The following is a 144,179-nucleotide window of genomic DNA, read 5'->3' on the forward strand; positions in this document are numbered from 1 at the left end:
TGGGTGAGGCAGAGGGTCTTAAATTCGATTCTCTGTTTCACCGGTAGCCAGTGAAGCCGGTGAAAAAGGTGGGAAACGTGGCAGTGTTTGGGGAGGGCAAAAAGGATTCGAGCCGCGGCGTTCTGAGCTCTCTGAAGTCTATTGACCACTGAGTTATTGGCCCCCAACAGGAGACCATTGCAATAGTCAAGGTGGGAGAGAACCAGGGACTGGACTATGACTTGGCGGGTGGATGGCTCAAAAAACCCAGGATAGGTTTGATACAGCGGAGGCGCCCAAAACAGGTGCCTGCGACCTTCTTAGCATGTAGCTCAAAGGACAGAGACCTATCCAATAGGACACCCAGGATCTTGACGGCCTCTTTAGGAGTTGGTGGGGGGCCCATCGAAGGGGGCCACCACTGATGGTCCCACTTCTGAGAGTCACCTCCCGGCCAAAGTAGCTCCATTTTGGAGGAGTTGAGCTGGAGATAATTCTCCGCCATCCAGTTAGAGATGGCCAGGATGTCTTCCTGTAGTTTTGTCTGATCAGGCGAGGTATCCTTGGGAAAAGTGAAAATAAGTTGTGTGTCGTCCGCGTAAGATATAATCTTGATCTTTCGTTCCCTGGCCAGAAGGGCCAGTGGGTGGACGTACACGTTGAATAAGGTGGGGCTAAGGGCAGATCCCTGAGGGACGCCGCATACCAGAGGGATTCTGCAGGATGAGTGCAGTGGGGAATGGCTCTGGAAGGAGCGGTCGGAGAGAAAGGCAGCGAACCAAGCCAGGGCCCCGTCTTTGACCCCGATCTTCCCGAGACGCTTAAGTAGCATCTCGTGAGAGACCGTGTCAAACGCCGCACTCAAATCCAGGAAGACCAGGGCAGAAGTGTTTCCTAGATCTTGTGCAGCTCTAAGATGTTCCGAGACGGCCAGTAGGGCTGACTCCGTGATATGATTAGCCCAGAAGCCATTTTGGGAGTCGTCTAGGATACTATTAGACACCAGGTGGTCAGTCAGGATGGTGTTCACATGAGCTTCCATGCTCTTTGCCAAATATGGTAGGAGGGAGATAGGTCTAAAACTTTCAGGGCGCGAGGGATCAAGAGAAGGCTTCTTCAGCAGGGGAACGACTTTCGCATGCTTCCAGGACTTGGGAATGATAGAGGACTGGAGAGATCTATTAATCAGAACCAGTCCTTCTTTCAGAATGGAGTCCTGGAGGAGTCGGAAGATGTTGGGTTTAACAGGGTCATCAGGAGATCCAGTTTTAACCTTAGTGGCCAGGGAATCACGATTTTTTGTGAGAGATAGGAGGAAGAGTATGTAGGGGGACAAAGGAAGAGGGAGGGGGGATACTAGATGGGGAGTGGGGAGAGGCTTTCTAGCTTACATGCGAGATGTTGATCTCCTGTATTTTATTAGCACAGAAGTTTGCTTATTTTTCTGATTGCAATACATCTGACCTGGTCAATTACTATTAGAGGCTTGCACTATCATCTGCAAAGAAAAATATGTTAACAGACACTAAGCTTATGTACTCTGCTGCTTCTTTCATGTCTCAGCTGTCCGAACAGGGTTTCGACTTCTGGATGGACACTACTGAATGAAAATCAATCTGGGGGACAAAAGACTGGCAGTTATAGTGACACTGAACTGAGGCTCTGTTTCGGGTGGGCCACATACCACTGCAAATGATTTTCCAGAACAAAACTGTGCAACAAACATCGTACCTTGGGATAGCCAAGATAAAGGATTTGAACATGCTATGTATTCCCACAATTGCATATTTTAAAAACTGGCAGTAGTTTACAACATACAGGGAGAAAACATTAGAGACCATGCTATGTAATAACACACACAATTCATCAGACCCTAATTGGAAGGGATTGTTAGTTTAGCTACTGGACACTGATGGGTGTCAGGCACGATTCCTGGGTAACACCAAGGGTTTTAATATTGTTATACCTGACATGCATTATGTGCAGTCTGAAAACTTGGGTGTTGACAACTTACAGTGTTGAGAAGTAGTGCCTTGACTGACTAAAAGCCTCAACACTATCTCAGATAATACAACACTTGCCCCTTCTATCTGATGACCTGGACATTTGGGACTTTTTATTAGGTCCCTGGAAACCGCTCTACTTGTATGCAATAAAAAAATGAGATATGGAAGGTTTCCCAGGAGGAAGCTGCCGAAAGACTGTTTGAAATGGACAGGGCCAATTTATAAAAATTGCGAACAGTGATTGACAATGTATTGCTACCTTATCCTCTAAAATTTACTCTTTGGGCAATACAGTGTCATCTGAAATAGACATTGTACAACAAGATATGTCCTCATTACAACATGGACAGTCCCAACTTAGGTCTATTATGATACTAGGCTGGACACTTCTCACACTACGTTCTGGCCGCGTGTCGTAGTGACATACAGATACCACAAGCTTGTTTTCTTCATATAATCTAATAAAACAGCAGATACCCATGGCACATAAAAATGCAAGGTACACTCTGTTATACATCGAAAAGCTAGAGAAGTTACCCTTCACCATTGCGGAAATTCCATCCACAGATTGGATAATCAATGAGTATATTACTTTGCCAATCTCAACATTCCATTGCCAATATTGTATGCAACACCAAGTAAGCAGATATGAAGCTTTATGGGAAGAATTTGTACATAAGTATTGGGAAATACGTTTCAAATTTTGATACCAAAATAGGAAAACGAAAGTCTTTCTCAGCAGTTCTGACTGCGAGAAACCTTTGAGTGGGTTCTTAGTCTGCAAGGACATTTCGCTTTACAGGACATGTAATGCTTTCGTAGCAAATCTTTCTTGCTACTTGAAAGGTTCCCCGTGGGCCACGATTCGTCTGGCTTTCAGACAGTTCTCTAATGGGAGTTCATTGATGCTTAACAATCAAGGTTGTTGTGGAATGAAGCCCGTCATCGCCTATCTGGTGACAGTAAATACCATAGTTACTTGTGTACCAAGTTCTGTTTCCACCTGCCCGCACAGTTAGGGGGGGCAATGCTTTGACATTCAATAAATATTTCAAACATGCACTTTGATGCTCTGAGCAAACTGAAAGCCATACTATTTCAAAAAGATGTAGCCTTAACATCCGCTAAAGAGACATTTGATCTCCAAGTTTCAAGGACCTCTTCAGAGATGCATGTGCTACTCTGCACTGACTTTCCACCACTTTTGGGGAGCTGGTACATCATATTTTTTAACATGACCGATAAGAAGGGAATAACACCTTTTTATTGAGTCTAAAGGCTCTGGGTTGGTTAGTACCTTCCATACAGTTTTTGGAGTAATTCCATACTTTAAACACTTTGTCCTCTCAAGCATTTTTGGGGGTCTTCTGTTTGTTGCGCTCTTGATCACTGGAATAGTGATTTTAAGTTTTCTGCTCCACAATGGATGTCCCAGTTTAAAACCAAAAGGAACAATAACAACCACATGTGCTGCTGTGCCGTGGATGCATGGTGCATTGCTTCGGTACTCCCCTGTTTCAGGAACGGAATGAGCATTGGTTCTTGTCATTTCAGCCTGTCTGGCTACATTGCTGTCTGCTGTGCCTCGGATCGTAATTGGTTGAGCTGTCAGACATAGATGTACTGATGGACCACTTAAAGGCCCATTTGCATAGTTGTCTCCAGCCTATTCCATTGCTCCTGGATGCATTTTTGAGCATGTGAAATGGATCTTTGCTCTGTGAACCTTCTACAGGCTGTGATTACTGCATCAGCAGCTGCTGTGGGGGCTGAATGGGGACACATTTGCTCCATAAACCTTCTTCGAGGTGCATCTCTGTGAATATCGTGTGCGGTTGCTGAGAACAGCAATATTTTGTCTAACACTCGGAGCACATAAAGAATTGACTATTCTGTTTGGAGGGAACTTTTAATTGGACCTGATTTTTTACATCCTAAAAGTGAATTTAAATTCTATTTTTATTAACTTTTATATCTTTTATATATATTTAAGTAATGGCTTTCTAAGTGCTTTGACTTTCAAACATATATGATTGTCTTTTTTTAAATTAGTTTAAAGATAGATTTTTAAAATGACTTTTATATGCATATAGTGTGTACAAGGCCTCGACACACATTGTGCAAATGTCATTCGATTTTTATCCATAAAGCAACACAACTATCTAGAGACCATAACAATGATGGCTGCCTAAGGTCTCACAAAGATGATTTTCATTATAACTAAACCAGCATTTCTGGGCTTAGACAGAGGAGCACTTTGCTGTTTGAGAGGTCACTACCCACTAAATCTTTAACCCAGCTGTATGCCGATTTACATTCTTTCCCTTCAGGTAAAGGGGTTGGACCAGATGGGTTTTTCAGCAGAACACACCTAAACTCTACATATCTAGGATAGGGAATGCATAGTACAACATATATATGCGTTCCATATCCTAGATCCCAGCAAAGTGTGTGTGTGTGTGTGTGTGCCTTATATAGTTAGGAATTAGCATTTAGAAAACCTTTGAAATTCACTGAAAAAAACCATAGGTTTCAGGCCTTATATAGTTAGATATTAGCTTTAAAAAAACCTTTGAAATTCACTCAAAAAAAGTTTTAGGGGTGTTATAGTTTGCTGGACATTTCACTCATACAAAACCATTGAAATTACTCCTATATAGTTAGTTGTACTAACTATATTTCGCGCACCCGCAATGCACTGCTGATGATGTCACATATTAGATCATTCATGACATGGTCATTGACATCACTGATGACATCTCAAACGACATCACTGATGATATCACTGATGACATCATCCATGTGACAATCACATACACCTTTTCATACACAAGTAAAATCTTTCATCACTCTTTGTAAAATACAGAGTATCATATTTGAATCCATTGTCACAGCAATACAAGTATCTAAAAACCCACTCAGTGATTCATAGATGTATGCACACATCTAATCACTTACCTGTAGATTCACTCATACATGCTGTCAATGAACAATAGAACACTATCAAAAATACTTATACACCTATATCAACATTACACAGCAGCACACATCTTATTCACATATGAAGTCATCCTACTCACTTAGGCAAACAATGGATCATACTTACATACCGACTTAACTACACACTTATACAAACACCACTTCATCTATTCATTTAGATAGTAAGTCATACTTAGTTAATTATAAAATCATTATTACAAGTATATAGTTAACCATACAGTCACTCACACAATCATTGAGTCTTATGGATACTTATTTATATACAACAACTGACACATACACTGCCTTTTATTTTTCTAGTTTGTTGAACATGTACCATTGAGAAATATATTTGCTCATCACCACACCCTTAAAGAGATTCACTCACCCAAACTGTTGGAACATGTAATTTTAACTTCATATATCTACTGAATCAACTATTCACACATCTTTGGACAGTCATACACCCCCCAACGAACCACACACACTTTCACTCTCCCATACAAATACTCAGTTATCTAATCAATAACTAATATAGACTTTCACATAGATAGTAACCAACTGGAGAACCAGTTTACACACCAACTGACAAAGTGATACAGATATTTACACAGTTTAGTCCCTATCCACTATATTTAGTGAGACACTATAAATTGGTCAAGTAAACAGTCAATTACACTGCTACTAAATCCTCCATCCAAATATTTATTTATATATATCCACTCATTCTTCAATGCAAATTGCTATATATAATGCATATTTAAATAAAGAAGCAAACCAAATTTCACTGAATGATGTCATCAGTGATGTCATTTGAGATGTCATCAGTGATGTCACTGACCATGTCATGAATGATCTAATATGTGACATCATCAGCAGTGCATTGCGGGTGCGCGAAATATAGTTAGTACAACTAACTATATAGGAACAATTTCAATGAGTGAAATGTCCAGCAAACTATAACACCCCTAAAACTTTTTTTGAGTGAATTTCAAAGGTTATTTGAAAGCTAATTCCTAACTATATAAGGCCTGAAACCTATGGTTTTTTCAGTGATATATATATATATATATATATATATATATATATATATATATATATCTCAAACAAGAGATGCTGTCGTCGGGGGCCCCCATCTTTGCCTTGACAAATGTGGAAGACAGCGATTCTCACAATAACAATTCAAACAAGAAATGCGCCAAGACCCGGTTCCTGAAAAAGGCAATTGGCGCAGGCAGTCATATGACAGAGGCACCTGACGCTTTTCAGCTTATGCCTTTCTCAAAGGTGTGTCCTCATTAAGTGCAATGTCCAAGTTATACCTGATCACATACCCGTCATTTGGCCACACTCCAAATCCCAAAATGTATCTTGTGAGACAGCGTACTGTAATAAAAGCACCTTTTTCCATGAACCGGATCTTGGCGCATTTCTTGTTTGGATTGTTATTGCAGGAATCACTGTGTTCCGCATTTGTCAAGACCGCCCTGCAGGGTTGGGGGCCCCGACAACAGCATCTCTTATTTGGCGTTAAATAGGGGGCATGACCCGCTCGCCCCGTCACAAGTCTAAGGTTTGCTGGCGATTGTGTGACTTGTTGCGAGAAAGGGAGCGGAGCGAGGCAGATGCCTCTGCTCAGCAGGTCCTGGACCCAGCGCTTGATTGACATTGTGGGGCAACAACGTGTAAGTGCACCAGTCTTTTCTCCCGTATGGCCATACTTACCAGATATTATCAAGATTGTGAGACAGGAGTTGGTAACATCACGAAGATCACACACGGAGTACGCTGTCTCACAAGGTGCATTATGGGATTTGGAGTGTGGCCAATGGACGGATATGTGATGAGGTATAACTGGGACATTGCACTTAATGAGGACACATCTTTGAAAAAGGCATAAGCTGAAACGCGGCAAGTGCCTTTGTCATATGACTGCCTGCGCTTATTGCAATAAAAGCACTTTTTTCCAGGAATCGGGTCTTGGCGTATTTCTTGTTTGGCTATATATATACATTGTTTTAGCAACATGATGGAGCTTTTTGTTCTGTTCGCTGTCTTTATATAGCTAATCACTTTTATTTGCATCTGTCAAGTGATCATAGCAGCACATATATTCTATACAAGAATCACGTTGGTTCAATAAATATCGAAAAAGCCCCATTCTATATTCCGTGTGTGTTTTTCCAAGAGCATGAGTGACTAAGCAAAAGGGTTCTAGATCTGTTACCACGAGCCCTGAGAGGGGTTCAGTGTTGTCATATTCTGTGGTTGCCAAAGCCATTTGCTAACTGTTTAGCGTCTGGTGGTGCTGTGAGCTAACTGGCCTCAAGGATGACATATCTTGTGGGGGCGCATAGAATTAGTCTGGCACCAGCCCTGAGTTTATGTTGCCCAGCAATTGTGCAGTTCCTGCTGGAAAGTGGGGGAGGTACACAGCACCACTGAGTCCGACCTACATATTCACTAGTTTGCGCTCCCAACTGCTTCCACAAATTTGGCACCAGGCTGCTTATTTACAATTCATAACAGTACTTAAGATAGTCCACCCTCCACCCAACTACTAAAAGCATCTGGCAGCCTTCCTTGCCACTGCTACTAAATCAACTGCATTTTCTGGTGTGACTCACAAAGTTAAGTGTTTCACAATCAAAAGTGCCACCATAGCCATGCCATTCCAGGCTGAATACCCAGAGTGTGAGCAGTCAATCACTGACAGTGTCAAGAATGCTGAGACCTCATGTGCTGCATGAAATGCACATGTGCAGCACAAACCATAGTTTTGGGGTGCCTCTGCCAAACCAGCATGGATGTTCTGTGGCATGCCAACCCCACAAGACACAAACCTGCTCTGCAGTAGCTGGTCATACCCCTCATCCATGTCCTGCATCCAAAGATAAGAATCAGGACTGATTATGGTCTTTTCTCCACAGACTATCCCCTGAGACACTATTTTTCTCTGTGCATCAATGTGAGAAATTGAGTTGAGTGCGGTGTGAGATCTAGTCAAGCAACAGCCACAAACACTTGCAGGGTAAACCACAAAATGTCACAAAATTAACCTGTGCTTAACTCCGGGAACCTTGGAACAAAAGCAATGTGTAAAATATTTATGTGCACACAAACAGTATTAACATAAAAACGCAAGAAAATTCCCACACCAATTTAGAAAAATAGAGCCAATTTTACTAAAGTATTTGACACCAAAATGACAAAAATCCAATTGGTAGAAACAGAGTTCAAAATATTTAAGGTTTTAATAACATCTAGTGCCTAAAATATCAAAGTCCCAACTATCTGGTCGCGTGAGACAAAGTCACAAGCAAAGGCTGACTGTGATGGAGCACAGTTCGGATACAAGAAAGTGGATAGGGCCCGGTCAGCACTTACGTTCGGACTTAGAAACATTTTGGAAGAAACATTTCTGAGAAGGTAGAAGTTCAGGGGTGCAAGGTTGCAGGAGGGGGCATCATTGTTGGACGGCCATGGAGCAAAGCCACAGTGAAGATTTTTGCTTTCAGACTTAGTTGCCGAAATGCAGGTCACAAATCTCCAGCGGAATGTAGCTGGAGCTGTAACTGAAGACAGTTTCATGAGGGAGGATTTCCCTTTGGCAAAGGACCGCTGAAACGCATTTGCTTCTGTGGAGAAGATCCCTGCGAGAGATGTAGCAAACACAATGCAACCGATGAAGCATCTCTGGCAGATAGGCAAGCAGGTTGAACCTTGTCTTCTCCTGGTTCTCAGATCCCTTTTTGGCAATTTTATTGAAGTGCTCAGTTTTGTAAATTGGGTACCTTTAGCACCATAACCGAGTGTCCAGGAGTGGAGGGAGACATAGCAGCAGGCAGTTGTCTGAGAGTTCTTCTGCAGGTTCAGTTGTGAACTGAAGAGTGGGTCTAAAGGTCCTATTTTTATACCTTGGTGCCTTTCTCCTAGAAGGTGAGCGGTCGACCATCAAGCTGTAAACCGGGTTCTATTCTCAGAAGAAACTCTCAATATCTTGTGATTCTGGGTAAATCACTTAATCTCCCCGTGTCTAACAAAATGAATGTGTCCATCTGTAATGCATTTGGTGCTCATGTAAAGCGCTCTGATACCTTCGGGTCAAGTTTGCGCTATACAAAGCGGCAACATTTAAAAAAAATTACAAATCTGGAACTGTTCTTTGAAGTTCATGAATTTCTGACTCCCCTGGCTCCAAGCTGGCTGAAGTGATAATACAGGGTTGTTAGGCCTATTGTGATCAGACAGGACACAGCCTATTCTGGTGCAAGTGGGGATGCCCTCTCCATCCTGCCAGTGATGGCCCATTGAGGTACACCTAATCCAACTATGATGTGACTGTCTGGGAGTAATTCGCAAAATATAACTATCAGCTACACCCAGTCATTTGACCCAAGACAGGCATACAGGTTTAAGGACAGGAAAACATTTTAAAAGTGGCTTTTTAAAATTGCACAAGTAACAAACATTATATATCTACCTCCACTCAATTTGGAATTACACTTATCAAATGTGATAAGGAATCCCCAAAGGGAAGGATAGGCCTCACAGTAGTGAAAAACATATTTGGGAGTGTTTCACTAACAGGACATGTAAAACATAAAAGTACATGTCTAAACCTTTTAAATAAAAAGCACCCTGCCCTATAGGCTACCTAGGGCCTGCCTTAGGGGTGACTTATATATAATAAAAGGGAATTGTAAGGCTTGGCAAGAGGGTTTAAATTCCAAGTCTACATGGCAGTGTGACACTGCATTCAGACTGTAATGGCACGCCTGAGACATGTTTTAAGGTGCTACTTAGGTGGGTGGCACCATAAGTGCTGCAGGCCCACTCAAAGCATTTATATTGTATACCACTCTACAAGGGACATACAAAGAGGTACAATCCAATCAAACCATGATTAGGTAAGTGAGCACAAGCAGTGGCTAACTGTGGTAAAGTGAATAGGCTCCTAAGGCTAACAAAAACAAATTCAGCAGAAAATAGGAGGACGAAAGCAAAATATTTGGGGGTGACCCTCCAAAGCAGGCCAGGTCCAACACTCAGGGAATACACACCTGGTATGTCCTCTTGTTAATACAGCTTTATCTTGTCTAGAAGAGAAGGTGTAAGGGATTTAGAAACTAATCCTGAAGATGACTTGCGTTCTCTTAGATAGGCAATATGATCTGATAAGCATATCCAAGAAATAAAAGTCTAAACTTGCGGTATGGATTACAGAGTGATGGGACACACACTTAGGATTAATGAGTAATTGTGCTAAGATTATTGAGTAATTGTGCTAATGTGGATATACGTTTAAGATTATTTACATTTCGGTCAAACTATCAACATGTAGTCAAGTATAAGGACCATTAATTCAAATATGAGCAATAACCACACACTACTGATTAAAGAGTGTTGAGGTAAATCAGAACCTGAACACAGGTAGCAATTCCTTAAATATAGTGAACATTCTTGTCATGCAGGAGCCCACCCCTTGTGTAATGCTTGCACTGGGACAATGGTGATAATTCTTTAAATACTGTGGGCATTCTTAGTAAATGATACCCAAAACAGGTGTAATGCTTATACTGACTTAATATTGGTAATATTGGCTGTCAGATGCCTCAGCCTGTATCGTTAGTGCCCACTCTTTGCATCCATCCTTGAATTCATTCATACTGATATCCACTCAAGCAACGACCCATTCTGCCTGCCATGTATCATTGATCTCATATGTTCAAATATTCATCACTGAACACATGTATTCAACTATTCATCCATACACTCACCCATTCATCCATTTGTGCACTCATTCACACATGCAATGATTGACTCGTTTTCCGATTCATCCATCATCACATCCAAGTTCAGAAATGTCTCAAAAATTAGCACTTACTTTCACTTATAAACTACCCAGACTTGTTGGCTTTTCCAATGCTTGCTAAGAATGATCAAGGATTATTTTTTTTGCTGCCACGAAATATCATTTCATTGTGGATGTGTTCACCTGTATTGGAACAACAGGGAAGTCTAAATGATTTGGAGCAGGGACCTCAGGGTTGCGGTAACTCATGTGTGAAATGTATTAGCAAACCTGTTTACCCTATTCCAAACTGGACTAATGGGAGTGCTGCAGTTCAGGAGTGAGATACACTGGCAGGGAGCACTTTCTGGGTCTCTGTAGTAGGACAGCTGCTGTGCTCTATTTCAGGAAAGATGCATAAACTAACTGAGGAATTCCGTAGAGGAGCTATGGTTCAGGAATGAGGTTTCTCTCCATATGATTGCATGGCAAGATGGGCAGTGCAGTTCACTGTTTATTGGACAGCTTTGAAAGTAGAGCAGCATCATTTTGGTTCCTCCTTTACATGTCACAGAAAATACCATTATTTACATATACTTCACAATATATATACACCGAGTGGCTCAACATTATTAATGTGAAATGTGACATGAAGTTTAGAAATCATCCCTACACCTGTAAACTATTCCCTGTAGAATTAGAGATTAATTCATATACGTGTGCATATACTTTCATAAATAATGTATAACGTAGTTCAATTCACTTTTACATTAGCATATTCTGAATAATGTTGCATCTACTGAGAGTATAACTAGTGTAATTCTGAATTATTAATAACATTTACATGTATTTGTAGTTTGTCCACTTATATTCACATATTAAATGCGCACATATAATGTTCATGTGAACGTTAGCTTGACTAGGCCTGCATTTCCTTTAAGATAAATACCCTTTTCTCATTTTTGCTTGCAACTACTTTTCCTTTGCAAGTGCTTTTTCGTGACTTCATCCGTAAGAGTTAAAAGGACAATGCATGAGCAGCAGCAAGCTTGTGAAATAAATAGTGTCAAGAACATGATGCTATGTTACAAGAAAACCTTCTATGCAGCCTGTCCCAGGAGTGGCAAGTTGTTTAAGGCCGAGAACGACTGTCTTAGCTGAGACGTTGGGAATTGGGAGCCATGTTGCAAAGCTCCTGAGCACTGTTTTCTCATTGGTCATTTTTTAGTTATGTTCGATTTCTTAAAATTATGCATGCAAAGGTCGAAAGAAAAAAGAAACAGCAGTTTGCTGGATACCATACTAATAAATGTGAATAAATTGCTTTGAGTAAAACAATCTACACGTTTTTGGAAGGTTGTAGCAGCATTGATGAACAGCTTTAGTAATCCATGTGATAAAGACATTATAAATTCTAACTCTGATGTTCATAAGCCCTTATTGTTCTTGACCATAGCCGTCACTGGGCTTAAGGGTTCTAGGAGCGAACCGTGCATTACAGAGTTTATAATGACTTGTGATTTTTCAGTTGTCATTGATACTTAAAATCATTGCGTGTCGACATTAGGAACTGGAGTTTTCTTTGTACCTTTCTAAAAAGAATTAATACATTACATACAATTAGGCAATTCAATCTATAAGATTTTAAGGTTATAGCAACGTTAAATAATGTACACTAAACTTACTTATGATAAAAACATGTGAACTCTAGCCCTGATCGCGAACCCTTCTAGTTATTGAGATTGGCCATCTGGGTGGGTTGTAAGCCTAGGTCAATCCATGTATTCCTACAATTAAAATGTCTTCTTGCTTGTTCATTGCCGCTGGTTTTTACTTTCAGATTTAGATCTTAAGCTGAAAGGAGTATGGGTATTGACACTTCAGAGTCACTCCGCCTGAGGTTTGAGTTACGTCTGCGGGTGTGCCCGGCTAAGTAAAACTTGAGGCTAGTTGGCTAGGGAGACTTTAAAGTTGTGCTTCTCTGCAGTGCCTGGGCAATTCTCAACATGTTGTTGCATTTTGCAAGTGCAAATAGAATAATGTCTATGAATTTCCCTAGTCTGGCCAGGGTCTGTGGTGTGTTGGTGGAGAAACACAGGTCTGAGGCTTCTCTGCAATGTCTGAGGCCACAGGCCTAGCATAAAGGGGCTAAAAGGTGATGCGGTTGCTGGCTTGGTTGGGGCAACAACGCAGCAGGCGAAACGAGTACTCTTAATGGTAATTGCATAGTCAACGGCTCGTCCCTCTATGCCAAACTGGATTAAAGTCCACAATGGGAAGTGCAAGAAGCCTCATTAAAGTGATTTTCCTTTGTGGCTGCTTTGACAGAGATTGCTCAAAGTAGGCCTGTGCTTTTCCCAGTGTGTCAGAGGTGTCCAGGGCAGTAAAGATGGTTCTTTGGCCGAGGCTTTCTGAATCTCGATCAATTGAAACTTTCATGACCTGCACCTTCACTGCTTTTTTCGAGGCTGAAAACAGAATATAAAGATTGTGAAGGTTTGAGGTCTCAGTCTTCAAACAGCTAGAGGCATTTGCAGTGAGCCCTGCCATGCCTGTGGACTGCTTTGTTAGTTAAGGACATTGAGTTGAGCTCAAGGCACACTTTGAAATGTTAGTGTTGCCAGAGAGAAAATGTGTAAACACCAGGTCCATGGCTGTCCAGGAGGGTAGTTAAGAAAGGCAGGAGCCAGGAAGAAAGGCCCGGCCAGCAGCCAAAGGAGGTAAGGGGCGTGGAAAACCAGCCCCTGAATGTCTCCCAGTTGAGGTGGATGGGGCACCTGTGGTGGCTAACACATAGCCCACTGAGGAGGACATTGCTTGCTGGATGAAAAGAGGAACGTGGAACTACGAAGGAGGAGTTCTGTAAAACACATAGAAAGTGCCCAACCCTTGAGGGCATGAAGCAACAGTACAAAGCCCAGGCAGCAATTGATGCCTCTGGTAATCACCACATTGACCGGGAAGACAACCTTCTTTACAGTCAGCCTAAGAAGCCTATGCACGGGACAACAAAGGCTCTGGTAGTACCCCAATGCTAGAGAGCCTTCCTTCTGGAGCTGGCTCACGACATACCCCTGGCAGGACATCTGGTCCAAGACAAGACCTTTGCAAGGCTTGCCCATGACTTATTATTGGCCTAGGATGAAGATTTCCTCAAATTCTGTAGGATTTCCCTGTCCTGCAAGGCCAGCAGGAAGAAATGGCACAGGCTGAAATCTACCGTTAATCCCCTTGCCTGTCGTTGACACACCCTTTTGGATGGTGGGCATCAGCATTATTTGGCCTGTGGATCCTCAGCTATCCTCTCGCAGCAGGTTAATTCTGGTTCTGGTAGATCATGCCTCAAGATACCCACAGGCCATACCTCTGAGGACTGCAAATGCACCTGAAGTAGCTGAAGTCCTAATGGGGATTTTTACCAGAGTGAGTGTACTCAAGGAAGTGGTGTCTGACAGGGGCACCGACTTCTTGTCTGCTTACATGCAGTCAATGGAGAAGGAGTGTGGAGTGACTTCCAAGTTCTCCACACCCTACCATCCACAAACCAATGGACATGTTGAAAGGTTGAACAAAATCCTAAAGGGCATGATCAACGGGCTACCTGAGGCCTTGAAGCATAAGTGCCAATTTAATGAATATGTTTTTTTAAAACTATCTCTTGTTCAATTTGTCGACTGTCTACTTACATTCTACTGAATATAAAACTGTTTACCCGTTCTTGTCCGCGTTTCCTGTTCATTGCGGCTATTGGTGGCGGGTGTACGGAGAAACGCGTTAGGTCTACTCCCCTCCCATTCCCCTCCCAGACCACCCCCTCATTTAAAAGGGCAGAAATCATTCCAATCTTGACAAAAAAACAGGTGCTGATTCTTCAGCTCTTTGTAACTATCGTCCGATCTCTTTGTTGCCCTATATGGGAAAAGTTTTAGAGGTGCATGTAGCTAATTGTCTTAGCTCCTTTGTCGAGCACTTTCAAATTCTGGATCCTCATCAAGCAGGGTTTCGACCGGCTCACTCAACGGTAGGGTGTTAAAATATCGATAACAAAAATATAGCTGACAAAAATATCGTTGCAAAAATATCGTTTACAAAAATATCGACACCCTATACTTAAACAGGTAAGTACATAAATATCGACTCCAAAATATCGTTGTAATTAATATAGATGTAAAAAATATCGACTTTTTAAAATAATTAAAATTACATTAAATAATAAATAAATATAAGTACTTTTAACAAAATACATTACATTACTTTTATTTTATAACTATTTCAAACAAATTTACTACACTTTTTAATTATAAACTTAATAAATGTGGACATATAAATTAATTTTACACATTACTTTATATAACAACAATAATACATATATATAATTAAAATACCCCTTTACCCAAAAACCCAAAACTGACCCTGAACCCTAAAAATACCCCTTTACCCAAAAACATTTTCACTAAAAAATCCTGTACACACACCTAAAATTAATTAAAAAATTAACATAATTAATAACATAATTATTATTCAATTAACTAATTAAAATTAATTAACTATTATTTATTACACTATTTATATTTATTTAAAACATTAATTAATCTATTATTTCATTATATTTAAAAACCCCTTTACCCAAAAACTAAAAACTGACCCTGAACCCTAAAAATACCCCTTTACCCAAAAACCTAAAAACTGACCCTGAACCCTAAAAATACTCCTTTACCCAAAAACTAAAAACTGACCCTGAACCCTAAAAATACCCCTTTACCCAAAAACCTAAAAACTGACCCTGAACCCTAAAAATACTCCTTTACCCAAAAACTAAAAACTGACCCTGAACCCTAAAAATACCCCTTTACCCAAAAACTGAAAACTGACCCTGAACCCTAAAAATACCCCTTTACCCAAAAACTGAAAACTGACCCTGAACCCTAAAAATACCCCTTTACCCAAAAACTGAAAACTGACCCTGAACCCTAAAAATACCCCTTTACCCAAAAACTGAAAACTGACCCTGAACCCTAAAAATACCCCTTTACCCAAAAACATTTTCACTAAAAAAATACTGTACACACACCTAAAAATAATTAAAAAATTAACATAGTTAATTACATAATTATTATTCAATTAACTAATTGAAATTAATTAACTATTATTTATTACACTATTTATATTCATTTAAAACATTAATTAATGTATTATTTCATTATATTTAAATTACTTCCCACCCTACTCCCCTATAAACCCACAACCCGCTACGGAACTATTAATACTAAATTCAACTGAAAATACATTATTAAATAATAATATACTACTAAAAATACTACTTTGACTAAAAATAATCATTAAAAACACTACATTACTTATAATTATTTAAAAAACGATATTATTGTAAACTATGTTTTTGTAAACGATATTTATTACAACTATATTAATGTTAACGATATTACTTACCTGTCTGTCGATATTTTGGTCAGACGATATTTTTGTCATCGATATTTCTTCCTGTAGATATTTTTGCGGCGATATTTATGTTAGGCGATATTTTTGCGGCGATATTCCTGCTCTGTACCCACTCAACTGAGTCGGTCGGTCATTCTCTCTCTGATGGACGGGCTCAAAGGAGGGGCAGATACAGATATCTACCAGGCCCTGATACTTTGGATCTTTCTGCCGCGTTTGACATGGTCGATCATGGTATCCTGATCGACCGTGTCAGGAACGCAGGAATTCAGGCTCTAGCCCTAAAGATGCTTTCCTCTTTTTTGTGCAACGGATGCCAAGCGGTGCGCCTCACCAATTTCTCCTCTAGTCATAGAGACATTACCTGTGGGGTTCCTCAGGGCTCCTCTCTTTCCCCGCTCCTTTTTAATCTCTATCTTCTTCCTTTAATTCATTCAGTGAGGGAAAGGAATGTTAGAATTTTTAACGACGCAGATGACCTTCAACTGGTGTTTAACATCAACTTTTCTGCTTTGTCCAAGTCCAATGTTCAAGACACGATGGTCTTCATTAGCGACTGGATGAACAACAACCAGTTGAAGCTGAACCCGGAGTAACCAGAACTGATTCTTACGGGTGGTCCGGCAAATCCTTGAGACTCCAACTTCTGGCCCCCGAAATTGGGCAAACCACCTGTTCCAGCTGCATCTTCTAAAAGCTTGGGGATCATCATAAGTAATGATCTGTCCATGAAAGCCCAGATCAGCTCAGTGGTTTCTGCCGGCTTCTTTCAGCTGCGTAAAATAAAAAAGATTAGTAGTTTTTTGAGCAGGGAAGCTATGATCTTTCTCACGCTAGCTCCAGTGATTTCTCGCTTGGATTATGCCGATTCATTGTATATAGTAATGACTACTCGCAAAATAAAACAACGCATCTGCGAACATAGAAGCACCATACGCGGCAAGAAGAACATAACAAAACTGACGGATCATTTCCTCACTGTCCACCATACCACCAATGACATGAGGTGGACTGTGATAGAACAACTGCAGCCAGGTCCAAACATACAATCTCGCCTTTTTGAAAAAGAGCAGCAGTGGATTTACAGACTTTCCACCCACAAGAAGGGTCTGAATGATAACATTCCGTGGGGTTCTGTGCTGAAATAACCTCTTAACTACCTACTGAGTCCCGCAACCCCTACGGGCCCAGCCCCCTGTTTCTGAAACCCTGACCGTCATCATTTAATGGCCCACGGAAGTTCCAATGCGCCTTTCAGCAAGCACACCTTTAGAACTTAAGTCTATCGCCCTGTATTCATGGGCGACCCTATAGCCATCTAGTTAAACACTACCCATCACCTGGGGGTCACTCTTAACCATCCAGGTTTATATTTTAGCCACCAAGTTTGACTTTCCGTGATCGATTTCTGGTCATAGCCCGTTCGCGCCATTGCGCATGCGCGGCATTTTCCACAACCCATCCCTATGGCAACAGCAGGCCCGTTCGCGCCAATGCGCATGCGCGGCTTTTTGCACAATCCATCCCTATGGCTACGGACGGCCGCACAGGCTCCCGTACTGGTGACGCGCCCCGCACGTGACCACACCCGGAAGCAACTAGAAGTTATTACCAGCCTCGCGCTACTCGGCACTCATAGCCGAGCAGAGGATGGTAGACGTAGGTTAAAGACCTATTGCCACGCAAGGAAACTGTAAGTAAAGCTTCCTACCCCACAGGATCTTGACGCGAACAGATGCCAAACCCCTCACCTGTTACTCAGTAGTTAGCGTTTTATTAATACCCTGAAACCTAACCCAATACTTATCCATGGGTACAACATTTCTTTACCCAGAATACGTTATACTCCGTGACGCACCTACCCCAGGCACGTTGAAGCCTCATAGGAACACGCCTCAAGTAAGCCTGCCCTCAGCCATATTACGTTTGTGAATACCTCCACGTTACATGTTTGTGAGTCTTGTTTGTTCGTGTTTTAAGCACTAAAAGCCACAATATGGTCCTTGCTCATGCGCATTCGTCCACATTATTTTACTGTGGCGCATATCACCAAGAAATCTCGAATCTGATCTCCATTGCGCACCCAAACAAAAGATAAAATATAGACTTATTGCATGCTACATTGCACGCACCTATAACTCTTGATACAACCGTATCCCAGTCTCCATGAAAAGCGTTCACTCCCACCTTATGAGCACGCTTAACAACGTTAGAAGCCTTTTCCAAACACCACTGTGGTATGCAGTATGTATGCACTGAGATTCGGCACTAAGAGTCTGCACGACGTTACAGGCTAGTAATAACAATCTGCGCCTGATTCCCTCTTTTCATCTCTTTTCTCCACAGGTTTTTACTGATGCTCCACATTTTTGAGAGTGTCTGTCCAATGGTATATTCTACCACTGGTCTATTAAGGATTTAGGACAGGGTGAGTCTTTTAGGGGACTCATACCTCCCATCTCCTTTGGTCCTGATGAATACCGGGGATTGCCCCCATATGGTTGAAACATGTTGACCAATGCACTACTAACACATAATTGAGATACGTAGGTCGTAACTCCCCTTCCAGTATCTCACTCTTTATTTTAATATTGTCCAGTTGCTTTTTCATTAAAATTCATTTCATAAAGCCATAACCAGGACAATTTTTAACACTGTATTTTTTTCTTTTGCACCTACACTTCACAACCTGCTCCACTGCAATCCAGGTGTCGAAGCACACCCTGGTGACGCTAGGCCACCAGGGTGGACCCCGATGATGAAGCATGTCACCACTAGGTGGTGAGTGAGGGTTTTTTTTAACAAGGAATATTGATTCCACGTTCGGAAAACCTTCTACCTACTCATCGGGCGATACTCCTTCATTTGTTTTTTGAACATTCGTGATCAGGGGATCAGGAGTATTTCTCGTCCATCGTTGATGGGCAAAATCCCTTACTCTCCATTTTGTTTTCTCGGATTCATTGTATGCCGGTATTCCGGTATACCAATTGAAGCGCCTCCAGCTTGTTCAGAACCAGGCGGCCAGGCTGATTTTTCATCAGCCTAAATGGCATAATGTTAGCCCATTAATGAAAAGCCTTCACTGGCTTCCAGTGAGTAAACGCTGTGCGTTTAAGATGGGTTGCACCATCTTTAAAGCATTACATTGTAACGGCCTGGCTTTCATCTCAGCTCGCTTACGCTGCTACATTACCACTCAAACTTAGATCCTCCCACCTGAATTTATTGGAAGTTCCATCTGCCAAATGGAAGAAGTATGGTGGACTAAGGTTCTCAGTATTAGCACCACAATTTTGGAACTCTCTCCCAGCTGAGCTAAGGTCTCTTACCTCCTTAACTCAGTTCTGGAAACAGCTGAAGACCTGGTTGTTCATTCAAGCATATACTGATTAAGTGCTCTCCCTGCCCACTGCCTTGACCTTCACTCCAGCACCATGAAACCGATGGTGTACGTGCGCTTAATAAGTGTTTTTAACATAACATAACATGCCTTCTTGCCATCCCTTCTCTTTGCTTGCAGAGAGGTGTTACAGACATGAGTTGGCTTTCACCCATTTGAACTTCTGTATAGATACACTGTAACACTCACTTAAGTCAAGCTTGACTGCTCTGTGCCAAGCTACCAGAGGATGAGTACAGGTTAATTTAGGGTGTGTATCTGACTTATCCTGACTAGGATTGTGGTCCCTACTTAGCCAGGGTGCATACCTCTGCCAAATAGAGACCCAATTCATAACACATGGCAAACCTGATGCTTGAGCCCATTAAAAAAAAATGTAATGAGGTATTTACACTTGTGAATGTTGGCCGACCCTCCCTGTGACACCTTCCAGCTCAGAACATCAAAGATGAAACCCACAATATCCTGGAGATTCCGAGAGGTGTTGCTCTCTCTGCTGGCATCAATTTGATGTGATGAGATCTATTTAAACCTAGCCTATTTCATAAAGGCATCCATTCTTGACTTGGTGTTGGAGACATCCTGGGGAAGTGTGATTAGAAGGTTTTGGAAAGACTTGAAGTAGACGGAGCTTAAGTGTTAGTGTTTGGTAGAGTTGCAAGAGAGTTTCTTGGCTAACCAGCCTAGTTAGTGCCTTAAGGCACTCCAAAAGAGTGCACAAAAGACATTTGGAGTTTAGTGGATGGGTACAAAGTCACAAACGTTATACATATTGCATCCACCCAATCACAGGTTCATTATATATAAATGCACATGATATCCATCAAATTTGTGACTGAGTACCCGTTTGCCAAACTCTAAATACGATCCAAAATAGTAAAAGTGGGATGAATTTGCATAACTTACTCCTGACATGCTATTTCTATTTTTAAAGATACATTCCAAATCCAATGACACTTCGGAAGCTGCTCAGCCAGAACAATTGGATTGCTAAATGAATCTCTGTCTGGCCATCCGAGGAACATTGAAAGAGTTTGTCTTGCCTCAAAATTCAGGACCTGATTTCAAGCCCTCGGAGAGCAAGTTTTCTGGCCTGGCACAAAGTGAGATTTGAATAAAAGCTGCTAGGAGCATATTCCAGCCTGCTCCTAGAACATGTACCTGAGGAACCAAGAGCATCGAGCAGACCTAGAATGAAAGGAGCCTCATGATGAGTTCACATGATCCCACCACGCTACATACATAGTGTACACAGTTGGCGTTTAAATTGCCTATCCTAAGTATTTGATCGTCATCTATCTACTTTGACCAAATGTTTCCAGTAGTTTACTATACCATTGTCACTGGTGTAATATTCTTTCCTCAGAGTTACACTAGGATGGTGAGTACACTATCCTTTAAGTTCGAAGCAACTGTATCGCTCTTCTTTATTGTGTCTAAACTAGGATAGACAAATTGCTTGTGGACAAAGGGTATTTTATTATAGGTAAAGTGTGCAATATTTTTTATGTGACCTTTGGATGTTGACTGATGGACATAATAACTTCCAAAATGTAAATGCTAAATCTTGTAATTTTTCTTGAGTTTCATTTCTTGTGTATACTTAATGCAATTTCAAATAGTCTTGTCATCATATGGAAGAAGAATGGGTGGTATGACAGCATTATGTAATCTTGAATTCTTAACCAAGAAGACATTACTACAAAAATGACCAAGAAAATATTAACCATGATTATTGTAACTGTAGTGAAAGAGCCACTCTTGTGGTTTGGCACCCTATGGTGTCCCGTCGGGCATTTCAGCGCCGGACCGACGTGGAGCATAAGCCCAATGATGAAACATGACTCAGTTCGGGAAGTGTGAGGGCTAACAAAAGAGGCGATACCTTGCCCTCACCTTCGTGACTAGTTCCTTGTTCCTCTTCCTCTTTTTTCTGATTCTCTCTCTCTCACTTCTACTCTCCCTTCCTGATGAGTGGGTGATGATTTACACCCTACTCTTGGAACAGTGTCCCCTCTTGATATACTTCAACTACCACCATTTTAACTGACTTTGGTGTGTTATTGTACCCTAGCCTGGATATGAGACGGTCCTGCATATGCCTGCTTCTCCTTCCTTGTAATCTTGTTGTCTTTAAGTGAGAGCTGTCAAGCGCTTACTAATGGCTTCGACATGGTCTCATGTCATCTTGTTTTCTGACTTTGCCTTGCTTCAAGTTGTTTGGGTTTCTTACTATTGGCTTTGACATGGCCTCATGTCATCTTTTTCCCTTGGCTTTGCCTTGCTGCAGTTTTTCTGCATGCACAACAGTGCTTGCAAGTTGCTTGGGTTATTCACACTCAAGGTTTTTTTGTTTGTTTTCTGAGCGATTGCTTTTGTTTAATGTACTCTGGAAGGCCTGGTTGGAGCTTCGTAGAGATATAGGCTGGAAGATGTGAGAAAGATGAGTCAAAATATGGGAGCTTGGTCAGCCTCCCTCTTGGCCATGATGCAGACTGGTACAGCCACTCGGTTTTTTCTAGAAGATTCGTCTCACATTGAGTAATGGTATTTAAGCTGGGAGCCTTCGGGGGCCAGGTGGAAGTTCACCACAGAATAGACGTATTGCTGTGGAGGGGACGGAACTTGAGCCCTGATTGAGTTGGCAAGGATGGTGTAAATTCAATCGGTGAGGTGTTCCTAACCATTCTCTTTTTGTATATATTTTCCACTCTTTGCTACTTGTATATACTGCATTTTATTCTAATTGTAGATTTGATTGTTCACTTGATATTTGGGAATCTGCATTTACTGATGTATTTGGCCTACCGTTCTGAAATGTTGCTTTAATAAACTTGTGTGTGTGTGTTAAATGCACCTGGATTTTTTTTCTTACCTCGCCTTAAGGGGGTGCTGGGTCTTTGCCTCGTCTTTTGGAAGTGTTGCTCAAACATATATTATTTAAAGGTGCAATGGTAAACTTGCTTCACCTAAAGGGAATGCTGCTTAAAGTGTATTATTTAAAGGTGCTGTGGTATATTCGCCTCCAAAGTGGGAGTGCAGGGCTTGGGTGTGACTATTGGTGAGAAGTCACATTCATTACAGTGACCAAAAGCTGGAGAAGATTGATCTTTAGATGCATTTGTGTGAGTTGAGTATGAGGAGGATTTAAAAATATGGCAATGTGTTCTTAGCAATAAAGGGGGGATTTAACGATTTCTTGAACATTACAGCATGAGGATATAGTTTTTAGTTGAAAGAAAATGTAAGGTATCTTTCTAAGTTGCTTTTAGTTGGTGGACTACTTTGGTCTAAAATGGCAGACGATGATGATACTCAGTAAGTATACATACCTATCTACATACCACTTGAATACAGTTTTTAGCTCTGAGATGACAGTGCAGCTGTCGCCAGACTTTGTGATCAATCTAAAAAGGGATTTATGAAGCACTACCAGGAGAAGATCTTTGACTCCACCGCATTTTGGTAATCAGGAGCACATGTTCTAATTGAACAGATGTTGTGTGCTTCCACAAAAAGTGTGTGCCCTCCATTCAGCTGTGATAATTTAGTTTATTTATCGAGCTGCCTCGGCTTGAATTTTCAGGGGCACGCACATGGTAATATAATGCAATTAAAGTGCCTTAGATAACAAGATGATTTACTGTGTTTCCTTTTCTCTGGCTGCTGCACAGATGAGAGGAAGGCAGTCATTAACTGTAGACTTTAGAATACAATTTTGTGTTTGAGTTTTCTGGGCTACACTATTCTACATGGAATTGTAGGTCTAGCTAGACAGTGCAACTGTTGCCTGACCTTATGTGATCAACATAAAAAGAGCTTTCAGAATCCAACTGAGAGGAGCTTTAGTTCCACCTACATGTTGGTTCCCCTGCATACAGGATTTAATTGGGGCAAATTGTGCTTCCACTAAAAAGATTCCTTGTACTCTGTACACATTATTTCGTACCCCAATGGTTATTGAGCCATGCAGTACCCTTTCCTGCACGACATCTTGCATGCATCTACCATTCTTTCAGCATATATGTGGTTAGTGGGCGAGTATAAACATAGTGAGCTGGCTGATGTTGTGCTGGAAATTCTAAAGTGGCAATTTGACAACTAATTTGTCATTTTCAAAAAGCCATGCCCATTGTTAAGTTTCTTGACACTTGCTGATGAAACAAGACTACTTGGAGACATTGAAATTAGTCTTTACAGTAAGATATATATATATATATATATACAAATGGTGAAGGGACTTGCATTCTTATACACATTTTGTCCAACAACCAAGATGTAGAAATTTGGGATACAAAACTGCATTGGTCTTACAATATTGTGATCTCCACATGCAACAAATAGAAATCCAGATCAAAGCTAAAGTATAAAAAAGGCACCCTGAATATTTAGATACTATTTTTAATCTGAAATTGGTTCTGCTATGTCATTATGTTAGGAATATATTCAGTCTTTGAAGATGTGCTCTTAGATGGCTCTGTTGGCTGTATAAACAGTCTGTGTACTAGTTATCATTCTAAGGATAACCTCACCACATTGATTTGAGTTCTACACTGCAACATATTGCAACTAAACCATTCTGTTGTTAGAGATGTAAAATTAATTTAGGTATGCATTAAAGTTTTAATTCATCAGTACAATGCAGACGTGATAAAATATTCAACAAAAAATATTGTGTTCACATAAAATTTATTTTCATCTAGACCTATGTGTATAGTACATTATGTACAGTATATAGCCAATCACAAAGTTAGTCATATTATATGATCATCCTCTGCTTTGGACTGTCACACCTCCTTATTCTTCCGCCTTCTGTAAAAAAAAGAACAATGTTGTTTTTCTAATGTCCGCCAATTTTACAAAACTTTACATTTTGACAAATAATCCACATGTCGGCAATTACTAAAAATGTGTACAATGATTTGGACATATGATTCATATATTGGGCTGCACATTGCTAAGGAAGGCTGGCCATCCCATTAGTTGAAATTAACATCTCATCAGTTATAAGAATTAATAGGTCGAGGACTACAATAAAAGGGTTGTACAAAGATTGGAAAAAGAATCTCAAAAATGAGCATATCATACACTCAGAGTTAAATAAATATGTTTATTGCTAGCTGATTTTATTTGTGTGAGCTGTATTTTCATAAGAGGGCTCAATTAGTCCTGGGCGGTGAACTCCGCTCTGTTCATGGGGTTTTCTGTATTCCCCGCTCTGCGGAGCTGGAGGGGGTGCAGAAAACTCTGCTCCGTGTAGTGCAGTGACGTTTTTTCCCCGCTCATGGTCACCAATGGTAAGTTGGCGAGCGCCAGCTGCTGCTCGGGTAGAATTGCTACCTGAGTGGCAGGAAGATTCACACAAATGGTACTATGCACCACACTCTGCCACTTGCGGAACTCCGCAGAGCTTTTTGTCACTTCACAGAGTTCCCCGCAGCAGAACTCCACGAACTCTGCCAAGGCCTGGGCTCAATATTCATTTTACAGTGACACAATGATAAACTATGAAATTTAAATGACATTTTGCTCCATTTTCGAGAGTGCAATGTCTTGCTACAGAACTATAGCCCTCAGGTCATTTGAACATAATTAATTTTTAAAGAGCATACGTCCTCAATGAACAGGAGTATAACCTGTAAACTAATGAATGTAATTCAACATTTCTGTGGTAAAATGCTTCTAACCTACCATTGCATAGAGAGGCTTCTATCTAGTTAAGTTGTTCAGCTGACCTTTTAATTAGTGAGATTAAAAGTCGGAGAATTCATTTAATTTCCACCAAAGATACAAGTTCAGCTATATTAATAAACTAAGACAATTTGAAAATGCTTGTATTTTATGTGCTCTGGACAAGCAATCGTGAGGCTCTTGTCACCTGTCATGTTTGATATTCTAAAATGTACACAATATTTGTAAACAAATAATCCCATCCCAACCAACTCCAACATGCTTAAAAGGCCATGAACCCCGATTAGCACAACTTTATTACTCTTGATACTATATAGAAGGTTAAACAAAACCATTTTTACCTTGCCAATGTCGCGGCTCTTGACTCTGAGCTTGTTGACCTGAGACTCCGCAATGTCTGCACGCTCAGCAGCCTCCTCCAGTTCATGCTGAGTCTTTCTGAATCTGGAGAGGTGGGTGTTGGCTTGTTCTTCCTGAAACAATTAGAATATCTCATCCCATTAGTGCAATCTAGGACTGCAGTTTCAGGCAATTATGTATTCTGAAGTTTAAAATAAGTTAAAGCAAAGCCAAGTCCCTAATATTTGACAAAAATTAAAAAGAGTGATAGAATGAAAATAAAGTACTCAGCTGATACTTTTAAAAGTTTCATCAATTATCTATGTGAAAAAGTAACGTTAGTGTGATTCCAGATGGATAGGTGAACTTCATTGGCTAGGATATTAAAGCAAAAAGAAATTGATGTCAAAATTGCAAGCAAACAGCAGGGATTTCAAACTGGTCCAGTATTCACCTGTTTGATGCATAATATAAAATCTGTAATTGACAATGGAGTAGGGCCAGAATTCCTCACACTGAAAGACGGTTTCAAATTCATACACTTTTTGTTTTTTATTATTTCAAAAGGCTACGAAGGTTATTTTGGGCTTCGAAAAGTGGCAGTAGTTTCAATGTCGCTGGTTCTTTGTGAAGAACAAGATTGCCTAGTTGTAACATTTCCTAGTGAAATGACTGATAAATTACTGCCGCACATTATATCTGTATCTAAGCATTTCTTTATACATAACTTGATAGACTGTTTGTTGTGCCTTAGTTACGCCAGTTTCCACAATCAATTTAAAGTTGTGCTTGAAGCAATTTCTTGTGCTGGATTGCAGTGGGTGGATCTTGACGGCCAGTTATTTTTTTTTTTGCAGTTTGACACTGATACTTTTGTTTGTAATGCTGTTTGAAAAGATGACGTACCGCTTCCTCTGCTTGTCTCTTGTAAGCTTTCACCTTCAGCTGCAACTTGTCCACCAAGTCCTGGAGCCGTAAGACATTCTTCTTGTCCTCTTCAGACTATGAATAAAAGAGTTAGTATTCATCAAGAACAAACTCGCTTATGTGCTCTGTTTATAGTCTGAAGAATTGCCCGCGGCCAAGGATTTTATGTTTTACCTGATAGGTAACCTCCTTAAGTCGCCGTTCATACTTGCGCATTCCCTTAATAGATTCTGTTCCACGCTTCTGCTCTGCTTCTAGCTCATTCTCCAATTCCCGCACCTGTAACACAATATTCTTGTTATGAAAAATCAATTTATTGTATGTATGTATACCTGTTGCACCAAACACAGAGGATGTGCTGCAATTGGGATCTAGCTTGGTTTCTGGCATGGATCCCAAAAGGAAGGATGTGATTTGAATTTGGCAGAGAAGAATATTTTGATGACCTATGTGGAAAGCAGATTATTAATGTCTTAGATGAATGTGAAGTGAGTTGTTGAATAATAAGACCTACTACTTAGAAATTCTTTTGAAATTCCTTCACAGGGCAAATGATTTTAGGATTGTAAGCAACATTTTAATGGCTACTATAGATGATTTCTTAGAAATATGTCCTCTATTGTGATAGCAGTGCAGTTGTCGTGTGTGTTAGCCTTAACCCCTTCCCTGCGGGGATAATTCCCCCACTGTGCTGGGAGGAGGGAGGCGCGCGCAGCGTCGCAGTGCTCGTGATGAGTTCAGCTCGTCACGCAGCACGGTGATGCTGTGCTCATGACGAGCTGAGCTCGTCATGACCACACCCGTTTCTATAGGGCGCTCAGCACAGCGGGGGAATTAGCCCCGCGTGTGAGCGCTACTCGTGTCATGACGAGCTAAGCTCGTCATGAGCACAGCGGCACCGTGACTCATGATGAGCTGAGCTCATAATGAGCACGGAAAGGTTAAGGTGAAGGATAGAGGGAATCCATAATAGTAAAATATGAGGTTCACAGATTACAGTTGTAGCAAATTAAAACTTAACACCCTGAACCTCTAACTTTCCTAAAGACCTTTTCATCTTTGAAATGTTACATATATGTATGCCTGGGTGTGCTCCAACTGAAGCTGCATTTTATTATAAAGAAGTTGTATACTTGGAATATTATGTAAGAGTCAGTTTAGATCCTGGAAGATCTAAGTCTAGTTCTATCACTGGGTTTATATTCACTCAGTTATTCAATGTTCATTGTGTGCCTCAGTTGCTCCATGATTGCAATTATTCCCGCCTGACACAGACGTGCATCTAAAGCAGCCAGATTGTCCTAATGTGCAAACATCTTAATGTAGTCTCTGTTACTGCCTTAGTGGTAATGGAAGTGCTATCAAGGTGTAAACCATAGTTAATCACTGCAATACAAATGCCCACACTTCTGATCTGAGATGGCACGGGTATGGGGAAATAATGACTGAACATCACTTGGGTCGAAATGAAGTCTGTATTTTATAAAAGTAGTACAAGACAGAATGAATTGGTGCACTATGATTGCTCTCCGTACCCACTATAAATTAATGGGCTGCCACTTGGTATGTGTAGCAGATGGTTAAAATGACTCAACATTAATTCACCAATATTTTCTACTTTAATGCATACCTTGGCTTCCAGTTTCTGAAGCTGCTTTTTGCCACCTTTTAGAGCTAATTGCTCAGCCTCATCCAGTCGGTGTTGAAGGTCTTTCACGGTCTGATCCAAGTTCTTCTTCATTCTCTCTAGATGGGAGCTTGTGTCTTGTTCCTTCTTGAGCTCCTCTGCCATCATTGCAGCCTAGTTAGGTAGGTACAGAAAGAAATAATGAATCTCAATAAAGCCTCAGTAAACATCGTAATCGTGATTGATTTCAAAATTTATGATACGATTGGGTCAATGAATATCATAAAATTTTTGACTTATACACGGATTCAGTTTGTGTTCCCTATAAACAACAATTTAGGACAAAAGACACAACTTACATCTGTGATTGCCTTTTTAGCTTTTTCTTCTGCATTTCTTGCCTCCTGGATTGCTTCTTCTACTTCACTCTGAAGTTGAGCATTATCAGTCTCCATTTTCTTCTTTGTGTTAATAAGGCTAGTGTTCTATTGATAATATTTGAAACATATTTAATGATTTCATTTTCATACTGATGTTTTTACACATTTTGAAAGCATATATGTTTTACTTTGGTTTAAAAAAAATTAAAATGAGTTAATTTTATCGACATGCTTTTCCCGCCATACAGCCAAGCAATTTAGACAATCACCACAATATCGATAACACAATTTTGCATATCAAAAGAAATATATTAAACTAAAAGCAGTAGAATGCCTCAAAACTGCTAATACAAGTCAATGACTTTTTAGCAGAGTGTATATAATAGGAGTTGGGAGATGCATATATAACAACTGGTAATATAATGAACTTAAGAACTTAGGATATTTAAGGGTTAAAGATCCATAGCGATGTATTAGTACACCAAGCGATTTGGAACTGGGTTTAGGAACCTAAACTAAAACCACAAGTTAGGACCTTAAGAGAAGCAGAGTAGGGCAAATAATTGAGCATATCCCTTATTGTGCTTGATAAATCTATGTGAGAATTAGCAATAGAGATAATAAAACCATTTACAATTGCTTTAAGTGGATTTACAGCTTACTCCAACAGTCCCCGCAATAAGGAGATATCAATAAAAAAAGATCAGACAAGAACAAATATTTTGATTTTATAACAGGAGAACTGATCAAGCAGAAGATGTTTGACTATCATGGAGTTAGTGCTAGTACATGTTGGAATCTAAGGGACTACGTGAGGGAAAGCACAACATGTCTTAAAGAGTACTTAAAAATTGTGGGCTTTGGATGAAAAAATTAAAAGATGTGGAGAGAAGTGAATGAAAAGCTGTGAAACACTTCTGAAATGGCATACCTGAGTGTGTAAGAGCTGCACACGCTCAGTAACATCGAGAAGTTCCTGTTCAGCTACTTTGCGGCCACGCTCAGTCTGTTCCAAAGCAGCTCTCATCTCCTCAATTTCTGCAGCCATCAGGTTACCTCTGCGCTCCACCATGGCCACTTGTTCTTTCAAATCTTCATTGCTTCGAAGAGAATCATCCAGGTGAATTTGGGCATCCTGAGTGTGAACAAAGGGAGGTAAACATATGTGAACTAACATTCTTGGAAGTAATAATAGCTAGCATCTCTATAAAAAAGCAGTACCTTAAGCTGTCCTTGAACGTTCCTCAGCTGTTTCTGAGCTTCAGCTGCCTGGCGGTTCGCATGTCCCAACTGAATTTCCATCTCATTCAGATCGCCTTCCATCTTCTTCTTTAGCCTGAGGGCATCATTTCTACTTCTGATCTCAGAGTCTAGGGTGCTTTGCAAGGATTCCATTGCCCTCTGACTACTCCTCTTAATTTGATCGATCTCTTCATCCTTCTCAGCAATCTTTCTATCAATATCAGATTTCACCTGGTTCAGTTCCATCTGAACACGGAGGATCTTTGCTTCTTCATGTTCCAGTGATGCCTGCAGGTGTGAAAATGCATTACTTAATTGATATTATATTTTCAATTCGGAACATTATTAATTTATATATACCTAATTTTCCATAAATAGATTATAATGCCCTGGTAGGACAATAAGGTAATCTCATACATACCTCTGCTTCTTCCAGTGCAGAATGAAGTTCACCTTTCTCCTGTTCAAGTTGTTTCTTGGATTTTTCCAATTCATGAATACTCTTTCCACCTTCAGCAATTTGTTCCGTTAAGTCAGAAATCTCCTCTGAAATTGGAATAAATTAGTCATTTGAGTAAAAAGCACACAATATTAATAGTTATTTTTGTTTTTCAAAGGAAGACAAGATGTTTGGAACAATTTGCAACTTCACAGTACGCCAACCACAACGGACAAAAAATTAAAAGCTAAATTAAGCTTTTTTTTCCTACACCCTTGCTTCTAACAATGGTTCTTTGGTGAGGCAGAACGTTTATTTACATAGTGAGATTACAAGAAAGGATGCAATATCTTTCCTCTGTGGATGTGAGATACGTAGGCAAGAACATACATATTGTTTTATGTGAAAATACTGTAAAATTTAAATAATAATGCATTGAGTGCAAAATTTTGATTTCTAAGAGATTGACCTAATAGTAGCTAGAATAAAGCATTTTACATTTAAAACAAATACATTGTTTATTGCAATATTTTTACCACTTGAACTTATGGATGATAACCATTTCAGTATGCACCCTCACAATCAATAACTTTGTCCTATTCTTCCAACTTTCAAATCCCAGCATTCCATTACTCCTTCCTCCAAATAGCTCCTCATTCGCACCTTCATTTCACAAGATGCATTTTGGCATGAGGCAATGATTGAATGATAAATGTAAAACTAGTAACCAGCTCCCTTGGGTATAGGTAGGAGGAGGGGTAGGGTTAAAACAGCAGGTCCAGGGGTAGAGCGATAATTGATCCACTGGGTTTGGAGAGGGACCTAGCACATGTCAAGGTTTAGAGACAGAAACAGAGATTAGAGATGGATCTTAGAGGAAAGTGTAACTGACTGCGGAATGATAACTAGGGACACATCAATGAGATGGACTCAGATTCCAAAAGGATGACACACATTGGTAGTTTTCAAAGAACCATGAGTAATTTGTATTTTCACAATATTCTAGGTTGTAAGGCAGAATATTGCTAGGAAAAATATTGTCTGACAGGAATATAATTCCACACATAATGTCCACAAAAATTGTGTCCCATTGGTTGTAAATGTTTATTTAGGAGACAATACTTCTATCTGGCAATATTATGTTTATGATGTTCTGGCACCACACCATATTCTGAAGGTGTTCTTGAAACACAATACCAAATTTAAAAAATTGGAAAATTGCATCTTCCAAACTAAATCACAAACGGTATCAATAGACACAGTGGGTCTAAATCAAAAGACATATTAAGCACTGGAGTTTGGAATGCAAATTTGGAATGCAGTCAGTACTTACGTTGGAGGTTTTTGTTTTCTCTCTTCAGAGTCTCAAGCTGGTCCAATGATTCCTCGTATGCATTTTTTATTTTGAAGACCTCAGTACTCAGTGATCTTGACTCCTTCAGAGCTGATTCAAGCTCAGCCTGTGCTTCATCATGCTTCTGTTTCCACTCTGCCAGCACCTACATAAGTAGGCAGAACACAAACTACATCAATGATGTATCTCTTTGAGCTAGAAGAGACCTCTGTACAATGTAAAATTCAAGCTATGTCATATCCGCATTGTTAGCTACAGAATCATGCAGTAAACAGAATCATTCTTAATATAAGCAATAAAAGTCAGCACTACATTTTGAAAACCATGTCTCCTGTCTTTTTGACATCTTTGGCAATATTTATCAACATTGTGCTGGCGCAAAGTCACCAAAAATTAAGCAAACCATTAATTGTAAAATTTTGATTTATTTTCTTTCTAGCACAAAACGTGCTTTGCGCTGGAGAGGTACCTAAACATACCATAAAGTAGGGCTTTGTGATGCTTTGATTTATTTTGCATGAAGGGGGTATCCCATGTGGATTCTCATGCTATCATCCACAGTTTGTTTGATGCAAGACTATTCTACTAACAATGGTAAACAGGACTTTATGCAAAAAAGTATGCCTACTCGAGAGAGGAGCAAAGTTAGAGAAATGTTATTTCTCTAAACTTCTCAAGCTTTGCATGTGTATTGCACTGACCAACACCCATACAAAGTTGGAAACGTTGTATTAGTCTAAGCATATTGTTTTTTTACTGGAGTGGTATTTTCCAAGAGCAACAAACCGTAAACAGTAAAAACCTCATTCAATGACATAAACCTTGACAGCTTCGAATCCCAACTTTCACTGAATGCCATTGCACTTGGATTCACTCTGGGCACCAATTACACTTTCAAGAGACATATTGAAAAAAATACAAAGACAGCCTGGCAACAGCTCTCTTCTAAAATGTTTATTCAGAAAAGTGACTTCAAAGCTTCCATTGAAGCGCTTGTGCTCTCACATCAGGATGCTGGCAACTCCCAATTCCATGACTCCACATTGGCCCCACTTAAGGGCCTCCTACATGCCATAGCATGTCTCATTCAGTGCCAGACAAATTATGCGGTATCATTTAAAAAGCCATCATGACTAGCATTGCAGCATATCTTGCAGGCAAGCTAGCCGTCCCCGGTGGTCCTTAGCATACTAGTAGCAAGAACACCATCAAACTGCAGGCTAAGAAGTGTGAAAAAGAAAAATCAAGACAGAAGGCATTTTCCATCTATGCACTTAGAGTCATTGAGGATGCATCTGTTTCAAGAACACTATATCCCAATGCATTAACAATCCACAAACCAGCCACCTCTCTAATAGTTAATTGATTTTATTTCTGTCTGTGGTCCTGTCCATCAGCCTCTTGTCTAGGTTTGCACTATAGAAGTCCCACATACTTGCCTACAAACATATGCTTAACATCATACACACACCTTTGCACTATAGTGGAAAGGTGTGTGTGTGTGTGTGCTGCTAGTGTGCCAGCACTTGAGACGAAAGCAGTAGCACTATATTGTTGTAGATATGATGCTGTTCTGCCCTGTTCCTTTCATGAAACACAGCACAGCAACTTTCCTTGCTTTGCTTTGTTGCTTGACATAATAGTGAATTTGATGTGTCCTTTTATTCCTTCTTGGCAATAAACTTCAACACTTTATTACATAACAGAAACAGTGTATTTTAAAGAGGTAATTTTGGAACTCTTGTTTCCAGGAGTTAATGGTTCTAGGCTGAGTATAGAGCTGGCTCAGGATCTGTGCACCTGCTTCTCTTCTTTTCATATGTTCATAACTAACCAGTAGGTAAGATTACAGTCCAGAATTTAAGGCACATATTATGTCATAATGAGTCAGTGGACAATTCAAAGCTATCTTCAAACAATTACGAGCACCTGATTTTGCAATTCATCTATATATTGGCCTAACAACATCCTAAGAATGGAACATATGTTGTGGGTACTCAAGCAGTAAAATATAAAAAATCCGTAACATACAGATTACCAAGGAACACTGATCCAAGACCTAACTATGACTCTTGCATTACCTTGTCGAAGTTCTTCTGCTTCTTGTCAAGAGCTGCACAGGCTGAGTTTGATCTCTCTACATCAATCATAAGATCCTCAACTTCACCTTGAAGCCTCTGTTTTGTTTTTTCTAATGAGGAACATTTAGAATTAACAGCCTCAATTTGCTCCTCTGCCTCCTGTAGGCGCTGAGCAAGCTTTTTCCTTAAAGAGAAAAAGATTGAGATTTTTAGCACAAGGGCTTTAATAACACCATAGGATTGATAAGAAATACTACAATTTTTACTGCTCTGCCCTAAATTGTAATTTGGCACAGGAAGTTAAGTCTTCGCTCATACATTTTGCAGTGAAATTTTGTTCTATGCCATGCAGCAGGAAATGTTGCTATTCTATTGCACTTCAGCAGGTGCTTTTTAACATTAATGTTCACAATATTCTATTTATATAAAATGTGATAAGCACTTATTGTTGCAAATAGGAATTTAAACAGTGATGGTATTCAGTAGTTGAGATGCAATAAAGTGACAGCAGAGAGCAGGGTCAAGCATACCAAAGTGAAGCAGACTGCCAAACGACACCTAAGTCCAGGGCCGAAAACAACCTCGCCGACTCTGGGAACTCAGGGTCAGACTTTCCAACTGAGGACTCCCAAATAACTATATAGGAGCCATCAAACGTCAGATGGGAAAGGGGAGAAGAGAAGGCACTCCTGGCCCAAATGGAAGACCACCAGCACTATATAAACAGGAGGCAATCTTCTGGGCAGAAGCTCTGGATTCACTCTTCAGAGAAATTAGAACGTTGAAAATCCTGCCTAGTTCATGGAGAGGTTCAATCATCTCCCCAATCCATAAATCTGGTGAGAAGTCGGAACCACAAAACTACAGATTTGTGGCACTATTAGATAACGAAGCAAAATTTTTTGTCGGCTTGTTACTGGAGGATCTCCAGTCATGGGCGGAAGAAAAATCAGCAATTCCCCTACAACAGACTGGCTTCACAAAATCGGTCGGGACAATGACTAACATGCTAAGCATGGCTATGCTTATGGATAAGGCAGAGGCCACACAGACGTCTTTACATCTATGCTTCATTGATTATAAAGCTGCCTTTGATCAAGTCAACTGCATCAGACTCTGGTCCTAATTGCACAGCTAGGGGCTGCCTCAGCCCTTACTCAAATTAATAATACATCTGCATACAAATATGTGGCTACAGGTGAAGCTGGGCAATGGTACGTGTCTGTCGAGGTGCATACCCATGGGAAAAGGGTTTAAACAGGACTGTGTTTTTGTACCCACTCTTTTTAATCTGTTTATTGCTGATCTAGTCCAGCTGCTAACCAGCTGCAATTCACATGCCCTGAAATTAGGAGATATCTCACTACCCTGTCTCCTCTATGCAGATGACATAGTCTTGATCAGCAAAAGTAGGGCTACAACATCTCTTAAACACAACGCAGGATTTCTCCCACGCTAATGATCTAACGATGAACTTTGGCAAGATGAGAACAATGACAGTCAGGAAAAAAAGGCAACAAACTGCTGCCTTGTTCTGGGGAGAGGACACAACTGTATACAAATATCTAGGCGTGAAGCTGGATACAAGCGGCTACTTTGTGGCACAGAAGAACAGCGTAAGGCACAAAGGTCTAGCACTAGCAATCTCCCTAAAAACATTAAACTCTAAATTAACCTGCCCATCGATCCTGCCGCTCTATGAGGTGGTTCGGGCAAAACTTCTGCAAACAATCACCTACGGTAGCGAGGCACAGAAAGGCAAGGACGCTAAAATACTCGATGCCACAGTAGCAACAGCATATAGGGTTATTTTTGGGCTGCCGAAATACACTTCACCTGCACAAATCAGACTTGAATTTGGCATTTTGAAACAATCACTTGCTGGACAAGGGGCCTCTATCATAACATGGGACAAAGTGTGAAAAGCCGAATGGGGTACGCTAAAGGAACAGTTGTGGAAGGAGTTACAATTGCACCCCACATGACCAGCTGCGGAATATCTACATAGCAGTCTACACAAATTGGGGCTAACCCAACTTTGGGAAACACCAACAACAACCCCAATCTTAAAAAAATTAGTGTGGAAGACAGTGAAACTCCTCTCATGGCTGGAGGACAAGGATGCACTCTCAAAGAGAGCCCACGGTTGGATGACCCTGAATCCATATACGAAGCCGGGCGCCCAAGCCTACTTCAACTTGGGATATGACAAAAACATAAAAATAGCTTTTATGAAATATAGATTTGTTGGCCCATGGAGCGAAGCGGGCGGGGGGAACATAGAATGACAGCAAATCTGTCAGTAAGCTTGGAGATCCAAGCTTCAGAATTTTGAAAGCTATACAGAGTGCTTTAAACTCAATCCTTTGAGCCACAGGCAGCCAGTGAAGACGGCGAAGACTACCAGACCCTGAGCAGACTCTACGCAGGCCCAGAAGAGCTCTCACTGCGGCATTCTGAACTCTCTGTAGCCTTAAAACTTTTGCCTTGTTTACCCCTAGATACAGAGAGTTCACATAATCTATCCTAGAAATAATCAGTGCCTGAATAATAAGCTGTCTGGTTGGGGCATCGAAGAAGCCCAGGATAGGTCTCAGCCCACGGAGGAAACTGAAACAGGTGCCCGCTACCTTCTTTGTTAGAGTCTGGAGACTAAGCGAAGAGTCCATCCAGACCGCCAAGTTCTTTACCACCTGTTTAGGAGGGGGAGTGGTACCTAGATTGCTGGGCCACCAGTGCTTATTCCATAACGCATGGTCCTTTCCCACCAGCAGCACCTCTGACTTGCTAGCATTCAGCTGGAGGCAATTGGCTGTTAACCAGCCGGCAAGTGGCGCAAGATCACCTTGGAACTTAGCGGCGTTGTCCCTAAAGTTACCAGAGAGTGCCACCACCAGCTGCGTATCATCGGTGTAGGAGACCACCGCCAGCCCTCTGCTCTTGGCCAGAACAGCCAAAGGTTGTACATATAAATTGAAGAGCAGAGGACTCAAAGATGAACCCTGTGGTACTCCGTGCTTGATGGGAAATGAAGATGAGAAAAAAAGGGGAGCAGTCACCTGATAAGACCGGTCTACAAGAAATGACGCAAGCCACTTCAGAGCAAGGCCGCAGATGCCTGCCTCTTTTAACTGATGCAGCAAGATGGCATGGGACACCGTATCAAACGCGGCACTGAGATCCAGAAGGATCAGTGCCGATGTCTGTCCTGCGTCCGGTGCTGCCCAAAGATGTTCTTGTACCTTCAAAAGCGCTGACTCCGTACCATGGCCAGCACGGAATCCATTTTGCGAGGGGTCAAGTATTTTATTGCTGGAAATTAATGGGCCTGCCGTCTCCTTCTGATTTTTTAAATCTGACACAATGGAGAAGATGTTCCTCGAGGGATTAATACTATTCCTAATTTTTAGGGCATAAGATGCTGCCCGTTCAATGTGAATTGCCCTGTGGTAGATCCTTACTGCGTCCCGATAATGCGCTTTCATTAGAGGGTCAAAGTCCTTTCTCCAGGATCTTTCACATTTTTTACAGATTTTTCGGAGCAAAGCTAGCTTATCATTATACCACGGATTGGACTTGGACATACGATTAGGAGACAATTTAGCTGGAATTAAATTATCTAGTGGCTGACTAATCCATTCAGAAAAAGCTGAATAAGCTTTGTTAGGATCTGTCGACAGCTCTGGGACAGAGCTCGAAAGTAGTATTTCAAATTGATCCCAGTTAAGCTTATGCCAAGAGCGTTTTAAAGAGTAGGACTTCTCTAGATTACGTTTAGGAACTATGCCCTGAATACACAAAGGGATCAAAAAGTGGTCCGACCAGGGCATGGGTACCCGAGATTGTGTAATCAGAGAAGGAATGTTGGTAAAGACCGGATCCAGCAGGTGACCGGCTGAATGAGTAGGACCTGAAACCCGCTGATCAAGTTGAAAGGCCGCCAAGCCCACCATTAAATTCACCGTATCCACATCAGTGTGGTTATCAAAATGAAAATTCAAATCTCCCAAGATCGTAAAATTGGGAGAGTTGACCACCAAGGTGCATACAGTGTCAATAAATGCTTCCCTGAAGGCTTTAGATGGGCCTGGTGGGCGATATATTAGTGGCCCAGTCATGGTATAATAGGAATTGAAAGTGATTTTAAAACAGGCACATTCACAGCCTACTATGGGCTGTTTAGTAAAGGGACACACATAGCCGGTTTTCACAATGGCTGCTAAGCCACAACCTCTTGTGTCTCTATTAAGAGTATACATGACATAGTCCTCTGGAAGTGCCAGCTCTGGGATCGCCACTGAATCTTCCGAGAGCCAAGTCTCCGTTAATAACAGAGTATCCGGCCTTTCGGTTTCCAAAAGGTCGAAAACATCTCAGTGTTTAACCAAGGAGCGGCAGTTAAGGAGGACATTTTTTAAGTTCTTGCATGTGGGAGACGGACGATCCAACACACCTTCTGAGACCGAATCACTGACAGAATTTCGATGTCTAAAAAATCGACCTACTATAACATCGAGTCTCTATTATCGATAGCACTAATATGGACACCCTATACTTAACATGTAAACTACAATAATATCGAGCAAACTATATCGATGCACAAAAATATCGTATACAGAAATATCGTTAGCATTATTTTCGAATACAATAATATCGACACTCAATACTACATATAACACACTACAATAATATCAATTACTAAAATTTCGATAGCACTAATTTCGTACATATCAAAATATCGATAGCTAAATAATACTCCTTTTTTTAGATATAACACCAATAAATCTATTATCTACGTAATACACACATTTCAAATGACTTCACTAATGTAATTTCAAATTATTAAGTAACATTTAGTGTACAAAAATTTATTTTCGCCAACTAACGAAATTTTTATATAAACTTGTTGTAAACATACTTATTTAATACTTAGTACTCATTTTACATAATCTTTATTTATTTAATAAGTATTTTTTTACATAAATATATCATTTCAATTCTTCAACATAAACTATTTAAGAAGATATATCTTAAATATTTAACTTAAAAAAAATTCAAACTAACCAATAGTAACTCGTCTTTACATATCTGACCAATCAGATAACAAACTTAATTACACATAGACTATATAAACCAATCACAAACAGCCATACAAGTTGCAGGAAATATTCTTCGTGACCACATACTGCCAATTTTGGGAGCACCATCTCTATTCTTCTCTGCAAGAAAATTCGTCCAGAAACTACAAGTAAGTAATCATATAGCTCTGTTACTAAATTCTAATGTTATTTTGCTATTACTTATAGACCAACATTTGTAAACTAATTTGTTATTTCTTTATGTACTTTACCTTTAAACAGACTCTACAAACAAATAAAGTTATACTTCAACTTCAAGATACAGGACACTTTACATTTAAAATGGAAAGGGGCGACCAATCGGTCCCCCCGAACGTATGGCAGAGTACCACGATCCCCCCGGGAAGCCATCTTGGGCGGGAGGCGAGTCTCGGCTGGTATGCCCGAAGCGGCGTAGCCGGGGCGCGCCTTGTTCCCGCCCTAGAGTGGGTTGGCCTAGACACTGAAGCGGCTGGCCACGCCCTTGGGGCAGACAGGGGCGGGTTTACGCCCGCCCTGAAGACGGATAAAAGGAGGAACAAGACCAGAAAGCATCCTCTTGTTCCTGTGCTCTAAAGCTGCCCTCCTCGCTGCACGTGAGCTCGAGACGGAACAAAGAGCCAATTTTGAGCGTTGTAATCTTTCTCGTTTGTTTTACAGATACTCTGTCGGAGAATGCCGAAGAAGGCGGGAAAGCGAATGACTACCGAACAGATGCTGCGTGTTCTCATGAAGGAGATGACCGACCTAAAGAGGCGGATGGATAAAAATGAGGAAGGGGGCCCGAAACGTCCTTTGGAGGGAACGGCCCCGGGAGGAAAAGGCAAGAGGCCCAGGAGAGGAGCAGCTGGGGGAGATACCCCGGGTCCCAGTGTCCCGCTCGAAGCACCCACTCCTGTGCCGGAGGAAGGGAATCCGATTCCCGTGGTGGTCACCCCCGTGTCCGGGGAAGATATGCCGCCCGAGCTGGCAGCACAAGTAGCAGCGTGGTTGGGTAAAAGTAGCGAGGGCGCCACGGCTGTCGACGCGCAGGTGTTAATGAAGCAACTGCGGGAAACTCGTGAAGCAGCGAAGGTATCCACGCCGGCTGCGGCCGTAGAGAAGCCACAGAGGACGGTTTTAGTCGCAGAGACAGCGTCCAGTACAGGTAAGCGGCCATTGCCGATTGCGAGGGAAGAGTCGGCACCCTCTCGAAGGGAGAGGTTGGGTCAGCATGTTCCTTTAGCTATTAAAGAGAAGATATGGGCAGGGGAATATGTAAACATCTTCTCGTTGCTTACTGATCATTATGAGATGGAGCATGTTAAAGGTCAGAAGGATCTCATGCATCCGAGTGTTTGGCGCGCAAAGATGGCCGCCTTTAAGGTTAATGAAAACGTTGGCAATTGGGGCAAGGCATGGGGAATTTTCACATCGATCTTGGGAGAACGGAGGCCCGAATTGCTACCCGAATTGCCGAGTTATCAGTCACGGATCATGGGGTACTCGGTATCACACGAGGGTAATCATTGGTTTTGCTATGATAATCTTTTCAGAAAAGCAAAAGAACATGATAAAAACTTAACTTGGGATTGTTATGATTCTGTGTCCTGGTCCAAAATGAAGGAGACTGGTATGTTGAAAGTGCCATTAGTAGGGAGTAATGTGGGCGAATCCTCCCGTCAGTATGCGGGGACGCCTTTTCGATCAGGTACGGGTACCGACAATCACTCGAGGCCTACCGGTAATACAGGTAAAAAGGGGGTTTGTTGGAATTTTAACAGGGGTAAATGTACTAGGCCCCAGGGATCGTGCAAATTTAAACACGAATGTAGTGGGTGTGGGCAATCATCCCATCCTGAGTCCACGTGCAGAGCCAAAACGGGTGATAACGGGGGTAGAGGAGGTGCCAAACAGGTCTAACATAGTCCGAGGGGCGCCTTTACCTACCCCGATTGATACCTTGGCAATGATTCCCTGGCTCAGTGAATACCCGGATCGTGCTTCTGCTGGGGTGTTGCGGAACGGGTTTTCATATGGTTTCCGCATCCCAGTGGGGGACTTTCAGGGTGTGGAAAAATGCAAAAATCAGATATCGGTCTTGCAGCATACGACCGTGGTACAGGAAAAGATCCGGAAGGAGGTTACTCGAGGTCGAGTCGCCGGTCCGTTTAGTGTACCCCCGGTGGCTAACTTTGTCTGTTCGCCTTTAGGAGTGGTCCCCAAGAAGGACCCGGGTGAGTTTCGGCTGATACATAATTTGTCAGCCCCACGTGGTCTTTCCGTAAACGAAGCGATAGACCCGGAAATGTGTTCGGTACGGTACGCATCCTTCGATGAGGCCGTGGCCATTTTGAATCGCCTGGGGCCCGGGGCGCTGATGGCAAAATCTGATATTGAGTCAGCGTTCCGGTTGCTCCCGGTACATCCAGACGATCAGCGTCTCCTGGGTTTCATGTTTCAGGGTCAGTATTACATGGATAGGTGTATGCCGATGGGATGCTCTATTTCTTGTGCCCATTTTGAGAAATTCAGTAGTTTCCTACAACGGGTCTTCACTAAGAAGACGGGTTTTCAACATGTGATGCATTATCTCGATGATTTTTTGTTCCTGGGGGCAGCCGGGGATCCGGAATGTGGGCAAGCTTTGGCTGCATTTTGTGTTTTAATGAATCAGTTTGGCGTTCCATTGGCACCAGGTAAGACGGTGGGTCCTTCGACTTGCCTCGAGTTTCTGGGGATCGAGTTAGACTCCGGAGAAGGTTGTTTCCGTTTACCAAGTGATAAAGTGTTAAAGTTCAGGGCATCCCTGCAAATGTGTATGAGTGAATCTAAGGTTAAGCTGCATCAATTACAGCAGTTAGTGGGACAGTTGAATTTCGCCCTAAGAGTTATACCAATGGCCCGCCCTTTTTCCCGTTCGATCGCTCAAGCCATGGTCGGATTGAAGGAGGGCCATCATCGCACGAGGCTCTCGGCCGAGGTCCGCCAGGACATGCGCATTTGGTTGGCATTTCTGGCAGATTTCAATGGTCGAGTCGTCTGGAATAAACCAGCCGTGTCCTCTGAGGAGCTGGGGCTGTGGACAGATTCGGCAGGGAGTATAGGTTTTGGTGCCATTTTCGGTGCTCGATGGTCTGCACAAAAATGGCCGGCATGGTGGCATAACAGTGGACTGACAAGTAACATTGCTTTCCTGGAACTTTTCCCCATTTTCGTGGCCCTGAGAACGTGGCCCGAAGGGTTCAGAGATCACTCTGTGGTATTTTGGTCTGACAATATGACCGTGGTTGAGTGTATCAATAGGCAAGCAGCACGATGCAAATGGGTTTTGAGACTGCTCAAGGAAATCGTATTACTGTGTATGCAATTGAATGTGTTATTCAAAGCAAGACATGTCCCGGGGGTAATGAACCAGGCGGCTGATGCCCTTTCTCGTTTTCGTATGCAGGCCTTCTGGGGTTTTCTGCCCACAGCGGACCCGGAGCCGGCACCCTTTCCCGAAGCTCTCTGGTCTCTCGGTGCCCCGAACTTCGTAACCTCGTGGGAGAGAGTTTAGCACCCAGGACGAGGAAGGCATATGAAGGGGCGTTCCGGTCCTATTTAGCCTTTTTGGGGACTGCTAGAGAGGAGCTTTGGGGCCAGGAGGAAGGGGTAGTGAACTTTCTGATGTCATTACATCTGGCAGGGAAAACGGTGGCCACGGCCCAGAGGCATCGGGCTGCCATTTCCTTTGTTGCTAGGGCTCATGGGATCCAGGACCCGACAGCGTCTTTCGTTGTGCAAAAAGCGCTACGTGGGTGGCAACGCCTTGAGGGTCGCAGAGTAGATGAGAGGCGCCCGATAGGTTTGGATAGGTTGGCCCAGTTATTATCCAGACTCCCTACAACATGTTCGTCTCAGTTTGAGACAGTGTTATTCCGAGCCGCTTTTACGCTGGCATTTCATGGGGCTATGCGGGTAAGCGAATTAGTGGCAAGGAACAAGCAGGAGGTGACGGGAGGACTGTGCGCAGAGCACGTTCAGATCAGAGGGGAGACGATGACTGTCTCGTTTGTGAGGTCCAAGACCGACCAGAGTGGGATGGGTGAATGCATAATCATACGCAGGATTCCCGGGTCGTCCATGTGCCCAGTGAAGTGTTTAGAGGATTATTTAACACGAAGGGTGGCATCATGGGGGGGGACCTTGTTGAGACACGCGGACGCCACCCCACTGACAAGGTTTCAGTTTCAGCGGGTGCTTGCGATGTCGATTACAGCTGCGGGCTTGAACCCGGGCGAATTTGGGACCCATTCCTTTCGGATAGGGGCTGCTACAGAGGCTACAGCCAGGGGTCTGAATGTGGAACAAGTTAAACGTGTGGGGCGTTGGTCCTCCAATTGTTATAAAAGGTATGTGCGTTTGCACATGTTGTGAAGCTGTAATGATGTACTCACGCTTCTTGTTTCTGTTTGGTTTTCAGTTACGCAAGCCTACGAGGCGGGGCGGACTACGCAGTCGACCCAACACCGGGCCAGCGGTCAGACATCACCGGCTGTTAAAAAGGAGGTGTGGGTCGTGGGCCACTCATACGTGAGGCGTGCCGCGGACGTATTCAAGGCAGGTGACATGGTGCACGTGGCTGGGGAATACGGGTACAGTGTGTCCTTCTACGGAAAGGGCGGTCTCTGTATTGACCAGTTTCAATCATTTTTCGAGGGTTTACTAGGGCGGACGAGGTCACCGCCGTCTGTAGTCATAGTACATCTTGGGGGCAATGATTTGGTCACCATTGGTAGACGACTTCTCCTGGAAGCGATGCTTTCCATTGTAAGTTGGTTAGTGAGGAGAGTTCCAGGGTGCACAATTGCGTGGTCCCACATGATCCCACGAAAAGCGTGGCGGGGGGCTTTTTCGGTTTCTGCTTTAAATCACTCTGTGAGAAAAATTAATAACAAAGTAAGTAGGTTGTTCCGTTCCAATGCACTGCATTCTATCACGCACGGATTATTAATGATGACAGTATGTACTTGGTGGATGGTGTTCATTTGTCTCGGATGGGGAATGAGTTACTCATAGGAGACTTCATAGCTTGGCTGAAGACGTTAAACATGACCTTTAGGTAGGAGTGTGGTGGGGGGTCCGGATAGCCGGTCAACTATCCGGACCTGTGGCGGTAAGGTCATGATCGGTGAGCACTAATTGGAAGATCCCTATGAGTGGGCGTCACCCATTACGGATGGGGGCGCTCGGGGGAGGTGGCCATTGGCCCCTCAACGGGGAGGCGGTCCCTTCTAAGGATGGGTCGCCGAAAGGAAAGGGAAGGCGGTCAAGGCCCCTTCATGGGTAGGAGGGGTTACAGCCCCCTCCTGGGTAATTTCCCGGGGCCAGGACGTCTGCGACGGCAGATGTGGTAAGTTGTGTGGGGTTTGGGGGGGGGTCTACGCTACCTTCTAGATACCTCACACGAGTCCTCGTACGACCTTTAAGTGGCGTCGAGTTTTATTGGGGCCCCCGTCAAGTCAAGGGAAATTGGTAGTTGCACTTGAGGTATGCCTCCGTGCCGCCCCTCTCAAGTGAGGGGGATATGTCTGGGTTAGGGATCTTGACACCGGTTACGACCTTGCCGTTGGCCCTTAAACGTTAGGATGTACAATTTCAAAAGTTAAGTAAATGTTTGGTAGGATGTTAGTTCGGCTAGGAGAACCTTTGTACTAGAGGATATGTTAAGGTTAGCCAAACATCGCAATGTGGTAATGAAATTGTACATATTATGAAACTGTTTATTTTAATGTTTTAATTTTGTTTCATATTTTAATAAATACGGCCCGGGAGGGTCACTCCCTCCCGTCTCCAAAAACTTCAGAACTGTTTCCGGTTTCCCATCCTTGGGGATTGTGTTGAGAGGGGGTGGCGGGTATCTCAGCCATATGGAAAGGGGCGACCAATCGGTCCCCCCGAACGTATGGCAGAGTACCACGATCCCCCCGGGAAGCCATCTTGGGCGGGAGGCGAGTCTCGGCTGGTATGCCCGAAGCGGCGTAGCCGGGGCGCGCCTTGTTCCCGCCCTAGAGTGGGTTGGCCTAGACACTGAAGCGGCTGGCCACGCCCTTGGGGCAGACAGGGGCGGGTTTACGCCCGCCCTGAAGACGGATAAAAGGAGGAACAAGACCAGAAAGCATCCTCTTGTTCCTGTGCTCTAAAGCTGCCCTCCTCGCTGCACGTGAGCTCGAGACGGAACGAAGAGCCAATTTTGACCCACCCACCAGCCCCTGAAGACAGCGAGTGGTTTTGAATAAAGTTTGATGGATAATTCTGATTTTCGTTTACAGGTTGTGGTATTATCGTGAAATTTTGAGTATGCAATAAAGAATGATCGCTTTTGTTTTATGTTTTGCAAATAAAGTAATTGTGCTTTAGTGTTCATCAGTAAGCATGCTTTGAGTAAAGTTGTTGTTGATACTGTCTGTTATAGTTAGTCTTTAGTTATTTAGTTATCATTGTCGTATTTATTTTGGTCGGGCGGTAAGGTCATGATCGGTGAGCACTAATTGGAAGATCCCTATGAGTGGGCGTCACCCATTACGGATGGGGGCGCTCGGGGGAGGTGGCCATTGGCCCCTCAACGGGGAGGCGGTCCCTTCTAAGGATGGGTCGCCGAAAGGAAAGGGAAGGCGGTCAAGGCCCCTTCATGGGTAGGAGGGGTTACAGCCCCCTCCTGGGTAATTTCCCGGGGCCAGGACGTCTGCGACGGCAGATGTGGTAAGTTGTGTGGGGTTTGGGGGGGGGTCTACGCTACCTTCTAGATACCTCACACGAGTCCTCGGACGACCTTTAAGTGGCGTCGAGTTTTATTGGGGCCCCCGTCAAGTCAAGGGAAATTGGTAGTTGCACTTGAGGTATGCCTCCGTGCCGCCCCTCTCAAGTGAGGGGGATATGTCTGGGTTAGGGATCTTGACACCGGTTACGACCTTGCCGTTGGCCCTTAAACGTTAGGATGTACAATTTCAAAAGTTAAGTAAATGTTTGGTAGGATGTTAGTTCGGCTAGGAGAACCTTTGTACTAGAGGATATGTTAAGGTTAGCCAAACATCGCAATGTGGTAATGAAATTGTACATATTATGAAACTGTTTATTTTAATGTTTTAATTTTGTTTCATATTTTAATAAATACGGCCCGGGAGGGTCACTCCCTCCCGTCTCCAAAAACTTCAGAACTGTTTCCGGTTTCCCATCCTTGGGGATTGTGTTGAGAGGGGGTGGCGGGTATCTCAGCCATAAAGGTATCTACATATGTTTAACATTTACTTAACGTTATTTGCCAATTATTGGCCTAATTTAAAACTCTATACTTTGTTTCTTAGGCTGTAAATCTTAATACATAGTGTGAAGCCAGAATGTTTTGAGGAAAAAACGTTACAATGCTGTGTAAAAAATGTTTTCTTCCTGTTCTTAAATATGTTTTTCTGTGCTTTTACTCATAATACATATGTCATCCTCGGTTCTTTTTAGCAAATAAGTAACAATGCTTAATCACAAATGTGCATTCTTTATATAACATATAAACACATCAGTAATTTTCATCAACTTTCTCTCTAAACAGAACTCAAAAGTACAGAAATCAGAAAATTCACATCAAAGAACAAACATTCTGATACTACTATAATTCTCTTGGTAAGTTCATAAATAAAACATAACTAGTCTTTATAAACTCTATATAATGTACTAGAAATAAAAGTGACTCTTTTTATGCATCTGTTACTATAATCTTCCTGTTCTTAAATATGTTTTTTTGTGCTTTAACTCATAATACATGTCTCATCCCCGGTTCTTTTTAGCAAATAAGTAACAATGCTTTAGAACAAATGTGTATTATTTATATAACATATAAACGCATTAGTAATTGTCATCAACTTTCTCTCTAAACAGAACTCAAAGATACAGAAAAGAGATAATTCACTTCAAAGAACAAACATTCTGCTACTACTATAATTATCTTGGTAAGTTGATAAATAAAACATAAGTAGTCTTCATAAACTCTATAGAATGTGCTACAAATAAAAATGACTCTTTTTATCAATCTGTTAGTATAATCTTGGAAATTTCTCTGTTTAAATCCAAAGAAACTAAACTATTTTTAGAGACGTTATAAAGTAAAACAAATGTTACCAAAAAACAAATAGTAACTTTTCCTATAACATACTTAATTATTTCTGTACAGACCGTGCCAATATAAGAACAACATCAAAGTGAACAAGCATCTACTTTCGATAAATAGAACATTACTGCTGGTAAGTAAATTACTAGAAGAATACTAGCTTTATTTAAAATCTTTTATACATTTCTGAATATATTAATATTTGTATATTAACTTTTCTAGATACCAGAACTCAAGAATGACTGATGATGCAAAATTTATTACATCTCAGAAAGGCAAATTTTTGTTATGCTATATGGGCTACATTTATACTCAGGAGAAACAAAAAGACCTTAAAGTGAATTGGAAGTGTACAAAATATTACTCCAATAAATGCTATGGCCGTGCTACAACAAGGGAAACTAGTGTTATAAATACCACTGAACATAATCACCCACCAAACATCTCAGAAATAAAAGTGAGATCCAGTCTTGAGAATATCAAGGAATTAAGTACCAGATCAGAACTACCTACCAACGTAATTCTTAAAGAATTACTACCTAAAGTTCCCAAAGAAGCAAGAAGTCAGCTACCATCTATTGCTTCCATTAAAAGAACAATAGCAAGAACAAAAAAAGCAAGTAGACCCAATATACCAACTCCTAAAACTTTTGAAGAAGTCATAATTCCACCAGAGCTTGTAATTACTCATAATGACGAGTCATTTATTTTTTATGATAATCATAGCAAGGATAAAAGAATTATAATGTTTGCAACTAATAACAATATAAAAAAAATTAACTGAAAGTACTACTTGGATGATGGATGGAACTTTTTCTATATGCCCAAAACCTTTCTACCAGTTATACACAATTCATGGGCAATATCATAATACCTGTATCCCCTTCATTTATTGCTTATTACCAAACAAACAAGCCACAACTTACTCTGAAATCTTACAAAAAATAAAGGAACAAACTTCTGATTACTTCCCAATGAAAATCATCATAGACTTCGAGCAAGCTATGATTAATTCAATTTTGAAAACTTACTCACACACATCCATTCAAGGATGTTATTTTCATTTCAATCAATGTCTCTGGAGACATTTACAAAAATCTGCCCTTAGTGTTGAGTATGCAACAAATATAACTTTTGCATGCCAAATCAAACATCTCATTGCTCTGGCATATGTACCAGTAACTGATGTTGCCGAACATTACAATTTGTTACTTGAAAGTCCTTTCTACACCCAAAATGAGCAAAGACTCGCCCCACTTTTAGATTACTTTGAGGACAACTGGGTAGGAAGACTACACAGGTCAGGCCACAGACGCCAGACAAAATTTGCAATTCCCTGGTGGAATGTCTATCTACCAACACTCAACCAAGAGGCAAAAACGAACAATGCTGTTGAAGGTTGGCACAATGCCTTCCTCTCTTCTACTGGACGTACAACACCCACATTACACAAGCTAGTCACAGCTATACAAAAAGAGCACAGCTTTCAGGAACTACGTATGCAGCAATCTGTCATACAACTGAAACCAAAACTCTCTAGACAAACTGCTCAAATGTATTTATATCTTCAACAGCAAGTCCAACTATATCCTACAACAAGAAGACTGGAATATTTAAAAATGATAGCCAAAACATTGAACTAATTGCAATAACTAAATTAATTAATAGAGATTAAACAATATCCTTAATCTAATAAAACACATATTTTAATATAATATAAAAATATTTATTTAGTCTAATTTATATTTTAACACTATTCTAAAAAGACTAAATAAATATATTATTATATCACAATATTTGTTTTTAAAAACTGCTTCCATCCAAATAAAATAACATAAATTTATAACTTACCTTTAAATAAAACATCATAAAGATAATCCTTTACCGACAATACAATGTGTAAATATCAAAGACTTAATCCAACAAATCATTATTTATGTTTGTTTAACTCTGCTAAAACTCTCCATCATCCAAATTAAACGACTATTTAAATGCCATTTAAAATAACGACTGTTATCTTAAAGTGTGAAAAATATTTCACAGAACTGAAAATATAAAGGAAGAATGTAAATCATCTCCGTTCTAACAACTGAAACACACTTCCTTTCCCAAAAAAAAAAAAATTCGGAAACGGAAATAGCTGTTTCAAAATACGAGAAAAAAAAACAGCTAAACAATCACACCGACATAACACTAACGAGTATCCCATAATATATAAACATAAAAATCCTAATAATTTTTATTTTAATAAAATTATACCACATACTCATTAACTCCAATTTTTTTAAATGGCTCAAAAAGTCGTGAACGAAAATACGTATTAATTCCACTCCATTATATGTAAATAGTCATACTTTAATTACCAACCCCAAATTAACAAAATATAACCTTTATTTGTAATTTACATTACTTTAAAAATATAAAAGTAGAATCGTACCTACTCAAAAGTGAACCTGCTTCCAAACGCGACTTTCCCTTTACCAAAATAACGCAAAAAGACAAAGAGTGGTTACAAAATAAACGAGCCAAATTATATGTAACTGTGAAAAGTACTACTATAAATGTCCATTATTGTTATATATATAGCTCGAAATTATGTGTACTCTTAAAAAAATTGTATAGTATATTGTAAATATAAAATCTTTTTGGCTGTATATTAATTATATATTACATAATTTTTAATATTTATTACATTAAGTATGAAAATATATAAATATTTAATGTAATATTTATTAAAATTATTATATAACGAAATATGTAATATTGTATTTGTTTATCAGATTTAATTGTTTACAATATGACTAATATGTGAAAATTGTTATTATTAAAACTTATTTATTAATAATAATAATCATACATAAGAATATTGTAATGTTAAAAGAATCATTTATGATGATGTACATGTTCTCATTAGTATATTTATCTTTTATTAAACATTTGAAAGTGTTCATATGTTAATATCATCATCAGTATATCACAATATGTATAAAAAAATTGTGACTTATGTTTTTCATTACACATGTCTGATGTTTTATTAAGAAACAATAATTGTATTATGTATGTATAATATCATACATTGCATTATGTGAACTAACAATTTTTTCTCTGCAAATTAAATTTACTTGTCAAGAAAATTACTCAAAAATGTGATTCTTCAAAGAACATTATCCTCCTTTTTTGTTTATATGTATACCAAACATAGCTTGATAAAATGTATATGTGATTGTATATTTCAAGTGTTGAATAAAAAAATATACAAAAAAGAAAACTGGTGTCATTATTTTGTATTACCTATGACAAAATCATTATTATGTATTTTAGCAAATGTATTATAACTGTAATGTTCTATCTATTTCTATATACCACATATAAATAAATAACATGCTATACACTGAAGTTATAACAATTATTAATCATACACCCATATACATATAATATCAATATTTGAAAGACACATAATTAAATTTTTTAATATTCCGACTCCAATAACCATTTACTTTAGGTAATTGCTTCTCAAAAACCGTGATTGATTTACTATTAGAACAGCATTCACCATTTAATTAGAGTAAGTGCAGGACACAGAACATATTAAATTTACTCTTCCAACTCCAAATAACAAATAATTTAAGTAACTGCAGGACATTAAATAATAATAAATTATTATAGTAAATCAAATGTAAAAAAATGAATAATGTAATTTAAAAATTTAGATATATTTACACAATGAATTAATATATATCCAAAAGCAAAGTACAAATAATTTAACAATACTCAATAAGTTTATATAAAAATTCGAAATTTTAAATAATTTGAATTAAATTTCGCAAATTTAAATTTTTTTTCAAATGCGAAATTTATTATTCCATATTTACAATATACTTTTTTAATACACTACCCACCCTTATCCCCTATAAACTCTACATCCCGCTCCTACACTTCTAACTAATAATTATAAAATTATATGTAAAAATTACATTATATATAAACAACATTTAACTATATCATTACTTAACATACTTTAAAACATCACTTTTACATATCGATATTTTTGACATTCGATATTTTCGGCATCGATATTACTGATTTCGACATTAATGTCTTCGATATTTTTGACACACACATAAATCGATATTTTCTACTACGATATTTTGGTTTCCGATATTTCTTACCATCGATATTTTGGACTCGATAATATGGTACATCGACATTAACAACTCGATATTTTGACTGTCTACCTCTGGGGACCATAGATGTAAACAACTTTTCAATCAACGAACGATTCGCACCAGAAGGCAAGATCTGCTGGCATGTTTTGCACCTATAGTCCACAATTGAACTGCATAAGAGTAAACTATCTGAGACTGTGCGGCAGCAAAATGCCAGAAATACAGACAATATGAACTTAGTGAGAAAAAACATATGCAAAAGTGCAAGGGGTATGAGGACACTTTGAGCATATAATTCAAAGTTGATAAAACTGACAAGTTATGTATGCTATCATATCTGCACAAAATCATCAAGCTTTTTAGCACAGTTTTTAGATATAAGAATTTAATATATGTACTTGATAGATTTTAATTGAATATATTTTATGCATTGCAACGGTTTTTATTAACTATGCAAATAAATAAACTTGAAGTAGTTGAGATGCAATTAAGTGACACCATAATTTTTGTGAAATGCATTGCAACAGAATCTAGGCATTTCTGTATTACAGGTAGTACTAGCTCACATTCAGTGAGAAGGTGCAGCTGCCTGAAACACAGTTCCAAAGGATGAGGCTGGAGTAAAGAGTAACTATATTGCGCTAAAGTTCAATCTCACAAAAGAAAAACACCAAAATTTGCAAAGATTCGGAGAATGATCTACTTGGTCTCTCTCCTCATTTGCCTTTACTTCTGTGTCATCCACTTTCCCCATTCTGTACACATATTCATAGTTTTAATGTATTCATATTTGTTTAGTTATGGTGCAGACTTTTGGATATTTTCTTTCATGTTTAATAACAAAAACAATATAATGTTTTCATGTTCAAGTTCTGATGTAATCTTTAATTCAGTCATATTAGACTTGTTTTTATTACATTTTAATATGTGAAATATAAAAAAGAAAAGAAATACTTACTTGGCCTCTTCCAGCTCCTCTGTCCGTTGTATAGCATCTGTCTCATACTTAGTTCTCCACTGAGCAACTTCCCCGTTAGCTTTGGACAGTGCTCGTTGCAGCTCAGCCTTGGCCTCCTGCTCCTCTTCATATTGTTCACGCAGTAAGTCGCAGTCGTGGCGGGCAGATTGCAGACCATGTGCCAAAGCATTCTTAGCCTGTAGTATGTTGATATGAAATTAAATGTGTTTATTCTTTTTAGATTTTCCTCTTCATTCAATGTCAACTGTAGCAAACAAATGATGCTATGCATTGCATGAATGGTCAGAGTGCCTAATATATCCAATACTTTACATTGGTTGAATCTGTTTACCTATAGCAATATTCTGTAGGAAAAGAACCACACTTGTGGTTGACAACCTAGGGGCCGATTCACAGAACTAATCTGAGACAAAATCCTAAACTTACTACTGTTGTTATTCACAGAAAGTACTTACAATTTTTGGTATTCACAGAATGCACTTACGACTCCTAACTTTACATCCGCACTCGGGCCGAAACAAGGAACAATAAGTGGCATGCAATGAAGGAATCATTTGTTTGTACTAAAAATACTTATAAAAGACATGCATAGGTGCTGGATAATAGGCAGTGGTCCCAGTGGTAGACTAAATGACTGGAACCCCGCTTGTTGGTTTTTGAGACTAAAATCAATATTGAAGCTTTGAGTGGGTACAACAATAAAGTATGCGACCCAAAAGACATTAGAATAGATCAAAATCCATTATGAAATTCCTATTCCCATGAGTAAAAGGGAATTCATTATCAGATGAAATTTGATAAGAGAAGACAACGCCATGTAATGTAGGGAATACTTTTATTATGAGTAGGCTGGGCTCTGGCCATGTGATTGTTTACTACCTTTTAAAAGCTAGTGTGATAATAACCTTATAATGATATATGAAATAACGATACCATTGTAATGTAATTGGCGACTTAGGATGCGACCTACTGTACATCTTTCTATATTCCTTTTCAGTCCCTTTACCCACCAAAAGACCTCTGCACCATTTATATCTGTAATAGAGTACACTGAAAAACAGTTGTTTTCAAGCTATCACTGACTAAGCAACTTGAGCTCACTCACACTTTATGAACACTCTAATTCAAGAACTATGCAGTTGTGTTGAGATTGTTATAAATGTCTCATTTATTTTCTTAATGCAATGCACCAAACTATTTTCAGTGATTCACAACATCATCTTTCTTCCATTTTTATATCAAATTATTGCAGTTTTTCTAATATATAATAGTGATTTTATGGGTCAATTTGGAGTTCTGGCCTGTAAACCTATATTTTTGGGAACAGAACTCATTTATAAAATACAAAAGTTAAATAAGATGCAGTTAGAGCAAATCTATTAATCACACCCTGACTGTGAGGCATAATTAATATTTGGTTTGTACACTGTTGTGTCTTTGAAGAAAATATATGCTCTGTAAATTGGTTAAAGATGGGTACATAACATCAGCATGACATTACATAACTTTGATGAAATGATTAGTTTCATATAGGGTGATATTGCTTACCTTTATCTCTTCCTCAAGGTGCCTTTTCAGCTCCTCCAGTTGCTGGGTAAAAGCTTGCTTGCCTCTACTTAGTTGAGAAATTAAGGACTCTTTTTCATCTAACTGGCGAGAAAATTCACCTGAAAGTATAATAATTTAAGGGTTAACATATTTGTCTACCATGTGATGTATGCATGCTATTCTCAAAGCAAAGTCATACAGATTAAACTTTTCATTTACCATTCTCTGTTGATAGGCGAGCTCTCTGTGTGTTGAGATCATTGATTATTCGCTGATGCTCTTCATCTTTTGTCTTAATTTCACTGAGTTGATCCTCAAGGGTTCTGCACGTTTTCTCTAGGTTAGCCTTTTAAAAATGTAATATATTGATAATTTATGACAATGATTTTTTTAAATGTCACCACGATTTAAATTTGTTTATTATCCATTTCCCGCCTGTGTAAAAGTAAACTTACTTTTGCTTTAGAGACAGACTCCATGTTACTTGCAAGGTCATCAATCTCCATCTTTAGTTCACTCTTCTCCTTTTCCAGCTTCTGTTTGACTCTTTGCAAGTTGTCAATTTGCTCCCCAAGTTCTGCTACACTGTCTGCATGTTTCTTGCGCAGAGCAGCTGCTGTCGCCTCATGCTGCAAAGTTGACTCCTCCAGATCGCGACGCATTTTCTGGAACTCTGCCTCTCGCTTCTTGTTCATCTCAATTTGAGCTGAAGTGGCCCCACCGGCTTCTTCTAGCCTCTCACTGATCTCTTCAAGTTCCCTGGAGAGATCAGCTCTCTGCTTCTCTGTTTTAGCTCGAGATGCTCGTTCTGCTTCAATCTCCTCTTCAAGTTCTTCAATGCGAGCCTGGAAAAATAGGAATTATTACGCTTGTAAAGCAGTGCATGTGTTAGTTTACAAAAACTATTGTGTAAAAACATTGAATGTATTTGACAATTATTGTTTGATAAACAAGTACAGAATAGCTTTTATTAAAGCTTGAGTTGAATACACTGTGCTGACTACACTGGTTGTGAATGAACACCAGAGTATCCTTGATCTATTTACTTGCTAAGCGGAGAATATGTCTATCTACATCCCTCAACAGATCCTGGCATATTGTCAAAGTTGATGTGGATAAGAAAGATAGTTGTTGGAGAAGATCAGTATGTTTTGTATGCATGCCTAACGATGCTTTAACAAATGTGTAAAATACTTTTCAGGTTATTGTTAACAAATATGTTAAAGGTTTAATAAATTATGAATGCAATGTATTAAAAGTTCTTGAAAAATTACTTCAACAATCCTAAAACATTTTACGTAATTCAAATATAAAACATCCAACAGATAAGAGTTTTGAATACCTCTACATTAAAACCACTATGCCTCAGAATAGTTCCAGAGCAATTGTCACAACTCTAACAGATTTAGCACATTTTAATGAGAGGCTTCATAAATCACGAGTAACATATGACCTAGTGTAACACCTTGATAATTTAACATAGGTCAGATAAGATCATTTTGCAGCACCTACAGAGTTTGAATGATCCTGTGCTTCATATTTAGTCACAGAACGGACACATTTTTCTTGCCTTAAAACGCAGACCCAAACACCCATAATGGAGAAAACAGTGAAAACCTCCATCCTAAATATCATTAAGGTTAAAGGTTTCTGCTGAAGCCATAATAAACAATTGTTAAAAAGGAAAGCAATAGTAAACTGTGGTTAGAGTTGGTTGGACCATTGGTTAGGGTTGGCTTACAGGGAACAAAGATAGAACTGTCAGACTCACTAGCCAGAAATTAAAATTGTGGTTATAGAGGTATAGAGGAGCTATAAAAATGCCCTGCATATTTATAACTGAATAAAAACAAACTCATAGTAAATAGGTTTAACTTTCATATTGTGGTGTCACATTTTCATTCTTACTGAGATGGGGGCAAGAGAACAAAAGAGTGATGACCCTGCCATAGAGGTTATTTAACTGTTCCCTATTTTTGTTGATGTGGTATGTATCATTCCCTATGCAAATTAGGATATAATGCTTCCTTCTGTTTTGATGAAGAACTCAAGACTATATTATCTTCAAACAGGTCAGAACTGCAACATATACATACTTCAATGCTTGATTAGATGCAGTGGCGAATAGGCATGAACTTGAGTCAACTGTTTGTCAATGTACATTTAGTTTGCATCATTGTATGGCACGATTGTGTTTTCCTTCTCTGCCTTTTGTCCTATGTCGCCTTTACGAGCACTGTGCAGTTATAACTCACTATTAGGAACCACAATGTGAAAAATTATGTTTTGTTTAAAAAAACGTAGACTCAGTCTATTCATAATGTTGGTGTACAATTGTTTTTCCTTGTAATTTTGAGGTATACAATTTTTTTCCACCCCATATTGAAACGATAGGGAAAAAATATGATATCAACTTAGATTATGCCATCCAGGTATGTGGCACAACTTCCTGACACTGGTAGAGAGTAGAAAGATATGATCTTACACACCTCTCTATAGTTGTTCATGTCTGCTTAAACATTCTTGCTCTGTAAGTCAGTAGCGGTCAGTGGTGAGAGTGCTGCCGGGCGGTGACGTGGGGCGGGGGAGGGGCAGGGTGGGGGGTAGTAAACTATGGAATATGGCCAAATGCAGGTAAGTAAACATAAATATATAAAACAAATTTTGTTGCATGCACTGCATCGCATTTGGTGATGCAGTGGTGCTGTGAGTTCCACTAAAGACCTAATTCTAACATAATACATCGCAAACAATACAACCACATGCAGGTTACCTGTAGCTCCTTAATCTTCTTCTGTAGCTGTATGCCTAACATCTGTTCATCTTCAATTTTACTTTGGTACTGGCTAATTTCAAACTCCTTTCTGAAAAAAATAAATAGTGCGAACAGATGTATGAGATGGGTACATCAATATCCTGTATCCTCTCTCATCAAAATAGATTCAATTCTTCCCATTATGGAAATAGTGGATATATATTGTTCCAAAATCAGTTTATAACAGACATAAAAACAACTATTGCATCTTTTATCATATAAAAGAGGTAGTCATTGACTATTTCTTTGTAAATATATGCAGTATGTTACTATAGGGATATTGTTGAAATGCTATTGATACAGTGGACGAATTATTCTTTTAGCAACTGGAGGCTTCCCATTTGAAATGCAAGGTGCTTAGAAGCCCTTGGACTTTTGTAGGTGAGAATGATAGACTTGGATGGAAGGAATAACTTGAGGCTCACTAGTGTCATACTTGAATTGACATCTCAATGTTCATTTAATAAAGCCAGCCCCCCAGGAAAGGTTTTTAATTCAACAGCTCCTATTCCACCAAACTAGTGTTCAGGTCTGCCTCACTTTTGCTGGGAATATAAAATGGTAGCTCTCTAGTTAGCGAATTAGAACTCTGTTGTGACACTTAAGTTGTTAACAATGGAGTTAGGTGACAGACTGCTTCTGGTATTGGAATTACTTTTCACTCTGCATGTCAGAATGCTGTACTGAAATGAATGCAGAAGATATTTGAGAACTCACAGAAAATGTGTCCTCATTTTAGCTTTCTAGAGCACTAACCATACTTTTTTCGGCCAAAAGGAACCCCTTATTTTTTCATTTACTTCAGTAACCTGTGTAAGAAACTTCTTTCAGTTTTACAGCTTTACTTCATCATGATGGTATTCAGGTGAACAGCTCTTTTGTGTGCTCTATACCATAGCTACCAAGCGATGAGATCAGATTTGAATTAATTGAACTTTTTACTGGATCTAAACATTTAGTGCCTTTATTACCGGTGGTGGACCTCAGGATCCCCCCAGAGTATTAAACCACTTTCTCAAAAAATGTATAGGAAAGGTGCTTTCATTTTAGTTTCTGGAGCACCCTCCATAATCTCTATCCGAAAATCATTCTCTCATGCATGGCTCTTACAATCCTAGCAGATATTCACCAGAATTCCTAAAATGAGTGAAACACCACCAAACAATTATTTATATTGTGACTCTGTTATCAACCTTCATATATGCTTCTTTTTGTGACCTTCAAAACCGGGTGTTCAACCTGGCATCCTTGGCATGGTTTCCCCCTAAAGCTTTGCCTTCAAACCTCCTGTATGTTGCCTTCATTTTCACCAGCTTTAGGGCTCTGCATACTTTACCAATGCTAACCAGCACAAAAGTGCTTGTGCTCTCTCCTTAAAACATGATAGAGTTGGTTTATGTCCAATTGTCAAATTAAGTTCGCTTCTAAATCCATTGTAAAGTGGCAGCTCCTGTGCACAGGGCCTGTGAATTATGCCATCCACTTAGATAGCACTTAGCATCAGTCATAGCTATCTGAGCTAACAATAGGTTGCACCATCATAATCCACTGCTTATGACTTCACATATAACATCACTCATGACATTTTTAATTATCTCATTGATGACATCTATGATCACATACCAAATGACGCAAACAAATTTGCTGCTCATGCTCACCCTCGATGTGACAGATACAGTTACAAAGATTGTAAATAATCTTACAGATGAGATTGCTTATTGCATTGTCCTTAACACTTAGAAAGCGACGACTATGAATATAGTATTATTTAGTAGTTCAAGTATGTATTGCTATCTAATTACTGTGTGCTTTTAGATGTTGCTACTTATTGGTATTATTATTGCTCAATCTGCCCATGCTGAATGGTTCATAAACCTTCACTGGCTCACGTGCCTATGCTGGCCCCTTAAAAAGGTTCAGTGACCTTGAACCAGGTGTGCAGAACCAACAAAAGATCTATAGCAGGCATATGATGTGTGTTTTTAGACCCTAGGGAGGAACCCTATGACAAGTTTGTGAACTGTTGGCCAGAGTTCACAGACCTCAGGTGATACTGCTGACTCTGTTTTAAATATATAATTATATCTATGATAGTTATGAATTCAAGAGGAATAAAGGGTCACTCTACTGAACACGTATGAATACAAATCTAAAGCACAGGATTCTATAGGCCCTTTAAGTACAGATGTCCCCATCATAAATTCAAAGCTTGTATTACATGCAACTTGAATTCCCAAATCATGACAGAATTATAACAAAACTCATTCCCGGACAAGGAGAAAACACTTGAAAACAAATCAAATGTCCTTTGAGTTCTCTTCATTTTTTTAAATCTTCTATTAGGTTCTTACTTTTTATTTTTTTCATCCAACTGCTGCCTGTCATTTTCCATATCCATCAGGGACTCTTGAGACATTTTAAGATCACCTTCAAGCTTCCTCTTCGATCTTTCTAAGTCCATGCGAAGCTTCTTTTCTTGTTCCAGTGAACCTTCCAGCTAAATATAAACAAAAAAATGGAAATCAGCTTTTTAATTTAAAAGAAGGGGGAAGTGTTCTGTTAAATGAATTAGCTTCATTGGATTAATTAGTTCTGGACTGTACATTAGTTAACTTACATCATCAACTTGCTGTTCCAGTTTAGTTTTTGCTTTGGTCAAAGTATTGACTTTGTCTTCTTCAGCTTGGAGATCATCTAGGGTTTGCTGATGGGCCTCCTGCAGTGCCTTCTTTTCCTTGGATAGCTTAGCAATGCTTTCATCCAGACCAGCCATCTCTTCAGTAAGATTTTTGACCTGTCACCCAAAAATATTCTTAAACTCACAGTTCAAAACCATTCCTAATGAATGTTACTTTTTCCATTTCCCTTTTATGTATATATGCCCTTAGAATGTGTCCGCAAATAAATTAACCATTTAACATTCTAAAACAATTACATGTTTGGGTTAAACAAAATAATACTTTTATGATTTACTGTGCTTCACATCATTTGTACAGTTTAAGGGAAACGTAACTTTATATTGTCACAATTTGCAGCAGATATTATATGCAGATATTGACCTTCATATTGAAGAAACAGCTCAGAATTGGAGGTCAAGTGATATTTTCAAAAACGTTGACCTTTTGTTATTCCTAAAATACTCTCACGGACATGTAGCTGTTTTTAAACAAGGTGTTCAAAGATCTGAAAACAAATTCATAGTAACTGCCTTGTGACCAGACCATAGTGTTGCACTGCCACTAATATGTAAATCAGCTGCAATTGCAAAGCAAGCTCGCCATTCACAAGGAGTCACAAACAGTCCTTCCTCGTCAATATGCACGAGGTAGGATTCTTTTTCCTTCTCCTTCTAAATGGATGCGAGTGCTGGTATGAAACCATGCAAAGGACAGCAAACCTCCATCCAGACACATATATATGAAGAATACTTATATTTTTTATTTCCTGATCCAGTCCTTTGGAGCTGGAATAAAGAAAGTGAATAGGTATTCTTTGAATGGCATCAGGCACCAGAGCCTGGTGTCCTCAATACTTAAATTGGCCTTGGTTTGGGACTGCAACTGTGGTCGCAAAGGGCTGATTCATAGAAATGGCAGGAAGATGGGAACCCTCATTGCACCTTTGCCTTCATATTCCGATTAAACGGGAGTCACAAATTGCTCATTGTGAGTTAGAAAACCATCTCCGAGTCGCAATGCACCTTTTGAATCAACCCACCAATGCCTAAATATCACCAAACTTTCGTCATTTTGCATAAGCTTTTTGTGGAAAAGTGTTCATATTTTTGTGTGTTTTGTTATCTGCTCAGCTGCAACTTGCTGAATTTGATCAGGTCATTGTTTATTATTTACTGAAGTTTAACTTTTTCTACCAGCCCAAATGTAATTTAAAATAATACATCTGGACCACACTTGAACATCATCATTTCATTCACAGATGTCAAAAAGTGCTGAACAATTATGGACATTAAAAATACAAAATCTAGATCGAAGATCATTCTGAGCGTCCTCAGTGTGCACATTTCGCTGCCTCTTCTTTTTTACTGAAACTGAGAAAATTGGGATGATGGAATCATCAATGAATGTACAACATACTGCACCTTGTTCTCAGTGGCATGTTTCTCCTTTTCCACCTTGGCCAGTGTCAATTCAAGGTCATCGATGTCTTTCTTCAGCTCAGAGCACTCGTCCTCAAGCTTCCTTTTCTTGGCTGTTAGTTCAGCATTGGATTCTTCTTCATCCTCAAGCCTTTCAGTCAACTCCTTAATTTTAGCTTCAAGGCTAATCTTACTTTTGATGAGCTGTTCACATCTTTCCTCTGCATCTGATAGATTTTCAGTTTCCTATGGGTTTAACAATACATGGTGCGATACCAATATAAATTACATGATTCAAAGTTTTTGTTTTGCCTATTTAGGTTTAATCATCTGAGTTACTAACATACTGAAACAATTTCATGTTCGGAACACATGAGAACATATTTTGCTCACATATTGAAACAGATAATGGCTATCACATATAATTGAAATATCCAAGTATAGTTCCTCTATTTACATTTAAACACTTTACATTGTTAAATATATATCCATACAACAGATATTCATAGAGGTGTATTATATCGGATAGAATAACTTGTGTAGCACTTAAATTGTATAAGGAACTTACAGACTGAACTTGCAGCAGCAGGTCATTCTTTTCTTGCATTACTTTAACCATTTTTTCTTCAAGTTCTTTCCTCTTAGCCTCGGATTTGACCAGGCTCTCTTTGGTTTTCTCAAACTCTTCCTTCATGTTGGCCATCTCCTTCTCAGATTCTGCACTCTTTAGGAGAGGCTTGATCTTGAAGTACAGCTTCATCCATGACCAATGCTTGACATTCATGAATGAGCGGACGTTGTATTGAATGGTGAAGATGGACTCCCTGAAAATAAAAATGGTCTTTAGCTTAAGAAATTGTTGCATCTCAATGTGATTAATAAAGCTATAGGTGAATACCTTACCTCTAAAAGTGCTACAGCCCTCTTTTCTCATTCATATGATTTTTTTTGTGTGGGTCGGTATTATTTCAACACATATGCAAGTCCATTCATTCAAGGTAATTTTATTTAAAGTGTTCATCTAACTAAACAGATTAGAGTTAATAGCATTTCTAAAAATCATTGAATTATTAAAATGTAATTGTTGCTCATCAAAGTCAGCAACAGGCATTTCTGTCTAGATTGGAGCAAAACGTCCAAATACTTTTTGGAAGTGGCCACTTTTATATAATTTACATGATATACAAACGTTAAATTGCTTTCAGCTTGTTTCAATCAACATGGCATCAGTTTAGTATTATCAAAAACAAGTCTGTAATTGAAAAAGGCCTGGAACTTACTCGGAGCAGAATCAGCAATGTAAATGAGTGGCTAAATTGGAGATAAGGACCCAAATACGACTAATGCTAGAATACAGTGATTACATACTGCTGGCATCTGCACTTCAGGGATGTGGCAATACAGAGTAAAAACTGCATTACCCCTAAGAAATGGGAAACAGCGTGTGGTAATCATTGTTTCTACACTTATTCATACAGGCTTCACACTATTTTCAATCCATTTCTTCCCCACACATTTCATCTCCCCAACCTAAGCATCTAACGTTCATTATATTTAGCAATGTAAAATCAACTTTTGGTGAGCTGAGTTGAATCAAGTTTAATGTAGATTGTAAAATGTGCATACCTCCTTCGCATCATCTCCTGGAATTCCACTCTCATGAGATATCCTCTGCACATAGCTTGAGTTTTAGTGATCAGCTCAGCTAATTTTTCATCTCTCATCTCTTCAAGAACACCCAGAATACCAGCTTTGAAGAACACCTTTAGCACAGATTTACCATATTGTTAGGAAATATTTATTTAGAGGTGTAAAACAAGATCAACTATCACAATAATTGTATAAACAAAATCAAATGTGAGGATTAGGAATATAATTGTTTTAAATAAAATTGGTAACTAATTTGTAAAGGATGATTATAGCTCACATTTCAACTAATTGTTTATGTGCTACTGTTGAACCATTAAATATAAGTCATATAATATTTGGTAAGTGATTTTACCTTAGTGTGGCCAAATTTGTATTGAGTATGATCAATATCAATGGATCCAAGAAGCTTCTCAGATGCCTTCTTACTATCAATAAATTGACCTTCGGGAATAGCACTTGCATTTAAGATCTTGTATCTAAAGAGAAGAACAATATGTTTCATTTGAATCTACTTTATTAAGAACATCACTCCAGATTGCAATAGATATTTGCACTGTAGAAACTAAAAATGGAAAGGGGCGACCACTCGGTCCCCCCGAACGTATGGTGGAGTACCCCGATCCCCCCGGGAAGCCATTTTGGGCGGGAGGCGAGTCTCGGCTGGTATGCCCGAAGCGGCGTAGCCGGGGCGCGCCTTTTCCCGCCCAAGAGGAGGCTGTCCTAGACACCTACGCCGATGGCCACGCCCCGTAGGCGGATTGGAGGAGGGTCCACGCCCACCCGAAGAAGGATAAAAGGAGCAACAAGCCAAGGAAGCATCCTCTTGTTCACGTGCTCTGAAGCTGCACCTCCCCGTTGCACGTGAGCTCGAGACGGAACGAAGAGCCAATTTTGAGAATTTGTAATCCTTGTGTTTTGTCTTCTAGCACTTCGAAACTTTGTTTCCAGGATCTTTCGGTCGACTATCGTAAGAAAATGCCGGGCAAAAGGGTCGGAAAGAAGGTTAGCACCGACCAAATGCTTCGTATGCTGGTGAAGGACATGACGAATATGAAGAAGCAGATGGCGGCCATGAACGGTACGGGCCGGCCTAAGAAAGTCATCGGACCAGCATTGCCGGGGATAGTCCCTGCCGGGAGAGGTAAAAGGGCCAGGAACAGGGCGGCAGGGGGTGAGGCTCCGGTCCCGGAGTCACCTCCGCCGAGCCCGGTCAGGCCAGTGGAGGCCCCAGTTCCGATTCCGGATGCAGGACAGCCGATCCCTGTCGTAGTTACACCGGTGAACGAGGGGGATATGCCACCGGAGTTGGCCGCCCAGTTGGCGGCGTGGTTGGGCAAGAATAATGAGGGTGCCATAGCTCCAGGGGATACGGCCGAAGAGGCCAAAATAATAATGAAGCAGTTGCGGCAGTCGCGAGATGCTGCAAAGGCACCTTGTCCTTTTGTTCCCCCTCAGGTTCCCGCGGAACAACCGACTTCAGGCGTTGGAGCAGCAGCAGCAGCGAGTTCAGCTACTGATTCGGGTAAGAAGCCGTTGCCAATGGCTGGGGAGGGGTCAGTACCCTCAAGAAGGGAAAAAGTGGTACAACATATACCGTTGGCCACGAAGGAGATGATATGGGCGGATAAATACGTGAACATATTTTCACTATTGACTGATCATTATGAAATAGAACACGTAAAAAATCAGAAGGAATTGTTGCATCCAAGTGTATGGCGAGCAAAAATGGCGGGTTTCAGAGTTGATGAGACAATCGCTAATTGGGCCAGGGCTTTTGGGATGTTCACTGCAATCATGGGGGAACGTAGGCCTGAGGTATTGACTGAGTTGGCTTGTTACCAGACACGAATAATGGAGTTCTATGAATCGTACGATGGTGATCAATGGTTGGGTTATGATAACAAATTTCGTAAGGCCAAGGAGCACGACTCATCCCTGACGTGGGATTGTTTCGACTCCATTTGCTGGCAGAAACAGGTCAGGTCAAACTCGACAAAGCCGTCTTCGTTTGGCGGGAATGGGGCAGAGCCGTCCCGCCATTTCCCGGCGGTGCCCTTTCGAGCAGGCACCGGTAATGACCAGCACGCAAGGAGTAATGGGAACTCTGGCAAGAAAGGGGTCTGTTGGAGCTTCAACAGGGGCAAGTGCACTAGACCGCAGGGGACGTGCAAGTTCAGGCATGAGTGTGCAGGGTGCGGACAGTCTTCACACCCCGAGAGTTCGTGCAGAGCCAAGAATGGCGATACAGGGGGCAGAGGCGGCGCCAAACAGGTCTAATGATGGCCGAGGGGCGCTGCTACCTACTCCCATCGACATCATGGCAATGATCCCCTGGCTGAACGAATACCCTGATCATGTCTCCGCTGGGGTGTTGAGGGACGGTTTCTCATGTGGTTTCCGCATCCCGGCGGGGGATTTTCGGGGGGAAGCACTGTGTAAAAACCAACTGTCTGTTCAACAGAATTCGGTGGTAGTGCAGGCAAAGATTGCAAAGGAGGTGGCCCGAGGTCGGGTCACGGGTCCATATGTGAACCCGCCTGTTCATAATTTTGTTTGTTCACCATCGGGAGTGGTCCCCAAGAAGGCCCCAGGTGAGTTTTGGTTAATACATAATCTGTCCGCTCCTAAGGGTCTTTCCGTGAACGATGCGATTGACCCGGGAGTTTGTTCGGTGCGGTATGCTTCCTTTGATGAGGCTGTCGCCATGTTGAATCGCCTGGGGCCCGGAGCGCTGATGGCAAAATCGGATATCGAGTCAGCGTTCCGGTTGCTCCCGGTACACCCACAGGATCAGCGTCTGCTAGGCTTTGTGTTCCAGGGACGCTATTACATGGATAAATGTATGCCAATGGGTTGCTCCATTTATTGTGCGTATTTTGAAAAATTCAGTAGTTTTTTACAATGGGCGTTCACCAGAGACACAGGCTTTACGCAGGTTATGCATTACCTAGATGATTTTCTGTTTCTGGGGGCAGCTGGGGACACGGAATGTGCACAGGCTTTGAGTAAATTTTGTGATCTCATGAGAATATTTGGCGTGCCACTAGCACCGGGCAAAACAGTGGGGCCGTCTACTTCACTCGAGTTTCTAGGAATTGAGCTCGATTCTGAAGAGGGGTGCTTCCGTTTGCCTACGGAGAAGGTATTGAAATTTATGGCCTCACTCGAGGCATGTGTTGACGAGACGAAAGTAACATTGCATCAGTTGCAGCAGGCTGTGGGTCAGCTTAATTTTGCCCTTAGAGTGATACCAATGGCTCGCCCCTTTTCTCGCTCTATTGCTCAAGCCATGGTTGGCCTTAAGGAAGGGCATCACCGCACAAGACTCTCGGCAGAGGTTCGCCAGGACATGCGCATATGGTTGGCATTCCTGGCAGATTTCAACGGTCGTGTCCTGTGGAACAAACCAGCGGTTTCCTCCGAGGAGCTGGGTTTGTGGACCGACTCGGCAGGGAGTGTGGGTTTTGGCGCCATCTTCGGTAACCATTGGTCGGCACAAACATGGCCGGCATGGTGGCACGAGAGTGGGCTCACAGGTAACATTGGATTTCTTGAACTGTTCCCTATTCTAGTGGCCTTGAAGACATGGCCGGAGGGGTTTCGTGATCGCACTGTGGTGTTCTGGTCAGATATTATGACCGTGGTAGAATGTGTCAATAATCAGGCAGCACGTTGCAAATTGATCTTGAGACTGATGAAGGAAATTGTACTGCTATGTATGAAATTAAACGTTCACTTTAGAGCAAAACATGTGCCTGGGGTACTGAACCAGGCGGCTGATGCACTCTCTCGTTCCCACATGCAGGCCTTCCGGGGCCATCTGCCCTCTGCGGACTTGGTGGCGGCACCATTTCCCGAAGTTCTCTGGTCTCTCGGTGCCCCGGATTACAAAACCTCGTGGGAGAGAGTCTAGCCCCCCGGACGAGGAAGGCATATGAAGGGGCGTTCCGTTCCTATTGGGCATTTTTGGGTCCAGCTAGGGGGGAGCATTGGGGGCAGGAGGAGTATGTCCTGAAATTTTTAGTCTCATTGCATCAGGCAGGCCGATCAGTGGCAACAGCCAATAGACACCGAGCCGCCATTGCATTCATGGCGCAGGCTCATGGCATTCAGGACCCCACAGCGTCCTTTCTGGTGAAAAAGGCGCTGCGCGGGTGGCAACGCCTTGAGGGTCGTAGAGAGGACGAGAGGCGCCCGATAGGGCTAGCAAGGTTGTCCCAGTTAATGTCCGTACTCCCTGCGACTTGTTCATCTCAGTCAGAGACAGTGCTATTCCGGGCCGCCTTTGCATTAGCGTTCCATGGGGCTATGCGGATAAGCGAACTAGTAGCAAGGAACAAGCAGGATACGGGGGGAGGTCTGTGTCGAGAACACATCCAGATTAAAGGTGACACGATGGTAGTCACTATAGCCAAGTCCAAAACCGATCAGAGAGCGATCGGAGACAGTGTGGTTGTTCAGCGCATGCTAGGGTCCCACATGTGCCCAGTGAAATGCGTAGAGGAGTATTTAGCGCAGAGGGTGGCATCATGGGGGGGGGGAGCTTGCTGAGACATACCGACGCCACCCCACTGACCAGGTTTCAGTTTCAGCGGGTGTTGACAATGGCAATCGCGGCAGCGGGCTTGAACCCGGGCGATTTTGGGACCCACTCATTCCGGATAGGTGCTGCTACAGAAGCTACAGCCAGGGGTTTGAGTGTGGATAAAGTGAAACAGTTGGGGCGTTGGTCCTTGAATTGTTATAAGAGGTATGTGCGGTTGCACATGTTGTGAAGCTAATGTCATGCACTCATGCTTCTTGTTTTCTGTTTGGTTTTCAGTTTCGCGAGCAGGCTTTGCGGGGCGGACTGTGCAGTTGACCCGACACCTGGGGACCAGCGGTCAAAGATCACCGGCTGAGGGAAGAGTGGTGTGGGTCGTCGGCCACTCATACGTGAGGCGTGCCGCAGACGTATTCAAAGCAGGTGACATGATTCACATGGCTGGGGAATACGGGTACAGGGTGACCTTCTACGGAAGGGGCGGGCTCTGTATTGACCAGTTTCAAAATTTTATGGAGGGTCTGTTAGGGCGGACAACTGTAATCTGTAATCATAGTGCATCTTGGGGGCAATGATTTGGTGACCACGGGTCGACGAGTACTTCTCGAATTAATCTTAACCACAGTAAGTTGGTTGGCGAGAAGGGTTCCGGGGTGCACGATTGCATGGTCCCAAATGATTCCACGGAAGGTGTGGCGGGGGGCTATTTCTGTGTCAGCTTTAAATCAGTCGGTGAAGAAAGTGAATAACAAACTTGGTAGGTTGTTCCGTACATGTACATTGCATTCTATTCCTCATGGATGTATCAGGGGGGACCATATGTACCTGGAGGATGGGGTCCATTTGTCCCGGGAGGGGGATGCTTTACTCATAGGAGACTTCGTAGCCTGGTTAACGAGTTTGTGCAGCCATGACCTTTAAGTAGGAGTTTTGTGGGGGGTCCGGATAGCCGGTCAACTATCCGGCCTGTGGCGGTAAGGTCATGATCGGTGAGCAGTAATTGGAAGAGCCCTAGAGGTGGGGCGTCACCCATTATGGATGGGAGCGCCCGGGGGGAGGCGGCCATTGGCCCCTCAAACGGGGAGGCGGTCCCCTTCTAAGGATGGGGACGCCGAAAGGGAAGGCGGTCAAGGCCCCTCCCTGGGGAGGAGGGGCTACGGGCCCCTCCTGGGAATTTCCCGGGGCCAGGACATCTGCGACGGCAGATGTGGTAAGCAGTGTGGGGTGGGAGGGGGGTCTACGCTACCTTCTAGACACCTCACACGAGTCCTCGGACGACCACTAAGATGGCGTCGAGTAAACAGGGGCCCCCGTTAAGACAAGGGAAATTGGAAGTTGGCAGAGAGGTACAGTCCTCTGTGCGCCCGCCCCTCACAGGTGAGGGGGGAGTTCTGGTATTAGGGATCTGACACCGGTTACGACTTTGCCGTTGGCCCGTAATGTTAGGATGTACAATTTCAATTTTGAGAAATGCATTTACAGGATGTTTTAGTATCGGCTAGGAGAACCTTTGTATTAGAGATGTGTTAAGGTTAGCCAAGAACATCGTAATGTGTAAATGAAATTGTACATGATATGAAACTGTTATTTTAAAGTTTTAATTTTGTTTCATATTTTAATAAATACGGCCGGGAGGGTAACTCCCTCCCGCCTTCCAAAAGTTCAGAACCGTTTCCGTCTTCCCATTCTTGGGGATTGTGTTGAGAGGGGGTGTCGGGTATCCCAACCATATGATTACTAAGCTAGGATTATCACAGGTATTGCAAAATAGGGTACCTAATGCACTTGAAGTATAATTTCAATACTTTACCAATGAAGTTAGAACATTTAGTGTTGACATACTGAGTTATTTTAAGGACTTTGTATAAGACATATCATGTTTGAATATAGATGCTCCAAGTCTGCCAGAGCTATCAATTAATTTCAGATCACATAAACCTTATGCTGTAGCTTGCTTGTATCTAAAATATAACTAGCAATATGGTTAGCATTGTGTTTAAGTGATTCATGAACCTCTGTGTCCGTAGGGTGACACTGGTTAAATCCATTTTTTCTATACAAAGTTTCAAACCGTATTGAAAAATCTAGGCATATTTGATCGACAAGTAATAACCCCTTTCACACAACTAAGTATTATACAAATAAACATGCTTGAACACATCAAAAAATACATTCTGCTTGTGGAAGAGAAGTAGGTATATATTGTTTCATATATTTTTCTTGCATTTAGACTCGGAACAGAGATCTGTGAAGTGAGCATTATTGAATGTTTATAGTGTTGTAGAGTATGTGAATTAAATATTTGAAATATATTTTGCATGCACAAATTACCGTTGTTTGAAGTCACCATATAGAATTCTGCTGGGGAATCCCTTCCTGCAAATTCTGATGCCTTCTAGTACACCATTACACCTCAGCTGATGGATAACCAAATGGTGATCCATTGCACCTTAAACGCAAATTTTCAAAAATGCATTTTAATATGTATCCAATAATTAAAATCAAATTTGCACAATTAATCTATGGAACAATTAGAAGGCTGTTACATCTAGATCGTCTGGTGTAAAATGCAAAACATATAACATTTGTATATTTTAGAAACTTTGGGCTAGATGTAGGTAAATAGGATTTACCGATTCTAAAATACCGAATTTTACCGATTCAGTATTTTAGAATCGGTAAATCCTATGTAGGTAATAATTCGCTAAAATAAGATTCGGTAATTACCGAATCGGTAATTACTGATTCGGTAATTGCCATTCATTCCTATGGGCCTTAAGGCCCATAGGAATGAATGGCAATTACCGAATCGGTAATTACTGATTCAGTAAAATAGGGAAAGAGTCAAGGGTGGCAGGGTGTCACTTTGACACCCTGTTGCACCCCTGAATAGTGCTTGTGTGCACATGTGGCACACATACATGCCCTAAGGGCATGTATGTCTGTCACATTGCACAGATGTAAATGCACAGATTTGCATTTAAAGAGGTATTTGTTATTTAGCATCAACTAATAGTTGGTGGTAAATAACGAATCCTGTACGCACAGAAGCACTCTTCAAAGTGATTCCTACATTTCATTTACTGATTCAGTAAATATAGAATCGGTAAAGGATGATTCGGTAAATACCGAATCGGTAAATACCGATTCGGTATTTACTGAATCGGTAAATTTGCCACCTACATAGGGAAAGCCACTTACCGGTCAGTAACAGCCGAGTTCGGCCGTTACCGACTGGTAATGGCCTTCCTACATCCGGCCCTTTGTCTTTCTTTGGATTACTGAAAACAATTGCATTTATAAAATAATCTTAGCTGCCATACATGCTGGTGTTTCTTGACGTTTCTATGGTTGTGGGGTGTGAATAATTAACTGAAATAATTAACTGTGAAATCTCCTACAAATAATACATTCTTGTTAACAATCATTAAAGTAAATAATTGTTTTATAAACACGTAGTTAGACTGTTAATAATTCAGAAACGCAGTATGATTTCCACGTCATTTCCTCTCAGTATCATTTTTGTTAAAAAGTTATACATTGATGTAATCTTTCCTCAACGCTTGTGTATGTAGCATTGCCACATTCAAAACTGTGTTTTCAAATATTTAAGCTTCTGACAAATTCCCTTAAAGCTGCATCTATTGTACCTGGTTATGGCCATTTTTTCTTGAGTTTGTGTGTCTTATTCTTGAAAACTATGGAACCAGGAATAAGTCACAAACAAATCATTTCTATACAGGACCATTAACCATATAAAAGGAACAATGTGTGTGAAATTTCAATAGGTTGACTTACCAGGTGTCTTTGTCTCGTTGGGGATAAGACAGCGAACAAAGTGAGGGTGGGTGCTCCTGAGGTTGGACATCAATTTGTTTAAGTTTTCCTATGATTAAAATAATAGACGACTTTTAAGCACATAGGGTCATTCTGCTTTTTATTGTAAATACTCTTTATTCTTGAAATTATTGTAAAATACTTACTCTGAAAAGTGCAGACACAGTCTGGAATGAGCCACCCTTCTTCTTGCCAGCCTTCTTGCCAGCGGTATCTTGAATAAATTAAGTGCAATGAGAAATATTTGAAACTAGAAATTGAAAGGATCTTAGAAAAAACCTACCTCAGATTTATCATGTGATACGTTAATTTTTTCACACATAATGGTGGATTCAATAATTGAATACATACTTAATGGCTGCATATGTTTTCAAATTATTTACAGAAACATGCATTCTTTAGTTATTTGTTTTCTATTTTCGATTGTGTACATGTTAGAGGTGTACATTGAGGTTGTTATTCCTTTCATAATGCTTTCAGACGTTTCGGAAAAAGAGCCTTAAAACAAAGTCCTTCTTCACAACAACAATAATAATAATTTTTACATCAACTCTCAGAAAGATAGACGATACGCTGTGATAAGAGAAATTAATTTAAATCATTCTAAAAGTAAAAGGCTAGGCCTATCATAAATACTAAATATGCACCTGCTTCAGCACCATGTGAGGCATAGAGGAAGGATAAAAGCTTCACAGATGCTTTCTGGTACAGCTGAATCACAGAGTCATTCAGTGGGTCCTTGTTCTTCTCAAGCCAGCCAGTGATGTTGTAGTCTACAGTGCCAGCATAATGCACCAGAGCAAAGTGGGCCTCAGCTTTGCCTTTGGCGGGCTTTGGCTTTTGGAAGTTGTTGCACTTGCCCAGATGCTGGTCATAAAGCTTGTTTTTGAAGGAAGTGTCTGTAGCCTTGGGAAACATGCACTCCTCCTCCAGGATGGAAAAGATACCCATGGGCTGATGGATGAAAAACAATGGTTTGAAATGGTAAAAATATTTTACAACAGATTTAACAAAAGTCTAATTAATTTCTCGGTACTTGGTGATATAAACGTATTGATTTTGCTGCTTACTTCTGATCATTACAGAATAAATGCATGACGTTTACACTTCAATAACATTTCCTTGTTCGTTTGTGGTTCATGGTGATAGGGTTAGCAGTATATATTTAAATTAAGAAACAACATGGTCATCCCAGCTTAAAACGTGATATTCCTTTGTTTACAGAATTATAGAGAAAATAATAATCTACCTAATGGGAAAAACTGAAGGGCCTAGCTTTTGAATGTATATAGTAATGTTTTTGCAATCAAAGTTAGTAGCAGCTTGACATAGCTGATACCATTAAGAACAGAGGGGTATATTACCAAGCCCTCGATAAATGCGCTAGCGACTTTTTAAAGTCGCTAACGCATTTATTTTCATTTCGCACTATTCCCAATATGTCTCTAACCTGAGTTAGAGACGTATTCTTGACGTTATCTATCGCCCCGCACTGGAGCGTTAGATAACGCTAATGGGATGCAGGGTGGGCGTTCCCACGTCCAACCACATGTAAAATGTGGTTGGAGGTGTTAACACCCTATCATCAAGGCAGGCGTTGGGAGAAGGAGACCTGCGATAAACTCGTTTATCGCAGGTCTCCCAACGCCTGCTTCAATCAGGTGTTAGGCATAGATAACATGGGGGTGTGGATCATAAAGCTGAATCCACCCCCCCATATTATCATGGCACACATTAGCACTTGAAAACAACGCTTGTTTTCATGCGCTAATGTTCCATATCGCCGACTATCACCGGATTTGATTTCGCCTACGTGATGCGCGTCGATAATTGCACACTATCACGGCGAAAAAATCTGGCGATAGCCCGCGATATGAAAATGTGCGATGTGCCCCAGAGTCTTTTTTAAAGTAATTTGGAAATTAGACATCAGAGCGTCAAAAAAGAGGACTCTACCTAGGGAAAGTGGTAGAGGGAGCATAGATTGATAAAGCTTGCAGAAATAAACATTAGATATGTAATTGTGTATAATACTCATCACAGTTATGAATAGAATTATTTCTACATTCAATGACTTTATATTTTTATACCCTTGCATTACCTATTTCGACAATTATGTGTAATAAATATTAAAAGGTACATGCTAAAGTTGGCTTTCAGTTTTGTTTATCTTTGTATTATTTAGTGTACACCTTCGGTAATTATCATATGAGAATTAAATGGGCACCAAGTGTAGAGAAAAAAATTAGAAAAATTATCAAAAACATACATGTTAGAATGTTGCTTTGAGCACATGCACCGGGGCCTAGACAGCAATCTTGCAGTGCACCTAGTCAAAAACCCAGCAGCATCAGTCAAACGAAAATGGGAGTGGCCATGCCAAAAGAGGCACTTCCTCATGAATATAAATTGTTGTTATTGGCTTTTGCCTCTTGAGGTGGGTTTTGAAATCATTTTCACTTTTATGTACGTTTATACCACATTTTTTCTAACATATTTTGATGTTTCTTTATCTGGGGTTTAGGCATTATGTAACCATAACAAACGTAAAATTATTTTAAGCACATCTGCTCTATGAGTTTTCGTTGTGTTTTATGCATAAGAGAAGCTTGTAGAACAAAATATCATGAATTTATGTTACCAGCCTGTAGTAAATGACTTACAAACAGTGAAGAACGCTAGTTTATTATCAACTATACCTTCTCAATAAGCTCAATGCATGCAGCCAAGTCCATTCCAAAGTCAATGAACTCCCACTCTATTCCTTCCTTCTTGTACTCTTCCTGCTCCAGGACGAACATGTGATGGTTGAAGAACTGTTGCAGTTTTTCATTGGTGAAGTTGATGCATAGCTGTTCCAATGTGTTGAACTGAACAGGCAAGCAACACAATCTTAGAATTACTTTGCACAGATGTACTATTATTATTGTATCATCAACATTTGTAAGATATCATATTAATTTAAAAAAAGATATACTAAACTTACATCAAAGATCTCAAACCCAGCAATATCCAGGACACCAATGAAGTGCTGTCTTGATTGTTTGGTGTCCAGCTGCTGGTTGATACGAACGACCATCCACAGGAACATCTTCTCATAAACTGATTTAGCCAACGCGCCAACATTGTTGTACACCTTAGTGAAAAACATTAAATCAGTAAGTATTTATTGTTCTAGAATCCCTTTAATAGTGACTGCAGTGATGATGGCAGTTCTACTGTACCTGTGCAACAGTTTGGCCTTTGGTCACATACTCATTCCCGACCTTCACCCTTGGATAGCACAGAGCCTTAAGCAGATCTGCTGAGTTTAAACCCATCAGGTAAGCGATCTTGTCAGCAACTGTAATAATGGAAACGTGTTTAATTAATAATTGAATCATTATGAATAATTTTACTCTAACACATTGAATTCAGTTTTCACAGTTTCAAAAAGAATTGACAAATTGTTCTCAATTCACTATATATTTAAATCAGTATTTTTGTTCTGCCATTGAATAACCCAGAAGTAAGGAACTGTTTTAAACTGCCTTTCTCTTTTGCAGTACGTGGCAAGTGTGAGTATATATATGTATTCCCAAAAAGCTCTTGTTGAACCCGGTCTCATAGGGGGTGTAGCGCTTGACTGGAGCAGCATGCCGGTCAGAAATACTATAATTTGCGATCTCACCATGCACTGATTGTGACCTCACATATTACAACACTCATTACATGTTCTATGGCATCATTGATAACGTCACTTATGAAAACTGTAATTACTTCATTGATGACAACACTGTACATGGCAGATACAAGTTCAAGTTGTAGCTTCTTGAGTTAACTATAACTAGCTCAGTGGTTTTGTTATAGTTTAAGTGTCATGTTCAAACTGTCATTTTTCACCTAACCATAAGGTCATTTTAACCTTTGGCTTTTTTCAGTGAAAAAAAAAATATATATATATATATCCAAACGAAGGAGACGCCACAAGCTGGGAGGCCCTCACGCATCCGTGTATTTTATTGAGTTTCTTCCAGCAGCTCATTTAAAATCTTGGCCACCTCGAGCAGAGTTCGCCATCAAAGTTCCAACGCGTTTCGGGCGTTGTCGCGCCCTTCATCTGGGAAATGGCCTGTGGGGAGAGGCAGTGTAATCTTTCATTAAGTAGTGTTCTTAAGTCCCGCCTTCTAATTTCACCGCTGTGCAGTATGGTACTTGTGGTTCAATAGGGTGTACCTATAGTAGGTTCTCACTGCCACTTTCTCCTCTATGAAGTAAATATCCCGTAGTGGGTTGCTCGGGATGCACATAGACGATAAATGCGCCGTTCTTCACTGGAGGAGACATCACGTTGCTCCGTCCGTGGCATTTTTAGTAATGACACAGGAACCACTCTTCCGCGGCGGGGGCTATCCGCGACCCGGTGCGGGCCGCAATATATCCAAACGAAGGAGACACCACAAGCTGGGAGGCCATCACGCATCCGTGTATTTAATATATATATATATATATATATATATATATATATATGAATGAGGACAGTCTGCCGTCTTCGTACTTTAACTCGGTAAGCTCAAAAGACGACATGAGTCCCAAAGTCAGGCAATGATGTTTTTTATTTGTGGAGCTGCAAGATCTGACGCGTTTCGGACGATTGCCCTTCTTCGCAGATAGTCGGTTCTCAGCTCGCAATTTTTTTTTTTTTTTAAATACTTTTTCAAACACCACATGTGATGATAAACATTGAAAAAATACTATGCACAAGTTGAGATTTACAGGCATATGCATCAGAGTAAATACCGGGAGCAAATGGGCAGATTCTCAGAATCTGCCCCTTTGCTCCCGGTATTTTTGCATTTGGGATGCATCATCCCAAATGCAAAAATGGCAATTTAAGGAATCTCTAAATTGAGATTCCTAAATTGCGATTGCATTTAAGGAATCCCAAATTGAGATTCCTTAAATGCAATGCATGGAAGTAAAAAAATTGCGAATTCGCTAATAGGAGTAGCAAATTACCATGAAGTTGAACTTCATGGTAATTTGCTAAAACTTTGAAAAAAGCACTTTTGTGCATTTTTCAAAGTTTCATGTTGCGCACACACGTGCCCTTAGGGCATGTGTGTGTGCAACATATGTGCAGCGATCAATTTCAGGGGTGCAACAGGGTGTCATTTTGACACCCTTGCACCCTTGAAATTGCTCATGCAATCTTCAATTCATTCCTATGGGCCTGTAGGCCCATAGGAATGAATGGGACAGAATTCCTTAATTGCGACTAGCAATTTGCGAGTAGCAATTAAGGAATGTTTAGGAATCGCTATTTTAATAGAGATTCCTACATGCATAGGCTTTTGCTATTCCTAAATAGTGATTCCTAAAAATCGCTATTTAGGAATAGCAAAAGGCTACGTTGATGCATCTGCCAGATAGTCGCTTTCTTACATTTGATAAATACTCTTTCTTTCTGAATAAATATCATCCGATATTTAGAGTTTAAAAGCAAGGAATATTATTACATATATGGGTTGAAATAATCACCCTAATGTTTCTAACTGCATGAATGCATGTAAGACAACCCACATTTCAGTCTGCCCTTAATACAGAATCAATATAACCATATGTTATGAAAAAAATTCTTTTTAAAAAAAATCAAAGTCATGCCTTAGATCTGCTCAGTAACACAGTTAACCAGCCTTCCTCCATTGAGAAATGTGCAAATATATCGCAATAATCTGTGTAAATAACGCAATAAATATGTGCAAACATTAGTATCTATTCCTAATATGTGCAAAACCCGCAAGTAATACAATCTTTGTGCAAAGAATCGCATTTATCTTTGTTTCTACATATATACCAGAAGGGTTCCTACAATGTGAACAACTGGAGGAGACACAGCAGGATTTTCAGGTAGGTTTTTTATTTCAGCATGGCATGACGCGTTTCGGATGTAATGTCTTTATCAAATGCCTGCTGCAACATAAGCCCTTACAGCCAGTCAGCTTTGATGTAGTTCATGTCGTTTTCCCATTGGTGGCAATCCAGGTGAGTTGCATTACTATGACCAACCACTGTGGCTGCATCGGCAAACCACAGTACTCAGAATGCACTCACACTGCACCCTGGGTGAATGTCCAGCATCAACACCACTTAATCTCTTCACGAGTCCTGGATATTAAAAACGTGCTGAAGCTGAATGACGACCAAGTTGCTGGTGAAATAATATATATTCCACTGTAAATAGCCAAAGGTTAAAATGACCTCATGGTTAAGTGGAAAGTGTCAGTTTGAATGTGACACTTAAACTATAACAATATGTCAATATATATGTATATATACACGTTTATATATGTATATATACATATATATGTGTGTGTGTATATATATATATATGTTACTACTTGGTGAGCTAGGGTATTGATGATGAGGGATTGGCTGGGTCTCTCTTTAATGATTACTGTAAATTAAACCAGTTGTCCCTCTGATTGCTCTTTGTGTCAGTGTGGGAAACAGGCACACAGTGCAGTGTTGTACTTCTGCATGATTAGGCATACCACTGGCTTGCCTACAATCCGTGTTTCAGTGGAAAAGTACACATTTTACTATTTGTATACTTTTGTAAAAACAGGAGTTTGTGCATTTGTGGAGGATTTAGTGGAAGAGCACAATTACAGTGACCAACACATTGTACTCCGAAACTCTAGAGCAGGATAAAAAGGCATCTAAAACTGCCTTTTTGATGCTTCTTCTTTGTAAAAGGTCTCTGAGATACACATTTATTTGAGTGGACTGCCAAGGTAGTTCTTTTTACTTTCACTCACCTCCCTTATTTCTAATAGCATGTACTCTTAAATGACTGTTGGTATCCTCTTATCTGAGCCCTAGAGGCAGGCTCCATAGATATTACGAAACATTTAGGCTAATGGGTGATGACAATCATGCACAATGGGTAGGGGCAGTCATAATTAGCCTAGAAAATGTTCAAAATCTTACTAATGAATCATATACAATACAAATAATCGAGTCTGCCATGTATACCTATTGTTGTTTCATGCTAAATGTTTTCAGTTTGCACCTAACTTGAATGTATTCGTTTTTAAATGATGACTATTCACCTAGGACTGTGACTGAAGCATTTGTTAAATCAGCCCTCACTTTCTCTTTTTTTTTGCCCTAACGTACTATATTGATAGTAATGGTGTAGTTAACTTCGTTCAATTCATTTGGCAACACTAATACCAGACCCATTGTGTTCAAAGTGAGGCTATTGAGGGTGCATGCTAAAATGTAAACATCTTTACCTTCAGTGCCATCTGGCTCCGCCTGCTCCTCTCTTTGCTTCTGCTTGAACTTCATGTTACCGTGGTGCATGACCGCACCAGTCAATTTGTAGATGCCCAGTTTTTCATCTGGATTAAAGCCCAGGATATCAATGGCACTCTGCACATAACAAAGAGATGGGTGAAATGCTTGGTTCAACTTAAAGCAACATAATAAAATACTTATGGAGTGTTTTGCCAAAATGAATAGGTTACCTGGTATTTGTTATGAGCTACATTCAAAAGCCTTACTGCGGAATAATGAACTATGGTTTCTTGCAGACTTCCCTCAGTAGAAATATCTTTTAATATCAAGTATGACACATTTGCTATCCCTACTGATCTGGTTATAGCATTTGTAATTCAGTAACATAGTATTGGCTTACCCTACTTCTAAGTTGTTTATAGTGTAGTGTTAAAGACCTACATTGAAAGAAAAAATGTATTTTAAAATTAGAATAAACTGTAGGTAGTCACATTGGAAGCAAAGAGATTTAAAGTGATTATTACATTGTAGAACCAGGAAAAACAAAATGATCTTTATCAGAAATTACTGCTTAATGACCTTGATCCTCAAAGCATCTGTTGGAAATGTGTTGTAGAGCGCTTCAATTGGGAACAAATCTAATATATACTATTGATAATCCCTGATGAATTTAAATGAATTTAGTCTAGTACGTTACATTGCTTATAATATCCTGATTGTTACAGATTTACAAGACGGCCACTCATCCGTATGTATTCAGATTTTTGAAAAACATACTGAACAGTGTGTTGTAAACAGTTTCTAAACACGTGCAATGATCAGGAAATATTATATTTATTGCTTTGAAAACCCATTTTTAAAGGATCAATATAAGCAAAGAAACTTACATCTGTAGCCATCAACTCGTCAGCATCATCAATACTGGCCACAGTGATTTCACCTTGGCTCACGTATCCAAAATCATATGGATTTGTTGTAATCAGAAGCATATCTGAAAGCAAATTAATGTAGTCAAAACTGTGAGTTAAAATATATTTGTGTTGTCAAATTTAGCATTCTCTGGTTTGCATGAACTGTGTACAATTGTCTTTTACTGCGTATACATACCAATAAGCTCAGGTTTCTTGTTGCACATGACCTGGTAAAAGATGTGGTAACTTCTTTCGGCTGCTAGCTGGAATGTTACTCTGGATTTTTCCAGAAGATCTAATGACAAAAGTATGGCATTAGTTTGTTATACAACACCCTCGCTCAATGAGCTCTAACAATTGTCTGACTTACATGTTTCTATGTCAGCAGAGGCCAGTTTTCCTGTTGCCCCAAAGTGAATCCTGATGAATTTACCCTGTGAAAACACAATAACTGCATATATAAATACTAACAATGTACATTATGTGAGCTTAAATGACATGTTTTATGCTGGTCTTTGGATGCTGTACACTCTAAATGTTGTTACCTCACAAGGTTATTTAGATTATCCTAGTGCAGATTGTGTTTACATTTTCAACAGCATTTCCAAGACGTACAATTTGCTCTAAATCAACTCCACCCCAAAGAAGGATTAAGGTTTTCTTCCACCAAATCATTCAAAACTCATTCCAACTAATTCCATACTGATGTAGATAAAAAAATCCTAAAAGTTCATTTAAAATGGTGGTAATCCAAGCATATAATCCCGGTGTTAAGATCTCGCCAATGGTTGCCCCTTAAAGCACAAATATATTTCATATTAGGCTGCCTAATAGAGAAAGATGCAATTCTCCAAGAATCTCTAAACCTAACTGCAACACCTTCTAGCCGGTCTTATAAAGGCAGCAATGATGTTTGACAAGAATAAATCCCATTCTCTTTGTCATTGTCCTGAAATCTCCTAGCCCTCCATTTTGTGTTTTATGGCCCCTGTCAATGTTTCAAAAAGAACTGAAGAAGCAGTTCACCAAAGAGCTTAGCTTTAGCTAGTGAACCTAGCCTATTGCACATTATGTTATTATGTACTGTATGCTGCTGTATATGGTATATTCCCAGAAATCCATACCACTGCATGATTAATATACACCTAAACATATCAGTAGTCTAACATTAAATCCCCCAATTCCTCATGTAAAGCCATACACCCACTTCCTTTCTGTGGTTTGGTGAATTTGGTGGAAAAGGCAAACCTTCAAATCACTTTACACTTTAGCAAACTGTGAAATGTTGATCTATTGTACACCCAAACAAATTCTAATTCTTCTTCCCCACCTAGAGTTGAAAATTAGCAGCCTCACACTGCTGACATTTTACAAGAAAGCTTGAAACCTGTCTATTTAATAATGTGTTATACCTTACCCTTAGTGCTGCCTTCCTCGCATATATTTTGTAATCTGAGTAGTTAGGATTCATATTTACAGATCTAACAAGCGAAATGGAGGTGTGCTTTGCAAAATAATAAATTAACATACCATAACACGTCTAGTTCTTTTCAGGACAATCATGCAAAGGTCTGCACTATATTAACTAGCCCCAATAAAATGTTATAAGCATTAAGTGCCTGGCTTTGTATTTTCTCAGTTGCTGATTGTGTTTGGGTAGCTCCTGTCTGTGCTGATTAAGCAAATGTTCAAGTACAGCTGATTAAGGGGCATGATTGACACACTGCTCCCAAGGCTTCCCAGGGATCCTGAATAACATAAATAATATAAGATGATTACATGAAAAACAACATCAGTTTGACTCCTGGTCATAACCATGTCATTCATAGTTGTTCTGAAACAATTTGACTTCCACAGATAGCTTTAGACTGTGCAGTTACAGTATGCGGTATTGTTTCCATGTTTTACCTGCTATACATGTTTGCATGTCTTACATTACAACCAGTGTAGAGCTAACATTTTAAAAATGGTACAGAAGCCTACATGTGTCCTTTTAAGTTGTATGTATAGAATAGAATACAAATATTAAACATATGTGTATTTTCTCTACCGGAATGGCCAACTTACAAAGCGTGAGGAGTTGTCGTTCCTCACGGTCTTGGCGTTGCCGAAGGCTTCCAGCAGCGGGTTCGCTGAGATGATTTGATCCTCCAGGGTGCCCTAAAACCGAAACACAGAAATCTCCTTTGTTTCGTCGTCATTTAAATCTCAGTCTTCATTGTTCTGTGTTAGCCAGTTTATAAACACAAGTTTTTAATGGGAAGAGTGTTGTTTGCTGTGCCTTAAAATCCTACAAAATGGAGTTTAGGTGCTAGTGCATTTCGGTAAGAATTATTTTAATCAATCAAATAAGTTCCATGTAGCGTGTCTTTGTGTTTGCTTCATAGCATCAGGACTGTGTTATTTATTTTGTAGATCTCTTATAGAGCATGGACGTCGTCCAAAGATGTCAGGACTCTCTCATATTAATTATGCTGCATATGTTATATGCACAGATTGAACACCTAATCAGAATAGAATGGTGGTAATACAGGCTTGTATAAAATAATGTTAGGGCATGAGATGAGTAAGTAAAAGGGACAGAGACATGTTGAAATAGGATGGGTACAAAGTGACCATAAAAACAGCCTGCCACATGTGTGGGTGAAACGAGGGTTTTCAATGCAAGCTTTTCAAGAGTAAGTGGACCTTTAGAAAACTTTTGCAATAGGAGAAAGTAGGGCCTGGGGAAGACTTTCTTCGGCTTCTTTCGATCACAGCCATTTTTAGAGTTCACCAACGTTACAATCTGACATTTGAAGTGAAAAAGCGAAGAGGAAAGTAGTTGCAGCTCCTTGTTCAATGCAAGATTACAAAATGTGCCAGTCAAACTAGCCAATACCCCCAACAGACTACACTGGTTTGTGTACACTTTGGGATCACAGAGTGGGTCATCCAATCTCTTTTGTCATACTGAATGCACTGAAGAACAACATTGGTGGTTTACTCAACAGAGGATTGTTTTAATTGTGCTGGGTTATTCTCTCTGGAAGGACTGGAGGGCTTCTAGCAGACAGTGTTTGAGGAGCTAGTGAAGGTCTGCCCTGAATCGATCACTGCTGTGCTGTGTGCTCCTACAGTGCGTCACCAATTACACACCGAGGTGCTCCATGGTATTTGCGCCAAGTGCAAACTAAATATCACCCCATATAAGGAAAGAGTGCAAATCTACATGGCGTTATACAATTTTATAAATGGAATACAGATTTATAAAAACTGCAGCCTCTAAACTTAAGAACTTTACATGTTGCGAATACATAACAGACTAATGGTATTAGATGCCAACTGGCAAGTTAATTAGTAAAGATGACATAATTAATAAAGAACTATGGGGTGGTCTTTAAGAAACAATAGGTAGTCATTTTGTTCTACTCCGTCATTTAGAATCACACTCCCCAAATACATAGGTGTACTCTACCTGAATCTTTCCAGGTTGTGGCTCCTGCTTTTTCTTGTCACCAGAGGCAGCAATTGATGCAAAGTACTGGATGACACGTTTGGTGTTCACAGTCTTCCCTGCCCCAGATTCTCCACTGTGTAGTAAAGGGAAAAATATGAACCATCCATTCAGAGTAACCCACATATGTCTGATTAAGATACATAAAAAAGTAGAAGCATATTTACGTGATCAGGATTGACTGGTTGTCGCGATCTGAAATAGAAAATAATGTTTATTTAAACTATTAGACTTTTGAAAAGAGATTGATTTAAAAAAAAATTATATATATATATATATATATTGCAGTGTCTTAGCTACTTTGTCCTGACCTCAGTTCCAAGACCCAGAAGGGGAGGTGACAGGGACACATTGCTTCGGCAATTGGAGTCTAGAATGATCCTGGAGCTAGACACTAAGGTACCAAATGGATTAAACACTACGGAAGACCTTTACCATTTTCTGTAAATTTCCTGTCTATCATGTTGAAGGTCTTCTGTTTACTCCGACCCCATAAACTTTGAAAATATTACAAATCTAGCTCCTAATGATATGACCGTCCCCTGTCCTAATTACTCACAGTGTTTTAATTCAGTCCGTCATTTGATTTAAATAAACTACACCCCCTTCCCTGTTTTTTATTTTTCTTATCACGGTATACAGTTCTAGGATAAAAGTATTACTACTCCTGAATTATACTGGTTGCACTTTTCACTTTAATATGAAAAGAAAACAATGTTTTTTTTTAGGTAGAACATGTACTACTAGAATATAGGGGTTGCCATCAAACATAGATGTCCCCAGTTTGATACAGTGAAAAATATGTTCATAGACTAAATTATGAACTTCGGTTTAGGACCATTGAGCCTCCTATTTATTGTCATGATTTGCACATCTGTAGTTATGTTTACAAATGCGACTATTTTGCACATTGAGGTGGTACCATAACTTGTACCACAATATTATACTGTTTTTATATGAGGTTTTTAAGTATGTACATTATTACTTTTAAACTATATGAAATTTTGTACTATGATATTTATATGTTTATTTATATTCATATTTATATTTATAGTAATGTATTTATAAGTGGCGATACTTTGCACATACAAACAGCAAGGAAATAATATGCACTTTATGGAGTATAACTCATATTGGACTCTAAGCTAATTTTGAATTAACCAGCATTCATGCAGGTATTATATTAACTTGGTTACTAAAATGTATCATAGACATAGGAACATCCTAATAATACAACCATGTACCCCTTTTCCAAACAAGTACCTCTACCAGTAATATGTTATCTAGTTTCACTAGTCACATGGTGTATTCACAAGTATTTAAAGAGGGCATTGTGGGAGTTTAAATCTGATGTGATCAAGGGCTTTTGCCCGAAACGCGTCATTTACTGCGCTGCTGAGTTTGCAGGAATAAACCCTTTTGCCAAAAACTTTGGGACTCGTTGGTCTTTGTTTAAACAGCTCAACAGCTGAGAGGAATTTGAACTGACCTTTTCCATTCATATATATATATATATAATATATATATATATATATATATATATATATATATATATTTTTTTTTAATCAAGATCCTCAATAAAGAAGACGCCGCGCACCACTTCAAGTTGGTTTTAGTGCTTTATTTTCTGTAAGTTTCTCCCACCCTACGCGTTTCGAACTCTACCAGTCCCTGGTCACGGTATACAAAAAGTACAGCGAGGCTGTCCCACTCCTCGCCGCCAGCGCCAGCTAGAGAATGCTCCCCCCGCTTGGGACATTTGCTTGTGTATATATATATATATATATATATATATATATATATATATATAATTTTTTTTTTACTTTAGGGCACCTACTTCGCTACTACAAACGTCTTCTGCTCAACAAACGCTTCCCAGTTTGGTGGTAACACTAGGGGTAGACCGGCTGGGTACACAACAATTCTCATGGTGCTACTTTTCCCTGGTGCTCGATTACCTCTCTGCAGTTCTGAAGGGCCACATGCCGGTTAATGTGCCAGCAGCACACATCAAACAATGTTTAATTTAACACAACTAAATTGGTGAAAAAATGTCTAGTATTTTTCGAAATTTGAGCACATCTAGTCACCCTTATTCAAACAGAAACGCATGTTTATGCCACGGCTGGGATTTCTGGATTAGTTTAATGAGTGCCAAACGAGGGTTCACCCAGAATTCTTTGAAGAGGAGACAGTTCGTGGATAGGATCTATTATTGGTTGGTGAACATCATAGAGAAAAGTCTGATTGTGGCTGGCAGTCACTTCAAAATAAACACACAAAAGGTGATGGGTGGAATGGCTGCAAATAGTATAGAACACTGGCAATCGCTCTGGGTAGCAATCAGACACATTGTTTTTCACAAACTGTGATATCCCCAAAGCATAACAACAACTTCTCCAATAGACTTTTTGTCACAAGAAAATAACACATGATTTCAGCATGGAAGATGCGTGCGTTAGGCTGAGTCAAGCAAGGCCCAGGTTTAGACGGCTATGCAAACTATCTCTTTGTTAATATATTTTGCGGGAGAAATAGATAATATTTAAAATAGCATTACCAGATGACCCTCAGGACTACCAAGTGGTGCCCTGCCAAGTGCAATGCCTGGAACTTTTTTTGCCAACTACTTGTAAGTGGAGAGTATACTTCTAGGAGAAGAGCAACTACACTTCCCAGAATGCTAAATTCAACAGACTAAAACGCCAGGACTCGCTGAAAATATTGTGCATGACATGGAGAAACTTGGCAGCACTGGAACATCTATTCCTACCCAAAGGTTTGTGGCTGGGCTGACCAAATCTAAGCCTGTTGATGTTACAAATACGTTGTAGTGCGAATATAAGCTATTTAGGGTGCATTGAAATACCTGTAAAGTACAGCATATTTTTTCAGATTTTAAGCAACAGTTACATTGGATGAAAATGTTATTTAAAACTATAGGAGACCGACCCACTTTATGCCTTCAAGAAATGTTGCCATTAAGTTGTTTCAGCTCCAAACAAAGGGTGTGATCCATATCCTGAGACAGTAGACTATGTTGGCAAAACACTATTGAAATACTTACCAGTTAACATGAACTGATAGGCATTGTCAGAGATGGAGAAGATGTGAGGTGGGGCCTCCTGACGCTTCTTGCCTCGGTAGCCAGACACCACTTCCGGGTTGTACACCGGCAGCCATTTGTAGGGGTTTACAGTGGCGCAGAAAAGACCAGAGTACGTCTGAGCAAAACCAGAAAAGAACACAGAAATGTTACCATTTGTACAAGAAACTTGAAGCTATTGCAAGGTATTTGGGGCAGTAGCCAAAATGTCATAGAAAATGTATCTTACAAAAAAATGTGTGCATCAAGTGCAGTTGGGAAGGGGTGATCACACCAGATACCTGAGCAATGCACCTGCAAGTCAGGCAAACTACAAATGTATTTAGAGTTGAATCGGACAATATATATATATATATTGTCATGTATGTATTATAACTTCAAGGCCTGATTCACAAGCCTTAGCTTTAAATTTGGAAATGCATACACCCTATAGTTAGACCTAAGTCTTGCATATGTTGACAGTTTTTTACAAATTCACAATAATTTCAGGATCATTTATGAACATTGAGACAGGTCGGAGTTTCAGGTCCATGCAGCTTTTTCAGAATCTCTGCATAAGATACATTTCCATCCAAGGAATCAATATGAAAATAATTTACTTAATCACTGATTATTCTCCAAATCCGTCGTGAATACGTTACTCCGGGACTTTTGACGGACAATAGTGTCTTAAACAATACAAATCTGATCTTACTATATTTTCCATGCTGAATCCGCAAGCAAAAAGAGATATGGGTGTGAATTGGCTTTGCTGCAAATACAGAATAACGTGCACAAATTCCTATCATTGAAGTTATATACATCATATATAAATGATTGCACATTTTGCAACGTTCAGCAGATTTCTTTTTCCTCTTATTTTTTGGGTATGGGGAGGGTTCATTACTCTAATTCACAATTGCTGCAAAAAAGAATGTTCTCGAAAACATAAATTAAAATTCCAGCAAGCCAGACTAATCCTTATATCTTTACAAAGTAGGTTGATTCGGTACCCTGTAAATCAGTAAGTACTATACGTTAAAACAAAAGCTATTATTTAAAATTACTGTTATGATGTGGCATGGTCTGAGAACAATTTTTAGAACAGTATCCAAAATATGGAATGTAGACTTATAAAGATAATTATCACCTGCTATACAAGCAACAGCTGCTGGCTCTGGCTTGCTCTAGGATACCCCTGGCACTGCCTTGCTACACCAGAGGTCATGAAAACTGTGACAGGAAGAGCAAGGATATAGTTTTAAAGGAGTCCTTTGTCTTTTATGTTTGTATTTCTTACTCATTACCTAGTCCGCTTAGTAAGTAGTAGCTAGCTGAGGGTCAAATGATAAGACAATTTGTGATCTTACCAGGAGTCAAAATGTGTGCGATCTCATTGATATTATCCCGAATTTAGGTAAAAGAATGCCCATGTATGTAAGTAAACAAAATAGATGAAGCTAAATGTGAGAGCTCTGTATCCTGCTAGTAGAGTGATTGAAAACTGTTCATACAGTACATTTTTTGCCATGCGCTGCTCTCTCAGGGCAGCACTTTCTGTCATTCAAAATTGCTACTTTTCAACCATTCCTAAACATACTTGGGGAATTTATTACCTTCCCCAAAACATTCTAGGACTGGAGTTGGAATACTAAATATGCCTCCTGGAATAGTTGGGGGAAAATTGCACTGTCAGTTTTTGAAAATGTTTTCACAAACCTCAAATTGAGAATGATTGTCAGAAGGGATTTTTAAATGTTTTCCAACAAGTGGATATCTGCTAAACATTTCCAAATATTCTGTCTGAAATCAGTCCTATTAGAATGTGTTAGAAAACTTGAAATTCCATCATAACAATATTGATATCAGAATGACACAGCAAATTTAAACTAGAAATGTCAATCACCGTATAACTGAATGTTCAAACTAAATTGATATATTTGCCTGCTGGTAGTGTACCTGATTAGACAAACAACGCAATAAGATGGTCTCTTGGTTACAATAGACAATATATTTATATGAAGCAGCATTTCACTTTGTGATTAATACCATAAAGAGAAATAATAATCTCTTTTACTTACATAGATCATCCATGCTGCATAGCGCTCTTTGAGGTTATACAACACGGTTGCTTCATTCAGGTGAGTCATCATAGCCATGTCCTCAATTTTATCATACTTAGGGGGGTTCATCGGGAATACTTGATCATCTTTTACAGTTACAGACTGGTGAAAAGAGAAGAGAGTCAGGTGTCAAACGTGCCTACTGCTGGTGTGAACCTTGGTAAACTTGAAAACATAAACCTTTCGAGTGGTCACTTACCTGGCCAGCCTCAGTCTTGACGGTGACTTTGCCACCTTCTTTACTCTGGATGACACCCTTCACGTACAGCTCCTTGGGATCAGCACAAAAGCAGGATGTTTTTGCATCAAACGGACGATTCTGGTCCTCAATTCTTTCCTTCTCAGTTTTACGGAGGTACTGGGCCGCCTCCCCAAAGACGGCCATCTCAGCATCCGAACTCATGGTTGCAACGTCCCTTCAGATGCAGAGGTATATCAATTTAGTGTGTGCCTATTCAACATTTTTATATATGTGCGGAGCACACAGACTGTATCATCATCAAACAATGTTAACACAAGGTGGAGGGATTCATTCACGACATCAAAGAGGCCAACGACAACCAAAGTCATCATGTATGATAATGTTATCTGGAATGACAGTCATAACAATAACATGTATATTATAAGTGCTAGCTACAGAATGGGCAAGACAACATATTTATGGTAACGTCCTACCCCCCCATTTTACTGACTGGTTTGCGGATAATGTGGACATGGATGTATTAGAAATGTATACTAGCCACTTTATCATGTGTTGTTTATCTTGGTCTCTAGTTGCCTGTAATACTGAAACTTTAATTCATGATTTCAAGTAAACGTCAGGCATTACCCTGAGGAGGGTCCGAGGGTGTGTTGCACTGTACTTTCCTTTACCACTTGTGCCTCTTATTCTGAAACTAAATTGAAAGTGTGTTAATGCCACATAACTGCTCCAAGACTTTTAACACCATTTACCAGACAATTTCTTGACCAGAGGAATCTGTTCAGTATTCTTTGGCTAGGGTTTGACTGAGGAAATCCTTCACTAGTAATCACACTCATTTACTTTTAATGCCAAAGGTCACTGACTAGTTTCACCATAGGTGACACTCAACAAGACTCTCTCTTTTTAACCTTGACTGTTGCCCCCTGGCTGACACTTTGAAATCCATTGGCTTCCTCTGTTGCATGTATGCCAGTGAAATGCCGATCACTAATCGTGGACGTAGACGAGCCCTGAAAAATTGTTCAGGGTGAACCCCTTTGAGCCAACAATGCTCCTGGCACGTTTTAGAGAAGTATGCCAACTTTGGATGGGATTCTCATCTGCTACCTAGGCGAGATACTCGGTAGACTTGAAAAAAAGCATTCAGGCACCGTAGTTTACATTGGTCTCAAAGAAGTTGAAGGTCCATACACCTCCTTAAACAAAAACATGACCAATTATTCTTTTAATTCCAGCTCTGGTGTCTGAAGTTAGACCATATGGCCTTTAGCAGCGAGCCCAGGCTAGCCCCTTTAACTCCAGTTTGCTCCCTTGGTTAGGAAAGGTTGTTTGGGCACACCTACCACTAGGCTCATTCTTTGGGAAGAGGGCGACGTCCCAGGGCACAGGCCTTCATCACTGCTTGAAGGTCACAGAATGTCATGATGCAAGAGTAGATAGAAGCAAGTACAACGATTCAGCTCTGGATAGCATTGCAAGTGGGAGATTATTTGGGGATAGTTCTTTCTCCCTCAGATTGTGATGTAAGGATAGCCTGGAAGTCTCTCTTGAATGGGGTTAGTGACAAAGAGGGTGATGCCATCGAGCTCTGTGTCCTCCGGGCACTCCTCTAGTATCAGAAGACATGTTTAAGGAAACTCGCACTGTAGATATAGTCAGAACGAGTAACAGGAGTGTTCACAAAATTCACCTGTCCTTTCGGAAAAACTGACACGTACTCAACGACTTAGTTGGTTAACCTCACATTGGTGCACTGTGCCAGAGGCAACTGAGAGGACATTCAGGACATCTCCCTACCAAGCTGCTTTGCTGATGATGGCAAACTATAATACAATACTGACTATCAAATGCAGAGCCTAACTGTGCCAATTGTTGTAGGTGGGGCCCACTGGCACTTTATTTTGGCCACCAGAACTTATTTTTCGTCATCAAGCTTTGACCCAAAACAAAAGAAGGGGGAAAGCCAGAGAATAGGGGAAGAACGAAGAAGAAAAAGACGAGTAAACACTGACAAATGGAGTAATCTTGGATGAAAAAGAACCTGCAATAGTAAGCTAAAGACACAGGAAGCGTAGGAAAGTGGGAGTAAGAGGCATGAGATAGAATCAAGAGTAGGCAGCCTTCGTATTAGCAACCACAATATTCGTCAGGAATGAACTTCTGAGAGAAACTTTGAGCCCTGGCAATTATCATTTCACAAATTAAAACCTGACCGATTGGTATGAAACACATGGAGAAAAACAACACCTTAGAAGCAATCAGAGAACCAGCTTATAGTAGAAAAAGTATCCATGAGAGCACAGCTAAGTGGTCAATTCATGCATGGAGCAGAAACTCACCAGTTGATATAATGGCCACCTTTGCCTAAAGTTTCCCTTACGTCATAAAGGCAGCAACCCTATCTCCGTTTTCAAGGTATTGCCTAGTGAAATGTTTATATCATTAAAGTTAGTAAGTTGGGTTTCACACAAGCACAGTTTCATGCAGCACTTACCTTTACTCCCTCCGACAGAAATGTAAGAAGTCCTCCTGGCACCCTGGAAGCTGAACAAACAGAGAGCACTTGTAGCTTTGGGGATTTTATAATTAGCTTCAAACATTGCTGCACATCCTGATTTAACTGTGCGATGCAGGGGGGTTTAGCGAACCGCAGCCGACAGCTAAGGCATTCAGCACTTTGCACTTGTAAATTCTCCCCTCTGGGACATGTACCCGCACATCGTGTGAAGCAGGCATTAGGTTTCACAGCTGCACAGCGCAGCCATCCTTGCTTATTCCAGGCATCTTTTCCATGCAGAACCCTCAGTAGTGGCCTAAGCAGACAGACTCTGGCTCATAATCGGCCCAGTGGCTAATTACAACAGATTTTCAACACATTAAAGTTAAAGTGCAAGTCTTGCGTGTGTCAGTGCTTGTACGGCCGTCAAGTCAGGTACCCAGAAGAATACAGGAAGGAAACTCCCCGCGCCCTTAACAGTCAGTGCTGGGAGGAAGTGGTCCCTCTTACCTCTGGAAGCTGAGCTGGGCACGGATTGGAGGTCACCTACGGACCCTGCTCTTATATAAAGTCAGATCTGCCGACTCAGCACTGCTGCCATCTATCTTTGGTCACATATTTCCTCGGGATTCGTCGATCAAATCCTAGAGGCTTTGATTTCCCTCCCGTTCGTCATGGTGGGTTATTATTGGACAACAGATGCCCAGCCCCGATGGATGGGGTCCTCGTTTGTTCTGTAATGTGGACACTTGCATCAGTCTCGTCACGAGCCTCGGCGGAGACGGTCCTTGTTCGTCGAACTACACGAGTGACCAGGAAAGGAGAAATGACTTAGCACGACAGGGCAGGACAACCAGGGGGAGTTAAAAATGACAGGAAGAACTAAAAGAACCTTGGAATTCCGCTTCAACCTACATTTTATTTTTAAACATGAAAACGTGTGCTTTCTTTCTTAAAACATTTTTTTTTCTTTTTAGCATTTTTATTTATTTATTTTGCGTCCATAACCTTATTATAGGCTAGAATGGTTATTTTCTTTAGAGGGCTAAACAAGAAAAGTATATGGCCGATAATTGTACGAAGCAATTATATTAGTAGCATCTATTCAGGAAATTGAGGGAAAATAGATTATAAATATAATTTTCAAAATTATTTATCAAGTTGAGATTTGGGATCTTTTATAATGCAGGATAAACAGCAACTCATATGGGAGTCATTGTGGTGAGATAATCTCGACGTTGTTCGTCACGTTTCTCCCTTTTAACTGTACAACTAAACTCTGATGCACGTTTAAGAGCACATGAGCAGAGCATTAAAGTGACCGGGTTAATGAGTTTGATATACTGAGGGACGCCGGTACTATTGGTGAGTGTGCCTGACTGTGTTTTGTTTTATGTTATGTGATGAAAGTTAATATGATGTCCTGTTATGTTACGTCCCGCTATGCTATGGAATTCTGTATAGCATATTCTTCCATTATGTGACCTTGAAGAAACGTGCATGCATAACGTTTGTATCGCTTAGCATAATAGATATTGCATGTCTGCGTTTGTCTTTAAAGTCGTCGGTATATAGATTGTTGGTGGCCGTTAAACCGTCTTCGTTGGTATGCACGTGTCCGTTTTTAGATTTCGGATTAAAAGCCGTCCTCGTACAAACACGTTTATTTCGCAATAAAGTCGCTCTGCCTCTTGTGTCTGTTGCTCTGCCGACGCACAACGAGAAACTAACATGGTCTGAATGCACAAAAGAACAAGGGACTAACAAGGTGTGAACGCACAAGAGAGCGAGAGGTCAACAGGATGTGAATGCAAAAGAGAGACAGGAAAACAAGTTGTGAATGCACAAGAGAATGGTAGGCCAACAGGGTGTGAACGCACAAGACAGCAAGAGGCCAACAGGGTGTGAACGCACAAGACAGCAAGAGGCCAACAGGGTGTGAACGCACAAGACAGCGAGAGGCCAACAGGGTGTGAACGCACAAGACAGCAAGAGGCCAACAGGGTGTGAACGCACAAGACAGCAAGAGGCCAACAGGGTGTGAACGCACAAGACAGCAAGAGGCCAACAGGGTGTGAACGCACAAGACAGCAAGAGGCCAACAGGGTGTGAACGCACAAGACAGCGAGAGGCCAACACGGTGTGAACGCACAAGACAGAGAGGCCAACAGGGTGTGAACGCACAAGACAGTGAGAGGCCAACAGGATGTGAACGCACAAGACAGTGAGAGGCTAACAGGGTGAGAATGCACAAGACCGCGAAAGGCGAACAGGGTGTGAACGCAGAAGACAGCGAGAGGCCAACAGGATGTGAACGCACAAGACAGCGAGAGGCCAACAGGATGTGTATGCACAAGAGAGACAGGCCAAAAGGTGCGAATGCACAAGAGAGTGGTAGATCAACAGGGTGTGAACGCACAAGACAGCGAGAGGCCAACAGGGTGTGAACGCACAAGACAGCAAGTGGCTAACAGGGTGAGAATGCACAAGACCGCGAAAGGCGAACAGGGTGTGAACGCAGAAGACAGCGAGAGGCCAACAGGGTGTGAATCCACAAGACAGCAAGAGGCCAACGCACAAGACAGCGAGAGGCCAACAGGGTGTGAACGCACAAGACAGGAAGAGGCCAACAGGGTGTGAACGTACAAGACAATGAGAGGCCAACAGGATGTGTATGCACAAGAGAGAGACAGGCCAATAGGGTGTGAATGCATATGAGAAAGAGATACCAACAGGGTGTGAACGCACAAGACAGCGAGAGGCCAACAGGGTGTGAACGCACAAGAGAACGAGAGGCCATCAGGGTATGAATGCATATGAGAAAGAGAGGCCAACAAGGTATGAATGTACAAGAGAATGAGACCAACAGGGTGTGAACGTACAAGAGAGCAAGAGGTCAACAGGCTGTGAAATCACAAGAGAATGAGAGGCCTACAGGGGGTGAATGCACAAGAGAAAGCGAGACCAACATGGTGTGAATGCATAAGAGAATGAGAGACCAGCAAGGTGTGAATGCACAAGAGAACGAGAGAACCACAAGGTGTGAATGCACAAGAGAGGGACAGGCCAACAAGGTGTGAATGCACAAGAGAATGAGAGACCTACAGGGTGTGAATGCACACGAGAGGGACATGCCAACAAGGTGAGAATGCAGAAGAGAAAGAGAGACTTACAAGGTGTGAATGCACAAGAGAACGACAGACTAACAAGGTGTGAATGCATCAAAGAAAGAGAGACTTACAAGGTGTGAATACGCAAGAGAACGACAGACTAACAAGGTGTAAATGCACAAGAGAAGAGAGACTTACAAGGTGTGAATGCACAAGAGAACGGCAGACTAACAAGGTGTGAATGCACAGAGAGAGTGTCAGACTAACAAGGTGTGAATGCACAAGAGAAAGAGAGACCAACAAGGTGTGAATGTACAAGAGAATGAGACCAACAGAGTGTTCACGTACTAGAGAGCGAGAGGTCAACAGGATGTGAACATCCAAGAGAGCGAGAGGTCAACAGGCTGTGAAAGCACAAGAGAACAAGAGGCCAACAGGGTGTGAATGCACAAGAGAAAGAGAGACCAACAGGTTGTGAAAGCACAAGAGAAAGCAAGACTAACAAGGTGTGAATGTACAAGAGAACGACAGACTTACAAGGTGTGAATGCACAAGAGAAATAGAGACCAACAAGTGTGAATGCACTAGAGAATGAGAGACCAACAAGGTGTGAATGTACAAGAGAATGAGAGACTAACAAGGTGTGAATGCACAAGAGAATGAGAGACCAGCAAGGTGTGAATGCACAAGAGAACTAGAGACCTACAAAGTGTGAATGCACAAGAGAGGGACAGGCCAACAAGGTGTGAATGCACAAGAGAATGAGAGACCAGCAAGGTGTGACTGCACAAGAGGAAGATAGACCAACAAGCTGTGAATGCACAAGAGAAAGAGAGGCCAACAAGGTGGGAATGCACAAGAGAAGGAGAGACCAGCAAGGTGTGAATGCATAAGAGAAGAACAGACTAACAATGTGTGAATGCACAAGAGAAAGGGACACAAACAAGGTGTGAATGTACAAGAGAAAGAGAGATTAACAAGGTGTGAATACACAAGAGAACGACAGACTAACAAGGTGTGAATGCACAAGATAAAGAGAGACCAACAAGGTGTGAATGCACAAGAGAACAAGAGACCTACAAGGTGTGAATGCACAAGAGAAAGAGAGATTTACAGGGTGTGAATGCACAAGAGAATGACAGACTAACAAGGTGTGAATGCACAAGAGAAAGAGAGACCAACAAGGTGTGAATGCACAAGGGAACAAGAGACCTACAAGGTGTGAATGCACAAGATAGGGACAGGCCAACAGGGTGTGAATGCAGATGAGAAAGAGAGACTTACAAGGTGTGAATGCACAAGAGAACGGGAGACTAACAAGGTGTGAATGCACAGGACTAGAGAGCGAGAGGTCAACAGGGTGTGAACATAGAAGAGAGTCAGAGGTCAACAGTCTGTGAATGCACAAGAGAACGAAAGGCCAACAGGGTGTAAATGCATATGAGAAGGAGAGGCCAACAAGGTGTGAATGCACAAGAAAAAGAGAGACCAACAGGGTGCGAAAGCACAAGAGAAAGCGAGACCAACAAGGTGTGAATGTACAAGAGATCGACAGACTAACAAGATGTGAATGCACAAGAGAATGAGAGACCAGCATGATGTCAATGCACAAGAGGATGAAAGACCAGCAAGGTGTGAATGCACAAGAGAACTAGAGACCTACAAAGTGTGAATGCACAAGAGAGGGACAGGCCAACAAGGTATGAATTCACAAGAGAATGAGAGACCAGCAAGGTGTGAATGCACAAGAGGAACATAGACCAACAAGCTGTGAATGCATAAAAGAAAGAGAGGCCAGGGTGGGAATGCACAACAGAAGGAGAGACCAGCAAGGTGTGAATGCACAAGAGAACGACAGACTAACAATGTGGGAATGCACAAGAGAAAGAGACACGAACAAGATGTGAATGCACAAGAGAAAGAGAGACTAACAAGGTGTGAACGGTCAAGAGAAAGAGAGGCCAACAAGGTGGGAATGCACAAGAGAAGGAGAGATCAGCAAGGTGTGAATGCACAAGAGAAAGAGAGACTTACAAGGTGTGAATGCACAAGAGAAAGAGAAACCAACAAGGTGTGAATGCACAAGAAAACGAGACACGAACAAGGTGTGAATGCACAAGAGAAAGAGAGACCAACAAGGTGTGAATGCACAAGAGAAAGAGAGAACTATAAGGTGTGAATGCACAAGAGAAAGAGAGACTTACAGGGTGTGAATGCACAAGAGAACGACAGACTAACAAGGTGTGGATACAAAAGAGAAAGAGAGACCAACATGGTGTGAATGCACACGGGAACAAGAGACCTACAAGGTGTGAATGCAAAAGAGAGGGACAGGCCAACAAGGTGTGAATGCAGAAGAGAAAGAGAGACTTACAAGGTGTGAATGCACAGGAGAACGACAGACTAACAAGGTGTGAATGCACCAAAGAAAGAGAGACTTACAAGGTGTGAATACACAAGAGAACGGCAGACTAACAAGGTGTGAATGCACAAGAGAAGAGATATTGACAAGGTGTGAATGCACAAGAGAACGACAGACTAATAAGGTGTGAATGCACAAGAAAATGACAGACTAACAAGGTATGAATGCACAAGAGAAAGAGAGACCAACAAGGTGTGAATGTACAATAGAATAAGACCAACAGGGTGTGCACGTACTAGAGAGCGAGAGGTCAACAGGGTGTGAACATAGAAGAGAGCCAGAGGTCAACAGTCTGTGAAAGCACAAGAGAACGAAAGGCCAACAGGGTGTAAATGCATATGAGAAAGAGAGGCCAACATGGTGTGAATGCACAAGAAAAAGAGAGACCAACAGGGTGTGAAAGTACAAGAGAAAGCGAGACCAACAAGGTGTGAATGTACAAGAGAACGACAGACTAACAAGATGTGATTCATAACAGAAAGAGAGGCCAACAAGGTGGGACTGCACAAGAGAAGGAGAGATCAGCAAGGTGTGAATGCACAAGAGAACAACAGACTAACAATATGTGAATGCACAAGAGAAAGAGACACGAACAAGGTGTGAATGCACAAGAGAACGACAGACTAACAAGGTGTGAATGCACAAGAGAAAGAGAGACCAATAAGGTGTGAATGCACAAGAGAACAAGACATGAACAAGATGTGAATGCACAAGAGAAAGTGAGTCTAACAAGGTGTGAATGTACAATAGAATGAGACCAACAGGGTGTGCACGTGCTAGAGAGCGAGAGGTCAACAGGGTGTGAACATAGAAGAGAGCCAGAGGTCAACAGTCCGTGAAAGCACAAGAGAACGGAAGGCCAACAGGGTGTAAATGCATATGAGAAAGAGAGAACTATAAGGTGTGAATGCACAAGAGAACTAGACACAAACAATGTGTGAATGCACAAGAGAAAGAGAGACTTACAAGGTGTGAATTTGGGGTGCATGGCCTAGTATGAAACTCTTCAGAGCCAACTTGATCCTATTCCACCATTGACCTTATTTTTATCAGTTTTATTTATTCATTCAAAATGCAGCTGCGATCCGGGAAATATTTTTAGCATCCTAACGTTCCAGGAAGGTTGTAGAGGTTCACTGACAAGCTTCATTACAACCTTGATTTTTTTTTTGTAACTGTACAGACAGATAGATAAATATTGCATGTGAACACACATTAAAGCGTGCAGAATGTAAACTGACTTCCATGTGTGGATGTACGTGTCAGTGTGTAAGGGTGTGGATGGCTGTATTGGTGAGTATACATGTATCTATGTATATGCGCATATAGACACAAATCTATTTAGATTTATGATCAGGTGTGTGCATATACGGTACATGTACGTCACCGTTTATACTTATTTCGGTGCATGCGTAAATGACTATACATATATCGGCATTTACTTGTGCGTGTGTTTATGTGGGTGGGTGGGTGCATGGCTATAATGTATTTACTTTAATTACTATGTCTTCTTTCGTCCCCTCACAGGCCCACCCTAGTCAGTAGCCTATCACTTTACAGGAAAACAGCGTTAATTGCAGTGTAAACTTCATATGACTGATCAGCTGCCCCTCCACGCCTGAGGAGGGGGAGGAGGGGTCTATTCTCACAACCTAAACACCAGGCTATAATTACGGTGAAGACTGACACAACTATTAGTGACAACACTCCACTGCTCAAAGGCAGTCTTCTTAAAATGTCCCTGCTTGTCCAGTGTTCAGCTGAAGTGATTAGGGTGATATCTTGACCCGGGCCTGGAGGACAGAGTTTGCAGGAAATATATTTAAACGACAAGGGTCATCCTTAGAGATTAACTACAAAATAACGACTGAATTGAAAATACTGTACCAAACAACTTTCCTTATAAAAATCTGATACAAATGCCCAGAAAGGATATTCATATTTACAACAAGGGGTGGTGAGGGACAGAGTCTCTGAATTAAACAGAATACTCTCACCCAGTCAAGAGATCAGGGCTAGATCCAACACCGTTTTTTAGCTCACTGCACCATCCCAGTTTCAGAACCTGGCTGTATGCAAATTAGTCTGTTCCTGTCCCAGTGCATGATGGGAACAGGGCAAACCAAACTACAAAAGCCAATTCTTACACTGGGAAGGAAACAAGCTACCGGGGACCGGTTTCTGGCATTTCAGCCTCTTCGGCCCGGCTTGCTTGAATCCTGATGGTGCAATGAGCAAGGGACTCACATCTGAGTATACCCTTCCACGCTTAGGGTGGACAAAAATATTTACAACAAGGGGTGGTGAGGGACAGAGTCTCTGAATTAAACAGAATACTCTCACCCAGTCAAGAGATCAGGGCTAGATCCAACACCGTTTTTTAGCTCACTGCACCATCCCAGTTTCAGAACCTGGCTGTATGCAAATTAGTCTGTTCCTGTCCCAGTGCATGATGGGAACAGGGCAAACCAAACTACAAAAGCCAATTCTTACACTGGGAAGGAAACAAGCTACCGGGGACCGGTTTCTGGCATTTCAGCCAGAAACCGGTCCCCGGTAGCTTGTCTCCTTTCTGGTAAAGAATTGGCTTGGTAGTTTAGTCTGCCCTGTTCCCATGATGCACTGGGCCAGGGACAGACTGATTTGCATATAGCCAGGTTCTGAGCTGGGATGGGGCAGTGAGATAAATAACGGTGATGGATCAAGCCCTGATCTTTGGACTGGGTAAGAGTGGTCTGCTCAATTCAGACACTCTGTTCATCACCACCCCCTTTTGTAAATCGATTTTGGCCACTATAGGTGTGGCAGGGTATACTCAGACATGAGTCCCTTTCTCACTGCTCCATCAGGATTCAAGCAAGCCGGGCCGAAGAGGCTGAAATGCCAGAAACCGGTCCCCGGTAGCTTGTCTCCTTTCTGGTAAAGAATTGGCTTGGTAGTTTAGTCTGCCCTGTTCCCATGATGCACTGGGCCAGGGACAGACTGATTTGCATATAGCCAGGTTCTGAGCTGGGATGGGGCAGTGAGATAAATAACGGTGATGGATCAAGCCCTGATCTTTGGACTGGGTAAGAGTGGTCTGCTCAATTCAGACACTCTGTTCATCACCACCCCCTTTTGTAAATCCAGAAAGGATATTCAGCATGCGTGGAACAGACATCCCTTCTGGATATTTTTCGTGCCAAGTGTCTTCGTTTTGTGATTAAGGGCCCGATCTACAAAGCAAATTGTTGGCCGCAAACCCAGAATCAGGCCATTTGTCTATTAGCGACTCACTTGGAATCGCAAATTGTGTCACAAAGACATGTGTGTTTGTGGCTCCCAAATAGCAAATCGCAAAAGTTTGCTATTTGATAGTCTTAAAGCCAAACCTATGCACATCTGGTCCTAAATGTGTTGTTAGTTGTGTGTGACCGCAGCGAGCGAGCTTGACCACTGCAAGAGGATTTTTTTTCTCAGGGGGGTGGGTTGGTCTCCCTCCCAATTATTTTTTGTAAACGTTTGCAAATGCATTTTAAGCATATTTTTCATTATCAAACCTGGTCCAATAATTGAATTGATAGATATAGATTGTTAACAGGGTTGCATTAATCTATGAATGAAGAGTTAGATGGTGACGAGTTGGCGGTTGATTTAGTTCAAGTATGAACGACAATTAATAAAGACTTTTATCTATGTTGCCAGTGTACGGATTTAGCTCCTCAAAGAAGTACACACAGCCTTAAGTTTTAATCTAAAAATAGAGAGAGAATGAGCTAACCATGCAGTGACTGAATTGCACAAAAATCTTGCATCAGTCCTGGCTCCCACTTGACCGCATTGTGTGATCCTCGGCAATTACTTTTTTCACACAGCCTCTTTTTCCTTCATTGTCACATGAGGGCACCTTGAAATACCTCATTTCGGAGTGTGTGCTATAACCGCAAAATACTATCATGTTACTCCGTCTACAGAAGTACCTTAGGCCACGTTTAGGGGAAAAAAGACACCTTGTTAGGATGGTGGTTGGGGTATCAATGTTTTTAAGTTCATAATTAGAATTGGTCTCTTTTAAAAATCTGTCACTTCAAACAATTTCCACCTAATGCAATGGCATAATTTAATATACTAAACTGAAATGCTTTGCAAAGATCACATAATACAGATATACACTGTAGCTGGAATTTTGAAGAGTCTTATTCATGTATGTACTGGGCTCTCTGAACCAAGCAACAGCAGAACGGTCTTTTACCCCTAAAAGACATGAATATCAGCGTTGCTCCTCATGACCTTGCAGGAGACAGGAACCACCCAAATACAAAACAATTTGTTTTGAGGCAAGCATAAAAACCATTTGCTTTACATTGTTTATTTTTAAAGCGCCCACGCATTACAAGCAGGAAAAGAGGCCAGCATATCTCCAGCAACATGACCGCCACCCACCAGTAGTGAACTCATCCCCCATCCAGGCAGCACACGAGGAAAATGCCCAGTGCCAGGTAGGGCCAGTCCAGGCCTGTAAGGAGATCCCACATGAAGATGCATCGAATTGCGGCATAAAAACAATTTGTGGCTACATCTTAGAAAAACAGTTTTTGGGTCACTTGTTTCAAGAGGGATTTGTGGCAAAACAAAGCTTACAAGTATTGTAAAAGGGAAGAGGGTATTTTTTTATGTAAAACAAACACTGCCAAAGAAAATGGGCCTGCCTTGTAAGTGAATATTCAAGCCTAAACTACCTGTTTTGCAATGGTTCTTCATGTTACACTCACATTCCTCGTACATATTATTTTCACACTCTGTACCTGCCAAAGGCATGCCATTTAAATAAAGACATACAAAACACTCAGATAAATGTGATATTCGTATTAACATTTCCCTGGAGTTTTAAGACTTCAATCTGCACTTTCCTGGTGCAACCCGCGGGACTTTAAGCTATTAAAAGGGCTCAGATAGTAGCACTTTTGATAGCAGGCTGCAGTATCGTTGGACATTACTAGAGGTACTGTGATTCAGACACAAGTCCTCTCTGTAGTAGGCTGCAGTGCCTTCATCCCTTATTAATGGTCCCTCGAGCCAGACTCAAGAGCTTGCTGTAGCAGTCTGCAGTACCACAGGCTGTTTCTAGAGGTTCTACAGGCATCCTCAATTCTGTCCTTAAATGTGTCCTTTTGTTTAGCGTGGAAAGGGACAATGGAAAATAACTGGCCTGTGCTTTTGTTTTGAGTGTGCCAGCTCCTAGAGAGGTTGTGGCTTCAACATATAGTTTACATACTCATTTTCACAAGTTTAATTATTTTGTTCTTATCTTGTATGGTTTAACTAAATATGCCCAATTTGTGGTATGGTAGTTATAGTCATTATAAAGGATCCAATAGTTGAAATTATGACCAGTGACTTCTTTGCATAAGCTACCTCTATATATTCTACACCTGGAACACATCGCCACAGATGAGCCCGGCAACTATCGCTAATGAGATGCAGAGTAGGCGTTCCCGTGCAAAAAGCTGTAACAACACCACTCCGCAACATTCTCAACGACCAGCCAGATCGGCGATAAGAACCCAAAACAGGTGATAAGGCGCGTTAGTAGCAGGAAATTAACACCTGCTCTGACCTGGTGTAAAGTCGGACGACAGCCTACACCAGAAAAGGGAGCCCAGGCCATAGCCACACCTGACGGGCAACAGATGCCATGGAGCCACCGATCATGGAGCTGAGAGCCCCAACAGGGCCACAACACCCAACGCAACCACCCCCAGGACGCCCCCCCCCCACTCGGCACCCCCTGGGCAAAGACATGTCACATCAACCTCACAAAATCATGAACAAATCAATTCGACTGATGTCGCACAATCACAACAAATAACATGCATGTGTTTTCACAAAAAGGAGCATCACACATTCACCGTTGAATTACCAATCAAAACATTTTATTCAAAAAAACTCAAAACAACAATTTTGAAGACTCATGGCGGGTCAACTCAGGACAATCTGTAGGTCACAGCCTGCAAGACAAAAATCCAGATAAGAGGTTTGACATACGCTCATCAAAGGACAGAGAGGAAGCAAAAGAGAGAGAGAGATACAGCGAGAGAGAGAGAAAGAGGGAGAGAGAAAGACAGAAAGAGAGGGAGAGAAAGAGGGAGGGAGAAAGAGAGGGAGAGAGAGAGAAAGACGGAAAGGGAGGGAGAGAGAGAGAAAGACAGAAAGAGCGGGAAAGAGAGACACAGTGAAAAGAAGAGAGGGATATGGAGAGAGAGTGCCGACACTGAGCACCCAGGCCTCAGTGCTCACCTGCAGCCACCGGTGTGTCTCCAATCACATGCTGGTATGCACTGCAGTTCAGCAGGTCTCTCATCTGAAACAGAGTTCTGATACATGAATGGCATAGTACATACATGTGCCCACGCCATTATCGCTTGTCTGCCCCTGCGCACCCAAGCAGTTGCAACCCAGCCCCTCACGCCGCCCAGCAGTGCATGCCTGCCGCTGCGCACTCAGGCCTCACTGCTCACCTTCCGCCACCGGCCTGTCTCTAAGAGGGACCACCACGTGCCGGTGCAAGCCCGGGGCCCACGAACATGGCACCCTCCACATCGTGCAGCCCCGCTCCACGGGCCACCAGGTCTCATACTTGATTCTGGGTCTTGATTTCGCTATGGCAGAGGACATATTAGTGCCCACAGCATCATCGCAGGCTGCACACCCGCTCAGCCCTTGAGGTACCACTAACTCTGTGACCTGCGAGGCAATGCCAAATGGCCTTAGGCCCACACTGCCTGCTGGCTCAGGCCTACACTGCGGTCCAGCATGACTCACACATATCCTTACCAGTCCGGACCGCCAGGATGGGGCATCATCGCAGGCTGCACACCCACTCAGCAATTAAGGTGCACCGAAATTCACCGTCCCGCGGTGGTGTACCTGTGCCGGCCGCAGTGTATCCGGTGCCCCCAAGTCTGTGCCCCGCTATCATTTAGTATTGTGGTGCAGACGCCATCATGTGCATAAATAATAACCGGGGAACATCCTTTACAACGCAACTTTTACCACGCAGTGCCTTTACCACGCAACTTTGACAATGCAAACCATTACAAAGCATTGCGCTGGGGGGCGCTCTAGGATAGGAAATAAGTTTAATTTACTATCCAACACCTTCCCTAGTGTCCACAGGGACTGGAGTTGGAATAGTAAATTAAACTATTCACTATCCAGCACCCCAAAGCACTATGCGTTGTAAAGGTTTTCGTTGTAAAAACCGCGTTGTAAAGGCATGCGTGGTAAAAGCATGCGTTGTAATGTCATACATCCATAATAACCACACGGATAAACCCAGAGAGACAGTGGATATGGCGTCCAGCAGGTGCGCCCAGCCCTTGTTATTGGCAGGGTCACATGTCTTGTGATGCGTGTGCTTGATGGGTGTGGTGTGAGTGTAAACCAGCCTTGAGGGAGTGGCTGTGGCATGCTGACCGTGAATCATATAGGAAACATAATTTTCCAGTGAGTACCGGATAGTACATCCTTTTAATTAAAGCAGGGGACCCCAGAATAAACTTGATCCTGGTACTCCTAGCTTTATTTTAACTCACATATACGTCTACGTTATTCTGGCCCCACACCTGCACTTCACCTGACGGCAGTTGGATAGAAGATCTCTGCCAAAGTGCCCCTCTTTGAGGTGTCGCCTGTTGGGTGTTGCACCACCGACCCACCGAGGAGCAGCCCAGATGATGAAGCATGACACCTGAAAGGGTGTGTGAGGGCATTACATCCAACAAAATAGATGCCCAAATGTAGGACTCAGTGAGTCCACACAGTTTCCAGACTTTAGTGTGACACGTACATTCATTAGTTTGAGGAACAACCCAGCACTCTTTGGAATACATGCTGACAACTAGACCTGTGATCAGCAGATCACTACAGGGTAGACCTAACCTGGGACATGTAGTGTTGTTGTGAGAGTAAGCGGAGTGGGCTGGCCTGGCGTATGCCAGTCCAGCATAAGGGTTTGAACAATGACCCCGGGGCTCGGGACGTGGTTTCATACTGGGCTGGACAAGGAAGTAACTAATGTGTGTGTCCATGTTGTTCTGTCAGTGTCACCCGGACCGCAATCAGAAATGTTTCACCCTGTGACCCAAGTCCAACGACATGAGCAACACAGACTTAAAGGGAACCCATAACCCTACATTCATCCATACTTCCACACTTGAAAGATCATAGACATGATACATCTGTATGATTATGAATGTTTAATGCACATTCAGTGGAGTGTTGCAGCTGGAGCAGTACAGGGCCACACAAACCCCACTCTACAATGTTGGCCCATGGAGGACTAGCCAGAGTCCATCTGGGAATAACAAGTCCAAAGGAAGAGGAAGAGTTAAGTCTGCAGTCTGATTGCTGTGTCATTGGCGATCAAACAGAATATGGCAGTCCATTGGGAGGTCCAAGGTGATTGTTGCAGAGTGTATCAGGAGACACTGGAAGGTGATGATGCAGAGGGCAGAACCAAGCAGAAACCGGCCCTATGGCGGAAATAAATGCTACTGCTTCCTTCCTACTACCAAGGCAGGTTCGTCTGCATCTTTGTCCACTGCTGTTTCATGTGCCTCACGTGTGGGTGTTGGTGTTCAGCACTGTGTGGAACTAACACTTCAGGGGGTGGAGATGTGGATGGAGTGGTAGCAGCAGTATACATCAGAACAAAGCCTTGTGGCAGCAATGCCATGAGTATGGTCTTGAGGTAATTGAGGAACCCAGCTACCGCTCGCTGGTGTGCAGCCGTGGCAGCCGCTCTTTCCGCCTTCATCCACTCCATGGTCTCCATTAACCTCCGCATGTGTCCCAACTCCTGTGTGACATCGCTGGAGCCACTCTGACTGGACAGTTGTTCTTGTCTCTGAGTCAAGACTCGAGCGATGTCAGCCACGGTCTGCTGGAGAGCATGGAGCAGACTATGGGTGTCCGTTAGGGACTGTGAGTGGTTCCTGATGGGACTTGGACACCCACGTTTGGCATCTAGTTTGGCTGCCATGCGGTCAAACCCCACCCGCACCTGTTCAGCCAGATTCTCCTGGCACCTGAACACACGGTGTTGGAAGGCCATGTGTTCTTCGTGGGGGTCCTGGGAGGCAGCCGTGGTGGTGAGTGCTGCCTGCTCTGTGTTCTGTGCAGGGGGTTGGGTCTCCTCGTAGCAGCTGGGCTGCCCTGCTCCTGGAGGTGCACAGCTGATGCTCTCCACAAGCTGTTGGAGGTCGTCGAAGGTGTTGTGGTCCCCTTCGGCATCAGATAAGAGATATTCGGCTGCTCTGCAGGCGGTGTTGGATTTCCCTCTGCAATGTGAAGGGGAGATGCCGTTTAACATTCTGTTCACATGTATGTTGTCGCATTGTACATGTTTTCATGCAGACGGCATGACTTTGTACATTGTGGCTGTTTGGGAGGAGATGCCTATTTGATGCGGGACAGTGGACATTTCAACAACATCACAGATGTGTGTTAGTACTTGTACATTATCAACTCACATTTCCCTGCAATGCCAATTGTGATTGGCCAGTTTCTACACACATGCAGCACCAGTTGTGTCCTGTGTTCTGTTGTGGACGTGTTGCGGTTTGTACCACATCGTTGTCATCGTTGATGTGCTCTGTATGTTATGTGTGTGTGTGATGCATTTTGGGGGAGTCGCAAGGTACTGAACTCGCAAGGGGTTTTTAGTTAGGGAAAGAAAGGGCGCACTGCTAAATGGGGATGCAATAGGTTTCAGAATTTCAAGGTAGGAGTGTGGTGCAAAAGGGTGAGTGGATGAGCCCTATAACCCCCCAATTGTGTGATGGCAGAAACCACGCACTATAAAGTCGCAACGGGATACCCTTGCACACAACAGTTACATATAACACGGTGTGTCAGTGTAGACACATGTACATTTTAAAACAAAGCCTAAGGAAAAAACATGAAATTCATCATATGGTTCGTGAGTAATTCGGTGTTTTAATGTTCTCTTAAGCAATCCAGCCGACACTTGTTTCGTCGCATGTGGGATTGTTATCCCACGATTCCTCAGGGCTGGGGGAGATACAAGGGACATTGGTCGAACAAATGACAGTAAATATAAGATAAAAATGCTCCTTGTAACAAGTCTCATGTAGAGACTGTCAACGATTGAGAACCCAAACCAAAGGAAAAAACCCATAGTTTGTGAGAAACTTGCTGTGTACGAGGAACCTACAATGTGAGGGTTGTGTGACAAAGGAGTATGTCTGTGAAGGAAGGAGGGGTATGGTGAAAAGGGGTGGAAAAATCTACTAACTTGCGGCATATATTGGGTCAGTGGGGAAAGAGTAAAAATGTGATGCGATTTAAAAGACTGGTGTAGGACGTGTACGAATATCAAAACATGCAGGTGTTTTGTGTGAAATGTAAAAAGCTGGTGGAGTATTAATCAATCATACTTATGATGGGAAAAACTGTCTCTGTTTGCAAATCTCTTTATGGGTACCCTGGAAGCAGATCTCATCTGGGGACCTAAGGGGGCTGAATTCATTGACTCAATAATATTCTGGGGTCGTTATATAGATGACTAGCAGCCCGTCCCAACGTTGTCCGGGTATGAATTGCTGCCGGCCACTAGTATATTGTTTTGTAGGATTTTGTTTTGATAGCATTTCTTATATGTGACAGGCTTGTGAAACGCTCCGATTCACAGTGCACTGCGGATGCACTTAAGAGTGCACGTTCAGTAGTGTGTGAACTCGAGTTTCCCTTCTTTATTTTTCCTTGCAATATTATATAGCGCAAACTCGACAACATGGCATGAGCACAATTTACATTACAGAAGAACACATTCATTTGAGGTAGGCATGGGGAAACAAAGCAATTTTCCTGGAATCACAGGATGTTGAGCTGATGCCGAGATTCGAACGTAGCTCCCCAGCTCTAAAGTTTGCAATTCTAGAACTTGTGGCGGGAGGTGTGTCTAAAAGTTTATGACGGTGCTGGCCATCAATGAGAGAGACCTGTGCATTTTTCAAATCCGTGGTGAAAAAATATGAGTATGCTGCTGGAGATGTGGGCCGCCGTGCCACCAATATACTTACCGGGGGAGGGTAAACACCCATTATTCTGCAACTTTCTTTCCGCATACCATCACTCCGCATACTTTCATTAGAAAAGTACCATGACTCCGCAATGCCATTATAACGCATGGCATTACATTTTATATGCTTTTACCACGCATACATTTACAACGAAATTCGTTGTAAATGCATGAATGGTAAAAGCATGTTTTTTCTTTTAATGTTTGGATAAGGTAAGTATGGGTATAGGGGTATATATTTTGGGGTACTGAGGTATATGTTTTGGGGTGTTTGGGTATTTTAAGGGTTCAGATATAGTTTTGGGTTATGGGGTACAGGGGTAGTTTTAGGGTTTAGCGATAGGTATGGGTTTTGGGGTACAGGGGTATTTTTAGGGTTCAGGGCTAGGTTTGGGTTTTGGGGTACAAGGGTATTTCTAGGGTTCAGGGGTAGGTTTGGGTTTTGGGGTAGAGGGGTATTTTAAGCGTTCAGGGCTAGGTTTGGGGTTTGGGGTACAGGGGTATTTTTAGGGTTCAGGGCTAGGTTTGGGTTTTGGGGTACAGGGGTATTTTAGGGTTCAGGGGTAGGTTTGAGTTTTGGGGTATAGGGGTATTTTTAGGGTTCAGGGGTAGGTTTGGGTTTTGGGGTACAGGGGTATTTTAAAGGTTCAGGGCTAGGTTTGGGTTTTGGTGTACAGGGGTATTTTTAGCGTTCAGGGCCAGGTTTGGGTTTTGGGGTACAGGGGGTATTTTTAGGGTTCAGGGATAGGTTTGGGTTTTGAGGTACAGGGGTATTTATAGGGTTCAGGGCTAGGTTTAGGTTTTGGGGTACAGGGGTATTTTTAGGGTTTAGGGATAGGTTTGAGTTTTGGGGTACAGGGTACATTTAAAGGGTTGAGATGGGTTAGTGTTTAAGGGTGTTGGGGTATTTTAAGGAGTAAGAGTGGGTTATGATTATGGGGTGCAGGGGTATTTAAAGGGAGCAGGGTGGACACCCGGAGCTGGAATGTACAGAACCTGGGAAGAAAAAACAATGAAATATTGGGCACAACGCTCGCTTTTTTTCCGTAATCCCGCGCCCCGCACACGCCCACGCCCCCAGCACACGCCCCCAGCACACGATATGAGACATGGCATGAAGGGCGGAACGTACCACACGCCCCAACGTTTGTCACGCCCCCAGCACACGCCCACAGCACAACGCAGACACGCCCACAAGAGACTACTTTGCTGGCACGGTTCTTTTACCTTTTAAATGTATATGGTGGGCGTCTGCATAGCCTATGTCCTTCTGCTGCAACTGCCCTTTCCAACGCTGTATTGGGTGTTGTGATTGATGCTGTGGTTCCTGAGATTACCCGCCTCAAAGGTTTGGGCTCTCTCTTTATTATATTAGTATAGATTGCCTTCTACTATGGTCGGGCACCCAGGAACACCTACGGAAATTCTTCCAACATCTCAACACCAACACATGGCAAATGAGGTTCACTATGAATTCGAGTACTTCGCAGGTTGAATTTCTGGATGTTGAACTCTATGTCAAGCAAGATGAATTACATAGCAGACTTTTTACAAAAGAAACAGCATGCAACCCAGTCCTGTACACCACCATTTCTCATCCCAAACACCAGATATAGGCCATACCCTACAGTGAGTTCTTGAGAGTAAAAAGAAATTCTTGCCAGACTGATAACTTAGACCACTGGCTCCACGGAAGTACGGGTTCTAAAGGATCAAAGTGCAGAATAAGGGTTTTATGGACATGAGACTACATGTCCTGCACAAAGAACGGGTCAAAGTCTTTTGCACTTTTGCTACTTACTTTAGCACCAATGGTAGATGCAGAGACCCACTGGATATCAGCGGAAGTGATGCTGTAGGACTTTGTTAAATGTCAGAAGAGGAATATGACGCCAGCAGAATAACTCAGCTGATCACAGAATTTCCACCAGTGTCTGTCAACACTAAAAGTCACCTCCCCAAAATAAAATAAACATACTGTGCACACCGCTTTGGGAATACACAGGCGGTCAAGTAAGTGGATGTATAAAATATACGTGCACTGCTTAGGGAATACGCAGGCTGTCTAGTAAGTGGATGTGTCCAATATAAAGTTACATATAATCCCAATTCATTCATAAACGAAAACTAAGGGAATACGATTACGACATAATGACTGTACAGAGAACCATGTAACCTCGGGTCTGACCAATGGCTTACGCCTACTGTCCCCACGAGAGGACAGATGCAGTAGAACCACATTCGTAAACAAAGAGAATCCAACGCAGAAAAAGGGGGTGGGGGAAAAAGTGATCAACAAATGTTGAAGCACTCAGTGTTTTGTAAAATACCCCTCACACACCAAAAGGCCCCTTGGTGTCATGCTTCATCATCGGGGTTTTCGCACCCCTCTAACGGGATGCGGCGTGCTGCGACCAACGACTACGCGGGAGCACTTATAGTAATGACTATGTGTGGTGCAAAGTGTGTGGGATGTATTTTTAAGTGAGTGGTGGGATGTGGTGAAAATTAAAAAGTACCTGGCACATGAGTATAAAAGAAAAAAAATATTCTGAACTCTGGCTGGTACTGTTAAAAGAAGTGCAGTATGAGGTCGAATCTGTTATATTAAAGAACAGGACCTCTGGTGTGCGTCGACATGTTGCGGAGGCAAGCTCCTTCTTCAGGAAGGGGGCACAACTTCCCCACCTTACTCACGTATTTCTAATTAAATCTAACAGTGTATTTACAAAAAAAGTGAAGTATTTAGGCTAAGTGTACCTACAGCGGTCTGCTACAAGTACAATGACCTGTAGAAAGACAAAGAAGAAAAATAAACTAATGGTTGCCCATGTAGCGGGTAGTTCAAGCAGGTGCAGTCACCTGGAACCTCACCATTTGCTTGTAATAAGCCCTGTAGAAAGAAAAGGTACTCACATCACATACAACACATAACACAAAAGTACTAGGAGTTACTGGCAGTAGTTGTCATACTTGTGAAGCTTGCTTGCTGGCTTCATGAGCATATAGGAACATCAGGGGTGTTGCTTGATTGCAATCTGTAGTGAGGAATGATGAAGGTTTTAATAATTCATTCTCACTTACTTTGGGGAATGGTTCAGATGGTCATTTTTATGGTCGTTTTAGTTTTATACTCACAGGATCAGGACGCAGTGATCACCGTCTTACCCCCACACGCTGCTCCGCTGTTATGAGGTGATCGTCGGGTTTGTGCTATTTATACCCTATATTGTAATTGGGCGGAAATGTCTACATGCCCAAACATAGGTGTTCCGCTCATTGTTGTTAATTACATGCCCATGTATGGAGCATCCGCTCCTTGACCATACATATTATACTTGTATGCCCGAAACGGACTCACATGGGACCAGCGTCGTTGAGCGCGAGTGTTCCTCTAGTGCGCATGCGCATTGATCCGGTAGTAGTAGTCCGTCGCGCATGCGTATTGCAGTTCAGCGCTCGCTTTGGTGACAGTGATGTTTACGCATGCGTGCCTGACTTCTGTGCACTTCGGGGGAAATAGTGTCTCATTTCATGATTTCACAGGACCTTAGGCATATGTGAGGGAAATTAATCGGCAATCTGACCTGGTAATGTTATCAAGGTTGTAATGGGGACCCAAATCCGACGGACACATTCAATAATGAAACGATGCATGGAGCTCGTTGGTTAGATCAGTATACCCACAATACTGCATCTGGTTGGAAGTCTGGGTTTAGCATTTTAATTGGATAGTTGACCCAGGGCACCTCATCATTAAGCCCAATTATGTGGGTGCCAAGTCTGAATACCCATCTTGTTCTTTTAGGAAGAGGCCGTCCTCAGAAGGTAGCTGCTCTATGATTGTCCAATTTAGATCATTCACACAGTGTTGTGCTGTCAGGTAATGTGTGGCCATTTTAGTGGTACTTTTCTTACAGCGCACGTTGCTTTTGTGCTCATTCATTCTTGTCTTTATTGCCCTCGTGGTCATACCTACATATTCGAGATTGCAGGGGCATTTTATAAGGTAGACCACGTTTTTGGAGTTACAGTTGGAAAACCTCCTTTGCTCCCATGTGGTTCCATTGCGGAAAGTAAGTTTGGTGCTCTTCTGAGTCGGATGGCAGCTGCTGCAGTTCCCGCAAGGGAAATGGCCTTGAATAACTATGGATGGTTGTATGGCAATGGTTGTTGGTTTATGTCTGGTATGTACCAGCATGTCTCTGAGATTGCGTCCCCTTCGGTGAGCGAACATTGGTTTTTCCAGGTTCAGGTTGCCACATGTTAGTGTCCTCCAATGCTTGTTGACGATTTTGGATACTTCGTTGGACATGGTGTTGAATGTCGTCACACAGATTAGTCGTCTGTTTTTGTTTGGTTCTTTTTGTCGCTCTTCCAATAGTGCCTCTCTGTTGTTATTTTTAGCTCTCTTCATCGCTTTGTCAATGATTCTGATTGGGTACTCTCGTAGTTTCAATTTTTCTTTCAGGTCCTTGGCTTGAAGTTTGAAGTTGGACACATCTGTACAGTTACGCCTGAGGCGTAAATATTGTCCGTAAGGTAAGTTCTCTCGCAGGTGCCTTGGGTGAAAACTATCATATCTTAGCAGGCAATTCCTGGATGTCGGCTTGAAATGGGTGGTGGTTTTCAAACGTCCTCCTTCTGCGTATATATTTAAATCCAGGAAGACCAACATGTGGTCTGAGATCGAGCTCGTGAATTTTAGGAAGGCGTTCTGGTTATTTAACCATACTTGGAAATTTTCAGCGGATTGTCGGTCACCCTCCCAGATGACTAGGATGTCGTCTATGTACCTCCTCCAGCATTTTATATTGGATCGGTATGGGTTCAGGTTGTGAAGAATCTTGGTAGTTTCGAGGTGGTGTACATAGAGTCCAGCCAGACTTGGAGCAAAAGTGCTGCCCATGCTTTCCCATGGCACTGCTGATAAATCATTGTTTTATATTGGAAAAAGTTTTTTTGCAGTGCCAATGAGATGCATTCCAAAACTAGCCCTCGTGGTGTTTGATATTTCCATTGTGTGGAGAATAGGACTTCCTCGATGATCAGGAGTGTTTCATCGTGAGGTAGGCTAGTATAAAGACTTTCTACGTCTAGACTGATTAGGAGTTGGGTCTGAGGGTCAAATGTTGTGTCCTGCAGGAGTTGTGAGACAGCTTTGGTGTCTTTAAGGTAGGTGTTTGTTGATTGTACCAGTGGTCGCAGAAAGGCGTCAGCAAATTTCGACTGGGGTTCCAGAATGGAGCCGATGCCGGACACTATCGGTCTCCCTGGTGGATTGGTGAGGTTCTTGTGGATCTTAGGGATGCAGTAGAAGTAGGGGATGCGAGGTTTTTTCTGCTCCAAAAATTCCCCTTCCTTCTTGCTCAGCCAATCATGTGCTAAGCCTTCTTCAATCATGTCTCCGATTTTTATCCTGAGGCTCTCAGTAGGGTCCTGTTGGAGAATCATGTAGTTGCGTCTATCTGACAGCAGTCTCATACATTCGTTGTCATATGCTTCTGTGGTTTGTAAGACGATGGCTCCGCCTTTGTCTGCTGGTTTTATAATGATGCTCGTGTCTTCTGATAGAGCTTTGGTAGCTTGTTGTTCCTCCCTAGTCGTGTTGTAGAATGTTCGTGTGGAGGACACATCCAGTTTGTTGACTTCCGTCATGAGAGCTTTTTCAAAAGCTAGTAACTCTATTGGGAGCATGGAGTCACGAGGAGTAAAGGTAGATTTTGGTTTGAGGCCAGTGTCAGTTTTCGGTGTTGGATATGGTTTTTCCATGAAATAAGCTTGTAATTTCAATTTGCGTATGAATTCTTGCATCTCTATGTTCAACCTAAAAATGTCTAGTTTTTGTGTAGGCACAAAGCCAAGGCCTTTATTTAGCACTTTTCTCTGTATTTCCATCAATGGTTTTAGAGTGAGATTCACCACTAGGTCCCTCTATGGTTGCTGGTTGATGGTTGGTTGGGCAGGGAGCCTGTCATGCTCCTGGTTTGTCGGGGGTTCCCTTGGTATTTGTCCTCCCACGTGACATTGTGGCTCACTGGTTAGAGGCGGCAGACCCGAGAGCAGAGGACGGCCCGGGACCAGGGTTCGATTCCCGGCGTGGCAGGTTTCTGGACCAGGGTCAGCGGACTCGATAATTCTCTCGCCTCGGTGCCCACTCTGATCAGCGATCACACTCCGCAACTCTGGGCATTAGCTTGCCTCATCTTCACTAACGGCCCCACCAGACCGCCGGGGATGCCTGGTCTCACCCTGGAGATACCCATTAAGGGACCATCTCTCAGGGAAGCCAGGAAGGGTTTCGCAGCGGTCGAAGCGCCTTGGGACCCTCCGGGTAAGTAGCGCGCTATATAAATGCCTATACATTTACATTTACATTTACATTTACATTACATTTACATTCCGGTTCCTTCCCCGTGTCCCAGGGCGGGTGCCTAAAAAAGGTTGTGGACCGTAGAATCCGCCATCAAAGTCTTGGTTCCATTGTGGGTATCCCTGAACGTTCGTTGGTTGGCCGAACTGGAATGGGGGAAATGGTGTGGGCCCCATGTATTGTGGGAATTGGGGTGGGTACCCTCTCCACCCTCGTTGTCTCGGGAACTGTTGTCTTTTTTGTCTCCAACCACCTCTATTTTGTCGGTACCTTTGGCCGTTGCTAGAGTTAGAGCTGGATGAACTATTGTCTGACCCATCACTGTCCATATCACTGTTCTGATTCTTAGGTACATAGTCAGCTTTGGTGTATGGGTATGCTCCTTCCGGTGTAAATTTATCCTTGTCCTTTCTCAATTTGTTGAACTTGCTCTGTTTTAATGTGTATTCAAACTCAGTCTTCTGTTGGTTGAGCTCATCTAGTCTGATCTTGAGGTCGGCTGGTGAAATATAGGTGCTTAGTTGTACCTCAATCTTCTGGATTTCAATCTTTAATTCTTGAGTGATTCTGGGTGCTGTTTTTACAATAAGGACTAGCCAGTCCCTGGTACAGTGCCAGGAGATCAATGACCACTCCTTTTTAAACTGTGTGTCTGATTGGAATATCAATGGTTCGTTTTTGACGATCAAACCTGGTGGTCCCATCTTATTCCTGAGGTACTCCGTCATTAACAAACCATGTAGCGCTGCTTTTATTTGGTTGCGTTTAAGGTTAACTATTTCATTCCAATCGTTAATGTTTGGACCTGTCTCTGGGTTGCTAAGGCCCTCGAAGGGGTTGATTGCCGTTAGAATTTTGTCAATTTCTTCATCGCCAAACGTAAGGCCATGTTCGTCCTCCATCCTTATAAGACCGCTGATGCCTATAACAGCCTAGTGTAAGTGATTATGTGTTGTGATGAGAGTATAACTCCCACAGCTGTGCACTGCCTAGATTATATCAAAAACACAAGGGGGAGGTAGAGCAAAAAGGGTTGGATTCCTGCTCCACAAAGATACTTAAGTAAACAAAGAGAATCCAACGCAGAAAAAGGGGGGGGAAAGAGTGATCAACAAATGTTGAAGCACTCAGTGTTTTATAAAATACCCCTCACACACCCAAAGGCCCCTTGGTGTCATGCTTCATCATCGGGGTCTTCGCACCCCTCTAACGGGATGCGGCGTGCTGCGACCAACGACTACGCGGGAGCAATTATAGTAATGACTATGTGTGGTGCAAAGTGTGTGGGGTGTATTTTTAAGTGAGTGGTGGGATGTGGTGAAAATTAAAAAGTACCTGGCACATGAGTATAAAAGAAAAACATTTTTTATTCTGAACTCTGGCTGGTACTGTTAAAAGAAGTGCAGTGTGAGGTCGAATCTGTTATATTAAAGAACAGGACCTCTGGTGTGCGTCGACATGTTTCGGAGGCAAGCTCCTTCTTCAGGACGGGGGCACAACTTCCCCACCTTACTCACGTATTTCTAATTAAATCTAACAGTGTATTTACAAAAAAAGTGAAGTATTTAGACTAAGTGTACCTACAGCGGTCTGCTACAAGTACAATGACCTGTAGAAAGACAAAGAAGAAAAATAAACTAATGGTTGCCCATGTAGCGGGTAGTTCAAGCAGGTGCAATCACCTGGAACCTCACCATTTGCTTGTAATAAGCCCTGTAGAAAGAAAAGGTACTCACATCACATACAACACATAAAACAAAAGTACTGGGAGTTACTGGCAGTAGTTGTCATACTTGTGAAGCTTGCTTGCTGGCTTCATGAGCATATAGGAATGTCAGGGGTGTTGCTTGATTGCAATCTGTAGTGAGGAATGATGAAGGTTTTAATAATTCATTCTCACTTACTTTGGGGAATGGTTCAGATGGTCGTTTTTATGGTCGTTTTAGTTTTATACTCACAGGATCAGGATGCAGTGATCACCGTCTTACCCCCACACGCTGCTCCGCTGTTATGAGGTGATCGTCGGGTTTGTGCTATTTATACCCTATATCGTAATTCGGCGGAAATGTCTACATGCCCAAACATAGGTGTTCCGCTCATTGTTGTTAATTACATGCCCATGTATGGAGCATCCGCTCCTTGACCATACATATTATACTTGTATGCCCGAAACGGACTCACATGGGACCAGCGTCGTTGAGCGCGAGTGTTCCTCTAGTGCGCATGCGCATTGATCCGGTAGTAGTAGTCAACACAGTAAAAATAGGACCACAACAGAAAGGATAAAAAGAGATCCAGCAAAAGAAAGAGAGCGCACTAACAGGCAAAGAGCCATGTTTTAAGGCCCTTCCTAAAAGCCAGTAGGTTAGATGTACTGCGTAGTGCCAAGGGAAGAGAGTTCCAAAGCTGCGGTGCCCGCAACCTGAAAGAGCGACCTCCAATGCGGGCCTTTCCTACTCGAGGAACCACAGCCAGGAACAGAGACTCAGATCTCAGAGATCGGGTCGGATGGTAAAAGGCAAGCCTCCTTTGGAGATATTGAGCTCCCGTGGCGTACAAAGCCTTGTGAGCCAAGGTCAGGGCCTTGAACACTATCCGCTTCCGGATAGGCAGCCAATGGAGCGACTGCAATAGGCCAGAGACTCTGGCTCACCTGTGGAGGCCAAAAATGGCCTGCGCGGCCGTGTTCTGGACCACTTGCAAACGTTGCAGAAGATACTCCGGCAGGCCAAGATATAATATGCTGGCGTAGTCCAATCTTGAACCGATTAAGGCCTGCACCGTAGTCCTCCTATGCTCTTCAGAAAGCAGGGGGAAAAACCTCCGGAGCATCCTGAGAAGGCCAAAACAAGTTCCCATGAGAGCCAGAATCTGGGATCTTAACGTCAGCCCGTTATCAATCTTAATTCCCAAGTTCTATGCCAGCTGGGACGAGTGCGCTGGAGGGAACATGTCTGCAGGACACCATTCATGCCAATCAGGATAAAGTGGGCAGCCGAAGAAGAGTATCTCACATTTATCTGAGTTGCACTTGAGGCTGTTAAGCTGGAACCAATTGAAAACAGCCCCAAGGCACTCGCGGATACTCTCTCCATCGAAGTCTTCTCCTTTCCTGCATGTAAAGAGGAGCTGGGTGTCGTCTGCATAGGATACGATCTGGGCCCCAAAGGACTCCACCAATGCCGCCAGAGGGGTCATAAAGATGTTAAAGAGAGTCGGGCTCAACACGGAGCCCTGTGGGACTCCGACTCCCTTTTGTCGACGGCCAGCCAAGAAAGATTCAACAGTGATCCAGATTTTTGATGGTACACCTAATACATAGTTGGCAAAAAGTTTTAAAGTCCCACTTTTTGCAGTTTTGGGGATTGGGGAGTACACTCTTACACTAACAAATGGTCCAGAACCTGGAGGGGCATCACTTGATGATTAGGACTCACTCTAACAGATGAAAGCAGTTCGGCTCGTGTGGAACTGGTCATCTGGGCAGTTGCCTTTGGTAACTCGCTGTGTCAGGGAGGAGTCCCCCTCCTGGGAGCTGTCTGGGAGAAACACACATCTCACCGCAGGCGAGCCGTCAGCGGTCAGGTGACAACTGGATATTGGCAGGAAGGCCTTTTGGTTTTAGGCAGGAAAATTACAATTTTCTAAAAGTCTAATTTTCAAAATAGTAATTTAAAGTCCGATTTGACCAATCAGATGTTTTTTAAATTACTAATAAAATGAGTCTGTGAATCATTTTTCTAGCTACTACCAAACTGGATTTACCACATATTAAATGTAATAGTGTAAACCAGTGTTAACCCATGGGAGAGTCAGCTTTGCCACAGTAAAAGCAACAGTGGAGATTGTTCACTGCAATGCCGTGTAAAATATTAAATGTACTTGTTCTGATTTCTAAATACCATGCGCCATACCATTTAGGACCTACCTAAGGGGTAACTTATAAGTATTAAAAAGGAACGTTTAGGACCGGCAAAAGATTTATTTTGCTAGGTCTGAATGGCAGTTTAAAACTGCACGCCCAAGCTGCAGTGGCAGGCCTGGAGACATTCTTTACAATGCTACTTTAGTGGGTGGCACAATAAATGCTGCAGTCCACTAATAGCTGTAAATGTACAAGTCCTGAGTACATGAAGTACCAAAAACCAGGGACTTAGAGAAAATTACATTTGCCAATCATGTTATAACAATTTCACCATGCTTAGTGGGGAGAGCAACAGCACGTCACCCCTGGTAAAGTGTGCAAAGTTCTACAGTCAACAATAGTAGGGTACAGTGAAAAGGCAAAAAATCACAGGTGACCCTCAGGAAGAGCAAAGTTCCAACAACAGTCATACACAGGAGTCACAAAAACATCTGCCTCATTAAAATGCTTGAAGGAGATGCCCTTTTTTAGGTTCCTTGGAAGTGGCTGTAAATGTAGGGGTAGTGGACTTTAAGGGAAAGCAGATATCCATCCCTCAACTTACTGAATGGTGATGTTTTTGTGACATAGGAGGAGTATCAGTCGGTTCCCACTGATGCCCACAGATGACATTAGTGGAAGTCACTTTGGGATTAGCTTTAACTTAGTGAATATGTACACTCTCCTTTCAGGTTTTGGTTATAGAAGAATATTTGCGACTACAATTGTTGTTGCAAAGCACTGATCCAGTAAACCCCAACTCAGGCTAGGGGAATGTAGGTTATACCACCTATTCCTTTCTGTTAACAGGTGGGTCTGACCATCTGATCTGCCCGCATTTTTCACTTTTTGAACACCAAATTGATGAGGTTTTACTGTGGGAAAGCCTCATAAGTTGGGACGCACCCACAGTGAACTCATGATGAAAGAGACTGCATGTGGATTTTACCTGTGTCCACCTGGTGAGAGTAGGCCGCTGAGCTGAAGCCCGAGTAAGGGGCACTAGGCGGGTTGCATGCAGACAAATGTGTACATACGTGTGCACATGTGTAAGGGCTGCGGGGGCGAGAATCCTGGCATGAGCAGCCCAGGAGCAGGTACAGATAGAATGGTGTGGCAGGAATTATTCAGAGTTGGGTGGTGACATGGAATAGGCTTTATACAATGGGAAGAGACATGTAAGGGAAAGTCAGTGAGCTTTATTATTTTCACTGAAGGAACACTCCATTATTCTCCTATGAAGATGAGGATCACATTGGGTAGTTTCACCTGCCTAGCGCCTACAAATTCCAGACACGCACCAACATACACTGTAAGTTATGTGAAAATAAGTATTCTGCTGAATCCAAAACCATATATATACTGTTGATGGGTAATCCAGAAATGTCATATTCCTCTGACTCAGCTAACAACCAGAGCCTGGCTGGGTCTGACCCTGCCAGGTTGGATTAATGACCTTTCTCCCCAAACTAAAGCATCAGAGGCCTAGCACTTAACTGCAAAAATTCCAAGGGCGAAGTTCTCCTCTCCAAAAGGGAGAGATGGTGGGTGGAGCTGCAGGTTATCCATCACCTGGTGCCAGGCACCAAGCTGCTCTGCAGAAAAGGCAGCCAGGGGGGAAAGGGGCTTTTTCAGAGACCATGCGGCATGAGACCCCTGGACAATGCCATTTTTAATGATCCCAGAGGCCTGGGCAGGAAGGAGGGAGCAGGGGCAGAGAGGTGATGTGTTGCTGCTCGATAGCAGCGGAGCCTTCCTGTTAACCCCCTCCAGATTCTTTTAAAAGGTCTTGCACAGGAAGAGAAGCTCTCTCTGGGGTGTGGTCTGCTGAGGACGACTGCTGCTGGAACCTGGTGCCATGGAAGGAAGAACCCCCTGACTGTCCCAGGACCCGGAATTGGGCCAGGAGGGGAGTCCAGGACCAGTGAGCCAAAGCCTGGGCCTCGGAGCAAGAAGAGGAGAGGCCCAGGAGGAGAGCCACATGAAAGGCTGGGGCAGGGAGCCAGTGAAGATAGCACCCTGCTGAGTGCACCCTCTTGAAGACCAGGAGGGCTAAGGAAAGTGCACGCACTGGCTCAGGCATGCCACCAGGAGCAAGAAGAGGCAAAGATGGCAAACATTGGTCCCCTGGGGGCTGAGATATGCCCCCCCAGAAGGTAGGTGACCTTTGACTTCCGGCCGGACCGAAGACGAAGCACGTGGGGCTCCGCCACCGGTCTTGACTGGGCCCCTAGATTGGGTCAGGTCTGGGGGATGCTACCACAAGGAGTTAAGTTGAGGAATGCCGTCGCGCTCCTTGTGAAAATGCCCAAGCGGGGAGCCAGGAGCCCACCCTGGCCCACAACAAAAAATAGGGACAGGGTGGCACCTGGTAATGGTGAGAGGGACCCGCGACCCTCAATTTTGGTTCCTGCTGAAGTTGGTAAAGCACTGTCACGCCCCCGCGAAGACAGAAGACAGAGAGCACTGTCACGCTCCCCACAAAGATGTCCTGGGGGCTGGGATCCCAACTGCGGGATCCGAATCCACAAAGCTAAGTCAGGGATGAGGATGCACTGGGGCCTGGGATCCCACCTGCGGGCCCGATGCGGACCAGGAGGACGGGGGAGTGTCGCCCCACACCCCTGTGGAAGGAGAAAGGCGGAGAGGAGTGCCGTCGCACTCCCCGAGGTTCTGCGGGTCCAGAGGCAGCCTCATGTCTGCCCGCAGGAGAGGGCAGACAAGAACAGAGGTGCCCGCTCCCGTGGTAGCACGAGAGGGTGCTGGCCAGACGGGGAGCCGGCGGGGGCAACCGGGATGAGCTACCCGGGCTGCCCTCCAGCAAACCTGCCATATGGGATGCCCGGATGGAACCAGGCCCCCGAGAAGGGGACAGAGGCATACGGAGCAGCCAGGGGTGGGTTCCCCGAGGTTAAATAAATAACATAGGCATGCATGGGGTCCGGGTGGGACCTGACCCCCAACAATGGGCAAATGCGGCGCAGGGCTGCCATCGCGGGCAGCGCGGCTCTCCCTGGCGGAAGAGCCCACCCATAATGCTTTGCAGAGCCTGGACAGACCTGCATGGAAGCATGCCGTGTTCCCTGTGTGGTCGTCCCAGGAGGATGGGGTCACCACCAGGTATGTACAAAGGTGAAGGGGAGCTGCAGTAGCAACGCAGACTCCCCCAGCACGAACATGTTAAGTCCCTCCCTGTGGCTGGAACTTTTGTTCTTCAGCTTGGGCTGTATTTGGTACAGCACTAAGGTATGAAAGGCTGAGTTGAGGATGTCTGGAGAAGGGCACTCCTTTGAGATGGAGAGGTGCAATTGCACGAGAAGTGCCTTTACCTACTGTTATTTCTTATGACGGACTGAAAGTCACATGTGTAATGTTTAGTCATAAGCAAAGTGGGGTTATGTTGCTGGACATTCCTGTCTGGCTGGATATGCTTAATCCTGTGATTATAACTGTGATGCCTTTTAGGGACTTTTATTGCAATACATTATAATGTAAATTGTTGCATAGCATTGAATAGTGTGTGTCTAATAAATGTACTCTTCCTTTTAAAAAGCAAAGTACAGACTGGACAATTAATTATTGAGTGTTATTTCTGCGTACTGGTGAATGGCGTTTACTAGCCCACACCACCTCCCTTGAGTAAGCCTTAGACTGCTCTGCAATGCTACCCTCTGAGAGTCAAGCGCTATAATGGGGTGTTTGGTTCCCAGTGAAGGACAAATGTAGTCATGTTATTTGTGCGGGCCTCACAGATACTGCCTCATTTTCCAACACTTTCCAATACTGTACATGTTGCAGTTGCGAAATACATTTGCAAGTTGAACTGATATTTTGCAGTTGCAAAATAAATTTTTTACATTGCAACACAATTTTGATTTTACAAAGGCGGCAATTTTTAAAAACTTGTGATTTTATAAATGGCAAGTTTTGTGCCTGCAAATATTTTAACAGTAACTCATGGGTGTGAAGGCGAGATGTACAGATATTTGTATTGCTAATAGTGGCCACAATTAGCACACTCACTTTTAGCGAACCCAGTGGTATTTTTCAAACCCAACTCTGTACTATTAGGCGGGGTTGCAAAATACGGAATTGTTGTGAGTCGCAATTTGACCTACCTCATCCTTATTAATGGGGTAGGTTGCAAACTGTGACCCACTCTGGGCCATATGTGCAAGCCCCTATCACCACGGGTTCCCGTGGCGATAGGGGCTGCGCCTTATGTACAAGGCAGCGTTAAGCAATTTAACGTGTCTTAACACTGACTTGTACATAAGGCACCTTTCACGCTATGTTTAGCGTGAAAGGGGCATGCAGTGGGTGTTGTGGTGGGAGTTCCACTGCAACATCCATTGTATTTGACGCTGCCCCCTATGTACAAGGGTGGCTTATATAGGAGGCAGCGCCAAAATTAAAAGACCAGGAAAACCTGGTCTTAAGGTGGCGAAACTAGGAGAGATGCATTATTTCTCCTCGTTTTTTCTTTTCCATGTGTGCTGCCTTGTGCAGTACACATAACCGATCCTTCCCTGCATACAGGCACCCTAGCACCATCGCAGGGGAAACGCAAGACTGCACCACATCCTTGTAAATATGGTGCAGCCTTGCGTTTCCAAAGTGGCGGAGCATGTCGTTAAGCACAGGAGGCTAACGACACGCTCCACCACTTTGTCGTACATATGGCCCTATATTTCGCTGCCATCAAAAGGTGATGATGGCTTTTCAATAAAGCATTGTGTTTTTTAATGCAGCCCTTTTAATGGAAAACGGAATGAGTTTACAAAAAATTGAAAAGTTTTACATGCGTTTTTATAATGATTAGGCAGTGGTCCTACTCCTAGAAAAGGTTTTTGTCATCATTCACAAAGGGCAAGGTGGACCCTCTGGGACACTTACCTGTTTGAGAATGGATTACCACTACCTTTATGACGGCTAATATATTAATGTTTTCCGTTAATTGCTCTCAATTAATAAAGACATAAAGTAGCGTCTGTTTCGATAAAACTTTTAAGGAATCTTTCAAAGATATTTATATAATAGCAGAAAAAGCCCAGCCCCACTCCCATGAAGGAAGAAAGAAAATCATACTCCACAAGAAATATTCCTCTCAGAACCAGAGCACAGTCAGGAATTCTCAAGCAAACTTTGTTAATAATATTGTTCGAAAAGCTGGCCCTAAATAGATTTACAACGGAGACACAGCATTTTGTATGTCATCTTGAAAGCCACATGGAATTGGCCTCCTCAGTAAAGGAGAAATACGATATATCTTGCCCCTTCTCACTGAAGGTCAGCTGTGCTCGCGCTCCCTTTCTTCGTTGTGGCAAAGGGCAGCGCGTTGACAGCACCACGCACAGCAGGATCAAGATGACATCAACAGAGGCAGATTATTATCACCATATCAGCTATTTATTTATTATTTGTATATAAATCACACTGGTGACACGTAAAGGTCCTCGCACCTACTGAAGGACGAATAAAAAAACTCTGCAGAGGCAGATGACATCAAATAGATGTTAAAAATTCAACGTTAAAAAGCTGGTAAAGAAGGAAAATATATGTAATTCATTTAATTTTCAGGAAAGGGTAGAGGGTAATGGAGAGCCCCTTTTGGTCTACTATTATGTAAAGATGCACACTCTCAAGCAGAGAGTGAGAACTCCAAAGTTTTATTCCAACACATCATTGGAGGTCAATGTGGAGTACCAGGAGGAACGTCTGTAGAGTCATCAGCTGTTGTATGTCAACATTCCAGAACGTACAGTTGATGAGGGGGAGGGGAGAGGGCATGGGAGAGGGCAGGGGACATCAAGTTAAACAGAGCAAAATGCAAAGCAAAATGCAACACATCTTCTCCTTTACAATTTCTTGGGGGGGGAACACTTGTTGGCCCACTCAATGCGGAGGCACCAACAATATCTGCGGTAGCAGCCCCCCCCTCAGCGTGAATCGGGGCGCTCTGGTGATTTGTACGGAAGTGATGAACCACATTATCCTCCTCTTCCCCATAGTCCCACCTCCTTTCCCTGGTCGCCACAGTGTGAGATGTACTATTGGCTTCAGAAGGGACAGGTTTGTGCCTTTCTTGGTTGACTTGTGTGTGTGGTGTGGGGGACCAGGTGGGCTTACATGCAGACAGCATGGTGAGGTGCCATACTCTCCCATCCGTCAAGAGGGCGGAATTGCAGAATAGGTTTCTTACCGTGAGGGGTTGGGAAAACCTACTGTGCCCCTTGTGGGTGAACCCACTTCTCTTTACTCGCACAACATCACCCTCTTGCATATGGCCGGGATGCCCGTCACCCCCTCCCAACACAATCCCCAAGGATGGGAAGTCAGACCCAGTTCTGAACTTTTGGAAGGCGGGAGGGAGTCACCCTCCCGGCCGTATTTATTAAAATATGAAACAAAATTAAAACATTAAATAAAAGTTTCATAATCATGTACAATTTTAAATTTATTACATTTCGATGAAGACATGTTCTTTGGCTAACCTTAACAAATCTCTAATACAAAGGTTTCCTAGCCGAGTCTAACATCCTAAAAATGCATACATTCTAAATTAAAATTGTACATCCTAGCATTAAGGGCCAACGGCACGGTCTTAACCGGTGTCAGATCCCTACTACCAACTACTACCAAAACTGTCGCCCTCACGGTGTGAATGGCGCATGCGCAGAGGACTGTACCCTCATTGCCAACTGTAATTTCCCTTGTCTTGTTGGGGGCCCCCCTTTCCACTCGACGCCATCTTAAAGGTCGTCCGAGCTCCCGTGTGAGGTATCTGTAGGAAGGACAGCGTGGACTCCCCCCCATCCCCACACTCTCTATCCGCCGTCGCGGATATCCGGGCCCCGGGAAATTCGTAGGAGGGGCATATAGCCGCCTCCTCCCCTGGAAGGGGCCTATGGCCGTCTCCCCTTAGGCGACCCATCCTTAGTGGGTTCCGCCTCCCAGTGGGAGGGGCCAATGGCCGCCTCCCCTCGGGCGCTCCCATCCATATTGGGTGGCGCCCCACTCTAGGGACCTTGAAATTACTGCTCACCGATCATGACCTTACCGCCACAGGCCGGATAGTTGACCGGCTATCCGGCCCCCCCCAGACTCCTCCTAAAGGTCATGCTTCCTCAAACCCCTTAGCCATGCTATGAAGTCTCCTATGAGTAAAACATTCCCCTCCCGGGACAGGTGAACCCCATCATCCAGATACATGTGATCACCCCGAATACACCCATGAGGAATACTATGCAACTGTGTAGAGCGAAACAATCTACCAATTTTATTGTTAACCTTCTTCACACGAATGGTTCAGTGCTGACATCGAAAGGCCCCCCCGCCATACTTTCCTGGGAATCATGTGGGACCAGGCAATCGTGCACCCCGGGATTCTTTTTGCCAACCAGCTAACGGCAGACAAAACTTGCTCGAACAATACTCATCTACCCAGAGTCACCAAGTCATTGCCCCCCAGGTGTACTATGACTACAGATGGCGGTGACCTCTGCCGCCCTAAGAGACCCTCAACAAAATATTCGAATTGGTCAATACAGAGCCCGCCCCTTCCGTGGAAGGCCACTCTGTACCCGTATTCCCCAGCTGCGCAAGTCACCTCACCTGCTTTGAATACGTCCCCAGCCCGCCTCACGTATGAGTGGCCCACGACCCACACCACTCTCTCCTCAGACGGTGATCCATGACCGCTGGTCTCCTGGTACTGGGTCGACTGCAAATTCCGCCCCGCATGACATGCTCGCGAAACTGTAATTCAAACAAAAGACATGAAGCGTGAGTGCATGTCAACTGACTTCACAACATGTGCAATCGCACATACCTTTTGAAGCAATTCGAAGACCATCGTCCCAATTGTTTCACTTCCTCCGCACCCTGACCCCTGGCTGTAGCCTCAGTAGCAGCCCCTATCCTAAAGGAGTGGGTCCCAAAATCGCACGGGTCCATGCCCTCGGCAGCGATTGTCAGTGCTAGCACCCTCTGGAACTGAAACCTCGTCAGTGGGGTGCCATCGTTGTGCCTTAGCAAACTCCCCCCCCATGTATCCGCCCTCAGTGCCAAGTATTCCTCTACACACATTATCGGGCACGCGCTGCACAACTACACTGTTTCCCGTAGCCCCCTGGTCAGTCTTGGACCTCGCTATCGTGACTACCATCGAATCACCCCTAATTAGGATGTGATCCCTGCACAAGCCTCCCTCCACATCTTTCTTATTCCTTGCGACCAGTTCGCTCACCCGCATAGCCCCATGGAACGCTAATGCAAAAGCTGCCCGGAACAGAACTGCTTCGAATTGGGAGGAGCATGTCTCGACTAGTTTCGCTATGAGTAGGGCCAACCTTTCTAAGCCAATCGGGCGCCTCTCATCTTGCTTGCGACCCTCGAGGCGCTGCCAGCCGCGAAGGGCTTTTTTCGCCAAAAAGGAACCTGTTGGGTCCTTGATGCCATGTACCTACGCCATGAATGAAATGGCCGCCTGTGCCTATTGGCCGTTGCCGATGATCGGCCTTCACTGTGCAGTGCTACCAGGAACCCTAGGAAGGATTCTTCCTGACCCCAGTTCTGATTCCCTGTCGGACCCAAAAACGCACAATAGGAACGAAACGCTCCTTCGTATGCCTTCCTCGTCCTGGGGGCTAAGCTCGCTGCCACGAGGTCTTGTAATCCGGGGCACCGATTAGCCAGAGTGCTTCGGGGAATGGTGCCGCCGCTAGGTCCGCTGTAGGTAGATAACCCCTGAACGCCTGCATATGTGAACGAGAGAGTGCATCAGCCGCATGATTCAGTACCCCCGGCACATGTTTCGCCCTGAACTGTACATTCAGTCTCATGCAAAGCAGCACAATTTCTTTCAACAATCTCAAGATCCATTTGCAGCGTGCTGCCTGTCGATTAATACATTCGACAACAGTCATATTATCAGACCAAAATACGACTGAGCGGTCTCTGAAATCGTCTGGCCATGCCATCAGAGCGACAAAAATAGGGAACAGCTCCAGGAACCCAATGTTACCTGTGAGACCGCTGGAGTGCCACCACGCCGGCCATGTTTGCGCTGACCATTGGTTACCAAAAATGGCGCCAAATCCCACGCTCCCTGCCGAGTCAGTCCATAAACCCAGCTCGTCTGAAGACGCTGGCGGCCTGCTCCACACTACTCGACCGTTGAAGTCCGCCAGAAATGCCAACCAAATGCGCATATCCTGGCGAACCTCTGCAGACAGTCTCGTACGGTGGTGACCTTCTTTGAGACCAACCATAGCTTGTGCAATAGAGCGTGAGAAGGGGCGGGCCATTGGTATAACTCTCAAGGCAAAGTTAAGCTGACCCACTGTTTACTGTAACTGGTGCGGGGTCACTTTCTCCTTACCAAGGCAAAGTTCCAGGGAAGCCCTAAATTTAGCCACCTTTTCTACCGGCAAACGGAAACACCCCTCCACAGAATCGAGCTCAATTCCCAGAAACTCCAGTGAAGTAGATGGTCCAACCGTTTTACCTGGTGCCAATGGGACTCCAAACTCCCTCATGAGGATGCAAAAATCCTTTAGCGCCTGCGCACATTTCGTGTCGCCGGCTGCTCCCAAGAACAGAAAGTCATCTAGATAATGCATAACATGCCTATGCCCTGTGGCCTCGGTGAATGCCCACTCTAAAAAACAGCTGAATCTTTCAAAATAGGCACAAGAAATGGAGCAACCCATCGGCATGCATTTATCCATGTAATAACTCCCTTGGAAAGCAAAACCTAGCAAACGCTGATCCTGTGGGTGTACCGGGAGCAACCGGAACACTGATTCGATATCTGATTTTGCCATCAGCGCCCCGGGGCCCAGGCGATTTAACATGGCGAAGGCATCATCGAATGACGCGTACCGCACCGAACACACTTCCGGGTCAATAGCATCATTCACCGAGAAACCCCTTGGAGCAGACAGGTTATGGATCAGCCTAAACTCCCCCAGTTCCTTCTTCGGGACCACCCCTAATAGGGAACAGATGAAATCCGCCACTGGCGGGCGCTGAAAAGGCCCTGCCACTCGCCCTAGACTCACTTCTTTTGCAATTTTTCTCTCTACCACACTTGGATTCTGCTGCGTTGATAGCTGGTTTTTACAAAAAGGTTCCCCTCGAAAATCCGCCGCCGGGATGTGGAAGCCGTATAAGAATCCCTTCCTCAACACCCCAGCGGAGACATGATCAGGGTATTTGTTCAACCAAGGAGTCATAGCCATGAGATCAACGGATGTAGGCAATTGGTCACAACGATCAGCCTCACTCCTGCTTGGAGCCTCACTTTCCTCCCCCCCCAGTTATTTTTGGATCTACATGAACTCTCCGGGTGTGAGGAATTCCCACAGCCCGCACACACATGCTTGAACCTACATGTTCCTTGCGGTCTGTTACAGTTACCTCGATTGAAGCCCCAACAGACCCCCGCTTTCCACCATTCCCGCCGGTCTTCGGCTGGTGATCACCACTGGCGCCTGCTCGAAAGGGCACCGCGGGTTTTTGGCGGGAAACCCCCGACCCACTCCCGCCTGGTGAGGATGTCCCTGCCGTCCCAGGCAGGAGCTGCTTATGCCAAGAAATTGAGTCGAGGCAGTCCCATGTCAGAGAGGAATCATACTCTTTCGCTTTACGGAATTTCATGTCGTAACCTTTCCATTCGTCCCCCTCATACATTTCATAAAAATCCATTATACGAGTTTGATAACAAGACAGTTCAGTCAATACCTTGGGCTTGCGTTCACCAATAATCGCAGTAAACATTGCAAAGGCCTTCGCCCAATTCGTTATCGTCTCCTCCACCCCAAACTCCGCCATCTTAGCGCGCCAGACGCTCGGGTGCCACAAATCTTTCTGTGTTTTAGCATATTCCATCTCTCGATGGTCAGTTAATAACGAAAACATATTGACATACTTGTCTGCCCATATCAGTTCTTTCGTGGCAATCGGGATATGTTGTACCACCCTCTCCCGCCTTGAGGGTAATGAGCGCTCTCCCGCCAGCGGCAAAGCGAGCTTACCCGGTTCGGTCGTTGTTCCTGCCGTTTTCTCGCGACCAGCTGCTGGTCCTTCCGGTATCACCTGTGGGGAAACAAGAGGAAGATTTGTGGCATCTCGCGACTGCCGCAACTGCTGGATTAGTAACTTGGCCTCTTCGGCCGTGTCTCCGGGCGCTGTGTCACCCCCTGCCTTCTTATTGAGCCATGCGGCCAACTGGGTGGCCAGTTCAGGAGGCATATCCTCATCGTTAGCGGGCGTAATCACAACCAGGATCGGTTGACCCGCGTCTGGGATTGGTACCGGGTCATTAGCTGGTGTGACAGGGACCTCAGGGACCGGAACCTCCCCTGCAACCGCCCTCCTCTTGACCCGTTTCCCTCTACCCTCGGGGACGATTCATGGCAAGGCCGGCCCTATTACCTTCTTAGGGTTACCAGGCTTGTTCATTGCAGCCAGTTGTTTTTTGACGATCGCCAAATCTCGACCAAGCGCTGGGACTTGTCCGACCTTTCGTTCCATGCCCGCTATCCGGTTCACCAACATGCGTAGCACCTTGTCTGTCTCGGAACCCTTTCCTGCCTTCTTGCCAGACATGGTTTCGACTATCCGTTCCGAGTCGATCAACACGGTCCTGGATTCTTCAGCCTTAAATCACTGAAAGAGAAACACAAGAATTACAAGTTCTCAAAATTGCCGCTTGTTCCGTCGAGGGCTCACGAGCAACGAGTGGGTGCAGCCTTCAGAGCACAGGAACAAGAGGACGCTTCTTCGGATTCCCGCTCTATTTATTCTTCTTCGGGAGGGCGTGTACCCTCCTCCGGTACGCCTACTGGGCATGGTCATCGGTGTAGGTGTCTAGGACAACCCCCCTTGGGCGGGAAAAGGCGCGCCCCGGCTACGCCGCTTCGGGCATACCAGCCGAGACACGCCCCCACCCAAAATGGTTTCCCGGGAGGATCGGGGCACCCAACCATACGTTCGGGGGGACCGAGTGGTCGCCCCTTTCCAGATTTACTGGTTTGCATCCATGTTTTTTGTTGTAACGGCTCTTGGTTTTAGCTTGGGCCTTTTCTACCCTATCTAAACCCTGGTTGGGTGACCTTTCTACATTTTGGAGGCAGAAGACCAATCCACATTGTCTTTGGACATGGTAGTCCAACCCCTCATTAACTCAAAGGGACTGTGACCCGTGCTGTTGCATGGTGTGATGCGGGATGCCCACAGTGTTTTGAAAACTTTACTCTTCCACACCAGATTATTATTGTTGGCAAGTTGCACAATACTTTTGATGACTCTGTTGAAGCGTTCTACAGCCCTGTTGCCAGCGGGGTGGTAGACAGATGTGGTGTTGTGGGCAATTTTGTTCCTGTGTAAGTAGTTCATGAACACTTCAGAAGTGAATTGGGGGCCATTGTCGCTGACTGTACATTTGGGCAGCCCTTCTCTGTTCAGGAATTTGACCACATTGGGGGCATGAGCCTTACTGACTAATCCAACCTTTGGCCACCTCAAGAAATGTTTGTTCCCCCTGATGTATAACAGGCCCCATGATGTCTATACCTATTCTCTCCCATGGCATGGTGGGACATGTGATGGGGCGGAGGGGAGGCCTAAACGTGACCTGGGATTTGTCCGAGTTGCAGCATTGGAGACAATCCCTGGCAATTCTTTCAAAGGCAAGATTTACACCGGGCCACCAATACAGGTTCCTAACCCTGCACTTGGTTTTACTAATCCCTAAGTGCCCTTCATGACATATGTTGAAAATTTTTTGTCTGAAGTTTGAGGGCGGAACAATCTTGCCACTTCTCACAAGTAACTAATTTTCATGCGAAAGCTCACATCTAACTTCCCAGAAGGTATGGATGTCTCTAGTGATGTATTTCTTCTCAGGCTATTCCTCTGCAAGCATGCTGAGGACTTTGACTAAGGTGGTATCATTGGTTTCCTCTGTGGCCCACTCTTCTAAGGATATGTTGTGCTCCTCCTCAGTTATACTGGCCACGCAGATGTTATCCTCAGAATCATACCTGGACTCTTGCGCAAGAATAGGCATGTGTTTTAGGAAGTCTGCCACTACATTCTTTGTCCCAGGCATGTATTGTACTTCGTAATTAAAGTTAAATAATCAAACGGACATCTTGGCAAGTCTAGGGGATGCATTGTAAAGTCCTTTTTTGGTCAAGACCTTGCTGAGGGGCTTGTAGTCGCTATGTAAAATCACTTTGTTAACCCATATGAATTGACCGAAATGCTTTAAGCCCCACACACAAGCCAGAGCCTCTCTCTCGATGACAGAGTACCTCTCTTCTGTGGGCGTAAGGGAGTGAGAGGCAAAGGCTATGGTACATTCAGAGCCTTTAGAATCTTTCTGTGTAGCACTGACCCTAGCCCTTTACTACTTGCGTCAGTGGTGACAATACTGCATAAGGATGGATTGAAACCTTGGAGGGGCGGGAAGGAACACATTTCTCTTTTAAGCTCACAAAATGCTTTTCTGCACACATCAGACCATATAAACTTGTTTTTGTTAACCCTGGCAGGGTTCGCGAAGTTGCACTACGCGAAGTGCAAAAATAACTCTGAACCACTACACAGCGCTCAGCAAGCGGCGGAGTACGGTAGAAAAATGCTGTTTGCGGTGATTGCACAGTGCCAGATGCTTGTCCGCACTGTGCAATCATTGCAAACAGCACCATACACAGCGCAAGCTTACCTTTTCTGCCGCACAAGTAGATCTTTACTCGAGCAGCAGTTTTCTCAAGGCAAACGGGCAGTTTCTCAACGCGAGCGATCGCAAACATACGCGACCGCTCGCAATGAGAAACGTGACCCCTCCGGAATTGAGAAATCTCGCCGGAGTTTATTTTTCATGCTTGCGCTCGCCAACTTGATGTTAGCGATGGCGAGCAAGTGAAAATCTCACCAGGAGGTGGATTTTTCTCGCTTGCACTTACCAACTTGACAAGGAAAAGAACTCCACTACCTCCAAGAAACATGGAGTGCGGGAAACTCCGCGAGCGGAGCGGAGTTCACTTCACAGGGTTCATATTTGTTCTTTAGCAGTTGTCTCATGTCATACATTTTAGCAGAGAACTTCTCGTCACTTGTCACAAAGGTGACGGATATCCCGCACATATAATATGGAGCATTCCGTCTGCTGAACTCTAAATCAGACACTAAGCTTCAGCCAACATGAGATAGGAGTCATAATAAATCAGCATGCATGAAAAAATATGTAAGTGAGTTAGAGTGGGAATAAGCTATCACTAGGGTGGAGGAGAATGTGTTAATAAGTGCAAGTTTAATGAAATGCTCAAATGATTATAGAACTGTGTTGAAATGCAAATGAGCAGCTGTGAGAGGAAGTGTGTGAATTAGTGTGAGATTTGGAAGTCATTAACAAGTTTAATTTGTATATTAAAGTGAAAATTGAGTATGACTTGTGCATGTGTTTCTACACTTGACAGTACAAGCACTTGTACTATAATCACACAAAAGCGAATGCTCTGAGGGTAAAGTCCTATTCACAACACCATGCATTCTAACCTGGCTGTTGGTGAATAAGCAAAAGGTGTGCTGTTGGATGAACTTGTCCCTTTCTTCAGGTTCATCTCCAGATGTGTTGCTGATATAATTTCTGGTAGCCTTAGAAGTCTACACACTTTACCACTGCTAACCTGTGCTAAAGTGCATGTAGTTCCTTTTTAAAGCATGACAACATTAGCTTAAACCAAATTGGAATACCTAATTTACTTATAGGTCACAAGTTAAGTTATACTACATATACTCAGGGTCTGTAAATTAAATGCCTTTAGTAGGCCTGCAGCACTGATTGTTCCACCCACTAAATTAGGCCTTTCAAACATGTCTCAGGCCTGCCATTGCATGTGTGTGCAGTTTTGAATGAATGAAATTACTTTTATTTGATTTGGTTAAATCATAAAAAAAGAGCGGCTTTACCGCTAAAACACATAAAATCCATAAGCAAGATACAGATTAATTAATGAATTCTCGTTAAAATGTATTATAAAAACATTTTTTCTCTTAAAACGGAGTACAACTGGTTTCTTCAATCTTGTAATAGTGAGTCAGGCTATAGAATACATAGTTCTTGTGCGAGCTGCAAGCTGATTCACTACAATTTATCACTTTGTGTGCTTAGCCGATCATATTCTCTATCTCTCTTTTCTAGTTCGTTAGCAGCTAGCCTCAAAAACTGTATTGCTTTGCATGTCAATTGTACTGTCAAGCCTCCCAAACATGTTATTACTGTGGATCTACAGGTCCTTATTTGTTGTCTTTTCATTATTGTCCGAAAAAGTTCTTTCCGTATGGTTAATAATGCCGGAAAAATACAAAGTAGGTGGAGCAAGGATTCGTCTCCTTGTCCACAAAGGCGGCAGTCCATTGAGGGCCAAGTCTGTTTCCATTTTTTGGGTTAGGTCTTTGGTTGAATAGACTCCCAGTCTCAGTAATGTCAGTTGCTGCTTCATGCGAATTGCAAAATGTTCTGACAGGTATGGTTGAGGCTTTAACTTTTTGTGTGTTGGCAGCACAATCCATGCATTAATTTTCCTGGTCAATGAGGCTTTATCCTTTTCTTGAGATATTTGATTGATCATTATATTGACTATTCGTTTGAACTCTGAGTAGAATAGTGTTGTGTGCCAAGCTTCCTCTAACTTTAAATCTTCCATCGATTGCTTTAAGAATGTGTAAACTGAGTTGCTCAACCTGGATTGCCTTTCAACCTCTAGCCAGCATCTGTGTGCCAGGGACTCTTCCGCTGCTGCCCGCATTCTCCAGTAGTATTTTAACAGCGCTCCTTGTCTTGACAGAATATGTTTGTTTAATCCAAATTCTAGTCTGTTCCTGGCTTGAGAAATGTAGCGCGGAATTATAAATAGGTTTTAGGCTAGCTTGGGCGATGTTCAGACTTATGGCTCCTTTGTGTTTAAGAGTTCTGAACCATACGTGATTGAAGGTAGGTATTTTGCAGCCACAACCTTTAATAGATGGGTCGTCGAACTGTCACTGAGTTTTTTTCGTAAAATTTGGAATGCAAATAATAACTGTGTTGCTTTTGTTTTCCGCTGTTCTATATATTGCTTACAGTTAAGATGGTGATCCAAAACTACTCCCAGGTATTTATATGTTCCCACCTGGTCCAAGCGGTTGCTACTGATCGTCCAAGTGAATTTTGGTATCTTTTTTTGTGGACTCGAAAAACAGATAACCTTTGTTTTTTTAAAGTTTATGTCTAGTTGATTTGAAACTGTATATTCCGCTAGTTGGTTTATCAGTCGTTGGAGGTCGTGGGGAGTTTGAGATAGTAACACAATGTCGTCGGCATATTGCAGACTTACTATTCTCACGTTTCCCAGTTTTGGGGGGTCGCCTAATGTCGAACATAAATTATCATTTAAGTCTGCTGTATATATATTGAATACACAGGGGGCAAAAACGCACCCCACTTTTAAGCCGTTGGTAGTGGTAATTTTGTTTGTTAGGATTCGACCGTCTCCCATTTTTATTTGAACCCATGTTTTTGAATAGAGGTTAATTATTGTGTTCAATAGGTCAGTAGGGACTCCCCAAGATTCCATTTTGGCCCACATGGCTCGTCTGGGGACCGTGTCGAAGGCTGCCTTGAGCTCCACAAAACATGCATACAGGACTTTGGAGTTTTTGATGGCTTGATTAGCCAAAAGCGTAACTGCAGAAATATTTGTTAATGTGCCCATTCCAGCTCGGAAGCCTGTTTGCGTGTAGGGGATCAGTTTAGAACTGTCAACCCAATCCTCTAAGTCTTTCAGCAAGTTTGCGGCGTAGATGTTTGCCTCAACATCAATGAGGGCTATTAGCCTATAATTTGAGGGGTTTGAACGAGCTCCTGATTTAAATATTGGATGCAATATGCTTCCTCATCAGGAATCTGGGATTGTATGAAATTCCTGAATGTAGGTGAACAGTGATGATAGATGTTTAGACCAAAATGCTGGATCTTTTTTAAATAGGGCTTTGGGCAAGCCATTTGGTCCCGGCGCCCCATCAGACCTCTGTTTTTTATAGCATTTAATACTTGTTTTTGTGTGATCCGTAGATCAAGGATTGATTGATCTGACTCTGGAGTATCAGATGGACCTCACTAAGGTGTGCCTTCAGGTTGTTCAACTTGGAGGTTACTGTGAACTTTCAGATTCAATTTGCTAGTCTTGCAATATGAGGCCTTCAAGGTTAATTTCAGTGTCTGAGCTGTCCAATGCTCTCTCCAACTGAGATGTCTCTGGGAATACTGGCGCTGAGCCGTGTCGCCTTCGGTGTGTCGTTTTTGACGGTAGCCCCAGGGGCTTTCTGGGCGTTGAATGTGGCATTTATGTGAGCTTTCCATGCGTGCTCCGTTATGTCAGAGTTGTGGTGCAGATTTTTTCTGTTTGATAAGACATTAATTTGGGCCCCAAACTCTTTTGAATTTTGTTGTCTGCTAACGTGGAGCATTTTTGTCCAAAGTTGTTCGTTGTATGTTCGTTTTGCCACACGAGTCTCTTTTTTTAAGTCGCTTTTCATTTGTTTGATTGTGGTCAGGGCTTGCCGAGAGGGTTGTTTGCCTTGAGTTCGGATTTGTCTGAGAGCTTTATTTAGTTGTCTTTTTTTTTTTCCTTAGAGCATGTGTGTACCATACAGACCCGCTTGTCCTGGCGGATTTTTGGTATCTTGGACTTTGTGAGAACATTCTATTCAGGCAATTAATAAGTGACTCCCAGGCCTCTATCCCTAATAGTTTTGCATCTGTACCCGCCTATTGTGCCGAGCAGAGCTCCATAATTGCATCTACTGTGTTATTGTTCCATGTTAATCGATTTAAATTATACAATTGGGTGAATTGGGTAAGGGCACTAGTTGGCTGAGATTTTTCTCGAATGTTGATTAATATAAAAGATTGAGGGTAGTGGTCGCTATCTACTCTTTCTATTATTTGAAAGTTTGTGATGAAGGGAAATAGGTCTGGGTCTACTAAAGTGAAGTCGATAGTTGCTCCTGATTTTGCCGTAACTCTTGTAAAAGCCGCCGTATCTTGTGGGCCTCGACCATTTAAAGTATACAATGATTGGTTATCCAATAATGCAGCGCATTTTTTGCCCGAAGTGTCACGTCTAGTTGTATTTCCATTCCTGACCTTTATTTGAGTAGGTAGGTATTTTTCTTGGCCTTGCATCAAATTCATGTTGAAGTTCCTGGACAATATTATATGGGCATGTGGGTAAATAAGCTTTAGGGTTTTCATGGCGGCAACCAATTGTTGGATGTCTCTCCCCTTATGCTTATGAGCTGGGTGCATATAGATGTTCAAAATTAGCAACCTGCAAGTAATGGAGACTGTAAGTATAATACATTGCAACCAGCAGGAGTCTAAGTCGATATTTTCTTCTAGCCATGGTATATCTGTTGAGCTGTAAATTGATAGGCCACCTTTTGCTCTTCTGCGTGCTGACTCCTTTTTTGCTGGAATATGATGTTCTTTGTAGCCTACAATTGGTGTGTGTGTTATCTGCCAGGTTTCTTGCAATAGCAGTATATCATACTGTAGGATGAAGTCAGTGAAATCGGTGTCCTCTATTTTTGATACTAGGCCGTTCACATTCCAGGAGCAGACTTTACAGTCCTGCAATGTTTTTGGGTTTTTATGGATTGTTTTTATTTATGCTGCTCCTTGTTGTGTATTTAAGGATCTCCAGTACGGATTGTCCTCTTTGTTAGCTGTTTCTGAGTGTGAAATTGTAATAATGATTTGTCTTGTAGCTTTAGCTTCATTCTTTATTTGGCCCAGATTCTCAGGACCTTTTGCTCCTTTTAGTACACCCTCTATGCGGTATGGGTATTGTAGCAGGCTCAGATAACAAGGAGGTTCCACCTTTTTTAGTTCTATACCCCATGATGCGAATACCTGCTTGTGCCTCAAGATCTGTTCAGTGACGGAGTAATTTGTCCAAGTGGCTGTTGTTATTTCAGGCCCTATTTGGTTTGGATTGGGTTTGAATTCTATTCTTTCCAAATCCCTAGACGTAATGTGTTTCAAGGCAGGTAGATGTTTTAGTAACCTCATTATGGCGCTTCGATTCAGTATATCGTGGGCTCCCCTCGATTTATAATGAGGGACCAATTCTATCTGGCCTTGAGTGGTCAGCGATTGTGTTTTAGTGTGGTCGATCGGGGACCCTTTTGAGGCTTCTATTACGGCATGGTGGTTGATTTCAACATGGTGGATGTGTTTGACTTGATCTTGTAGTGTGCTTTCAATGGGCTTTCTTAACCTCTGAGACTGTAGATTGATTTTGATTTCATTGTTGACAGTTTGCGCCTCTGTGGCTTCTTTCCCTATCAGTCCTGTGTCCTGCGTACAAACTACACTTGTCTTTGTCTTTTGTTCCTGTGAAGTTTGGATTGTATCTGTTTTTACAGTTTCTTTGCTTTTTACGTTATTTTGTTCCTTCTTAACCGAGGGTTTGAATATGTCGTATATTTTACTTGTTGACAAATTTTCTTTCTTTTGTACATCCTTGTTTCTTGAGGCGGCAGCCTCTTTTATTGTCAGAATGTTATCATTGGGCAAACTGGCTGTGCTGCTGTTGCCTGCAACTCCTTTATCTTGTCTTTCCTGGGTTGATGTTGATAGTGCTGGTAAAATGACCTTGTTTGATTTGCTTTTCCTCTCTCTCCTCAGACGTTTCCGTTCCCGCTTTATGAGGGATGTTTTCAAGATTATTTGTTCCTTAATTTCCACAACTTCATTTGATAAGTTGGTTTGGTTGGGAACGGGTGAAAAGCCTTCCAAATGTGGCTTTTCATATAGTTGTTGAGACCCTTTCTGAGCGTCTGATGAATTTCTGCTTTCGCCTTCTTGAGCGTTAATTTCCTCTTTTAGTGATTTGAAATTAATATTGGGGATGTCCCCACTAATACTGTCTGCTTCCTTGTGGTCTCTTTCCATGTATGTTGTGGAGTTGAGTTGAGTTTCCTTGACTGCCCCAAAAGCTCTGACATTATAGTTGGGAGCAAGGTTATTGATTATTTGATGTCAGTAGCACGTGTGATATGTGATATCTTGCGCATGGTGTACTTTTATTATCATGGTGTTTAGATCGTGTATTTTTTGTTCTATCCCCTAGACATATAGTGCTAAGACGTTTAATAGCTCGACTTGAGTGTCCAGCTTGTCGGCATGATAGGTCATGGCTGATCCAATCGTTTTCATGGTGCATAATAACTGATTCCAAAGTGGAACTGTTGGTGGACCTTCCTGTTGTCCCATTGAGTATTGTCCCCCTTGTTCCTTAGTATTTTGTTGTTGTGCAGATAGTGTATTTCTGGTTGACTGGTTGGATTGAATTGTTCAGCCTCGTAGGAGTCGTGAGGCACTGGCCCCTTTTTCTTTTGTGTAACTAAATTCTGCTCTGGCTGATGTGCCGTTTGGATTTGAGTTTGATTTATTGGTATTTTTGAAGTAATGGATAATTGTTCTTGTCTGTAGACTGTTTGACCCCCAAACGGGTCAGGGAGTTGAAGGTCTACCGCGGAGTACAGTAGTGCACAGGAACTATCGATACTGTCCTGCCAAAGTACTGAGTTGTCCTTCATACTCTGCGCTTCAGGGCCCTGCTGGGCAGTTTGCTGTTGCTGGTGTTGTTGAGTTGGTTGATTTGGTTGCACCTGGCTGGTCCATTGTTGTGACGTGGACTCCCAGTTTAGCCCTAGGTTATTGTGGACTACTGCCTGAACGGACTGTTGGTGGGATCCTTGATGGTCAGTGAGTGAGCTTGAGCCACCCTGTATAGGATTAGCGTCACTTACGTCTACTGATGTGTTGGGCTTAGGGTCCACTAGTTCTGTGTCTTCCTTATTTGCTATTTTGCTAACGCTGTCTTTGTGTGACTCGTTGCCTAGACTGCCCCTCTTGATCTCTTTGGCTTCCTTTGGTTCGTTGACTGCTTTGTGAGCCTTTTGCTTCCGCAGGGATTAGCTGTGACATACTTTTAGGAAGTCTGTAACAAGGGCCTGCTTGTTAGGTTTGGTGCTTGTTTTGATGGGGGAACATATAGTAGTAGTAGGGGTGTGGTTATCTTTTTGAATGTTGTTTGTTTTACACTCCCTATGTTTTTCCTGGTCTTGGTCTGATTCCAAATCAAGCTCCAGTTCCAGTTCCATTTCCTGTGGCTTGCTGAGGTTTTCCATTGATGTTTGGTCCTCTCCCTCCCTTTTGGATTTTTGTTGTCGGTTGCCTGTTGTCTCCCTGACTTTTCCTGATCTCATGGTGGGTTTTTTCGGAGCAAATTTTCGCCTCACCTTGAAACCTGGAGCAGTGGTTTACTTGCTGCCGCCTACACCTCTGTTTCCTGGACAAGATGGTTTTAAGGTTTTTACTTATTTACTTACTTTGTTTATTATTACTCTGTTTATTAGGAGTTATTTAGGTTCCCCTAGTTAACCTCATAGCTGCTATGGAAGGTCCAGCTCCAGTGCTGGACGTTCCATTGCGCAGGTGCAGTTCGAACGTTCAACGGCCGACGGCAACACTAGGGAGGTAGTGGTGCCGTCGGCCAGTGAACATGCGCAGCACTTAAGGGGTTAAAGTCTTTTGGGTCCTATATCCTCTTGCATTTGTTTTCCTGACTATTGTTTAGCGCCAGTTGGAGCTGCAGAGGAGGTGCAGAGGAGTGGGACAGTGGAGAAGCAGGAGCAAAGGCAAGCGGGGCACACAAGGCAGCAAGATCTAATCGTGCTGCCCCTGCAGGGCTCACTCTAACTGCGGCCGCCTGCGAAGTGGCGGCCACCCTTGCCACTTACCGCGAACGCCCTCGCAAGCCTCCTCTGTCTCTCCCATCCGGTCCGCTGGTCCGCTCCCACGCTGACCGCTGCTCCCACTCGCTCACCGCTGGGCTGGTTTGGGCCGCCAAACCTCAGAGGCACTAGGTGGTGAAAAGCTGCCCTCGCAGCTCACCTCGCCTTCCAACAACAGACACGAAAGGTAGGCAGGGCGATCGATGTGACTGTTTGCCCCCCCCGCTATGTCGAGGGCCGAGGACCGAGCACGTTGTGCCAGGATACCGAGAAGCCGAGAGCAGCTGGCGTCTTCCTTTCGAGCTGATTTCGGGCTGATCTGAGACTCCGGTAACTTCACCAAGGTAAAGCAGCGAGGAACGGCGCAGCGCGTTATCCGCCTCCTCGCACTGCTCAACTCTCACTTGCATCGTCTGGCAACTCAAGAGGCGAAAAGACCACGAGTAACATCACCGTCCTGGCGCGTGTTAATAGAAATGCCCCATCCGCCTGCGCACTTCGCCAACAGTGCATGCTTCAAACTGACATTTTCACATGGCAAACTTTTGACAGGCTCAAACCTTCTTTTCTAATACATATTAATCACTCCTAGGGTAGGCCCTGGACAGCCCAGATGGCAGGGTACAATGTATTTAAAAAGTTGAACATATACTTTTAACTTTTATATGTCCTGGTTGTGAGAAACTCTTACATTCGTTTTTTACTACTGTATGACCTACCTCTCCCATAGGATAACATTGAAGTTACCTTTTTATATTTAATCATCTTACAAATAGAGGCAGGTAACCAGTTCATGTTTGGTGTTTTTGTAATTGTAATGAAAAAGCCCCTGGTAAAGTCAAATTTCAAATTGCACTTTTGAAAATACCACGATTTGCCTTCCTGAGCCTGCATGCCACCTGTGGTTAGTCTGGAGCCAGTGCAAGAAAGACAGGACACACAACAGAGCTGGGTAAATATTGGAACTCAGGTACTAACTCTTGAGTACACTTCTGGACCTTTGGATTCCCTGCCAGGAAGGACTGCTGTGGTACTGAAAGAACTACTGTCCTCTTGCTTGGGTGAAAAGTACTGGACCTGTCTCTATTGAACCCCGGACCAGCAGAGTGACTACAAGGCTTACTTGGCTGACCTCCTGACTTTAGAATCATGGACAAAAGGTTCCAACAGCCTTTACCTCAGCACCTTGACTTTGTCACCTTTGAAGTGCCAAGTGGTGCCACCCAAGTCCAGGACCCTTAGAAGTGGGCCTGAAGGCGCTCAGTCAGCCCTGTGTGAATCCAGTGGAAACAATGCATCTCCTCTGCTGTGCATCACAACACCAAGCAGAACCTATGCATTGCCGCTGTTGCGCAGATCTTACCATCGCAAGGACTCCACATTGCCCTCTCAGCCCCCAGCCTCACCAGAATCACCATTGCTCGATGCATCATTTGCGCCGGTCGGAGAGGGGGGCACATTGCCAGAGATTTTAAGTGTTGCCTCCTAATCAGGAGTATCCAGACTCCTAGCCTCTTTAAAATATAAATCAAGCATAGGTTTGGACAAAACGTGGACTGGCCTTAAATTCACCAAAGGTCCTCTATGCACATCTTTTATTCTAGGGGCTTTGATAACACATACAAACCATAAAGAATCGTTGGAAGAAAAATGGTTCCTGGATCTTCTAAAATCTGGTCAACATGGTTCATGCATTGTTTGTCCTATCCAGATCACTGACATTTCATCAGGACGAACCTAATCTACTTTGCCTGGCATAAAACCTGGTGTATTATGTGTTGGAAACATGAACTCATACAAGTGACAACTTATATCCCTAATTTGGATGTGTTTCTTTCAAAAGTTGCGTTGACAATATGAAAAGTAAAAAAAACACGTATATACATATAAAAGAGACACACCAACATAAGTAGACAAACTGATTTGTCATCCCTCATGCATTTTGCATGTTGTGCTCACAGCTGTGTGTTAATTGTTGCCCCTTTTGAACATACTCTGCATGCAAAGTAAGTCATGTGAACGCAGCACTAATTTACATACATACTCAACAGTTATTCAACAACTTTATCCCGTTTTTTTACTGTAACTAAATTCAGTGATGAAAGATAATAAATTATAGTTGCTCATACGTTATTGCCAAAAACCCTAATACGAGTATCGAGTGTTGTAGATCTCGTGCAGTTTCGGTTGTTAAGGGGAACATCACTTACAACGCATTTTTTACAACGCACTACCATTACATCGCAACCATTACAACGCATACCATTACAACGCATTGCACTGGGGGGCGCTCTAGGATAGGGAATATATTTAATTTACTATCCAACACCTTCCCTGCTATCCACGGGGACTGGAGTTGGAATAGTAAATTAAAAAATTCACTATCCAGCGCCTAAAAGCATTATGCGTTGTAATGGACTGCGTGGTGAAAACCGCGTTGTAAAGGCATGCGATGTAAAAGCATGCGTTGTAGTGACACCAATCCGGTTCTTAAGTATGATTATAGTTGTTTCAAAATTTCTAGCGACTTCAATGTATCTTTGTAATTCACACAAAATATTATTAAAGTTTACCCTAATCATGGAGTAATATGACCCCTTGGGACTGGTGGGATCCTCGACTGCCCATTGAGCATCTACAATTATAAAGTATTGCCATAACACAACGTCATTCAAGAAAGTATCCACTATCCTGGACGCAGAATTTAAATGCCTGCACCCTGGGTTTTGTCTCCTTGAGCCTCTGCTTCCTGGGTGTGCATGCATAATGATGTCACATGTGCCATTTGGTCTACAGCATAGCGTCTCTCCTCAAATGTCGGAGAGCAGAAGTCATCTTGGATAGGCCACCCATCCCTGTCTTAGGTATTTATTTAATAGACATTTCTCTTTAATTATTTACACACAACGGATACCAAATCTTATGTCCTTCAGAATGGTAATACTGAACCAGTCAAAATCACTGCCACTTCGGGAATATGCATAAGGTTATACGTTAACCCCATAGTTTTCTCAAAATAAGCTCACATTATAAATGCAGATGTCATTTATGTCGAAATTGAAACAGTTTCCCACCAGACAGTGGAACAATCTCATATGCTCACAGATTCAAACCCTTATAGAGAGAACACACAACTATAGTGTCATTTTATTGATGATATCCTTATAATTTGGAGAGGCGATAAGTCTTTATTGACAGAGTTCGGCAAGTTGATTGATACCTTAAACCCATAGCTGGGGTTCACCCAGACTGTTTCAAAAACTGATTTATTTTTTGACCTATCTATTTCTAATAAGAATTGGTTCCTCAAAAACAGACAATGTAATTCCAATTCAAACAAACTTTATTCGACACATTGTCATAAAAGCACATAAAACATATATAATATTTACAGTAAAAGAGTTATACACAATTATACATAATAAGATTGTTCGGCTAAGGGGCAAATACACATGTATTTAATAAAAAACAATGTAAGTAGAAATTCATACCACTAAGAATCACTGAGTTTTGGGGATAGATACGGATATCTAAAAACATTAAACCAGAGAAATATTGTATCACAATTGTGCAGCACATTTTAAATACAATTAGATTTCAACCTGATTATCCACATCCACATCCACCCTAAATATTTGGCAACTGCCAAAAATATAGCAGATGAGGTATTCGTACGTAGGATTCTTTCAACTACTTATTGTCCCTATAAGTTTACATATGGGCCTCAACCATACCCTGGGGGGGTTTCACAAGCTGGGCAGGCGAATAACATATGCACAACTTATTCATTGCTGGTCAAGCAACTAGGACCCTTGCTTTCATGTCCTTTCTTCCACCTTGATGTAAAAGACCTTAGGGGCAGCGTGCTTCCTCTCAGCTGAAAATAGAGCTTCCTGTCTACTGGTCTAGTGACAGTGTCCCAGTATGGTTCATAAATCGGAGTGAGTTTGAATTCCAAGAATGATCCTGTTAATGATGATGCAGTGCTGACATTAAGGGCATTAAGTGTGACCACCTCCCAGTACTTTTCTTTTAAAACCTTCTTCGTTGGAAAGCAGGCTGTAGTGGGTTCATCCCAGAGCATTGACATTCCAATTTTAACTAGGATAGCTTTAACACCACACAGCCAACTAATTTTGTGGAAAGTGTCAGCTTTTATGATATCCATGAAACCCTCAGCATATGGAGACAATTATGGTGTTGTCCACAATCTATGCCAATACAACACTGTTTATAGCTTAGCAGTGTCAAGAAGTGGGTTCCTTCTAAGGTCATAGAACAACGGGCACCATGGTGTACTTTGTAGGAGTTTGGTAATCCCCGGAGAAACTTATTTTCAGACAGGCTAAGTCCAGACAAGTTCTCTAGCCCCCATAATTCTACACCATATACTGCAGAGCTGACCACCATTGCGTCATATACTTGAAGCACTGGTTTAATAGGTTTCGTAAGCGACCTGTTATGTTCAAGACGTAAAGCCCCCGTCAATTGCCGATGTTTCAGTGTGGCCAAGTCAATCTGATGGTTCTACTTTAGGTCGTTCTGTATGTTTACCCCTAAGTATGTGAACTCCCTAACTTGCTCTGGGGGACGGTTATTCATTAAAATGCGACCTTTAAAAAATGCTATGTTGGTTAAAAGTCATAAGTTTTGCTTTGGACACATTGACTTTGAGACCATGAGCAGGGCAAAATTCCTCAAATACTGCCAGTGCTCGTTGGAGGCCACTCCGAGTCTTCGAAATTATCAATGTGCCGTCCGTGAACTTTAAAATTGGGATTTTAACCCCTGCTAAAATCGGAGCATCTGTGTTCACGCATGTCATACAATCAACTATCCCATTAATAAACACAGTAAACAGAGTCTGGGCCATGACACATCCCTGGCGCACCCCTCGCTCCACGGGAAAAGAATCAGTCACTTGGTCCTGGGAGCCCCAGCGTATTCATTGCATAATTACCCTCGTGCAATCTCTTGACTCACTCTTCCTGCGAAGCATGATTGGTTGGAAATTCCGGAGTATTATCTCTGTCCCACATAATGATATTCCAAAAAACTTGCTGTCTTTCTTATTGCTGGCCTCCTTAAGATCCTACCACCTTTTTTCATCCCAAGAACATTTTGCTCTGACCATAGAATTTTTGTATGCCTGTCTGGCTTCTCGTACTGTGGCTGGTTCGCTGCCTTCAATAACACTCCCAAGAAGACCTCTTGCCTGCCCGTAATCTTTGTTATACCAGCAGCAGGATTTCTGGTGTAA

The 144,179-nt window shown here is 42.4% G+C and overlaps 1 protein-coding gene across 1 annotated transcript; it reads right to left on the reverse strand.

Annotated features, from left to right (window-relative positions):
• Positions 1-24,290: 24,290 nt before the first annotated feature.
• Positions 24,291-90,703, reverse strand: LOC147701929 (myosin-4-like). The gene is made up of 41 exons (XM_086930555.1): positions 90,680-90,703; positions 90,167-90,216; positions 87,667-87,883; positions 87,426-87,569; positions 85,327-85,483; positions 82,427-82,454; positions 82,221-82,335; positions 80,831-80,923; positions 79,134-79,197; positions 78,960-79,058; positions 78,740-78,843; positions 77,849-77,987; positions 73,793-73,911; positions 73,555-73,704; positions 73,268-73,438; positions 71,216-71,522; positions 70,715-70,782; positions 70,530-70,617; positions 69,063-69,180; positions 62,541-62,664; positions 62,165-62,301; positions 61,107-61,362; positions 60,542-60,784; positions 59,060-59,236; positions 58,794-58,939; positions 56,401-56,491; positions 54,083-54,472; positions 53,847-53,973; positions 53,628-53,746; positions 52,059-52,255; positions 33,699-33,882; positions 31,597-31,762; positions 30,246-30,370; positions 29,804-30,112; positions 29,514-29,717; positions 28,562-28,687; positions 28,206-28,376; positions 26,750-26,854; positions 26,555-26,650; positions 25,651-25,782; positions 24,291-24,430 (listed from the first exon to the last, which is right to left on the reverse strand). The coding sequence occupies exons 3-41, from the start codon at positions 87,868-87,870 to the stop codon at positions 24,416-24,418; spliced, it is 5,808 nt and encodes a 1,935-aa protein (XP_086786681.1). The 5' UTR covers positions 87,871-87,883; positions 90,167-90,216; positions 90,680-90,703; the 3' UTR covers positions 24,291-24,415.
• Between the last annotated feature and the right edge of the window lie 53,476 nt (positions 90,704-144,179).

The sequence above is a fragment of the Lissotriton vulgaris genome, chromosome 7 (assembly GCF_964263255.1).
Source record: "Lissotriton vulgaris chromosome 7, aLisVul1.2, whole genome shotgun sequence".
Taxonomy (NCBI): Eukaryota; Metazoa; Chordata; class Amphibia; order Caudata; family Salamandridae; genus Lissotriton; species Lissotriton vulgaris.

Excerpts from the sequence above, each read along its gene's own strand:
- LOC147701929 (XM_086930555.1), bottom strand. The coding sequence starts at position 87,870 with ATGAGTTCGGATGCTGAGATGGCCGTCTTTGGGGAGGCGGCCCAGTAC. Across the intron at positions 73,705-73,792 it reads AAGGCCAAACTGTTGCACAG|GTGTACAACAATGTTGGCGC; the intron begins GTACAGTAGAAC and ends TTTTTCACTAAG. Across the intron at positions 70,783-71,215 it reads CTCACATGGTGCTGAAGCAG|ATACCGCTGGCAAGAAGGCT; the intron begins GTGCATATTTAG and ends AATTTATTCAAG.